A 144179-nucleotide genomic window follows, 5' to 3' on the forward strand; every position below is an offset into this window, starting at 1 on the left:
GTCCTAAGTTACCATACAGCTCAAATTTATACAACTCTCTCTCTTCGCAATTGACTTATTCCCATTAGTATTTACACTCCACTGGTACAGGGACAAATATTAGCTAAATAGTTTCTGGAAATTTCTGTTTCATAGACCAATGTATCCTCAAAGCTTACCACAGTAATGAGAACATAGTAATTTCAATGTTAACACATATTGTAATCTCAATAACAGCACCAGTTATAATAACACCTTCCAATACTCGCCCCCACCTGCAATCCCCATCCCTTCTCCAAAAACTTCCTCCAAAGCCTAGAAAACAACTTCAGAAATATTTGCTATCTGTAGTCTGGCTTGCAGGAGAACAATCTGTATCAACAGAAATCAGGAAAAAAGGCTGAACAACGTAATTTCAAGTGAAGAAACCCTGTAGGAAGAGACTAATCTCAATAACACTCAATAAATCTCAGCTAAATAATTTTTGGAAATTTCCCTAAAACCCAATTATTATGGCACTGGCAGGTACCATATTTCTCTGTCATGGTTTTCTATCTCTCAAAGTGTGGTCTGCAAGATCCCTTCAGGGGATCCACAACATTCACACTATTTTGTTTTGTATTTGTTTTATAATTTTTATTTTATATTGGACTATAGTTGATTTACAATGTTGTGTTAGTTTCAGCTGTAGAGCAAAGTGATTCAGTTATACATATGCATATATCTATTCTTTTTCAAAAATTTTCGCCATTTAAGTTATTACAGAATATAGAACAGAGTTCTCTATGCTATACAGTAGGTCCCTGTGGATTATCTATTTTATATATAGTATTGTGTATATGTCAATCCCAAACTCCCAATTTATCCCTCCTCCCCACCTTTCCCATTTGGTAACCATAAATTTGTTTTCTAAGTCTGTGAGTCTGTTTCTGCTTTGTAAATAAGTTCATTTGTCTCATTTTTTTGTTTTAGATTCTGCATATAAGTGATATCATTTGACATTTGTCTTTCTCTGTCTGACTTACTTCACTTAGTATGATAATCTCCTGGCACACTATTTTTTTAATAATCCTAAAATTCATTCATTGTGCTGAAATTCACGTTGATGATGCAAAAACAGTGATGGGTAAAACTGCAGGGGCTTTGGAATGAAATAGCACAGTGACAATGAACAGTAAGATTAGTCGTTGTATTCTTCACCACCATGCATTTGCAGTTAAAATTAAAGCCAGTTTCAGTTAAGGATATCCTTGATGAAGTGTAAAATTTGTTAATTTTATTAAAGCTTGACACTTATGTACATGTCTTAATAGTCTTGATGAAATGGAAGTGCACGTAAATTACTTCAGTATACTGAAGTACTATTACTATCTCAAGGAAAAGCACTTGTGCAGTTGTTTGAGGTATGTGCTCGAAAGGCCAATTTTTTTCATAGAACATTATTTTTACTAGAAAGGATGAACATAGACTTTTGTTATTCAGACTTGGATATGAGGCAGATGTTCTCTCAAACATGAATGAAGTGAGCCTGTTTCTCTAAGGAAAATAACTGGCAGAATTTTTGGCCAATAATGATAATATTTAAGATTTCAAGCAGGAGTTAGAATTTTGGACAACTTGTTACTATTATTACTTCCATGAGATTGACAGCTTCCCAATACTTGAAGACTTTTCTGATAAGATTAGTGGTGATAAAAATAAAGGTGACTTTGTGATAGTGTATAATGAAATATATCAATATTTAGAAGATCCGTATAACTTAGTGAATGAATATTTTCCAAATGACCAATAACTGATGGTATAAAATCATGTATAAAAGATCCATTGAAAATACAAGTTTATCAATAGCTTTTAATGTAACAGAGTACAAACAGTTCATTGACATAGTTTCAAATTTTATATCACGACTGTTTTAAGAAGCTACCTCCTGGTTGAGTTTTGGTAGAGCAGGGTTTTAGAGAATGACTAGTTTTCACTAGACAGCAAAGAAGAGAAAGAAGAATCCATGTCAAGGGCAGAGCTTATACAGACTCATAGAAACATGAAAGAGCATGGTGTGCTTGAGGAATTACATCTGGCTTCATGTTGCTGGGTCATAGAATAAGAAGTGAGGGGGAACAGGAAGTGAACTAGATCACCAAGGGTCATGAATGAAATAAGAATACAGATTTTATCATATGGTCAATTTGAAGGAACTGGAATTTGTCTAATATTTCACCTGAGAAAGTATGGGCCATAGATTTTATTCTGGAAAGCAACTTAGAAGGCTGTTGCAATACTTCAATTAAAAAAAGTTTTGGTACTTGGAATAAGACAGTGGTAGTGGGTGTTGGAAAGTAGAAGACTGTTTCAAAATCTGTGTGTGTTGAAATAAAAATAAATGATTTAGATACTGAATACTGGTAATGCAAAAGAACAACAAATCTAGAATGGCTCCCAGCTTTCAGACTTTGTGACTAGAAGGATTGTAGGGTTAGTCCCTCTCTACCCACTAAGTCTGAAAGCATTTTAACTACAAAATCTATTTCTTTAATAGATATAGGGCTATTCAGGACATCTATTTGTTTTTAAGTGAGATTTGGTAATTTATGTCTTTCAAGGACTTTTTCCATATCATCTAAGTTGTAGAATTTATTGACATAAAATTGTTCATATGATTCTCTTTTAGTATTTGTAGAGTCTCTGGGCAAGTTCAACCTTCTTATCCCTGATAATTGTAATATGTGTGTTCTCTCTTTATCCTACTCTGTCTTTCAGGGACTCTAATTACACATATATTAGGTCATCTAAAGTTGTCTCATGATTCACTGATGCTCTGTTCTTTTCTCCTTTCTTTCTCTTTTTCTCTCTCTCTTTCCTTCCTTCCTTTGTTTTTCTTCTCCATATTTCATTTTGATTAGTTCTTATTGCTATATCTTAAAATTTTACTAACATTTTTCTTTTACAGCATTTGATCTCTGTCCATCCAGTGTATTTTTTATCTCATTCATTGTATTGTAGCCATCATTATTAGATATTTAATTTGGATCAATTTTTTATCTTTCATGTCTCTCCCTATGTAATAATTATAATAACTGTTTTAAGGACCTCGTCTGTTAATTTTAACATCTGTGTAAGTTTTGAGTCCATTATCATTGTTTGTTTTTTTCTCCTTATTGTTGGTTCTGTTTTCCTGCCTCTTTGCATGACTCAGTTTTTGATTGGATATTAGCTACTGTGAATTTTACCTTGTTGGGTGCTGCATATTTTTCTATTCCTAAAAATATTCTTGAGATATTTTTTTCTGGGATGTGGTTGAATTGTTTGGAAATAGATTGATCCTTTTGGGACTTACTGTTTAGATTTGTTGAGTGAGACTGAAAAAGTATTCAACCTAGTCCTAATATTTCCCACAAATAAGTCAAGACCCTCTACTCAATGACTTGTGAATCATAAGGTTTTCCAGTCTGGCTGGTGGAAACAGGCACTATTTCTGGCCCTGTTCCTTCCCAGGCCTTGGGTAATTTTCTCACACACATTTGCTGATCAGTAGTCAGTTTAATACTGAAGGGGACCCCTCTGCAGATCTCTAGAGTTTGCTCTCTGTGCAACAATTTCCTTTCTGGTACTTTGTTTTGTGAACTCTAATCCCCTTGTTCTCTCCAGACTCTCAACAATGTCTCCTCAGTTTTGGACACTCTTCCAGGCTCTGACTGGGTTCTCCCTTCCTGTGCCATGGCCTGGAAACTCTCTCGAGGCAGTGATAGGGAATAATCATAGGCCTCAATTTGTTCCCTGATTCTCAGGTGTCACTGTCCTTCATTGCTTGGTGTTCAGTGATTTGGAAACCATTATTTCATGTATTTTGTCTTGTTGCTTTGTTTGTTTGCAGGTGGAAGAGTATATCTTGTCCCCCTTATTCTATGTTGGTCAGAAGCAGAAGTCTTAGCTGCTATTTTTAATGTACCCTCACCCCTCTACTAGTCTACATCTATTCAGAGACAGCACATCCCATAATACAATTGAGTAGAAAGTAGGAATTGAAATGGAAATATCACATAGCATACTGGGAAATGTAATCCTGACAAATCATTTATATAGAAAGAGAAACAGAAAGACTCCATGTAGAAATACATGCTAGGAATTATGAGTTTTCATATATGTAATAGACTGAGTATTCAAAGAGAAACGGTGTGGACCCCAGATTAATGCATGACCTAGAATCTAAGACTGAGACATGAAATGAGATGGATGAAGCTATCCCACTTTGGTTGGGAAGAGTAATAAGGCTATGAAATTACTGCTTAGGAAAACAGAAGAAAGACCTCACAAAAGACAAGAAAAAGGATTTGTAGCAATGGTCAGTGATTACTTGTATTTACCATCTTATACAACAGGAAATCAAGTTATGGGTATTTCTCTTACCAGTGGAGCATATTACTTTCCCTTTATTGCTTCCTTCCTTCCTTAAGTAAAAATAACTAACGTTCCTTGAATATTTACTTATGTAACCAGCACTGCTCTAAAATATACTAATTCATTTAATACTCAAAACAAACCTTTAAGTACCTTACCGTCCCCATTTTACAGAGATGAAACTGAGGCACAGATGGTTCAAGTAACTTATCCAAGGTCATCCAGCAGTGGCAAAGCTGAATTTAATGTCAGTCAGTTTGGCTCTATAGTCCATGCCTTTAAGCACTATGCTATATAACTGTCTAGAACCAATGGAGAAACATGCTCTAAAAAGAATATTTTCCAGATAATAATATGTTATAGCAATTTTTCACAACTTTCCATTATGCAAATGATTCTCACCCATGAACTGTTTCTAAAGATGCTTTCTAATTTCTTACTAATGGATACATCTGATATTTATCTTTCATAAGTTCTCAGTAGCAATTGACCATTCCCTCCTCCTTGAAAGACGTTATATTCTCCTGGTATCTGAGAAACTAGTTCCTTGACCTATCTCCCCTTCTCTGTCAATTCACGTAGCCAATAAATATTTACTGAGCCATTGAATTTGTGCCATTCTTCTAGGTACTGAAGGTAAAATGAGAGATTTGAAATCCCTGCCCTAAGGAGATTGAATTCTACTGGGAAAGAAAGCAATTTAAAAGTAAAGCATAATTGTGAAACTTTAAATACTGTGGAAAAGTAGGGGGATAACCAAAAACATTCCCTCACCCCATCCCAATCCTGCTTTCAAGAAGTAACCATGTTAATAATTTGGTGTGCTTTCTTTCAGATATGTATGTAAGGACACACACACACACACACACACACACACACACACACACACACACGCTGTATGCACACACATATATATATATACACATATATATATACAAATATACACATACACACATATACACTTAAATACATCTAGACACACAGAGAAATACATTTGGACTTAGTTTTCCACAAAAATGTCATTATACAACATATTTTTCTACCATGAACTTTATTCATTTAAGAGTGCATCATTAATATTGTTCACATACTTTTTCCTTATCCTTTAACCATTCTCAGTTGATGGGCATTTAGGTAATTTCCAAATTTTTGAACACAGATAATGTTGCAATGAATAAATTTGTACATGAATGTTTGGGTATTAATGCTAATATTTCCTTAGGCTAGATCCCAATAATTGGAACTGAGCTTTTGAAGAGTATGCATGCCTTTTATTTATTTTTTGTATCCCTAGTACTTATTTATCTTATACCTGGAAGTTTGTACATTTTGACTACCTTCATCCAATTTCCCCTCCCCTACCCCCACCTCTGGTAACCAAAAATGTGATCTCTTTTTCTATGAGGTTGTTTGTGTGCTTGTTCCTAGTATACAACATAGTGATTCAATATTTCTATACATTTCAAAATGACCACCATAATAAGTCTAGTTACCATCTGTCACCAAAGATACAATATAATTATTGACTATATTCTCCACATTCTGTATTTCACACCAGTGACTCATTTATTTTGCAATCATGCCTCTTAATATCTACATAAATAGATAAGATTTATTTTTTTACTGGAGTATAGTTGCTTTACAATGTTGCATTAGTTTCTGCTGTACAGCAAAGTGAATCAGCCACATGTATACATATGTCCTCTCTTCTTTGGAGTTCCTTCCCAATTTGGTCACTACAGAGCATTGAGTAGAGTTCCCAGTGCTATACAGTCTGTTGTCATTAGTTATCTATTTTATACATAGGAGAGTATATATGTCAATCCCAATCATCCACTCCATCCCACTCCCTCTTCTCCCTTGGTATCCATACGTATGTTCTCTACCTCTGATTCTCTCCTTCTGCTTTGAAAATAAGCTCATCTATAATATTTTTTTTAGATTCCACATTTATGCATTAATATACAATATATGTTTTCCTCTTTGTGACTTACTTCAACTGTATGACAGTCTCTAGGTCCATCCACATCTCTGCAAATAGCAAAAGTTTGTTCTTTTTATGGCTGAGTAATATTCTGTTGTTTATGTATACCACAAGTTCTTTATCCATTCATCTGTTGATGGACATTTAGGTTGCTTTCATGTCCTGGCTATTGTAAATAGTGCTGCAATGAACATTGGGGTGCATGTATATTTTTGAATTATGGTTTTCTCAGGGTATATGCCCAGGAGTGGGATTGCTGGGTCATATGGTAGCTTTACTTTTAGTTTTTTAAGGAACCTCCATACTGTTCTCCATAGTAGCTGTATCAGTTTACATTCCCACCAACAGTGTAAGAGAGTTCCTTTTTCTCCACACCCTCTCCAGCATTTACTGTGTGTAGATATTTTGATCATGGCCATTCTGACTGGTGTGACATGATACGTCATTGTACTTTTGATTTGCAGAGACAGAGAAATATGTTACAGACAAAGGAGCAAGGTAAAAGTCCTCAAGATCAAATAAATGAAGAGGAAATAGGAAATCTACCTCAAAAAGAGCTCAGAGTAATGATACTTAAGATGATCCAAAATCTCAGAAACAGAATGGAGGCACTGATTGAGAAAACAAGAAATGTTTAACAAGATTTAGAAGAAGTAAAGAACAAAGAAATAGTAATGAGCAATACAATAACTGAAATGAAAAATACACTAGAAGGAATCAAGAGCAGAAAAACTGAAACAGAATAAAGAATAAGTGAGGTGGAAGATAGAATGGTGGAAATAACTGCCAAAGATCAGAATAAACAAAAAAGAGTGAAAAGAAGTGAGAACACTCTCAGAGACCTCTTGGACAACTTTAAATGCACCAACATTCGAATTATAGGGGTTCTAGAAGAAGAAGAGAAAGAAGAAGGGTCTGAAAAAATATTTGAAGGGATTATACTCGAAAACTTCCCTAACATGAGAAAGGAAATAATCAATCAAGTCTAGGAAGCACAGAGTCCCATACAAGATAAAGTGATGATAGAGAAAAAACTACAGCCAAGATTATTCTACCCATCAAGGCTCTAATTCAGATCTGATGGAGAAATCAAAAGCTTTACAGACAAGCAAAAGCTAAGAGAATTCAGCACCACCAAACGAGCTTTACAACAAATGCTAAAGAAACTTCTCAAGGCATAAACACAAGAGATGAATAAGAGAAAGGACTACAAAAACAAACCCAAAACAATAAAGAAAATGGTAACAGGAACATAAGTATCAATAATTACCTTAAAAGTAAATGGTTGAGAGTCCGCCTGCTGATGCAGGGGATATGGGTTCGTGCCCCGGTCTGGGAAGATCCCACATGCCATGGAGCGGCTAGGCCTGTGAGCCATGGCTGCTGAGCCTGTGCATCCAGAGCCTGTGCTCCGCAGCGGGAGAGGCCACAACAGTGAGAGGCCCACATACCGCAAAAAGTAAATGGATTAAATGCTCCAACCAAAAGACACAGACTGCTTGAGTAGATGCAAAAACTAGACCCGTATATATGCTGTCTACAAGAGACAAAATTCAGACCCAGGAACACATACAGACTAAGAGTGAGGTGGTGGAAAAAGATATTCCATACAATGGATATCAAAAGAAAGCTGGAATAGCAGTACTCGTATCAGATAAACTAGAATTTAAATAGAGACTGTAACAAGAGACAAGGGAGGACACTACATAATTGTCAAGGGATCAATCCAAGAAGAAGAACTAACAATTATAAACATTTACATACCCAACATAGGAACACCTCCATACATATGGCAAATGCTAACTGCCATAAAAGTGGAAATTGGCAGTAACACAATAATAATTGGGAACTTTAACACCCCCAATGAAATCAATGGACAGACCATCCACACAGAAAATAAATAAGGAAACACAAGTTTTAAATGACACAATAGACCAGACAGACTCAATTGATATTTATAGGATATTCCATTCGAAAGCAGCAGAATACACTTTCCTCTCAAGTGCACATGGAACACTCTCCAGGATAGATAACATCTTGGGTCACAGATGAAGCCTTGGTTAAGTTAATAAAATTGAAATTGTATCAAGCATCTTTTCTGACCACATCACTCTGAGATTAGAAATCAATTACAGGAAAAAGAAACCGTAAAAAACATAAACACATGGAGGTTAAACAATATGCTACTAAATAACCAAGAGAACACTGAAGAAATCAAAGAGGAAATAAAAAAAAAATATCTAGAGACAAATGACAATGAAAACACAATGACCCAAAACTATGGGATGCAGTAAAAGCAGTCCTAAGAGGGAAGTTTATAGCAATGCAATCATACTTCAAGAAACAAGAAAAATCTCAAAAAACAACCTAAACTTACACCTAAAGCACCTAGAGAAAGAAGAACAAACAAAACACAAATTTAGTAGAAGGAAAGGAATCATAAAGTTCAGAGCAGAAATAAATTAAATAGAAAAAAAGAAAATAATAGCAAAAATCAATAAAACTAAAAGCTAGTTCTTTGAGAAGATACACAAAATTGATAAACCTTTACCCAAACTTATCAAGAAAAAAAGGGAGATGATTCCAATCAATAAAATTAGAAATGAAAAAGGAGAAGTTACAACAGACACCACAGAAATGAAAAGCATCATAAGAGACTAGAACAAGCAACTGTGTGCCAATAAAATGGACAACCTGGAAGAAATGGACAAATTCTTAGAAAGGTACAACCTTCCAAGACTGAACCAGGAAGAAATAGAAAATATGAATAGACCAATCACAAGTAATGAAATTGAAACTACAGTTAAAAATCTTTCAACAAACAAAAGTTCAGTACCAGATGGCTTCAGAGACGAACTCTATCAAACATTAAGAGAAAAACTAGCACCCGTCCTTCTCATAATCTTACAAAAAATTTCAGAGGGAGGAACACTCCCAAGCTCATTCTGTGAGGCCACCATCACCCTGATAGCAAAACCAGACAAAGATACTACAAAAAAAGAAAATTACAGACCAATATCACTGATGAATATAGGTGCAAAAATCCTCAACAAAATACTAGCAAACAGAATGCAACAGTACATTAAAAGGATCAATCAACATGATCAAGTGGGATTTATCCCAGGGATGCAAGAATTCTTCAGTATACACAAGTCAATCAATGTGATACACCATATTAACAAATTAAAGAATGAAAACCATATGATCATCTCAATAGATGAAGGAAAACTTTTTGACAAAATCCAACACCCATTTATGATATAAATTCCCAGAAAGTGGGCATAGAGGGAAACTACCTCAACATAATAAAGGCCATATATGACAAACCCACAGCAAACATCATTCTCAATGGTGAAAAACTGAAAGCATTTCCTCTAAGATCAAGAACAAGAAAGGATGTCCACTCTCACCACTATTATTCAACATAGGTTTTGAAGTCCTAGCCATGGCAAACAGAGAAGAAAAAGAAATAAAAAGGATTTCAAATTGGAAAAGAAGTAAAATTGTCACTATTTGCAGATGACATGATACTATACATAGAAAATCCTAAAGATGCTAGCAGAAAACAACTAGAACTCATCAATTAATTGGGTAAAATTGCAAGATACAAAAGTAATACACAGAAATTTCTTACATTCCTATACACTAACAATGAAAGATCTGAAAGAGAAGTTAAGGAAACAGCTCCATTTCCCATTGCATTAAAAAGAATAAAATACCCAGGAATAAACCTACCTAAGGAGGTTAAAGACCTGTAATCTGAAGACTACAAGATATTGATGAAACAAATCAAATATGACACAGACAGACAGACATATACCATATTCTTGGATTGGAAGAATCAATATTGTGAAAATGACTATACTACCCAAAGCAATCTACAGATTCAATGCAATCCCTATCAAATTACCAATGTCATTTTTCACAGAATTAGAACAAAACATTGTACAATTTGTATGAAAACACAAAAGACCCTGAATAGCAAAAGCAATCTTGAAAAAGAAAAATGGAGCTGGAGGAATCAGGCTTCCTGACTTCAGACTATACTACAAAGCTACAGTAATCAAAACAGTATGGTACTGGCACAAAAACAGAAATATAGATCAATGGAACAGGACAGAAAGCCCAGAGATAAACCCATGCATCTATGGTCACCTAATCTATGACCAAAGAGCCAAGAATATACAGTGGGGAAAAGACAGTCTCTTCAATTGGTGGGGCTGGAAAAACTGGACAGCTAAATGGAAAGAATGAAATTAGAACACTCCCTAACACCATCCACAAAAATAAACTCAAAATAGATTAAAGAGCTAAACGTAAGATTGGATACTATAAAGCTCTTAGAGGAAAACATAGGCATTACAGACTTTGACATAAATCACAGCAAGATCTTTTTTGACCCACCTCCTAGAGTAATGAAAATAAAAACAAAACGAGGGGGGACGAGGGGAAGATGGCAGAAGAGTAAGACGTGGAGATCACCTTCCTCCCCACTGATACACCAGAAATACATCTACACGTGGAACAACTCCTAAAGAACACCTACTGAACGCTGACAGAAGACCTCACACCTCCCAAAAGGCAAGAAACTCCCCACGTACATGGGTAGGGCAAAAGAAAAAAAGAAAAAACAGAGACAAAAGAATAGGGATGGGACCTGCACAAGTGGGAGGGAGCTGTGAAGGAGGAAAGGTTTCCACACATTAGGAAGCCCCTTGGTGGGCGGAGACTGCAGGTGGTGGTGTGGGGGAGCTTCAGTGCCGTGGAGGAGAGCACAGCAACAGGGGTGCGGAGGGCAAAGCGGGCAGATTCCCGCACAGAGGATCGGTGCCAACCGGCACTCACCAGCCTGAGAGGCTTGTCTGCTCACCTGCCGGGGCGGGTGGGGCTGCAAACTGAGGCTCGGGCTTTGGGGGCTTTGGTCGGAGCACAGGGAGAGGACTGGGGTTGGTGGCGTGAACACAGCCTGAAGGGGTTAGTGCACCACAGCTAGCCGGGAGGGAGTCCGGGAAAAGGTCTGGAGCTGGAGAAGAGGCAAGAGACTTTTTCTTCCCTCTTTGTTTCCTGGTGCGCCAGGAGAGGGGATTAAGAGCGCTGCTTAAAGGAACTCCAGAGACAGGCGCGAGCGCGGCTAAAGGCGCGGACCACAGAGACGGACAGGAGACGCTAAGGCTGCTGCTGCCACCACCAAGAAGCCTGTGTGCGAGCACAGGTTACTATCCACACCTCCCTTCCGGGGAGTCTGTGCAGCCCACCACTGCTGGGTTCCCGGGATCCAGGGACAACTTCCCAGGGAGAATGCATGGCGAGCCTCAGGCTGGTGCAATGTCACGACGGCCTCTGCCGCCTCAGACTCGCCCCGCACTCCGTGCCCCTCCCTCCTCCTGGCCTGAGTGAGCCAGAGCCCCCGAATCAATGGCTCCTTCAACCCTGTCCTGTCTGAGCAAAAAACAGACGCCCTCCGGTGACCTACATGCAGAGGCGGGGCCAAATGCAAAGCTGAGCCCCTGGGAGCTGTGAGAACAAAGAAGAGAAAGGGACATCTCTCCCAGCAGCCTCAGAAGCAGCCGATTAAAGCTCCACAATCAACTTGATGTACCCTGCATCTATGGAATACATGAATAGACAACGAATCATCCCAAATTGAGGAGGTGGACTTTGAGAGCAAGATTTATGATTTTTTTCCCTTTTCCTCTTTTTGTGAGTGTGTATGTGTATGCTTCTGTAGGAGATTTTGTCTGTATAGCTTTTCTTCCACCATTTCTCCTAGGGTTCTATCCGTTCGTTTTTTTGTTTTGTTTTGTTTTAATTTTTTTTCTTTCTTAATAATTAATTTTAATAACTCTATTTTATTTTACTTTATCTTCTTTCTTTCCTGCCTTCCCTCCTTTAGACAACAAATCATCCCAAATTGAGGAAGTGCACTTTGAGAGCAAGATTTATGATTTTTTCCCCTTTTCCTCTTTTTGTGAGTGTGTATGTGTATCTTCTGTAGGAGATTTTGTCTGTATAGTTTTGCTTCCACCATTTGTCCTAAGGTTCTATCCATCCTTTTTTTTAAATTTTTTTTCTTAACACTTATTGTTTAATTTAATAACTTTATTATATTTTACTCTATTTTATTTTACTTTATCATCCTTCTTTCTCTTTTTTCCTCCTTCCCTCCTTTGTTCCTTCCTTCCTCCCACCATCCCTCCCTCCCTCCTTCCTTTCTTTCTCTCTTTCCTTCTATCTTCCTTCCTTCCTTCCTTCCTTTCTTTCTTTCTTTCTTTCTTTCTTTCTTTCTTTCTTTCTTTCTTCCTACTTCTGCTAATTCTTTCTCTCTAATTTTTCTCCCTTTTATTCTGAGCCTTGTGGAGGAAAGGCTCTTGGTGCTGCAGCCAGGAGTCAGTGCTCTGCCTCTGAGGTGGGAGAGCCAACTTCAGGACACTGGTCCACAAGAGAACTCCCAGATTCACATAATATCAAATGGTGAAAATCTCCCAGATATCTCCATCTCAACGCCAGAACCCAACTTCACTCAACGACCAGCAAACTACAGTGTTGGACACCCTATGCCAAACAACCAGCAAAACAGGAACACAACCCCAACCATTAGCAGAGAGGCTCCCTAAAATCATAATAAATCCACAGACACCCTAAAACACACCACCAGATGTGGACCTGCCCAACAGAGAGACAAGACCCAGCCTCATCCACCAGAACACAGGCTCTAGTACCCTCCACCAGGAAGCCTACACAACCTACTGAACAAACCTCAGCCACTGGGGACAGACACCAAAAACAATGGGAACTACGAACATGCAGCCTGCGAAAAGTAGACACGAAACACAGTAAGTTAAGCAAAATGAGAAGACAGAAAATCACACAGCCGATGAAGGAGCAAGGCAAACACCCACCAGACCTAACAAAGGAGGAGGAAGTAGGCAGTCTACCTGAAAAAGAATTCAGAATAATGATAGTAAAGATGATCCAAAATCTTGGAAATAGAATAGAGAAAATACAAGAAACATTTAACAAGGACCTACAAGAACTAAAGAGGAAACATGCAATGATAAACACCACAATAAATGAAATTAAAAATACTCTAGATGGGATCAATAGCAGAATAACTGAGACAGAAGAACGGATAAGTGACTTGGAAGATAAAATACTGGAAATAATTACTGCAGAGCAGAATAAAGAAAAAAAAATGAAAAGAACTGAGGACAGTCTCAGAGACATCTGGGACAACATTAAAAACACCAACATTGGAATTATAGGGGTTTCAGAAGAAGAGAAAAAGAGAGGGACTGAGAAAATATTTGAAGAGATTATAGTTGAAAACTTCCCTATTATGGGAAAGGAAATAGTTAATCACGTGCTGGAAGCAAAGAGAGTCCCATACAGGATAAATACAAGGAGAAATATGCAAGAGACATATTAATCAAACTGTCAAAAATTAAATACAAAGAAAGCATATTAAAAGCAGCAAGGGAAAAACAACAAATAACACACAAGGGAATCCCCATAAGGTTAACTACTGATCTTTCAGCAGAAACTCTGCAAGGCAGAAGGGAGTGGCAGCACATATTTAAAGTGATGAAGGAGAAAAACCTGCAACCAAGATTACTCCACACAGCAAGGATCTCATTCAGATTTGATGGAGAAATTAAAACCTTTACAGACAAGCAAAAGTTGAGCGAGTTCAGCACCACCAAACCAGCTTTACAAAAAATGCTAAAGGAACTTCTCTAGGCAAGAAACACAAGAGAAGGGAAAGACCTACAATAACGAAGCCAAAACATTTTAGAAAATGGGAATAGGAACATACATATTGATAATTACCTTAAATGTAAATGGACTAAATGCTCCCACCAAAAGACACAGATTGGCTGAATGGATACAAAAACAAGACCCATATATATGCTGTATACAAGACACCCACTTTAGACCTAGAGACACATACAGACTGAAAGTAAGGGGATGAAAAAATATATTCCATGCAAATGGAAACCAAAAGAAAGCTGGAGTAGTGATTCTCATATCAGACAAAATACACTTTAAAATAAAGACCATTACAAGGGGCAAAGAAAGATGCTACATAATGATCAAGGGATCGAACCAAGAAGAAGATATAACAATTGTAAATATTTAGGCACCCAACATAGGAGCACCTCAATACATAAGGCAGATACTAACAGCCATAAAAGGGAAATCGACAGTAACACATTCATAGTATGGGACTTTAACACTGTACTTTCACCAATGAACAGATCATCCAAAATGAAAATAAATAAGGAAACACAAGCTTTAAATGATACATTAAACAAGATGGACTTAATTGATATTTACAGGACACCCCATCCAAAAACAACAGAACACACATTTTTCTCAAGTGCTCATGGAACATTCTCCAGGATAGATCATATCTTGGGTCACAAATCATGTCTTGGTAAATTTAAGAAAATTGAAATTGTATCAAGTATCTTCTCCAACCACAACACTATGAGATGAGATATCAATTACAGGAAAAGATCTTTGAAAAATACAAACACATGGAGGCTAAACAATAAACTACTTAATAACAAAGTGATCACTGAAGAAATCAAAGAAGAAATCAAAAAGTACCTAGAAACAAATGACAATGGAGACATGATGACCTAAAACCTGTGGGATGCAGCAAAAGCAGTTCTAAGAGGGAAGTTTATAGCAATACAAGCCCACCTTAAGAAGCAGGAAACATCTCGAATAAACAACCTAACCTTGCACCTAAAGCAATTAGAGAAAGAAGAACAAAAAAAAACCCAACCTTAGCAGAAGGAAAGAAATCATAAAAATCAGATCAGAAATAAATGAAAAAGAATTGAAGGAAACAATAGCAAAGATCAATAAAATTAAATGCTGGTTCTTTCAGAAGATAAACAAAATAGATAAACCATTATCCAGACTCTTCAAGAAAAAAAGGGAGAAGACTCAAATCAATAGAATTAGAAATGAAAAAGGAGAACTAACAACTGACACTGCCAAAATACAAAAGATCATGAGAGTTTACTACAAGCAACTCTATGCCAATAAAATGGACAACCTGAAAGAAGTGGACAAATTCTTAGAAATGCACAACCTGCCAAGGCTGACTCAGGAAGAAATAGAAAATATGAACAGACCAAACACAATCACTGAAATTGAAACTGTGATTAAAAATCTTCCAACAAACAAAAGCCCAGGACCAGATGGCTTTACAGGCGAATTCTATCAATCATTTAGAGAAAAGCTAACACCTATCCTTCTCAAACTCTTCCAAAATACAGCAGAGGGAGGAACACTCCCAAATTCATTCTATGAGGCCACCATCACCCTGATACCAAAATCAGACAAGGATGTCACAAAGAAAGAAAACTACAGGCCAATATCACTGATGAATAGAGATGCAAAGATCCTCAACTAAATACTAGAAAACAGAATCCAACAGCACATTAAAAGGATCATACACCATGATCAAGTGGGGTTTATTCCAGGAATGCAAGGATTCTTCAATATACACAAATCAAACAATGTGATAAACCATATTAACAAACTGAAGGAGAAAAACCATATGATCATCTCAATAGATGCAGAGAAAGCTTTCAACAAAATTCAACACCGATTTATGATAAAAACCCTGCAGAAAGTAGGCATAGAGGGAACTTTCCTCAACATAATAAAGGCCATATATGACACAACCACAGCCAACATCATCCTAAATGGGGAAAAACTAAAAACATTTCCACTAAGATCAGGAAAAAGACAAGGTTGCCCACTCTCACCGCTCTTATTCAACATAGTTTTGGAAGTTTTAGCCACAGCAATCAGAGAAGAAAAGGAAATAAAAGGAATCCAAATCAGAAAAGAAGAAGTAAAGCTGTCACTGTTTGCAGATGACATGATCCTATACATAGAGAACCCTAAAGATGCTACCAGAAAACTACTAGAGCTAATCAATGAATTTGGTAAAGTTGTAGGGTACAAAATTAATGCACAGAAATCTCTGGCATTCCTATACCCTAATGATGAAAAATCTGAAAGTGAAATAAAAAAACACTCCCATTTACATTGCAACAAAAAGAATAAAATATCTAGGAATAAACCTACCTAAGGAGACAAAAGACCTGTATGCAGAAAATTATAAGACACTGATGAAAGAAATTAAAGATGATACAAATAGATGGAGAGATATACCATGTTCTTGGATTGGAAGAATCAACCCTGTGAAAATGACGCTACTACCCAAAGCAATCTACAGATTCAATGCAATCCCTATCAAACTAACACTGGCATTTTTCACAGAACTAGAACAAAAAAAATCACAATTTGTATGGAAACACAAAAGACCCTGAATAGCCAAAGCAATCTTGAGAACGAAAAATGGAGCTGGAGGAATCAGGCTCCCTGACTTCAGACTATACTACAAAGCTACAGTAATCAAGACAGTATGGTACTGGCACAAAAACAGAAAGATAGATCAATGGACAGGATATAAAACCCAGAGATAAACCCACACACATATGGTCACCTTATCTTTGATAAAGGAGGCAGGAATGTACAGTGGAGAAAGGACAGCCTCTTCAATAAGTGGTGCTGGGAAAACTGGACAGGTACATGTAAAAGTATGAGATTCGATCACTCCCTAACACCATCCACAAAAATAAGCTCAAAATGGACTAAAGACGTAAATGTAAGGCCAGAAACTAGCAAACTTTTAGAGGAAAACTTAGGCAGAACACTCTATGACATAAATCACAGCAAGATCCTTTCTGACCCACCTCCTAGACAAATGGAAATAAAAGCAAAAATATACAAATGGGACCTAATGAAACTTCAAAGCTTTTGCACAGAAAAGGAAGCCATAATCAAGACCAAAAGATAACCCTCAGAATGGGAGAAAATATTTGCAAATGAAGCAACGGACAAAGCATAAATTTCCAAAATTTATAAACAGCTCATGCAGCTCAATAACAAAAAAACAAACAGCCGAATCCAAAAATGGGCAGAAGACCTAAATAGACATTTCTCCAAAAAAGATATACAGATTGCCAACCAACACATGAAAGAATGCTCAACATCATTAATCATTAGAGAAATGCAAATCAAAACTACAATGAGATATCATCTCACACTGGTCAGGATGGCCATCATCAAAAAATCTAGAAACAATAAATGCTGGAGAGGGTGTGGAGAAAAGGGAACACTCTTGCACTGCTGGTGGGAATGTGAATTGGTACATCCACTATGGAGAACAGTATGGAGGCTCCTTCAAAAGCTACAAATAGAACTACCATATGACCTAGCAATTCCACTACTGGGAAAACCATAATTCAAAAAGAGTCATGTACCAAACTGTTCATTGCAGCTCTATTTACAATAGCCCGGAGATGGAAACAACCTAAGTGCCCATCTTCGGATGAATGGATAAAGAAGATGTGGTGCATATATACAATGTAATATTACTCAGCCATAAAAGAAATGAAATTGAGCTATTTGTAATGAGGTGGATAGACCTAGAGTCTGTCATACAGAGTGAAGTAATTCAGAAAGAGAAAGACAAATACCGTATGCTAACACATATATATGGAATTTAAGGAAAAAAATGTCACGAAGAACCTAGGGGTAAGACAGGAATTAAGCCACAGTTTTACTAGAGAGCAGACTTGAGGATATGGGGAGGGGGAAGGGTTTGCTGTGACAAAACGAGAGAGAGGTATGGCCATATATACACTACCAAACGTAAGGTAGATACCTAGTGGGAAGCAGCTGCATAGCACAGGGAGATCAGCTCGGTGCTTTGTGACTGCCTGGAGGGGTGCGATAGGGAGGGTGGGAGGGAGGGAGTCACAAGAGGGAAGAGATATGGGAACATATGTATATGTATAACTGATTCACTTTGTTATAAAGCAGAAACTAACACACCATTGTAAATCAATTATACCCCAATAAAGATGTTAAAAAATAAAATTAAATTAAATAAAAACAAAATGAAACAAATGGGACCCAATGAAATTTAAAATCATTTGAACAGCAAAGGAAACAATAAAAAAAAAAAAGACACCCGTATAAGGGGAGAAAATATTTGCAAACAAAGCAATTGACAAGGGATTAATCTCCAAAATATGCAAACAGATCATGTAGCTCAATATCAAAAAAAACACACAACCCAATCAAAAAATGGGCAGAAGACCTAAGTACTCATTTCTCCAAAGAAGACATACAGATGGCCAAGAGGTACATGAAAAGATGTTCAACATCACTATTTATTAGAGATGTGCAGATCAAAGCTACAATGAAATATCACCTCACACTGGTCAGATTGGGCATCTTCAAAAAAATCCAAAAACAATAAATGCCAGAGAGGGTGTGGAGAAAAAGAAACCCTCTTGCACTGTTGGTGCGAATGTAAATTGATAGAGCCACTATGCAGAACACTATGTAGGTTCTTTAAAATCTAAAAGTAGAACTACCATATGACCCAACAATTCTCCTTCTGGGTGTATACCCTGAGAAACCCATAATTCAAAAAGACACATGCACCCCAAAGCTCATTACAGCACTATTTACAATAGCCAGGACATGAAAGCAACCTAAATGTCCATAGACAGATGAATGGATAAAGAAGTTGTGGTACATATATACAATGGAATATTACTCAGCCATAAAGAAGAACGAAATTGGGTCATTTGTACAGTTGTGGATGGACCTAGAGTCTGTCATACAGAGTGAAGTAAGTCAGAAAGAGAAAAACAAGTATGTATATTAACACACATATGTGGAATCTAGAAAAATGATACAGATTACCCTATTTGCAGGGCAGGATTATAGATGCAGATGTAGAGAATGGACTTGTGGACTTTGGTGGGGGGAAGCGGTGGTGGGTTGAATTGGGAGATTAGGATTGACATATATACACTACCATGTATAAAACAGATAGCCAGTGGGAACCTGCTATATATTGCAGAGCGCTCAACTCAGTACTCTCTGGTAACCTAGATAGGTGGGATGGAGGGGTGAGAGGGGGGTCCACGAGGGAGGGGATATATATGTACGTATAGCTGATTCTTTTCATTGTACAGCAGAAACTAACACAGCATTGTAAAGCAAGTATAACCCAGTTGAAAAATAAGATAAACTTGAAATTAACATATCTTCCATTTTTCTTATTTTCAGTAAATACATTTAAGGTTATACATATTCCTTTCAGAACCACTTTGTTTCCAGACTAAGACTTTGAGATGCAGTAACTTCATTTCTTAATTTTCTGTATTTGTTTTGATTTCTTCATAAAGCAAGTTAATTAGAATAGTTTTCAAATATTTGTCTAGTAATCTTTGTGTTTTTTAGCTAATATTTTGATTTATTTCTAGTTGATGACAGTGAGGTTGAAGAAAGTAAAGTAAAGTAACCTCTATGTTTTCTGCTTTTGTACTTTATTGAATCTTTCTTTGTGACTTAGTAGTGGTAAATACTGTAAGTATTTTGTTAGAATTTTGTGGCGTTTTGCAGAATTAATTTTGTGAGAAATATATGTCATCAGCTTTGACAGAGTAGCTTGCAGCAGACCAATACTCCTGCTGAGAACAAACAGAAAACCTGGATAAAATTCAAGATTTATTTTGAAGTTCTCAGGATAATTTCAAAACAACTAGGATATGGTGGTCCAAATAGAAAAGAGATTGGAAGTTATTGAGGTAAGCCTAACCTTTTATTTGCTGCTTTTCCTCTTGGTCCATTTGTTGGTGCCAAGAAAGAAGCAGAGAATCCAGGATAGCTTTGGTCAATATCACAGAATAGGGGGACAGATACTGGATTTCTGGTATTTTAAAGCATCACAGCATGAGAGACTAATATACCAGAGAGGAAGAAGGCACAAATACATGAGGTAGACACCTGGCACCAATTTCCTCCTCAAGGCCTTTTCTCACTGAGCTGCACAGGGCAAGATGGTAAGATACCAAGCAGAAAACTGCTGAAAAGCAAAGTGGAGTTTCCATGGTTTCACGTCCTAGCAGCAAAAAATTGAAGTTAAGTGTCCCTCATTATGTAGTATCACTAAGAGACACTACAGGCTTTCAGTTGGAATACATGAAGGATTCAACTCCAGGAATGTGGGAAAAACAGAAGGAGAGGGAGTTTATAGAGACTGCAAAGTAGGAATGGACCACTTCAGTCCAGGACCAGATTCAGGTGATCTGCCCCTTTGCAGCATAGATAGGAAATAGAGTAAATCTTCTCTGGAAGAAGATAACCTCATGTAGATCTTCCATAAGTTTTCATAGACAATTTCTAACACTCAGTAAACAGAAATAACCAACTTCACAAAATCAATTTCAAGAGAAAAGTATGGACAATAGAAGCGGACCTTCTGGGAATTCAGCCATTCATTTGACAGACTTTGACTTTAAAATTATTGTGAGCAATATCTTCAAGAAAATAGATGGCAAGAGAGTAGTTTTGAATTTTTCCAAATGAATGAAAGACATTAAACCACAATCCAAGAATTGTGATGAACCCCAAGCAGAATAATACAAAAAGAAAGCCACATATAGACAAATCACAGTGAAACTGAAGAAAGCTAATGTCAAGGAGAAAATCTTGAAAAAATCTAGAAAAAAAGACTCACCAACAGCAGCAAATATACAGAAAACTGCAAAGCACTGCTGTGAGTAAAGAAAACTAAATAATTGAAGGAATAAACCAGGCTAATGAATTGGAAGACTTTATATTGGAATTATATCAGTTTTCCCCAAATTTGTCTGTAGGTTTTGTGCAATTCCAATAACAATATCAACCAGTTTGTGTGGGTGTGGGTGTGGGTGCGTGATTTCAAGAGCCCATTCCAAAATTTATAAGGAACTGTAAAGGCCCAAAATAGCCAAGACAATCTTGAAGAACAAGAACAAAGCTGAAAGATGTACACTACCAGATATTGGGGCTTATTTTTAGAGGTATAGTAATTAAGACACCGTTAATTGTGCAAGAATAGATGAATAGGAGAAACAAGAGAGTTCAGAAATAGAGTTGCATTATCAAGTCTGCATTAAAATTCAATGAGGGAAAGAATAACATTTTCATTAAATAGTGTTGGATTAATTGGATATCCAAATTAAACCTTGATTTCTCCCTCCTACCATATTAAAAAATTAATTCCAGATGTATTGTGACCTAAATATGAAAGATAAAGCATAAATCTCGAATAAGAAAATAGTTTAATCTTGGAATACACAAATATCTCTTAAACAGGACACAAAGAAAAATATCCATAAAGAATATATAATAAATTGGACTACATTAAAATTAAAAATACATTTTCATCAGAAGACATAATTAAAAGAGTAAAATGGAAAGCCATAGAGTAAGAAAAGATATTTGCAGTTTTTTATATATAAAAAAGGACATGCATCCAGAGCAATGAGCAAAGTAAAAGACCCAAGAGAAATAAAATGGAAAAAAGACTTGAATAGGCTCTTCAAAAATATATATCCAAATGGCCAACACACATATTAAAAAAATTAAGACAATGCAAATTAAAACTACCATGAAGTACTGCTAGACATTCACTAGAATGAATACTTTAAAAGACTGGCAATACTACATACTGGAAAGGATATAGAGCAATTGGACCTTTCATACACTATTGATGGAAGTGTAAATAAGTATAAACACTTTGGAAAAAGTTTTCAGTATCTTTAAAAGCCTATACTAATTAGCCTATACTAATCATGTAACCCAACAACACTCCTAGGTATATGCCCATGAGAGATGAGTGTGTATATCTACCAACATAATATAGAAAAATGTCCGTAGCAACTTTGTACAGAATAGCCCCAAATTGAAAACAATCCACATATTTATCAACAGTAGAATGGATAAATAATGTGTTAATATACTGTATTACTACACAGTAATAAAAATGAAAGAAAATCATTATTACATGTAACATTAAGAATGAATCTCAGAAACAATATTGATTGAAAGATGCTAGGTACAAAGAATAATTACTGCAAGTTTACATTTCTATAAAATTAAAAAAATCAGCCTAACAAAACTACTTTGTGGCATTAGAAATCTGGATAATGATTACTTTTGGTGGGGGATAGTAACTAGTTGGAAACATAAAGAAGGCCACTGTTGTGTTGGTGATGTTTGTCAAAGAGGTGAAAAAGGATCAAAGAGCACCTACATTACCACAACTGAATTTTTGAAGGTGAGGGTATTGGTCAGTGCCAGAACCTTAATATGATATGATGATAGGAGAATATTTGAAAATTTATGAAAAAGATAAAAAGATATCCAACTAAGAAAATCTTATTCTGAAAGACATATGGTCTAACTGATGCAATATTTGACGATTCAAATTATTGTGAGGAGTTTTGGCTCATTGTTAGTAAATTCTATCAAAATATATGTAAAGTAGTAAATATTCTTTATATACTTGATGGAAGTAAACATGTTAATATCTCTTTAAGGATCTAAGCTGCATATCTGAGCTATATATATATATATTCTCTCATGGAGACAAAAATCTCCCGTTTTGCTGATTTTTGCTTCACTCTTTTGTCCAGAGCTAACCTAGGGTAGCTTTGATATTTTGAGCTATATATATATATATATATATATTTTTTTTTTTTTTTTTTTTTTTTTGCGGTATGTGGGCCTCTCACTGTTGTGGCCTCTCCCGCCGCAGAGCACAGGCTCCGGACACGCAGGCCCAGTGGCCATGGCTCACGGGCCCAGCTGCTCTGCAGCATGTCGGATCCTCCCGTACCAGGGCACAAACCCGTGTCCCCTGCATCGGCAGGCGGACTCCCAACCACTGCACCACCAGGGAAGCCCCTGAGCTATATTTTTAAATGATGTTTATTCATTCATAGATATTTTTAAAAAATTTGTGAGTGCAGAATGTAAAAGTTATAGGCTATATTTTCATTTTCTGAAATAAATTATTTGAACTCCACATGGAGCGGTAATCTGAACTTCACTTCATGTCATTCATTTATTCATACGGAAAATTTATTTAGCAGCTCCAATGCATTATATACCATGGTAGCAATGGGAAGAATATGCAATACTTGCCCCTAAGAATTTTCTGACAGTTTGGTATCAGAAACAGAAACAAACATGGGAGAAGTATAGTATACTGGCTAATAGAATGACGTTTGGAATCAAATTGCCTGGGTTAAAAACCAAGCTTCTCCAGTTGCTAACTGGGTGACTTTGGACAATGTGCTTAACCTCTTTACGCCCATTTCTTCCTCTTAAAATGGAATAATAGTACTAGACTTACAGGGGTATTGTGAGGGCTAAATGAAAGGAGAGAGTATGTATAACTTGCTTAACACAATGTCTAAATGCCTAATAAATCCTAATTATTATTGTAAAGTCACCACACATTGTGATATATTTTATGATAAAGGTCAGTACAGGGTATTATGTGAACCCAGAATAGAGGTAACACACTAAACTTGGTTTAGGGAAGAGCTTCTGTAGGTGACATATTCTAAGGTCACAATTCAAATATTCTTATTGATTGCCTACTAGTGCTAGGTATTGTGCTAAATCTTGAGAACATAATGTGAACAAATAATAATTTGTTCCCTCAAGTTGTTTGCTGTCTATTGGGGAGGCAGTCAACTATAATGTAGTATGATACATGCTGTGATTGGGTAAAGTACAAGGTATCCTAGGTACATAAAGGCAAGGTATCTCACTCAATATTGGGAGATCAGGAAAGACTTTTTAAGGGAAATGTTACTTAAGCTTAGATGTAAAAATGAGTAGTAGTAGTACAGAAGAAGTAAAGGAGACTCAGTATTCCAAAAGAAGCAATGAGTACATAGAGCTGAAAGGAAGAGAGAGAACAACACAATTTTCTAGAACAAACTGGATATTTGCATAGTACACCCCTCTCCAGTTTTAGATATGAAAGGATTTCATTAGCATTTGAATAGACAGTAAGGAGGGCTAAAACATCAAGGCCTGAACTTCTGTACTTTGGCAAATTAAAAAATATATATATATAAGGTTTATGAAAAAAATGCTATAGCCTAGAGAAGACTAAGAAGAAAAGTACATCTCTGAAAAAAAAAATTACTAAAGGAAAGAGAAGAACAATATAGAAACTACCTGTTTCAGTTTCTCATTATATAAGAATGCATTTTTCTATGCTATAAAACATGACTACTGCAAAGCAAAAATAGTTTGAGATTTAAAAAAAAGGACAACAGATTAAAAACAAGATATATGGGAATAGACTAATGTAAGATAATGCAATGGTAAAATTAAAACTCACCAAGTAAGAATTAGAATTGATCCTCCAAAATAAATCAGACATATAGACTGTATTAAGCTAAAAATTGAGCCCCCCCAACAAAATATCCACATCAAATCCTTGGAACTTACAAATGTTACCTTACATGCCAAAAGACATGATTAAAGATCTTGAGATGTGGAGCTTATCCTGGATTATCCAAGTGGGTTCTAAATTCAATCACATGTATCCCTATAAGAGAGAGGTACAGGGAGTTCTGAGAGAGATAAACAGAACAAGAGAAGGTGATATTGAGATGGAGGCAGAGATTAGAGCAATGAAGCCAAGAAATGTCAAGTCACCAGTAGATGGAAGAGGCAAGAGACAGAATCTCCTGCAGAGCCTCTGTAGAGAGCACTACAGACACATTGATTTCAGACTTAATGGCCTTCACAACTGTGATGGAATAAATTTCTATTTTTTTAGGCTACTAAGTTTGTGGCATTTTTTTACAACTTCAGGAACTAATACATTGATTAATACTAATAATACAACTATTTTCATATATGCAAGGGTTTAAAAAAGAGCTTACCCTGGTGCCCGTTCTGAAAAAAATGTTACTTCAACAAGTATTAAGGGTTATAGACAACTGAGAGGGAAATAAAGATCATGAACTCTGGAATGTTAATATCATGGTATAGAAGCATTGGAAATGCATTTTGAAATTAAATATATATTAAGTAGAAATAATCATTAATAGGTCACATAGATAGCTAAAAGTATAGATAGCTAGAAAATTCAAGACAAAAGCCAAAAGTACTCTTGGAGTTTTATGTTTAAAAATATTAATAATATGATAACACAAAGTAAACAAACTAGTAAAACTTGCCAAATCACCAAATCCACAAAACCTTCTACTGAAATCAACATGTAGTCTCCCTAGTGCTTTCCAGTCAGAGAATAAGAATAAAAGGGAGAGGGTGCTCTTTTGGCTGCTATTTGACAGAGCAATTATTGCATTTCACACAAATGACTAGCAAGAAATAGGGGCAGTGACTAGATTTTTCAGAATTTTTTTTTGTCACACAGATAAAATTATTATGAGAAATGCTTTGAAAATTTGGAATCTTGTACATGTGAATTTTTATACATTTCTACTTTTTAGGCTTTTGAATTTCAAAATGCCCAAATGATGGAATTTCTTTTCCTTCTTCCTTGAAAATACATGATACATAATAAAATGCTAAATTGAAATTAGGAATCTAAGATTATAATTTTTGTTCTACCATTTACTAAACATATATTATTAGGCAAATAAATTAATATAATTATCTAGATTATGCTTAAGTTCTTCGATGACCTAAAGTCAACCTGTATTTTAAGATTTAGATAAAATTGAGTTCCTTATATATTTTGGATATTAGCTCCTTATCAGATATATGGTTTGCAAATGTTTCTCACATTTTGTAGGTTGCTTTATACATACAACTTAATAGCAAAAAAAACAAAAGCTGATTAAAAAATGAGCAAAGGACCTGAATGCATCCCTTTTTCAAAGAAAACATGCAAATGGCCAACAGGTATATGAAAAGGTGCTCAACATCACTAATCATCATGAAAATTCGAGTCAAAACTACAATGAGATATCACCTCATACCTGTTATCTGAAAGATGAGATAAAAAAAAATGTTGGCAATAATGTGGAGAAAAGTGAACACCCGTGCATTGTTGGTAGGAGTGTAATTGGTACAGCCATTATGGAAAACAGTATGGAGGTTTCTCAAAATAAATAGAACTACCATATAGCCCAGAAATCCCACTACTGGTTATATATCCAAAGGACATGAAATAAGTACCTCAAAGATACATCTGCACTCCCATGTTCACTGCAGCATTATTCAAAAGAGCCAAGACATGAAAACAACCTAAGTATCCATTGGCAGATGAATAGATAAGGAAGTAGTGCTCTATATACAATGGAATATTATTTAGGTGCAAAAAGACGGAAATCCCATTGTTTTTGACAACATAGATGAAACTGGAGGACATTATGCTAAGTGAAATAAGCCAGACAGAGAAAGACAAGTACTTTATGATCTCAGTTATATGTTGGAATTTTAAAGAGTTGAACTCATAGAGCCAGAGACTAGAATGGTAGTTACCAGAGGGGTGGGGTGGGTGGGGAAAATGGGAAGATGTTGGCCAAATGGTACAAACTTTCAGTATAAGAGGAACAAATTCTGAGGATCTAATGTACAACATGGTGACTATAGTTAATAATGATGTATTGTACACTTGAAATTTGCTAGGAGAGTAGCTCTTAAGTGTTCTCACCACACCAAAAAAAAAAAAAAATGTAATAATGTGAAATGCTGAATGTGCTAGTTAACTTGGTTGTGGTAATCATCTCACAATGTATATGTATACCAACTCATTACATTGTGCATTTTATATATAAATACAATTTTGTCATTTATACTTAAAGCTGGAAAAAATAGTAAATGACTTGACAATACACTTGGAAAAGTATTTAAATAAAATAGACTTAAATCTTCACCCATATGTGGTGGGAGGTGCAGGGTCCTTTCCAATATCTCTAATCTACATTTCTCTTGGTCACCTCTGTCTTTGATTTTCCTGATACTGCTTTATTCTTGATTCCCATTATGCTTCTCACATATTCCAAATGTGCAGTCACCATAAAACTCTATGCAAAACACTGCACTTACTCTAGCATTCCCTCAATGTAGCACTGATGCAAAACTTGGTTGTAGCAGCCTTTTACTGAAGCTTTAAACACAGTGGGAGATGGCAAAATATAGGGAAGAACAGGGTACTTAAAATTAAATACCAGGCATTCTTTGCCTATTCTTGCCACTAGAAATTTCTCACTTGTCTATTGCCATTTACCCAGCCATTCTGTTTTATTCTCTCTCATAGTTACCCCATGCATCCCTCCCCTCTTGACAAGTTCTGTCCAAAGAAATTCAGCTATTTGTTTGCCTCTGTCCCTGCTTTCCCACCAAGACAGGCCATGCCCTGGGGATCAAATTTTTAATATACAACAATCTATTAAGATATTTTGCTAAATAAAAAAGAATTCTCTCCCTGAAGTAATCTGCTGCCAAATTTTAAAGTAACAATAACTCACGACTTTAAAAATATTTACCTCAATTACCTCCAAAACAGAGATGAGAGGTTTCAAAATAAAAGATGGATATATAATAGAATCATTCAAATACAAATATATATGTATGGAGCAATAAGTTTAACACAATCTGGGTTAATATAATTAATGAATTTGAATATTAAATTCAAATTCTGGAAGCCAAGGCCAAAAATTGAAAGCATGGTGGAATATCTAATCCTCATTATTTGATAGAAACATTAGGCTTTAATGATACTATCAAACTCTTCCTCATATTAGAGTCCCAAATTAATTTATTATATTTGTAATTTTATAAGGGCCATCACATAGTGAGTGACATCTTTATATTTTATAGAACATACAGAAACTTCTTTTTAAAGACCCTTTCTTAACTTTTCTATATGGCCAATAAAGATAAAATGTAACTCAGTAAGACATTTTCCAGAATTTAAGTTAATGATATTAAGGTACAAAAATTTCTGGTGACTAAGTAGTTACTAAGTTAAAATTTAAAATAGCTAATGTAGATTGATAACAAATCTCTTAGGCAGGGGTCAACAAACCACAAGTCAAAGGCCAAATCCAGCCTACTGCCTGCTTTTGTATGGCCCATGAGCCATGAATGAGTTTTCCATTTTTAAATGGTTGAAAAATATCAAATGAAGAGTACTATTTTATGACATATGAAAATTATATGAAATTAGAATTTCACTATCAATAAGTAAAGTTTGATTTGATACAGCCATGCTCATTTATTTACATATTGTCATTGCTTGTTTTCACGCTTTGAGTGAAGAGCTGAGCCCTCCCAACAGAGACCATATGACCCACAAAGCCTAAGACATTTACGATGTGATCCTTTACTGAAAAAGTTTGTCAATCCTGCCTTAGACTGACAGACTTAATTAACAAATGGCTTCAGTAGGCTCTTGACAGAAACTGGGTATCATTAGTTTAATCCTGAGAGTTCTGAAGAACAGTTGAGCAGGAAGCATGTGCTATGAAACTCTAAGAATCTGACTTACATTCTCTCCCTATAGGAGGGCTACCCCACCTCCAAAGTGAATTGGGTCACAGGTGTAACTGGGAGTGAGCCAAATATTTTCTAAGCAAGAGCTATGATTGCTACCACCCCTATGCCTGAGAAAGCACTTGACTGAGACTCAGAGGTTTTTCTGACATAATTAAGAGGATCAGCACCTGCCCACCCTAATATTAAAAAATTCCTGTGAGCATTTTAGCAACTTCATTGAGATATAATTAATTCACATACCATACATTCACCCACTTAAAGTGTACAGTTTAATGTTTTTAGTGTATTTAGATATGTGCAACCATCACCACAGTCAAGTTTAGAACATCTTTATCACCTCAGAAAGAAACCCTGTACCCTTTAACAATCACCCTCTATCCCTTGTCCCTCCCCTAGGCCTAAGCAACCACTAATTTACTTTCTGGACATTTCATATGACTGAAATGATATAATATGTAGTCTTTTGTAACTGGTTTCTTTCATTTATCATAATGTTTTTAAGGTTCATTCATGTTGTCATATGTATCTGTACATTATTCCCTTTGATGGCTGAATAATATTTCATTCCATCAATATAGTATATTTTGCTTATCCATTCATCACTTGATGAATATATTGAATTATTTCCAATTTTTCGGTATTATGAATGCTTTTATGAAGAGTGGTGTACAAGGTTTTGTGTGGTCATATGTTCTCGTTTCTCTTGGGTAAATACCTAGGAATTGGAATCACTGGGCCATATGATACCTCCATGGTTAATCATTTGAGGATCTGCTACACTGCTTTCCAAAGCAGCTGCCCCATTTTACATCCTTAACAGCAGTGTATGAAGGTTCTTATTTCTGCACATCCTCACAAACAATTGTTTCTGACGTTTTGATTCTAGCCATACTAGTGGGTGTGAAATATGTCATTGTGGTTTAGATTTGCATTTTCTTGATGACTAAAGGTGTTAAAGATCCTTTCATATGTTTACTTCTCTTTTACTTCTCTTTTTCCAGAGTTTACTTCACAGAGTTTCTCTTTTTCCAGTGTTTTAAGGTAGAAAATTAGGCTATTAATTTTGAATCTTTCTTCTAACTTTTTAAAAAAAATTTATTGGAGTATAGTTGATTTACAATATTGTGTTGGTTTCTGCTGTACAACAAAGTGAATCAGTTATACATATATATATATCTCCAATCTTTTTAGATTCTTTTCCCATATAAGTCATAATACAGTATTGAGAAGAGTTTGCTGTGCTATACAATAGGTCCTTATTAGTTACTTATTTTATATATAGTAGTGTGTATATACCAATCACAATCTCCTAATTTATCCCTTTCCCTCCTGGCAACCATAAGATTGTTTTCTACATCTGTGACTCTATTTCTGTTTTGTACATAAGTTCATTTGTACCATTTTTTTAGATGACATATATAAGCAATATCATATGATATTTCTCTTTCTCTGACTGACTTACTTCATTCAGTATGGCAGTCTCTAGGTCCATCCATGTCTCTACAAATTGCACAATTTCATTCCTCTTTATGGCTGAGTAATATTCCATTGTATATATGTACCACATCTTCTTTATCCATTCCTCTGTTGATGGACATTTAAGTTGCTATCATGTCCTGGCTACTGTAAATAGTGCTGCAATGAATATTGGGATGCATGCATCTTTTCTATTATGCTTTTCTCAGGGTATATGCTCAGTAGTGGGAGTGCTGGGTCATAAGGTAGTTCTATTTTTAGTTTCTCAAAGACCCTCCATACTGTTCTCCATAGTGGCTGTACCAATTTACATTCCCACCAACAGTGTAGGAGGGTTCCCTTTTCTCCACATCCTCTCCAGCATTTGTTTGTAGATTTTTTGATGATGGCCATTCTGACCTGTGTGAAGTGATACCTCATTGTAGTTTTGAACTGCATTTCTCTAATAATTACTGATACTGAACACCTTTTCATGTGCTTTTTGGCCATCTATATGTCTTCTTTGGACAAATGTCTATTTAGGTCTTCTGCCCATTTTCTGATTGGGTTGTTTGTTTCTTTTAGATATGGAGCTGCATGAGCTGTATGTATATTTTGGAAATTAATCCCTTGTCAGTCGCTTTTTTGGCAAATATTTTCTCCCATTATGTGGGTTGTCTATTCATTTTGTTTATGGTTTCCCTTGCTGTGCAAAAACTTTTAAGTTTCATTAGGTCCCATTTGTTTATTTTTATTTTCATTACTCGAGGAGGTGGGTCAAAAAAGATCTGTGATTTATGTCAAAGAGTGTTCTGCTTATGTTTTCCTCTAAGAGTTTAATAGTGTCCAGCCTTACATTTAGGTCTTTAATCCATTTTGAGTTTATTTTTTTGTATGGTGTTAGGGAGTGTTCTAATTTCATTCTTTTACATGTAGCTGTCCAGTTTTCCCAGCACCACTTATTGAAGAGACTGTCTTTTCTCCACTGTATATTCTTGCCTCCTTTTTCATAGATTAGGTGACCATGGGTACATGGCTTTATCTCTGGGCTTTCCATTCTGTTCCCTTGACCTATATTTCTGTCTTTGTGCCAGTGCCATACTATCTTGATTAGTGTAGCTTTGTAGTATAGTCTGAAGTCAGGGAGCCTGATTCCTCCAGCTCCGTGTTTCTTTCTCAAGATTGCTTTGGCTATTTGGGGTCTTTTGTGTTTCCATACAAATTCTACATTTTTTGTTCTAATTCTGTGAAAAATGCCATTGATAATTTGATAGGGATTGCATTGAATCTGTAGATCGCTTTGTTTAGCATAGTCATTTTGATAGTTTTGATTCTTGTAATCCAATAACATGTTATGTCTGTGTGTGTGTGTCATATTTGATTCCTTTCATCAATATCTTATAGTTTTCTGGGTACAGGTCTTTAATGTCCTTAGGTAGGTTTATTCCTGGGTATTTTATTCTTTTTGATGTGATAGGAAATGGGATTGTTTCCCTAATTTCTCTTTCTGATCTTTCATTGCTAGTGTATAGGAATGCAAGAAATTTCTGTGTATTAATTTTGTATCTTGCAACTTTACCAAATTAATTGATGAGCTCTAGTCGTTTTCTGGTAGCATCTTTAGGATTTTCTATGTATAGTGTCATGTCATCTGCAAACAGTGACAGTTTTACTTCTTTTCCAATTTGAAATCCTTTTTATTATTTTTTCTTCTCTGATTGCCATGGTTAGGACTTCCAAATTTATGTTGAATAATAGTGGTGAGAGTGGACATCCTTGTCTTGTTCCTGACCCTAGAGGAAATGCTTTCAGTTTTTACCATTGAGAATGATGTTTGCTGTGGGTTTGTTGTATATGACCTTTATTATGTTGAGGTAGCTTCCCTGTATGTATGCCCACTTTCTGGGGAATTTATATCATAAATGGGTGTTGGATTTTGTTAAAAGCTTTGCCTGCCTCTATTGAGATGATCATACAGTTTTTACTCTTCACTTTGTTAATATGGTGTATCACATTGATTGATTTGTGTATATTGAAGAATCCTTGCATCCCTGGGATAAATCCCACTTGATCATGGTGATTGATCCTTTTAATGTATTATTGCATTCTATTTGCTAGTATTTTGTTGAGGATTTTTATGCCTATATTCATCAGTGATATTGGTCTGTAATTTTCTTTTTTTGTGGTATCTTTGTCTGGTTTTGGTAAGGGTGATGGTGGCCTCATAGAATAAGCTTGGGAGTGCTCCTTCCTCAATAATTTTTTGGACGAGTTTCAGAAGAATAGGTGTTAACTGTTTTCTAAGTGTTTGGTATAACTTGCCTGTGAAGCTATCTGGTCCTGGACTTTTGTTTGTTACAAGTTTTAAAATCAGTTTCAATTTCATTACTTGTGATTGATCTCTTCATATTTTCTATTTCTTCCTGGTTCAGTCTTGGAAGGTTGTACCTTTCTATGAATTCGTCCATTTTTTCTAGGTTGTCCATTGTTTTGGCAGAGTTGCTTGTAGTAGTCTCTTATGATCCTTTGTATTTCTGTGGTGTTAGTTGTAACTTCTCCTTTTTTACTTCTAATTTTGTTGATTTGAGCCCTCTCCCTTTTTTTCTTCATGAGTCTGGCTAAAGCTTTATCAATTTTATTTGTCTTTTCAAAGAACCAGCTTTTAGTTTCATTGAATTTTTTACTATTTTTTTTTCTTCATCTCTATTTCATTTATTTCTGCTCTGATCTTTATGATTTCTTTCCTTCCATTAATTTGGGTTTTCCTTGTTCTTCTTTCTCTAGTTTCTTTAGGTGTAAGTTTAGGTTGTTTATTTGAGACTTTTCTTGTTTCCTGAGGGAAGATTATATTGCTATAAATTTCCCTCTTAGAACAGCTTTTGCTGCATCCCATTGTTTTTAATTGTCTTGTTTTTGTTGTCATTTGTCTTTAGGTATCTTTTAATTTCCTCTTTGATTTCTTCGGTGGTCCATTGGTTGTTCAGTAACATGTTGCTTAGTTTCCATATGTTTGTGTTTTTTACTGGTTTTTTTCCCTGTAATTTACTTCTAATCTTCTCTATATTGGTGCTTATATCTATAAATCTGTAAGTACTATGTTAGCTGCATCCCATTTTTTTATTTTAGGTTGTATCTTCATTTTCATTTAAGCAAAGTACATCTTAACTTCCCTTTTGATTTCTTCTTTAACCCATTGGCTATAACAGAATATGTTGTTTAATTGCCACATCTGTGAATTTTACAGAAGTTTTTTTTTTTTCATTATTCCTTTCTAATTCCATTCCATGTGGTCAGGGAACATACTTTGTATTATTTATAACCTTTTAATTTTATTGAGGTTTGTTTAATAGTCTAGTATATACTCTATCCTCAAGAATGTTCTGTGTGAATTTAGGAATAATATATTCTGTCACTGTTGTTGGATAGAGTATTCTATATATACACATGGTTAGGTACTGGTTGATTTATAGTGTTGTTAAAGTCTTCTCTTTCCCTGCTGATCTTCTATTTAGTTGTTCTGTCTATTATTGGAAGTTGTGTATTGAAGTCCACAACCATTATATTTCAATTGCCTATCCCTTCATTTCTTTTAGTTTTTCCTTCTTATATTGTGGTGCTCTGTTATTAGGTGCATATATGCTCATAATTTTTATATCTTTCTCATGAATTGTCTTACTTGTTATATCTTTTTTGTCCTTTTACTCTCAGTCTATTTGTATCTTTGAATCTAAAGTTTGTCTCCTATAGAGAGCATGTAGTTGAGTCATATTTTGGGGAGTTTTTTAACCCTATTTAACAAGCTTTACCTTTTGATTGAATCATTTAGTTCATTAACATTTATTATTATGATTGATATATTGTTTTATGTTTCCCATCAAAATTTTTGTTTTTTATATGTCTCATGTGTTGTTTGTTCTTTTATTCCTTTTACTTATTTATTTTGCATTAAGTGAATATGTTCTAATATATCATTTTCTTTAATAGGTTTTTATTGTATTTATTTTATTTATTTTTGAGGAGTAGTTTAAGGTTTACCACATACATCTTATTGTATCTGATTCAGCTTCCAATTTGTGCTAGCTTAATTCTAGTGCTAGAGAAATGTTACTCCTATATAGCTCTATTCCTTCCCCCCCCCTTTCTGTTGTATTTTTGTTATATAATTTCATCTATTAATGTTACAAACCTAATGATACCTTGTCATAATTATTACTTTAACATTTTTGGTCATTTCCTTAGCCTAATTCAGCTTTGCTTCCACCAATCTCCTAGTGTTATTATCAGTGAATATATTATACATATATTACATTTTTATATGTTATAAGCCCAACAACAAACACATTATATACATATTATCTTATACAAGTACTTTTTAAATCTGTTAAGAGGAAGGAGAAAAAATGCATTTCTACTGTCTTTCATAGTTGCAATTACCTTTACTGGTGTTGTTTGGTTTTTCATGTGGATTTGAATACTGTCTGAGGTTGCTTGCTTTCAGTCTGAAGACCTTCCTTTAGTATTTCTTGTAAGGTAGTTCTGCCAGAAACATATTCTCTTAGTTTTTTTTTTTTTTATATCTGGAAAAGTCTATTTAATATTTATTTTTGAAAGATAGCATTGCTGGATATAGGATTCTTGGTTGAAAGTTTTGTTTTTTTGAGCAGTTTGCCTTCTGGCCTCCATTGTTTCTACTGAAAAGTCAGTTATTCAACTTATTGACACTCCCTTGTAAGTAATGAGTAATTTTTCTCTTGCTCCTTTCAGCATTTCCTCCTTGTCTTTGACTTTTAGCATCTTTTACTCTGTGCCTTTTTGTGAATCTTTTTGTGTTTATACCACTTAGAGTTTTTTGACTTTTTTTCCGAATATGTAGGTTATTGTTTTTCAGCAAATGTGTTAGGTTTTCAGCCATACTTTCTTCAAATATTTTTCTTCTCCTTTCTTTCCCTTCTCTCCTTTTGGTAACCCCATACTGAATAATTTTGTTCACTTGATGGTATACACATTTCTCATTTTTCTTCATCCTCTTTTCTGTTTTTTTGGCTTCTATGATCTTTATTCCTGTATCTTCAAGTTTGCTTATTCTTTCTTCTGCCAATTCAAATCTACTGTTGAGCCCCTCTAGTGAATTTTTTTATTTCAGTTATTGTGCTTTTCAACTCTTTCATTTCCATTTGGTTCTTTTTTTGTAATTTGTATCTCTTTATTGATATGTCTCTATTTGATGCAACATTGTTGTCATACCTTCCTTTGCTTCTTTAATCATGGTTTCTTTTAGTTTTGTGAAGATGGTTAAAATGGCTACTTTAAAGTCTTTTTCTGATAAATCTGACATCTTTTCACTGTCATAGGCACTTTCTGTTGCCTGTTTTATCTCCCAGTTGGTGGGGCATATTCTTCTGTTTCTTTGCATGCCTCATAATTTATTATTGTAAACTGTATTTTAGATAATATATTGTAGCAACTTTGGGTAGTATCCCCCCAGGAGCTTATTATTGTTTTGTGTTTATTTATTTAGTGGTTGACTTTTTATTTTAGTGAAATCTACCCCCCCCCCCTTAGTGTTCAGCCTCTGATATTGTTGTTCATAGAGGCACAGCTTTGGTTATAATCTCAGTTATGCTGAAATGACAGTGGTTTTTGAAGGGCTCTTTTCTTCTTTCCCTGACCACACCCAATTGCTAGACTCCAATAATTGGCAAATGATTGCTCAATTGTTTGCAGCAATGCTCTGGGGCAAAAATGTTCTGCAAATGAACAATTCTGGCTCCTCTGAAGAAATACTTTCTGACACCAGTATTTGATTTTTGTTCTGATCCCAGGAGAGCTTCTCCCAGTTGTTTCATTCCTGGTTTTCTCCTTCAAACTAGCTGGTTTACATTTTAACCTCTATCTTAAATATCCTCCCAACTACCTTTCATTACACTTATTGGATGAGCACTCACTGAATAAGCACACATTGCAGTGGGCAGCAGACTAGATACTCTCTGTTTGGATCTCCTGGCATAAAATCACTACCCTCCAAGCTGGAGCAAGAGTGAAAAGAGTTCACTATTCTCAGAGGTGCTACACTAAAGGTATAGCCTCCATTCCATAAGTCAGGGCTGAGTAGAAGGAAGAAGGCCTTCTCTCGATTGTACTCAACCATGACTTAGCTTCAGCAACCAGTAGCTGGGGGCAGGGTGAGAAATGCTGACACCCTGTTTCTCTGGGAGGAAAATTTTCCATCTTGGTGTTATTGGGAGAAAGAACTCTATATTCTTGGCTACAGGAGTTTGGAGTAGTCTCTGGCCTTGTTTGAGCTAGGAGGTGGGAAAGGGACATAGTAATCTTGGTTCAAATAGATGTTTCTTTATTTTCTATTCACCCTTAGGATCATTTCCAGAGGCTTTAAATGGTTAGATATTTTTAAAATAGTTTTCACCTGTTTCATTAAAGTCAACTTCTATGTGATATTGATTAAAATTGATTTATTGATTGAAAGTTCCTTTTTATAAAAAAACAATTTTAATATCTTTGGACCTTAGCTTCCATCACTATAGAATGATGAGTTTGGAGTAAAGTAACGCTTTTTTTCACTGAAAATTCCTATATTTTTCTATTTTAATACTGCAACAAAATACATAAGTTTAAATAGCTTATGCCACAAATTCAATGAAGGAAAAAATGGTGAAAAGAGGTTTTGATTTATGTCAAACAATATGAAATAACTAGTTATGCATAAGTAATCCAGATTTTAAATAATAGAATACAGAAAAATTGCCTATTGATTCTTCCAACCAAGATCTTTTATCATGGGAGGGGTATCCAGTTACACATAATGCCATAGTTAATCAATTGTTGAAAGAAAGAAAACAAATTCTCCATAGGGTATTTCCTGGTGATTTTATTTTATTTTTTATTAAGTAAACATTGCTGATTTTGGCTTTCTAAAATATATTGACTCTCCCAAGTTTTAACAATCAGCAACGTGCTTTTGTTAAACCAAATTCAAGTTAATTTTATCCTCTATGACAGTTTGTGAGTTAAAAAATACCCTCTTGTGGTTGCTATCAAAACCATACATAGCTTGTTTAGCAAAGGAGGTTAATGAGGGAAAAACTTACCTTAATGATTAAAATATGTCTCAGACTGGGTCACAGTGTTCCCTAAAGTAATTCATTCTATGAAATTTAATGTGGGAATGGAACTCTAAAGAGAAATGTAAAGTTTAAGTATTATTCTGTTTGGAATGTAAAGGCATTACTTATCTACAATTGACTTTGTGTCTCACTACAAGCCTAGAAAATAAATTGTTTTGCTTACCAGTTCTATAATGCTAAAATGGTAGAATTCATTCTTATGATTTCCAGAACTGTGGCTGTAAAAATATTCAATATTTTATCTGATATTTTGAAATAAAAACAGCATTCTTTCTAGGAGGAAGAGATTTGCTATTGGGTTTGAACACATCTTCCTTTGTACGTAAGCCTCTTTTTTAATTTAGATTTGTAAAATAAAAACAATTTGTAAAAATTTATCCCAAGGACAACTTCTAGTTTCAACTCCAACATGTAAAGAGCTTGAAAGTCATCACTCTTGTCCTTACAATAAAAGAAAGCTGGACAAAGACTTTTCTTGGACATATCATAGAACTAAGTAGCAGGGCAAACTACAACTTCCAAATATGAAGAGAGAGGTAAGTCCAGAGAATCAGATCTAAGATCTGTTTACCTAGAACAGAAGCCACTACAGCTGTAAACTTGTGATCACTGAAACAGTAATTTTGATAAATTGCTGGAAGCTGAATATTGACTATCATGAGAGTGAGAAAGTTCTTAGAGCAGTAGTCTTACATATTTGGAGGTTATACCTCCAGATATCCTATCAGGTTCTCACAGTAAAGAAATGAGAAAGATTACGTGTTGGCTCTGACAGTGGGAGGGGAAGGTACTCCTTGTGAAATGCACCAGACCTTCTCCACAGCAAAAGACTACCCTCCAGGGGAATGAATTTACTAGAGTATTATCTCAAAGCCATGGGGGAAGGACATTCTTCTCACTGCAGCCCCCTCTATTCTTTCTTACTTAATCAGTAGGAAAAAAAAAAACTATACAAGAAGAAACACTTATAAAGGTCACAGCCAGAGACACTGCTCACTAAAAGACTAAGATTTAATTGAAAGAACACAGAATACTCTTTCTCTCACACCTCTTACCACCTCACCAGCAGGGCTTCAACATTATAACAGTAGATTAAAAATGAAAGAGCTGTCAGATATAGAATCTCTCTGAGGAGGAATAACTAAGGAAACCCAAAGTCAAGAGGAGAGAAAAAAATAAGGACGCTAGATAATTTGAAGTCTCTGCCACTTATAGATTATAGCAAACATTTAAGAAAGGCCAACTCCTAGGCAGATTAACATAAATTCTCACACCAGATGCCTATTTACTTCAGTTCCTATTACCTAATACGTGTCTGGCGTTCAATAAAAAATTACAAGGCACAACAAAAGATAAGACAAAAACACAGACTGAGAAGACAAAGCAAGCAGAACAAGATTTAGATATGACACAGATATTGAAACTATCGGAGAAGAAATTTAAACTAACTATGATTAATAAGTTAGCAACTCTAGTGAAAACTATAGACAGCATGCAAGAAGAAATGGATAATGTAAACAGAGAGACAGAAACTCTAACAAAAAAAGATTTTTTTTTAATGGTAGAAATCAAATCACCGTAGATATGTAGAATACCTTTGCTGGGATTAAAGATAGACTTAATGTGGCTAAGAAAAGAATCAGTGAGCTTGAATATAGATCAATAGAAACTTCCCAAACTGAAAAGCACAGAGAAAAAGAACAACAACAAAAAAAGTAAATAGAATATTTGAAGTAATAATGGCTGGGAACTATATGACAGACATCAAATCACAGATTCAGGAATCTCAGTGAACACCAAGCAGGAGAAATACTCCAAATTACTACATGTAAGCATACAATATTCAAACTTCAGAAAAGCAAGGAAAAAGAAAAAAAATCTTGGAAGGAGCCAGAGGAAAAATGTCTTGCCTATAGAAAAACAAGGATAAGAATTATAGTGGCCTACTCCTCAGAAACCATGTCAGCAAAAAGAAAGTGAGTGAAATATTTAAAGTGTTGAAAGAAAAAAAAATCCACTAACCTAGAAATGTATATGCAGAAAATTTTCTTCATAATTGAAGGAGAAATAAAAACTTTCTCAAACAAACAAAAGTTAAGGGGATTCATTGCCAGTAGTCCAGCTCTGCAAAAAATAGTAAAAGCTTTTCTTCAGGCATAAAGAAACTGATATAGGTCATTGTAATATTGTGATTTATAAGAAATATATATTTGGTCATTTGGATGAACAAAATATATTTAACATATATTTGGTATTTTCCCACAGTTCCTGGTTCACAGCTTCCCAAACCCTTGGAATTTTCTATGTATCGAGAATGGTAAAGGTGTTTCTAGTTATGTGAATGAGGTAACTTTTAGAAGCACCTAAGGATAGGGGCTATTGGTCAGGAGAATGATCCAATGAGTTAATGGGTTGGAACTTTTAGTTCCACTCCCGTATTTCCTTGGAGGGGAGAGAGGCTTAAGATTGAATCAGTCTCCTTTGGCCAATGATTTAGTCAATCATGACTATGTACTGAAGTCTCCACAAAACGCGGAGGGAGAGCTTTTTGGTCCCTTTTTCAGAGAACTTCCACATTTTGGAAGCAGAACGCTTTTGCATGTCACTGTGCCAAACCCCAAGCTTCAAAGACATAAGGCCCTTTGTTTGGAACCTTGCCTATTTGTATCTCTTCATCTGGCTATTGATTCATCTCCTTTAACATCCTATAATAAATAAGTAATATAGTGCGTAAATAAGTTCCCTGTGTTCTGCAAGCTGTTCTAGAAAATTAATTAAACCCAAGGAGGTGGTTATCAAAACCTCTATTTTGTAGGCAGTCAGTCAAAAGCACAGGAAATAATATGGGCTTGTGACTGGTGTCTAAAGTGGGGATAGGGGTGAGTGAGTGTGTAGTCTTGAAGGACTGAGCCCTCAACCTGTGAAATCTGTGTTACCTCCAGTTAAATAGTGTAAAAATTGAGTTGAGTTCTTGGACATTATGCTGGTGTTCAAGAATTGCTTGTTAGTGTGGGAAGCCTCTAAATACAGAGGTTGGAATTTGGTCTAGGAACCTTTTTGCTGTTGGATACTTGTATGTACATTAAAAAAGGAAGAGTATTGGAGGAATAATTGAAGGCAATATAAAATACTTAGTTTATCTAAGAAATAACTCTTTAAAGTAATAATAGTAACAATGTATTGGGTGATTATAGCATATAGATAAGTGAAACAAATGACAGCAAATGTTATAAGGGACAGGAGAATTGATAATACCATATTATAAGGCATTTGCACTACCTGTAAGGTAGAATAGTGTTATTTGAAGGTGGACTTATATTAGTTAAAATTGTGCATTATAAATACTGGGGAAACCATTAAAATAATTTTCAAAAGAAATATAATTTAAATATATGTTAAGAGATGAGAGAAAATAAAATTATATAATATGATCAACTAATATTGGAGAAGGTGGTTTCTGGCAACAAATAGAAAATTGTTACAAACATAGTAGATATTAATCCAAGTATATCAGTCATCACTTTAAATGTCAGTGGTATAAACACATTAATTGAAAGAGATTGTAAGAGTGACTGAAAAAACAAAACTAACTATATTTTGTCTATAAGAATCCCACTTTACATATAAAGACTCTGATAGGTTAAAAAATAAAGGGAGCGAGAAAAATATTCTATGCTAACATAATTCAAAAGAAAACTGTAGTAGCCATATTAGTTTTGGACAAAGCAGACTTCAGAACAAGGAGATTTATCAGGGAAAAAGAGGGGCATTACATAAACATTTTCTCTAAGAAAAAATAACATTATAATGTGTTTAAGCCTAAGAAAACTTGAGACAAAAACGGAGAGAATTGTAAGGAGAAAGAAAGAAATCCACTATTATAGTTAAATTCAACATCTTTCTTTCAGTAATTGAGAGATCAAGCAGGGAGAAAATTGGTAAAGACATAGTTTACCTGAATAGCACTATCATTAAGCTATTAATAGCACTATCAAAAGTCTATCTGATATTTATAAAATACTCCATCCAACAACAGAATGCAGATTCTTCTTGAATTAGCATAGAACATTCACCAAGATAGACCACATTTTGGATCATAAAACACACCTTAACAAAGTTTAAAAGAGTAGAAATAATACAAAATATGATATCAGACCACACTGGAATTGAACTAGAAATCAATAACAGAAAGATAGTGGGAAAATCCTTAAATATTTGGAACTTAAACAGTACACTTCTACGTTACATATGGGGCAAAAAAGAAATCTCAAGAAATTGAAAAACTTTTTAAACTGAATGAAAATTAAAATATACCTTGTCAAACTTGGAGGGATACAGCAAAATCAGTATTTAGAGGGAAGTTTATAACATTAAATTCATATATTAGAAAAGAACAAATATTTAAAATTAATTACGTAATTTCTACTAGAGTTAATCAATGATTTTGGTAAAGTTGCAGGATACAAAATTAATATACAAGAATGTCTTGCATTTATATACATTAACAATAAAAGATCAGAAAGAGAAATTAAGGAAACAATCCCATTTAGCGTTAAAACAAAAAGAACAAAATACCTAGGAATAAACCTACCTAAGGAGGTAAAAGCCTGTACTCAGAAAACTATAATATACTGATGAAAGAAATCAAAGATGACACAAACAAATGGAGAGGTATACCATGTTCTTGGGCTGGAAGAATCAATATTGTGAAAATGACTATGCTACACAAAGCAATCTACAGATTCAATGCAAGCCTTATCAAATTACCAATGATATTTTTCACAGAATTAGAACAAAAAAAAATTTACAATTTGTATGGAAACACAAAAGACCCCAAATATCCATAACAATTTTGAGAAAGAAAAGTGGAGCTGTAGGAATCAGGTGCCCTGACTTCAGACTATACTACAAAGCTACACTAATCAAGACAGTATAGCACTGGCACAAAAATAGAAATATAGGTTAATGGAACAGGTTGGAAAGCCCAGAGAAAAACCCATGCACCCACAGTCACCTAATCTATGACAAAGGAGGAAAGAATAAACATTAGAGAAAAAACAGTCTCTTCAATAAGTGGTGCTGGGAAAACTGGACAGCTACATGTAAAAGAATGAAATTAGAACACTCCCTAACACCATACAAAAAAATAAACTCAAAATGGATTAAAGACCTAAATGTAAGGCTGGACACTATAAAACTCTCAGAGGAAAACATAGGCAGAACACTCTTTGACATAAATCAAAGCAAGATCTTTTTTGACCACCTCTTAGAGTAATGAAAATAAAAATAAACAAATGGGACCTAATTAAACTTAAAAGCTTTGGGACAGCAAAGGAAACCATAAACAAAATGAAAAGACAACCCTCAGAATGAGAGAAAATATTTTCAAATGAAGCAACTGACAAAGGATTAATCTCCAAAATATAGAAACAGCTCATGTAACTCAATATCAAAATAAGCAAACAACCCAATCAAAAAATGGACAGAAGAACTAAATAGACATTTCTCCAAAGAAGACATACAGGTGGCCAAAAAGCACATGAAAATATGCTTAGTATCAGTAATTATTAGAGAAATGCAAATGAAAACTACAATGAGGTATCACCTCACACAGGTCAGAATGGCCATCATCAAAAAATCTACAAACAATAAATGCTGGAGAGGGTGTGGAGAAAAAGGAACCCTCTTACACTGTTAGTGGGAATGTAAATTCATACAGTCACTATGGAGAACAGTATGGAGGTTCCTTAAAAAACTAAAAATAGAGCTACCATATGACCTAGCAGTCCCACTCCTGGGCATATATCCAGAGAAAACCATAATTTGAAACCATACATGAACCCCAATGTTCACTGCAGCAATATTTACAATAGCTGGGACATGAAAGCAACCTAAATGTCCATCAACAGAAGAATGGATAAAGAAGATGTGGTACATATATACAATGGAATATTACTTAGTCATAAAAGGGAATGAAATTGTGCAATTTGCAGAGATATGGATGGGCCTAGAGACTGTCATACATAGTGACGTAAGTCAGAAAGAGAAGAACAAATATTGTGTAATATTGCTTATATGTGGAATATAGAAAAGTGATACAGATGAACTTATTTTCAAAGCAGAAATACAGACACAGACTTAGAGAACAAATATATGGATACCAAGGGGGAAGGGGAGGTGGGATGAATTGGGAGATTGGGATTGACATATATACGCTACTATATATAAAATAGATAACTAATGAGAACCTACTGCATAGCACAGGGAACTCTCCTTAGTGCTCTGTGGTGACCCAAATGGAAGGAAATCCAAAAAAGAGGGGATATATATATACATATAGCTGATTCACTTTACTGTACAGCAGAAACTAACACAGCATTGTAAAGCAACTATACTCCAATAAAAATTAATTTTAAAAAAATCAAACCACAAAGAGTAAAGACATTCATTTTAATGATACTTTAGGGCAATTGTTTTCACCCTGGCTCTTCCTGAGCCCTCAGATCCCACACAGAGGCCTCCTCCAGGGCAACCTTGGGAGATGAGACAGAGATAAGACCTTGATCCCCTTGTTATCCGGTTTCCATTTAGGATTTTAAAACAAACAAATAAATCCCTGTCGCAAAGAAAAAAAAATCTATAATCACAGATATACAACACTGTGAATGTACTTCATGCCACAGAACTGTACACTTTAAAATGGCTAAAATCATAAATTTTATGCTATGTATATTTTACTGCAAAACATCTATCATGTAAAAGAGGAAAACTGTTCTGACTGCTTTAAAATGAAAATAAATAGATTACACAAATTAAATATACAGCAGGCCCCATGTACTAGAAAAATACTAACACATAAAAATACAATTTTACTGTGTCAAATTTGCTGTGTCCATAATTCATAGGTTATTATAATAAATACTAAATATTTCATTATCAAAAATAAAAAACTAAAATTAATTATGTAATTTTCTACCTTAGAAAATCTAGAGAAAGAAGAGCATTTTAAGCCTAAAGCAGGAAGAAAAAAAGAAATAATAAAATTCAGAGCAGAAATCAATGAAATTGAAAAATAGGAAAATGATAGAGAAAATTAGTCAGACAAAAGCCAGTTCTTTGAAAATATCAATAAAGTTGGTAAACCTCTAGCCCAACTAACCAAGAGAAAAAAAGAGAAGACTTAAATGGACTTTAAAAGTAATAAATGAATACTATAATTTTGACTTATGTTTACACATTTGATAATTTAGACGAAAAGGACAAATTTCTCAAAAGGCACAAAGGAGACTCACACAAGGAGAAATAGATAATTTGTATAGCTCTATATCTAATAAGAAAGTAAATCAATAATAACCTTCCAAAAACATAATCATCAGAGGCAGATGATTTTACTGGTGAATTCTGTCAAACATTTAACAAAGAAATGATACCAATTTTCCACAATATATTTCAGAAAATTGTGGCAGTGGGAACATTTCTTAACTCATTCTATGGGATCACCATTATCGTAATACCAAATCCACATAAAGACATTACAAGAAATGGAGATATGCAAATGGAAAATAAACATGTGAAAAGATGAGCCACATCATTTGTCATGAAGGAGTTGCAAATTAAAATAATAAGATATCACTATGAGCCTATTAGAATGGTTAAAATTTTTAAAGACTGACAATAACAGCTGCTGGTGAGAATGCAGAGCAACAAGAATTCTCATTCATTGCTAGTGGAAATGAAAAATAATACAGGTACTTTGGAAGACAATTGATATTTTCTTCCAAAATTAAACATAACATTATCATATGGTCCAGCAATTGCACTCCCATGTATTTATCAAATTGATTTGAAAACTTATGTCCACAAAAAACCTGCACATGAATGCTTATGGTAGCTTTATTCATAATTACCAGACCTGGAAAGTAACAAAGAAGTCCTTCAGTAGGTGAATGGACAACAAACTCTGATATACCCATACATGGGAGTACTTTATAGTGATAAAAAGAAAATCCTCAGGACATGAAAAAAAAATCACTATTAAATGCATATTGCTAAGTGAAAAAAGACAGTCTGAAAAAGCTACATACTGTACAATTACATTTTATGACATTCTGGAAAAGACAAAACTATAAAAAAGTCCCTGGTTGCTAGGGGTTTGGGGATGTTGATTAGGTGAGGCATAGGGGATTTTTTTTAGGTCAGTGAAACTATTTTGTATGATACTATAAGGGGTGAAAACAAGATATTAAACGTTTGTCAAAACCAATTAATTTTTACAGCACAAAGAGTAATCCTTAACATATGCATTCCAGGAAGGACTGCAAAGTGTGGCAAAAGAATCTAAATATGTTACAAATGTATTTTAAAACCTCACTGAAAGGGATGGGGGAATAAATTGCTGACCTAAGTAACTATGGAAATGAATTCAGTCTGTAAGACTGAAGGCAAATGGAACTTCATGTAAACACTGTACTATACTTGATAAAGAGTTCCCACCAGGATATCAATTCTGATACTGCAGTATATGTATACTGAAATTTAAAAATTCAGTAAATATATGATTGATGGTGGGAATCAGATTTCTCACTGTTTGAGTGAGAATTTACAGATAAGGAAGAGAGGAGTATAAAATGATCCAAGTGGTAATGGATTAGAATTTGGAGACATCAGTATGATGATGGAGACATCAGTAGCTTTATATAGACATAGATGGAAACATATATAAATATGTATAGATATGTGTATTATTTATAATATAATTAGTATAAACACATATATTTCCTTGTTATGTCAGCTAAGAGAACCTATAACTAACAACACCCCAGTAGCAATGAGCACATACAGATTTTGTTTCTAAGACCAATCTCCAATAAAAGTGACACAGCTTCTTGGAGAAATGGCTGATCATAGGACTGGGGCAGAAAATATATAGATAAACATGGAGTATATTTTAGTACCTAAAACTAAGGAAGTTCTCAAAGAAAGAAAGAAGAGAAAAGAAAAGGAAAGGAAAGAAGAAAAGAATAAGAAAAACACATTGATGGGGGTAGGGAATACTCAAAGGTACACAGGAGCCAATTGAAAGATCTCCCAATGAATAAAACTGGAAGATTTTTAAGCAATAAAATACCTCAAAGTATAAAATAAAGATCCATGAATCCATACTGGTATAAATAAATGGCTGAATAAATAAATAAATGGGGAGAATAGACATATGTCCCATGCAAAATAATTCCAAATAATATATGTATACTCCACTTTTAATGACATAGAGCATAAGTCCCCACTCAAGTGTGGGCTGTGCATAGTGACTTTCTTACAAAAAGTACAGTATGGAAAGGGAGGGAAAAAAAGGTTAACTGTACAGTGAAGTAGCCTGAAAAACACTGTTAAGCCAGGTGATCAAGTTAACATCAACAGTTGACTTTGATGTTAACTGTCACTTTACCTCTGTAGTCTTTCAACCCAAAACACATAACTCCAGTCTAATAACAATAATAAAAAATCAGACAAATCCCCATTTATGGATATTCTACAAAGTAACTTGAACAGTATTCCTCAAAACTGTCAAAGTCAGCAGAAACAACAACAAAAACAAAGGAAAATCTGAGACATTGTCACAGCCAAGAGGAGTCTAAGTAGACATGAGAATTAATTGTAATGTAGAATCCTGGATGGGATCTTCAAACAGAAAAAAAACAGTAGAAGAAAACTAAGGGAATCTGAATAAAGGTTAAATATCAATTGATAAAGAATGTTTGATATTGGTTCATAAATTTTAATAAATGTACCATTCTAATGTAAGATGTTAGTAATAGGGGATTCTATTACTAGAATGTGTGTGGGGGGTATATAGAAACTCTCTGTACTGTCTGCCATAATTGTGTAAATCAAGAACTTATTGTGTAAATCAAAAAATTTATTCTAAAATAAATTTTATTAAAAAAAATCTGTTCCTAGGAGCTAAGAACTTCTAAGGATATATAGGAATAGTCAGATTTAGAAAACCAGAATAACAATAATCAAGTCACTAAATGTATTTTACACTGGTTTGTCATGGATTTGAGGAAGTTTTGAGTACATGTTTTAGGACAAGTGATAGCAATCACAGATGTTCATAAAGTTGTCAATATTTCTCCAATTCACTAACTGCTATTGGCAGGTGCTGACATAGTCTAGCAGCTGCCAACATCAGAAGGTGTCATATCCCATGAGTAAAAATAATGAGTCCTTATTCCCTAACAAATAAAATTAGATCATCTTCATTAAATAAGTTGGTAATTCTCTTTATATTAGGAGCAATAGATATTGCCAAGTGGAAAGGGATTTTTATTCTTCTTTCTTTATCTGGAACCTCAGTCAATAGTGTGCAAGGCTTCCTGGAATAGGAAACGAGAGTAGACATTTATTTATATAAACGATTTATGTAACTATTCTCTTTATGTAAGATTCTTTGAGGGCTTTTGTCATGTTTGTGTGGTTAAGAGGCTGATGAATCTCTTTTTCCTTATATGTGTACTTTGCTACAGGAAGAGGATGTATATAAGAGATAAAAGTTCAAGGCTGAATAAAGGTTTAAAGAAGTTCTTTAGGTTAAGCCTCAATTTGTCTGTTTTTTCTTCTTTGAAAAATAATTCTAGAGAACTAAGGCTGTTAATATTTTTTTGTATTTCCCTTGGGGAAGTTCACTGTTTATGAAATGGAGGTTTACTTCCTTTTCTTTTCATATCATTATAAGTAATCTTTCACATGTGTAAAGATGTGTAGCTTTCAGTGCAATAAAATCATTGTCTTCCAGAAAGCCTTTGGTGTTCTCTTATACATATTTTACAGGGTTTGAGCATATGACTCTCATGGTCTATATCAGCCTTTTATTAAATATTGTTTTATGCTAAAAGCCAATATAGCATTATTACTCCACAGTATTTTTCAAAAAAACAAATGTCCAGAAACTTTTTCTTTAAAATAATTTAACATTTTTATAAAAAAAATACTTTTTAACTTGCTACCCGTATTTTAAAAATAGAATAAAATAATGTTTGAAAAAGTAAAATTCATAAGGTGAATAAAATATTAGTAAGTTATCATCAGTCATACTTCATTTTACACCCTGAAGAGCAATCTAGGGAAGAAAAGTGTCTTTATTGGATAAACCAAGAACCAGAAGTATCTCCAGTATCTCCAAACAATTGTTGTGGTTTATATTTAATAAAATTTAAAAAATATATGACAAAGCAGCTTGAAATAGCAGGAAAGAATAGTGTCAGACTGAACTAGCCACCATTTATTTTTTGGCACGTTATTTGGGAGGTTTAACCAGAAATTTTAAACATCACCTAATTTTTGTTCTGCCTTCATGAAAATTTTGAAAGAGAAAATTTATAGCCAGTCTATCAAAATATTAATAAAAACATAGGCCAACCAGGTTTACCCATACTTACTTACGTCTATAATTTCTCCAGTACAGCAGCTACCTACCTAATAATTATAGTCTCCTGTTGACACCAGTGGCCTAAGGCTGTGTATACGAGCCAATGTATCTACCGCCATTTTTTTCTGAGGTTCTCTGACATATTTTGTTAAATTTTGTTCCACTGGATACAAGTTGGAAACTTGGTTATGACTGAGTGTTGATATAAACTGTAAGTAACAAAAGACTTGTTAACTTTCAGGCAAGAGGAAGAAAGATCTAGATCCTAGTTGGCTAAGGAAAGCTGAGTGAGGAGAAAAATGGTTTGAAGGAGCAATGCTGCCATTGCCTGCCTCCTTGGTCAAGAAGAGTCAATCCTGACTACAACCTTCTACAATACAGTCTTTTTCTTTTTTGCTTTTTTTTTGCGGTACACAGGCCTCTCACTGTTGTGGTCTCTCCTGTTGCAGAGCACAGGCTCCGGACGCGCCGGCTCAGCAGCGCTGGCTCACGGGCCCAGCCGCTCCGCGGCATGTGGGATCTTCCCGGATCGGGGCACGAACCCGTGTCCCCTGCATCAGCAGGCAGACTCACAACCACTGCGCCACCAGGGAAGTCCTGTTTTTTTGTTTGTTTGTTTTTTTAACCTCTTTGTTAGAGTGTAACTGCTTTACAATGGTGTGTTAGTTTCTGTTTAAAACAAAGTGAATAAGTTATACATATACATATGTTCCCATATCTCTTCGCTCTTGCATCTCCCTCCCTCCCACCCTCCTTATCCCACCCCTCTAGGTGGTCACGAAGCACCGAGTTGATTTCCTTGTGTTATGCAGCTGCTTCCCACTAGCTATCTATTTTACATTTGATAGTGTATATATGTCCATGCCACTCTCTCACTTTGTCCCAGCTTACCCTTCCCCCTCCCCATATCCTCAAGTCCATTATCTAGTAAGCCTGCATCTTTATTCCCGTCTTGCCCCTAGGTTCTTCTGACTTTTTTTTTCTTTTTTTAAATTCCATATATATGTGTTAGCATACGGTATTTGTTTTTCTTTCTGACTTACTTCACTCTGTATGACAGTCTCTAAGTCCATCCACCTCACTACAAATAACTCAGTTTCATTCCTTTTTATGGCTGAGTAATATTCCATTGTATATATGTGCCACATCTTCTTTTTTTTTTTTTTTTGCCACATCTTCTTTATCCATTCATCTGTGGATGGACACTTAGGTTGCTTCCATGTCCTGGCTATTGTAAATATAGCTGCAATGAATATTTTGGTACAGGACTTTTGGAATTATGGTTTTCTCAGGGTATATGCCCAAGAGCGGGATTGCTGGTTCTTATGGTAGTCCTATTTTCAGTTTTTCAAGGAACCTCCATACTATTCTCCATAGTGGCTGTATCCATTTACATTCCCACCAACAGTGCAAGAGGGTTCCCTTTTCTCCACACCCTCTCCAGCATTTATTGTTTCTAGATTTTTTGATGATGGCCATTCTGACCGGTGTGAGATGATATCTCATTGTAGTTTTGATTTGCATTTCTCTAATGACTAATGATGTTGAGCATTCTTTCATGTTTTGCTGGCAATCTGTATATCTTCTTTGGAGAAATGTCTATTTAGGTCTTCTGCCCATTTCTGGATTGGGTTGTTTGTTTTTTTGATATTGAGCTGCATGAGTTGCTTCTATGTTTTGGAGATTAATCATTTGTAAGTGGCTTCATTTGCAAATATTTTCTCCCATTTTAAGGGTTTTCTTTTTGTCTTTTTTATGGTTTCCTTAGGTGTGCAAAAGCATTGAAGTCTCATTAGGTCCCATTTGTTTATTTTTGTTTTTATTTCCATTTCTCTAGGAGGTGGGTCAAAATGGATCTTGCTGTGATTTATGTCATAGAGTGCTCTGGCTAAGTTTTTCTCTAAGAGTTTGATGGTGTCTGGCCTCACATTTAGGTCTTTAATCCATTTTGAGTTTACTTTTTTGTATGGTGTTAGGGAGTGTTCTAATTTCATTCTTTTACATGTAGCTGTCCAGATTTCCCACCACCACTTATTGAAGAGGCTGTCTTTTCTCCACTGTATATTCTTGCCTCCGTTATCAAAGTGACCATATGTGCGTGGGTTTATCACTGGGCTTTCTATACTATTCCATTGAGCTATATATCTATTTTTGTGCCAGTATCATATTTTCTTGATTACTGTAGTTTTGTAGTATAGTCTGAAGTCAGGGAGCCTGATTCCTCCAGCTCCGTTTTTCATTCTCAATTTTGCTTTGGATATTCAGGGTCTTTTGTGTTTCCATACAAATTGTGAAATTTTGTGTTCTAGTTCTGTTAAAAATGCCAGTGGTAGTTTGATAGGGATTGCATTGAATCTGTAGATTGCTTTGGGTAGTAGAGTCATTTTCACAGTGTTGATTCTTCCAATCCAAGAACATGGTATATCTCTCCATCTATTTGTATCATCTTTAATTTGTTTCATCAGTGTCTTATAATTTTCTGCATACAGGTCTTTTGTCTCCTTAGGTAGGTTTAGTCCTAGATATTTTATTCCTTTTGTTGCAATGGTAAATGGGAGTGTTTTCTTGATTTCACTTTCAGATGTTTCATCATTAGTGTATAGGAAAGCTGGAGGTTTCTGTGAATTAATTTTGTATCTTGCTACTTTACCAAATTCATTGATTAGCTCTAGTAGTTTTCTGGTAGCATCTTTAGGATTCTCTATGTATAGTATCATGTCATCTGCAAACAGTGACAGGTTTACTTCTTTTTTTCCGATTTGGATTCTTTTTTTTTTTCTTTTTCTTCTCTGATTGCTGTGGCTAAAAATTCCAAAATTATGTTGAATAATAGTGGTGAGAATGGCAACCTTGTCTGGTTCCTGATCTTAGTGGAAATGTTTTCACTTTTTCACCATTGAGGATGATGTTGACTGTGGGCTTGTCATATATGGCCTTTATTATGTTGAGGAAAGTTCCCTCTATGCCTACTTTCTGCAGGGTTTTTATCATAAATGGGTGTTGAATTTCGTTGAAAGTGTTCTCTGCATCTATTGAGATGATCATATGGTTTTTCTCCTTCAATTTGTTAATATGGTGTATCACATTGATTGATTTGCATATATTGAAGAATCCTTGCATTCCTGGGGTAAACCACACTTGATCATGGTGTATGCTCCTTTTAATGTGCTGTTGGATTCTGTTTGTTACTATTTTGTTGAGGATTTGTGCATCTATGTTCATCAGTGATATTGGCCTGTAGTGTTCTTTCTTTATGACATCTTTGTCTCGTTTCGGTATCAGAATGATGGTGGCCTTGTAGAATGAGTTTGGGATTGTTCCTCCCTGTGTTATATTTTGGAAGAGTTTGAGATGTTTCTTGTTTCTTAAGGTAGGCTTGTATAGCTATAAACTTCCCTCTTAGAACTGCTTTTGCTGCATCCCATAGGTTTTGGGATATTGTGTTTTCATTGTCATTTGTTTCTAGGTATTTTTTGATATCCTCTTTGATTTCTTCAGTGATATCTTGGTTATTAAGTAGAGTGTTGTTTAGCCTCCATGTGTTTGTATTTCTTACAGATTATTTCCTGTAATTGAAATCTAGCCTCATAGCATTGTGGTCAGAAAAGATACTTGATACAATTTCAATTTTCTTAAATTTACCAAGGCTTTATTGCTGAACCAAGATATGATCTATCCTGGAGAATGCTCCATCAGCACTTGAGAAGAATGTGTATTCTGTTGTTTTTGCATGGGATGTCCTATTAATATCAATTAAGTTCTACTTGTTTAATGTATCATTTAAAGCTTGTGTTTCCTTATTTATTTCCATTTTGGAGTATCTGTCCATTGGTGAAAGTGGGGTGTTAAAGTCTACTATGATTGTGTTACTGTCGATTTCCCTCTTTATGGCTGTTAGCATATGCCTTATGTATTGAGGTGCTCCTATGTTGGGTGCATAAATATTTACAATTGTTATATCTTCTTCCTGGATTGATCCCTTGATCATTATGTAGTGTCCTCCTTTGTCTCTTCTAATAGTCTTTGTTTTAAAGTCTATTTTGTCTGATATGAGAATTGCTACTCCAGTTTTCTTTTGATTTCCATTTGCATGAAATATCTTTTTCCATCCCCTCAATTTCAGTCTCTATGTGTCCGTAGGTCTGAAGTGGGTCTCTTGTAGACAGCATATATACAGGTCTTGTTTTTGTATCTATTCAGCCAGTCTTTGTCTTTTGGTTGGAGCGTTTAATCCATATACGTTTAAGGTAATTATCGATATGTATGTTCCTATTACATTTTTCTTAATTGTTTTGGGTTTATTATTGTAGGTCTTTTCCTTCTTTTGTGTTTCCTGGCTAGAGAGGTTCCTGCAGCCTTTGTTATAAAGCTAGTTTGATGATGCTGAATTCTCTTAGATTTGCTTATCTGTGAAGCTTTTAATTTCTCCATCAAATCTGAATGAGATCCTTGCTGGGTAGAGTAATCTTGGTTGTAGATTTTTCCCTTTCATCACTTTAGATATGTCCTACTATTCCCTTCTGGCTTGCAGAGTTTCTGCTGAAAGATCAGCTGTTAACCTTATGGGACTCCCTAGTATGTTATTTGTTGTTTTTCCCTTTCTGCTTTTAATATATTTTCTTTGTTTTTAATTTTTAATAGTTTGATTAATATGTGTCTTGTGTTTCTCCTTGGATTTATCCTTCATGGGACTTTCTGTGCTTCCTGGACTTGATTAAATATTTCCTTTCCCATATTAGGAAAGTTTTCAACTATAATGTCTTCAAATATTTTCTCAGTGCTTTTCTTTTTCTTTCCTTCTTCTTAGACCCCTATAATTCGAATGTTGGTGCATTTAATGTTGTCCCAGAGGTCTCTGAGACTGTCCTCAATTCTTTTCATTCTTTTTTCTTTATTCTGCTCTGAAGTAGTTATTTCCACTATTTTATCTTCCAGGTCACTTATCCATTCTTCTGCCTCAGGTATTCTGCTGTTGATTCCTTCTACAGAATTTTTTGTTTCATTTATTGTGTTGTTCATCACTGTTTGTTTGATCTTTAGTTCTTCTAGGTCCTTGTTAAACGTTTCTTGTATTTTCTCCATTCTATTTCCAAGATTTTGGATCATCTTTACTCTCATTCTGAATTCTTTTTCAGGTAGACTGCCTATTTCCACTTCATTTGTTAGGTCTGGTGGGTTTTTACCTTGCTGCTTTGTCTGCTGTGAGTTTCTATGTCTCCTCATTTTGCTTAACTTACTGTGTTTGGTGTCTCCTTTTTGCAGGCTGCAGGTTCGTAGTTTCCATTGTTTTTTCTGTCTGTCCCCAGTGGCTAAGGTTGGTTCAGTGTGTTGTGTAGGCTTCCTGGTTGAGGGGACTGGTGACTGTGTTCTGGTGGATGAGTCTGGATCTTGTCTTTCTGGTGGGCAGGTCCACGTCTGGTGGTATGTTTTGGGTTGCCTGTGGCCTTATTTCGATTTGAGGCACCCTCTGTGCTAATGGATGGGGTTGTGTTCCTGTCTTGCTAGTTTTTGGCATGGGGCGTCCTGCACTGTAGCTTGCTGGTCGCTGAGTGGAGCTGGGTTTTGGTGTTGAGATGGAGATCTCTTGGAGATTTTCACTGTTTGATAGTATGTGGAGCTGGGAGGTCTCTTGTGGACCAGTGTCCTGAACTTGGCTGTCCCACCTCAGTTGCATAGCCCTGATGCCTGGCTGGAGCACCAACTTTCTATCCTCCACATGGCTCAGAATAAAAGGGAGAAAAAAAAGAAAGAAAGAAGAATATAAAATAAAATAAAAGTTGTGAAAATAGAAAATAATTATTAAGAAAAACATTTTTTTAATATAAAAGAGAAAACAAAAAAACGGACAGATAGCACCCTAGGTCAAATGGTAAAAGCAGAGCTATACAGACAAAATCACACACAGAAGCATTCACATACACACTCACAAAAAGAGAAATAAATAAATATATATATAACGTTGCTCCCAAAGCCCACCTCCTCCATTTTGGATGATTTGTTGTCTATTCAGGTATTCCACAGATGCAGGGTACATCAAGTTGATTGTGGAGATTTAATCCACTGCTCCTGAGGCTGCTGGGAGAAATTTCCCTTTCTCTTCTTTGTTTGCACAGCTCCCAGGTTTCAGCTTTGGATTTGGCCCTGCCTCTGCATGTAGGTCGCCTGAGGGCATCTGTTCTTTGCTCAGACAGAATGGGATTAAGGGAGAAGTTGATTCCGGGGCTCTGGCTCACTCAGGCCGGGGAGAGGGAGGGTACGGATGTGGGGCAAGCCTGCAGTGGCAGAGGTCAGTGTGATGTTGCACCAGCCTGAGGCACGCCATGCTTTCTCCTGGGGAGGCTGTCCCTGGGTCACGAGACCCTGGCAGTGGCGGGCTGCACAGGCTCTCGGGAGGGACAGTGTGGATAGTGACCTGTGCTTGCACACAGGCTTCTTGGTGGCTGCAGTAGCAGCCTTAGCGTCTCATGCCCATCTCTGTGGTTTGTGCTGATAGCCCTGGCTCACGCCCATCTCTGGAGTTCCTTTAAGTGGCGCTCTTAATCCCCTCTCCTAGCGCACCAGGAGACAAAGAGGCAAGAAAAAGTCTCTTGCCTCTTCGGCAGCTCAAGACTTTCCTGGACTCCCTCCCGGCTAGTGGTGGCGCACTAGTCCCTTCAGGCTGTGTTCACACAGCCAAACACATTTCTCTCCCTGGGATCGGACCGAAGCCCAAGCCTCAGCTCCCAGCCCCCACCCGTCCTGGTGGGTGAGCAGACAAGTCTCTTGGGCTGGTGATTGCTGATCCGCACTGATCCTCTGTGGGGGAATCTCTCCCCTTTGCCCTCCGCACCCCTGTTGCTGTGCTCTCCTCTGTGGCTCCGAAGCTTCCCCGCTCTGCCACCCGCAGTCTCCCGCCCATGAATGGGCTTCCTAGTGTGTGGAAACCTTTCTTCCTTCACAGCTCCCTCCCATTGGTGCAGGTCCCATCCCTATTCTTTTGTCTCTGTTTTTTCTTTTGCCCTACCCAGATATGTGGGGAGTTTCTTGCCTTTTGGGAGGTCTGAGGTCTTCTGCCCATGTTCAGTAGGTGTTCTGTAGTGGTTGTTCCACATGTAGATGTATTTCTTATGTATTTGTGGGGAGGAAGGTGATCTCTGTGTCTTACTCTTCTGCCATCTTGAAGCTCCTCCTGGGCCTTTTGCTTTTTTTTTCCTTTTAGTTGATTGGAGAATCCAACTATACTTAGGAGCTAAAAAGAAGTAGATATGGCTGTTTAAAGCATCATTGTTCAAATGAGTGTTTTTCATTCAAACTGTTGATCACAACCCATTAGTGGGTTAAGAAATCAATTTCATAGGTTATGGCCATCATTATTTTTTTTAGGTGATAAAATAGCATATAAGGTACCAGAGTGCATTACATGTGATAAAGTAAATATTGTTTCATAAAATTTTTGTTTAAGTCATATAAATAAAATCATATGTGTTTACTGGGTCATGGTGTAAAATGTATTTTTTCCTGTGGGTCATATTTAAATAGTTTGAAAGGGTTATGTATATTGACTTGATTTACTTTTGTATGTCATTAACATTAAATAAACATCAATACTGAAGATAAAAAGTATTTTTTTGTTAAAATATCCATGCTTTTATTCTAAACCTATTTATATGAGGAAATTTACCTTAGAAAATAGTGGCATAACTTGAAATTTTGCCATAATGCTTTGTTTTGACAAGTAGCATGACACGAGAAATTTTAGAGAAAACTTGCCTGGGTTCCACTTGCAGATGAATCATTCATTTATAAGGTTTGTGACCTTGCAAAAGTTGCTTGGCACCCCAATTTCTTCAGCTGTAAAATGAGACTTTCTATATATTTGAATATATTGTGAGGAATAAATGAGATAAGCTATCGAAAGTATGGCACAAGACTAATATTTATTGAACACTAAGTGCTAGATAGTGCATTAAGTTCTTTAATCAACTCAATACTTTCTGGGTCATATCATGGTTTTTCTGGCTCACTGAGAAATCTCTATTCTGTTTCCAGTTCTTGTTTGCTTCCATTCACAGATTTTGCCTGAACGTACTCTAAGAATCACCAGTCAGCCCCTTAAATATTCTAGCAGTTGTAAAGTAATTTCACAGTGTTTTTGTATTGGACAATGTTAGGTATTTCAAAATGAAAATGAAAGATTTCTGGTTAATCAAAATGTCATATATATAGTATATTTATTGCACATGGTATATTATATATAATATATGAATATAATATATATAAAACTAGTATCTTTGACTCTGTTTCTAAACCCTAAAGTCCTGGTTTCTGTGGTTCCTCCACCCATTTTTAGTTTCTCCAGCATCCTTCTAAGCTATATGAGCTAATTATCTTCTTAGATTTGATTTAACCTAATTTGAGTTGATTCTTCTCACTTGGAACTAAATGGGTCCTGATGAGTCACTTCTGTAAACATATGCAAATAAATCCAGCCTTCCTATCTCTTGACTTTTTATAGTGTTTTCCCCTTGGGTTTCTTGAAGAATTTATTGATTAAGAAATTTATTGTTTATTGTTTTCTGTATTACCCTTATCACATGATAAAGTCTACTTTTTTTTTTTTAGTACCAGAACAATTTCACTGGCCTAAAGGATATAGCAGGTGTTACTGGCTGTATGTTGCTTAGAATGATCATAAGTATTTCTGTAGACTAGAAATGGCACTCCTGATGCAGATACAATACATGACTGAAGATTGTACATGTATATATGATTGTGTGTGGGGGTGTGGGGGTGTGTGTATGTTTAGATGGGTAAGAGTGTCTAGATAAAGAGAGCTAAGGAGTTTTCAGTTGGTCACCCAATGAAATAGTGCTTATCAAAAGCATTAAAAATATTGTTATTTTTTCTTTTATAAATTTGTTCCTAGCATATTTTAGGAACTATTTTGACCAATTCTTTTCAGGGAACTTTGATCATCCACCTTGGGAGTCATATATCTGGGAACACCTGGAAGTGGGAAGAGGTGCCAAAAGTACAAAATTACAGAGTTCTTTTTAATGGTTGAAAACTGATATTGATACAACTTTACTCCAAAATAATCTGAAAGTATAATTTCTTACCCTTTTTGCATATACTCATTTCCAAAAAGTATATCTGTTCTGGAATCCAGTGAGGTTTTCTTTCTCAATGCAAATCCAGTCATTCATGTCAGAGGTTCATACACTATCACACTTATCAAGAAAGACTTTCCAAAGATTAGAATTGCAATTTGCAAACGAGGTAAACTCCACAAAATCATCTCCATGCAAACTGTAGATACAAATGCTTCAGCTCCATAAATGCTATAGGCTGTTAGTAGACTTCTTGGTCTACACTTGGTCATCAAATACATCTTCACTTCATTCCAGGGCAGTCTATCCACCATCTGATGCTTCATACTGTGACTCAGACTCTGTCAAAACCATGCCAATGCAATGCAGCCACTTCACCCAGAAAGCAAGTTAAATAAATGTTTGGGAAATCACTGACTTGATTATTTGTAATTATGTAGAGTGAGCAAACAACTGATCAGCTGAAGACTTATTTTTTAACCCATTGTTTTAGCATCATGCAAAATAAATTTAAGGTGTGAAAGAGCTTCCTTTTTTATAGTGTTGTTGTGGTTGCTGCTGTCATTATTTTCTTTCCTATTATAGATAAAAGTGTTCCATTTGGGGTCCCTATAACACTACTTCTGAATGTGATCTTCCCAAAATGCTATTATAGATTACTAGCAGATACTAAATGATTGCTGTGGTATTGCACAGATGTATTTTCCCATAAGATGTTCAACATAGCATAGCAAAGCATAAGTAAGAGTAGTTTCAGAATGATTACACTGCAGATATTAACACTAGGGTACTGAGAATTCTACCTTAGAATTTGAAGTGAAAAATATATTTTCACTTACAGTATTATGAAAGGAAACTATTAGACACCTGTAGGGAACATACTTTCTCATCAGTCAATGAACAAGCATATTTTTCTTATAGTAACAGGGACCTAATTGATTTAACATGCATAAAGTGAGGACAGGAGGGAAAAGATAGTGAGTTACATATTTACCATGGAAAGCCTGGTAATTTCCTTTCAATCATTTTTGAAATGAAATACATTCTTTTCCACGAATGAGACCCTAAGTCTTTTTTTTAAATTAAATTAATTTTTTTTATATAGCAGGTTCTTATTAGTTATCTATTTAATGCATATTAGTGTATATATGTCAGTCCCAATCTCCAATTCATGCCACCACCACCACCACCGCACTTTCCCCCCTTGGTGTCCATATGTTGGTTCTCTACATCTGTGTCTCTATTTCTGCTTGCAACCTGGTTCATCTGTACCATTTTTCTAGATTCCACATACATGTGTTAATATACGATATTTGTTTTCCTCTTTCTTACTTACTTCACTCTGTATGACAGTCTCTAGGTCCATCCACGTCTCTACAAATGACACAATTTCATTCTTTTTATAGCTGAGTATATCCATTGCATATATGTGCCACATCTTCTTTATCCATTCATCTGTCGATAGGCATTTAGGTTGCATCCATGACCTGGCTATTGTAAAGAGCACTGCAATGAACATTGGGATGCATGTGTCTTTTTGAATTATGGTTTTCTCTAGGTATATGACCACTAGTGGGATTGCATACATATATCCCCATATCCCCTCCCTCTTGCATCTCCCTCCTACTCTCCCTACCCCACCCCTCTATGTGGTTACAAAGCACTGAGCTGATCTCCCTGTGCTATGCGCTGCTTCCCACTAGCTATCTATTATACATTTATTAGTGTATATATGTCCATGCCTCTCTCACTTTGTCCCAGCTTACCCTTCCCCCTTCATGTGTCCTCAAGTCCATTCTCTACATCTGCACCTATTACTGTCCTGCCCCTAGGTTCTTCAGAAACATTTTTTTTTTAGATTCCATACGTATTTTAGCATATGGTATTGTTTTTTCTCTTTCTGACTTACTTCACTCTGTATGACAGACTCTAGGTCCATCCACCTCACTACAAATAACTCAATTTCATTTCTTTTGATGGGTGAGTAAAATTCCATTGTATATATGTGCCACCTCTTCTTTATCCATCCATCTGTCGATGGGCATTTAGGCTGCTTCCATGACCTGGCTATTGTAAATAGTGCTGCAATGAACATTGGGATGCATGTGTCTTTTTGAATTATGGTTTTGTCTGGGTATACACCCAGTAGTGGGATTGCTGGGTCATATCATAGTTCTATTTTTAGTTTTTTTAAAAAAAACCCATACTGCTCTCCATAGTGGCTGTATCAATTTACATTCCCACCAACAGTGCAAGAGGGTTCAGTTTTCTCCACACGTACTCCAGCATTTGTTGTTTGTAGATTTTCTCATGATACCCATTCTAACTGGTGTGAGGTGATAACTCATTGTAGTTTTGATTTGCATTTCTCTAATAATTTGTGATGTTGAGAAACTTTTCATATGCCTCTTGGCCACCTGTATGTCTTCTTTGGAGAGATGTCTATTTAGGTCTTTGCCCATTTTTTTATTGGGTTGTTTGTATTTTTAATATTGAGCTGAATGAGCTGTTTATATATTTTGGAGATTAATCCTTTGTCCGTTGACTCATTTGCAAATATATATTTTTTCCCATTCTGAGGGTTTTTTCATCTTGTTGACAGTTTCCTTTGCTGTGCAAAAGCTTTTAAGTTTCATTAGGTCCCATTTGTTTGCTTTTGATTTTATTTCCATTACTCTAGGAGGTGGGTCAAAAACTATGTTGCTGTGATTTATGTCGTATGTTTTCCTCTAAGAGTTTTGGAGTGTCTGGTCTTACATTTAGGTCTTTAATCCACTTTGAGTTTATTTTTGTGTATGGTGTTAGGGAATGTTCTAATTTCATTCTTTTACCTGTAGCTGTCCAGTTTTCCCAGCACCACTTATTGAAGAGACTGTCTTTCTCCATTGTATATCCTTGCCTCCTTTGTCGTAGATTAGTTGACCATAGGTGTGTGGTTTTCTCTGGGCTTTCTATCCTGTTCCATTGATCGATATTTCTGTCTGTGCCAGTACTAAATTGTCTTGATTACTGTAGCTTTGTAGTATGGTCTGAAGTCAGAGAGTCTGATTCCTCCCACTCCATTTTTCTTTCCTCAAGATTGCTTTGGCTGTTCAGGGTCTTTTGTGTCTTCATACAAATTAAAATTTTTTTGTTCTATCTAGTTCTATAAAAAATACTATTGGTAATTTGATAGGGATTGCATTGAATCTGTAGATTGCTTTGGGTAGTATGATCATTTTCACAATATGGATTCTTCCAGTCCAAGAACGTGGTATATCTCTTCATCTGTTTGTGTCATTTTTGATTTCTTTCATCAATATATTATAGTTTTCAGTGTAGAGGTCTTTTACTTCCTTAGCTAGGTTTATCCCTAGGTATCATATTCTTTTTCTTGCAATGGTGAATGGGATTGTTTCCTTAATTTCTCTTTCTGATCTTTCATTGTTAGTGTGTAGGAATGCAAGAGTTTTCTGTGCATTAATTATGTATCCTGCAAATTTACCAAATTCATTGATCAACTGTAGTAGTTTTCTGGTAGCATCTTTAAGATTATCTATGTATAGTATCATGTCATCCACAAACAGTGACAGTTTTACTTCTTCTTTTCCAATTTGGGTTCCTTTTATTTCTTTTCCTTATCTGATTGCTGTGGCCAGGACTTCCAAAACTATGTTGAATAATAGTGGTGAAAGTGGACATCCTTGTCTTGTTCCTGATCTTAGAGGAAATGCTTTCATTTTCTCATCAATGAGAATGATGTTTGCTGTGGGTTTGTCACATATGGCCTTTATTATGTTGAGGTAGGTTCCCTCTATTCCCACTTTCTGGAGAGTTTTTATCATAAGTCGGTGTTGGATTTTGTCAAAAGCTTTTTCTGCATCTATTGAGATGATCATATGGTTTTTATTCTTCAATTTGTTAATATGCTGTATCACATTGATTGATTTGCGTATATTGAAAAATCCTTGCATTCCTGGAATAAACCCTTCTTGATCATGGTGTATGATCCTTTTAATGTGGTGTTGGATTCTGTTTGCTAGTATTTTGTTGATGATTTTTGCATCTATATTCATCCATGATATTGGTCTGTAATTTTCCTTTTTTGTAGTATCTCTGTCTGGTTTTGGTATCAGGGTGATGCAGGCCTCGTAGAATGAGTTTGGGAGTGTTCTTTCCTCTGCAGTTTTTGGAAAAGTTTGTGTTAGCTCTTCTGTAAATGTTTGATAGAATTCACCTGTGAAGCCATCTGGTCCTGAACTTCTGTTTGTTGGAAGATTTTTAATCACAGTTTCAATTTCAGTGCTTGTGATTGGTCTGTTCATATTTTCTATTTCTTCCTGATTCAGTCTTGGAAGCTTATACCGTTCTAAGTATTTGTCCATTTCTTCCAGGTTGTCCATTTATTGGCATAGAGTTGCTTGAAGTAGTCTCTTAGGATGCTTTTTATTTCTGCAGTGTATGTTGTAACTTCTCCTTTTTCATTTCTAATTTTATTGATTTGAGTCCTCTCCCTCTTTTTCTTGATGAGTCTGGCTAAAAGTTTATCAATTTTATTTACTTTCTCAAAGAACCAGCTTTTAGTTTTATTGATCTTTGCTATTGTTTCTGTGTTTCTATTTCATTTATTTCTGCTCTGATCTTTATGGTTTCTTTCCTTCTACTAACTTTGGGTTTTGTTTGTTGTTCTTTCTCTAGTTCTTTTGGGTACGATTAGATTGTTTATTTGAGATTTTTCTTGTTTCTTGAGATAGGATTGTATTGTTATAAACTTCCCTCTTAGAACTTGTTTTGCTGTATCCTATAGGTTTTGGATCATCATGTTTTTGTTGTCATTTGTCTCTAGGTATTTGTTGATTTCCTCTTTGATTTCTTCAGTGATCTCTTGGTTATTTAGTAATGTATTGTTTGCTTCCATGTGTTTGTGTTTTTCACGTTTTTTCCTTATGTTTGATTTCCAATCTCATAGCATTGTGGTCGGAAAAGATGCTTGATATGATTTCAATTTTCTTAAATTTACCAAGGCTTGATTTGTGACCTGAGACATGATCTATCCTGGGGAATGTTCCGTGTGCCCTGAGAAGAAAGTTTAATGTGCTGTTTTCAGATGGAATGTCCTATAAATATCAATCAAATCTATCTGATCTATTGTGTCATTTAAAGCTTGTGTTTCCTTATTAATTTTCTGTCTGGATGATCTGTCCATTGGTGTGAGGTGTTAAAACCCCTCACTATTATTGTGTTAGTGTTGATTTCCTCTTTTATGGTTTTTAGTATTTCCCTTATATACTGAGGTGCTTCTATGTTGGGCACATATATATTTATAATTGCTATATCTTCTTCTTGGATTGATCCCTTGATCATTATGTAGTGTCCTTCATTGTCTCTTGTAACATTCTTTATTTTGAAGTCTATTTTATCTGATATGAGTATTGCTACTCCAGGTTTCTTTTGATTTCCATTTGTACAGAATATCTTTTTCCATCCCCTCAATTTCAGTCTGTATGTGTCTCTAGGTCTGAATTTGGTCTCTTGTAGACAGCATACATATGGTTCTTGTTTTTTTTATCCATTCAGTGAACCTGTGTCTTTTGGTTGGAGCATTTAATCCATTCACATTTAAGGTGAATATCGATATGTATGTTCCTATTACCATTTTCTGTTCTGTTTCTTTTTTTTAACATCTTTATTGGAGTATAATTGCTTTACAATGTTGTGTTAGTTTCTGATTTATAACAAAGTGAATCAGCTATACATATACTTATACCCCATATCTCCTCCCTCTTATGTCTCCCTCCCACCCTCCCTATCCCACCCCTCTAGGTGGTCACAAAGCACTGAGCTTATCTCCCTGTGCTATGCAGCTGCTTCCCACTAGCTATCTATTTTACATTTGGTCTATTACCATTTTATTAATTGTTTTGGGTCTGTCTTCATAGGTCCTTTTCTTCTCTTGTGTTTCCCACTTTGAGTAATACCTTTATCATTTTGTGTCGAGCTTGTTTGGTGATGCTGAATTCTCTTAGCTTTTGCTTGTCTGTAAAGCTTTTGATTTCACCATTGAATCTGAATGAGATACTTGCCAAGTAGAGTAATCTTGGTTGTACATTCTTCCCTTTCATTACTTTAAATATATCATGACACTCTTTTCTGGCTTGTAGAGTTTCTGCTGAGATATCAACTGTTAACCTTTTGGGTATTCCCTTGTGTGTTATTTGTCATTTTTCCCTTGTTGCTTTTGATAATTTTTCTTTGTCTTTAAATTTTGTCAATTTGATTACTGTGTATCTTGGTGTGCTTCTCCTTGTGTTTATCCTTCCTGGGACTCTCTGTGATTCCTGTACTTGGGTGGCTATTTCCTTTCCCATGTTAGGTAAGTTTTTGACTATAATCTCTTCAAATATTTTCTCGGGTCCTTTCTCTCTCTCTTCTTGTTCCAGGACCCCTATGATGAAAATGTTGGTGTGTTTAATGTTGTCCTAGAGGTCTCTTAGGCTGACTTCATTTCTTTTCATTCTTTTTTCTTTATTTTGTTCCACAGCAGTGAATTCCACCATTCTGTCCTCCAGGTCACTAATCTGTTCTTCTGCCTCGGTTATTCTGCCATTGATTCCTTCTAGTGTATTTTTCATTTCAGTTATTGTATTGTTCATCTCTGCTTGTTCTTTAATTCTTCTAAGTGTTTCTTCTTTAATTCTTCTAGATTTTTATTAAACATTTCTTGCATCTTCTCAATCTTTGCCTCCATTCTTTTTCCGAGGTCTTGGATCATCTTCACTATCATTATTCTGAATTCTTTTTCTGGAAGGTTGCCTATCTCCACTTCATTTAGTTGCTTTTCTGGGGTTTTATCTTGTCCCTTCATCTAGTAGATAGTCCTCTGCCTTTTCATTTTGCTTATCTTTCTGTGAATGTTGTTTTCATTCCACAGGCTGCAGGATTGTAGTTCTTCTTGTTTCTGCTATCTGCCCTCTGGTGGATGAGGCTATAAGTGACTTATGCAAGCTTCCTGATGGGAAGGACTGGTGGTGGATAGAGCTGTGTATTGCTCTCATGGGAAGAGCTCAGTAAAACTTTAATCTGCTTGTCTGGTGATGGGTGGGGCTGAGCTCCCTCTGTGTTCATTTTTTGGCTTGAGGTGACCTAGCACTGGAGCCTACCTGGCTCTTTGGTGGGGCTAATGACAGACTCCTCGAGGGCTCACACCAAGGAGTACTTCCCAGAACTGCTGCCAATGTTCTTGTCCCTGAGTGAGCCACAGCTACTCACACCTTTGTAACAGACCCTCCAACACTAGCATGTAGATCTGGTTCAGTCTCCTATGGGGTCACTGCTCCTTCCCCTGGGTCCTCATGCATGTACTCCTTTGTGTGTGCCCTCCAAGAGTGGAGTCTCTGTTTTCCTCAGTCCTGTCAAAGTCCTGCAATCAAATCCCGCTAGCCTTCAAAGTTTGATTCTCTAGGAATTCCTCCTCCTGTTGCTGGACCCCCAGGTTGGGAAGCCTGACATGGGGCTCAGAACGTTCACTCCAGTGGTTGGACTTCTGTGGTATAATTGTTCTCCAGTTTGTGAGTCACCCACCCAGTGATTATGGGATTTGATTTTATTGTGATTGCACCCCTCCTACCATCTCACTGCAGCTTCCCCTTTGTCTTTGGAGGTGGGGTATCTTTTTTGGTGAGTTCCAGTGTCTTCCTTTCAATGATTGTTCAGCAGTTAATTGTGATTCTGCTGCTCTCGCAAGAGGTAGTGAGTGCACGTCCTTCTACTCTGCCATCTTGAACCAACCTGAGACCCTAAGTCTTTATCTTTTATTTTAAACAACTATCTTCTTGAATCTCAGATTACTTCTTGAGTCTCAGATTACTGTCATCAATGACCTCTTTATTTTCCAGAGAGATATTATATTATCACAAGACAGGATAGCTACTTAATTTCTGGGCCACCTAACTTCTCCATGTGTGCAGATTACATTTAATACACCATGTGGTGCAGTAACTGATAATAAAAGAAATGTATGTTCAGATCAAAATAAATTCTGTGAGACGTTTCATATGAAAGAGAGGTTAATGGATTTCAGGAAAGAAATGGACAATAGTGTTTTGTCATTCAGTTCTAGTGAGTTTTAATGATTGTTGGTACTTGCCCTTTCCTTACCATAATAGTTTATAATAAATGGAAACACAGGAGACATTTCCCATTAGCTGAGAAAGAGCAGGTTGACCAGTGACTTGTACATGCTTGACCTGTCCCTCCACAACTTATTTAAAAACAAAATGAAGGTGATATGAAAGATAGCTTTGTTCTGAAGAAACAAGTTTGATTAGGAATTCATTTACTGGTTTGACTAGTAACTGTGCACAGCACATACATAAGGCCTTTTCTAGATTAACTTTGGAATTAGTGGCATGAGTGGTGCAGAGTGTCTTATGAAAAACCTTGAGGGAGGCAAGTCTTTCCTAAGAGCACTCAACACATCAGGACTTGGTATCACATTACAAAGTAACCAGTGAATTAGTCAATCTCTCTGAGCAATCTAAGTGTTACCTAAAAAATTATCATGAGCAACTTTGTGAACAAGAAATAATTTCACAAAAGGGTTAAAAGATGACCAATAAATGTCATTGGTGCTAGATTTTAAAGGAACCCCTTCTGAACCAAACAAATTTCCATAGGCTGAATCATTCTCTCCTTAATTCATCTCCCATACTGTGTCATTTTTCTCTCCTTTGAGGTCATGTAGCACTTTTCTGTATCTCCATTAGGGGGCCTGTGACTTTCTTTTTTTTTTTTTTTAACATATTTATTGGGGTACAATTGCTTTACAATGGTGTGTTAGTTTCTGCTTTATAACAAAGTGAATCAGTTATACATGGGCCTGTGACTTTCTACTGTCTTATCTTCCTCTACTAGAATGGAAACTCTTTTAGGGATCTGAGTTTTTCATCTTTGTATCCTGCACAGTTACCTGCATGTAGGAGTGGCTCAATAGTTGTTGAGTAAGTAAATAACTCAGATGACCAGAGATCCATTCACAAATTCCTGGAATGATGGGAGGTAGCTTCTGGAACAATAATGAGACAGTTTTAAGCTGAATTAAAGGAAGTACTATTACAAAGTTGATAATATATATTTCTTTGTTTCAAGAAATTATAAACACTTTAAAAAACTGAGAAACAATTTTTTATTCAGCAAGTTTTTAATTGAGCTTCTGCAGTATACTACTTTACACGGAGCAGTGGCTATAATGATGAATAAGACATGGTATCTTTCCTAAAGGAACATAAATGTGCTAATCTCATGCAAGGTATACTTTTTTGGGGAGGTGGGTATTAAATCTACAAAGAGTTATTAAGAGAAGCCAAGAATTTCTTTTTTGTGATTATAGTGTTAATCTTAAAAGAATTTGTCACAGAGGGAAACTATGTCTATCTAAAACCCATCCCACAGTGCTGTCTCACTACTAGATTCAAAGCATGGATGATTAGACATGACCACCTCTCAATCCTTGCCTCCCTGAGGATCTTGTGTACTTACTGTGATAATGCAACTTAAATAGAATTAACATGGATTCCATTCACATGCAACTTGCTTACTAGGAGTTGTCTCAACCTCTGCAACCATCAGAATAGCTGACATGACCTGCACAATCTCTATACACAAAATTAATCACACATCTCATATTTATAGACTGAAATCATTTATATATAAACTCACAATACTATTTATAGTTTCTTAATTTTGGGAATGTGACCATTAAAAGATGAATTATAATAGATCAGTGTTCTAGTGCAGTTGTTAAATTTCATCTCTAATTAAATGTGACTTTTTGTACTTGGTCTTTTGGAGAGAAGGACACTCCTCAGAATATTTAATAGGAGACATCTGCTGAAAACTTTTATTTTCGTAAGTGAGGAGGTATGGATAGCTCACAAGATGAATTCCCATTAACTTTCCCTTTCATCACTAGTGATTATTTCATCCAATAGACTACTCAAGATTTTAAATATTATTTCCAATGTTCTTTAAAATAGACTTCAGGTTACTTTCCCCCTTTCCCCTTTACCACCCTACACTGTATAAAATCTTGAATCAGAATGAGTTTAAAATTATTTTCTGCTAACAGATATGCATTTATTAAGAACTTGGGAAGTACTTGCCTAATATGAATTGGTTTTCAGGCAAAAATTTGGTTTAGTTTGGGCTACAATAACAAAATGCCATAAAATGGGTGGTTTATGAACAACAGAACTTAATTTTTCACAGTTCTGGAGGCTGGAAGTTCAAGATCAGGGTGCCAGCCTGGTCTGGTTCTTGTGAGGGCCATCTTCTGGATTTCAGACTGCCAACTCACATGGCAGAAAGAGGGCAAGAACTCTCTGGGGCCCCTTTTATAAGGGCACTAATCCCATTGATGAGAGCTCCATCCATATGACCTAATTATCTTCAAAAGGCCCCACCTCCAAAGATAATCACATTAGGGGTCAGGATTTCAACACATGAATTTTGGGGGGACACAAGCATTTGGCCTATGACAAATTTTTCTAACAAAAATCTCTGAGATGCATCTTACAACATTGTCATTTACCTCCAAATTACTAATGCAATAATGCTATGAAGAGAGTTGTCACTGATAATATATAATAATAAGCAATAACAATACCATTTACATAGCTCCTTTCATCTTGAATGTTCTGAAAACATCCTGTAAAAGAATCATTTCTGATGTGTAACCATCTCTGGGGAAAACTTGGAAGTTATTTAACAGATGGCCATCAATTAGAGACAGGAAGTGAAGAACTTGTTTCGCAGCAGAAACTGCTGGATATACAACATAATTACCTAATTTAGAATTGGTTTAGGACAGTGGAACTAATTAGTGTCCATATCCTTGAAAAAGTGGCACTGGGATAGTTAGTGAGTATAAAGTGATCAGGACTTCAATTGTGCATCTTAACTAAAAAACAAAGCTTCCAACAACAGTGTCTTTACAAATGCTGATTCAGTGCTGCTTGAGCACTGAGTCACAGTGTGAAGCAATCAAGAGATGTGATCATTTCTTAGCTGGAAATATAATGTACACGCACAAACACACACAGGAATAGAAAAAGTCTGTGGATTTATTGAATGAATTTGCAAATGTAGTCATGTGTCCTAACATCAAATGCCAACTGTTAATTTTACTATGAAGCTTCCCTCCTTCTTGATTCAAAAGTGCAGGTGTACCCCATTACATGGGATTCACCAACGAGAAATTCACCATAACAGAAAAGTAGGAAATAAATTCAATATATGCTTCCAGAAACCTCACATGAACAGAAACTTGCCAGCAGACAAATAGCTTCCAGGAGCATATACAAAATGAGATCTCCAGCTATCTGTACCTTGCCACAGAAACAGCAGGATGTGACCAGCTGCTACTTGTATCTCCCACAGCCTGATCTTGGATAAGCCATCAAATCTAGGCTGTGGCAGTAGGGGATAAGAAGTTGCCTGCATGAAGCAAGCATTTGAAATTAAGCAAGGTGGAAAGAGCAGGGCTTCCTGCATCCTATGCCTGAATTGAGCCATGGCTTCAGGCAGGTGGCAGATGCTCTGAGTTAGTGGAGTAACTATACCCCTCTTTGTGCTATAATCACCCAGAGGCAGGAACAGCAAATTAAAAAAAAAAAAAAATTCGGGAACACATTCCTTACATTATTAGAAAGATCAATGGAAAAAGATAATTTGTTTTATAGAAATTTGCTTTACGAGCAATTTTTCTGGGTGGTAATTATTATTATTATCATTTTTATTTTTATTTTATTTTTGCGGTACGCAGGCCTCTCACTGTTGTGGCCTCTTCCGTTGCGGAGCACAGGCTCCAGACGCACAGGCTCAGCAGCCATGGCTCACGGACCCAGCCACTCCGCAGCATGTGGGATCTTCCCGGACTGGGGCAGGAACCCGTGTCCCCTGCATCGGCAGGTGGAGTCTCAACCACTGAGCCACCAGAGAAGCCCTCTGGGTGGTAATTATTAGTTAAATCAAGTAGTGCTCAAACATGGTGTGATCTGCTATTAATTAAATGGTTAAATATTGGAAAGACAACAATAATAAAAATTTTTTTTGAACATTTAATAAAATAGTTCAGGGGAAAAATAGACCCCTTGAATAATTCAGCTGGATATTTGGTACAGAGCTCTCATGTCTTTATTTCCAGGGATATTTTGAGGCTAACATTGGGGTGTGAGGCTATTCCTATCTTCCCAACTCCCACCCCATCACATTAATTAGTAACAATTGTAAATCCTTAGGATAGGAAGTGGAGTAAGACCAATTTCCTAGACTCAACTCACGTTGCTATGTAAGTTCAAATTAGGCAATGTCAAAGAGTGAAATCTAGGATGAAGTGCAGTAAAGTTTATCTGACATCTTTAGGCACGGGGGGTGGGGGGGTAGGGGCGGGGGGGGGCCCTTTACATAAGTGCTTTTCCATATAATGATGTGAATCTCTATTGGCCTGATTTTTAAAATTTGATCTATGTTTAAGAAAAAAAATTCTAAAATGAATAAGACATTCCTCTAACTCCCTAAAGAAAATATCCATTAGATAGTTCAATAGGATTATTTTTTAATAACTTCTGATTATTATAAATAATGATCATTTTGTGTTGAAAAAGAGTGATGCTCTCAGATGTTATGGAGTTTGTGGGTTGTTTGCCCAATTGGTCAGCAAAGCCATATTTTTTATGCTTCAGTCTGCTATTTATGGCTGTCCTGTCTCTAAGGATTGTCAGCTATCCCATCAATGTGCCTACAATGTATGCCTTCTTTCACCAAATTTCAAATTTACCATTATTGCTGTATTTTGCATTAAGACACAAAGTAATAAAGCCTATAATAATATGACACCAATAGAAATGGGACATTGTATCATGGGCTTGATAACAAATATTTCAGTTTCTTGTCTGATTTTTGGTAATGTTCTGGATGGCTGAAAATTTCAAAGTCCAGTCTTCAAATAAAAAGTAACTTACAGTTCACAGTACTTCATTAGAAAAAAAGGAATCAGGAAAGAAACAGAGTCATAGTGGCCAGGATGGGTACAAAGAATTTTCAGAGAGAAAGACTTTAATGCCAAACCTAAGAAAGAAATTCAGTCTCAACCCTCAGTAGAATTGTTCTAAATTTGATTTCTTTATAAATAACCTAATGATATAAATCTTAACATTAAGGTTATAAGTAACAACCTGCAAGAACAATCTTAATAATATAATTCCAAGGCAGCCATTTACAATGTTTAAAGTTGCAATTGACCAAACCTTCTTTCATACTTTCAGTCCTGATTGGTATCTTTGTACAATCAGTTTTATTTATTCTAGATTGGATCATTGAAGCTAATGGAATAAGTGTAATGAATATTTTCAAGTACGTAAGGTCAGATATCATGTCCAACATGTATCTTTTTTTTTCCTCCATTGAAATCATCTCGAGTTGCCGCACCTCCTTCTAAAATGGTATTGTTTCAAGTCTTCCAGTAATCCTTATTACTCCTCTGTCAACGTGCTGCATTTTCTCAGTGGGCATTCAGAACTGGGTACAATGGTTTGATTGTAATTTTGTCAATGTAGACAAAGGTTATGTGCTACTTTATCTAAACTACAATCCTTTTCTGAGCACTTTTTCAGTCATAGCACCCTGTATTTTATTTTACCATCTTTTTGGTATTTTTAGATATTTAAAATCCAATATGTTAGGGAGTATTTTTGACATAATTTCATATTTTATGCTGCATACTATGAATGATGGGATGGTTTGCTTTCTTAATGGGTGCTTTTCCTACTGTGTCTACTAAGGAACTTTTTGGACTGTTGGTCTAAAGTCCCTTTCTTTTAATTTTAATATAATTATATTTTATTTCTAGGATCCCTGAACCAATGCCAAAATACTCAAAAGGAAGTTCCATTTTAGGCAAGCTATAATTGGATAACTGGATCATTAGTAAAACTGATTTTTGCCAGTGTGGATGTCCTGGAAACTAGAATAGGAGTTCAACTACTGTTGACCCTTGAACAACATGGGTTTGAACTGTGTGGATCCACTCATGTGCATATTTTTTTCAATAGTAAATGGTGCAGTATTACACGATCCACAGTTGGTTGAATCTCTGGATGCAGAACCGAGGATACAAAGGAATCTTAGATACAGAGGGCCAGCTATATACTATATGTGGATTTTCAACTGCATGGAGGATTGGTGCCCCTAACCCTTGCATTGTTCAAGGGTCAACTAAGCTCAGGACACCATTCTTCTTTTACCCCAACCTAAGCTTACATTAGCTTTATTGGCAACCCTATTATGCTCTTATCATATTTTGAGCTCCCTGTCAATTAATAACCTTAGAATCTTAAAAATATTTTAAATTTATTTTTCACTGCAGCAGGAACACAACATGAGATCTACCTTTTTAATGAAATTTGAAGTCTGCAATACAGTCTTGTTAACTATCAGCACAATATTGTACAGTATATAGTACTATAGGCACAGCAGATCTTTAGAACTTACTTACCTTGCATAACTGAAATTTTATATTCATTGAACAGCAACTTCCCCCTCCTTCTTGCACCTGGCAACCACCTTTCTACTCTCTGTTTTTATGAGCTTGATCATTTTAGATACCTAATGTAAGTGAAATCATGCAATACCTGTCCATCTGTGACTGGCTTATTTCACGTAACATAATGTCCTCAAGGTTCATCCATGTTGTCACATATGGCAGGGTTTCCTTCTTTTTTAAGGCTGAATAATATTTTATTGTATTTATACACCCCATCTTCTTTATCCATTCATCCATCAACGGACATTTAGATTATTTCCATAACTTAGCTATTGTAAATAATGCCGCAATGATATGCAAATGCAGGTATCTCTTTGAGATCCTAATTTCAATTATTTTGGATATATGCCTCAAAGTGGGATTTCTGGGTCATATAGTGGTTCTAGTTTTAATTTTTTGAGGAACTGCCATACAATTTTCCATAGTGGTGTCACCGTTTTACATTCCCACCAACAGTGTACAATTTTTCCACATCTTCACCAACACTTGTTATCTTTTGTCTTTTTGAGTAAAGACATCCTAATAGGTGTAAGGTGACATCCCACTTACTTCTAGGTGATCCAATTTGTTTTCTCATAATTGTTCATAATAGTCTCTCATTATCCTTTATATTTCTATGGTATTGGTTTTAATGTCTCCTCTTGTATTTCTGATATTATTTATTTGAGTCGGCTCTCTTCCTTAGTTTATCTAGAAGTGTGTCAATTTTCTTTATCTTTTCAAAACACCAACTCAAGTTTTATTGATCTCTTTTATTGTTTATCTATCTCTATTCCATTTATTTCTGCCTGCTAACATTTTTTCCATTTCTTCTGCTAACTTTGGGCCTAGTTTATTTCTCTCTTTATAGTTCCTGTATAAAGTTAGGTTGTTTATTTGAGATCTTTCTTTTTATTTAATGCAGACATTTATAGTCTCTAGGTGTCAAGTCTGGCTAGCAGGTGCCCTCACAGTGGTGGTGGTACTGGTGTCTGATACATGAACACCCATGGGCAGTGATGGAGCTGGGGTCCCTAGTGCAGGTGTACATGGTGAGTTAGTAACTCTGGCATCTGGAGTGCTGGCTAGTTCATAGCAGTGGTGGCTCCAGTGTGTGAGATGTGGGCACATAGAGTGGCCTCAGGGCCGGAGTCTGGAGTGCAGGTGCATGTGCAGCAGCTATAGCTCTGGGGTATGGATCCTGTGAGGGGTTGCGGGTGGCAACCCTTGTCCCAGTATGGTGTAACAATATTTCCTTCTGTGGGGGTGGGCAGTGCATCTCCCTTCCCAGGGTGATCCATGGTGGCAATCGCTGTTGGTTAACTTGGTGGTTAAATTTGCCAGTGTTCTCTGCAGAGCAGTCTGCTGGGATCCATGCCAATGAACACTATGATGTCCTCCACTTTGAAAGCTGCAAGGAATCTGCAGCTGTCACAGGAGTTGTTGAGGTCTTCAGCAGCAAAGGATGCTGGGGTCCTCCACAGAGCAGGCAACTGGGGAGTGTAATAGCACCCACCATGTGGCTGATACTGATAACTCTCACATTCTTTGCTCCTAGCTGTTTCCAAACATCTTAGCTAAGCTGATCTCCCCAGTAATCCTTTATGTGCAATTATTCTCCACTTTTTGCTCCACTGTGTTACTATAGGTTATTCATTGGACTTTTGAGCACTCCCAGGGCTATTTTCTTTGTGGATAGCTAATTGTTTTCATTGTTGTTATTGTCGTTGTTGGAAATGAAGGCTGGTATCTCTTATTCTGCCATCTTGTTGACATCTCCAGAGTATTTTTTAATATGTTAAACTCATTCTGCTCTTAAACCAAACTTACTCTTTGTTATATTTGACAAATTATGGTATGTCTGTAGCCAAGTACTCATTAGATCTTGTTTGTTATCCCGGCCATCAATAATGTGTTGAGATTGCTTTCTTTGATCCTTGATCCTGTGAATTTGATGTGTATATTATCAATATGCTCATCTTGGTAATTGATTCTTAAACAAACATTTATTGACTAACTAATTTATGCCAAACATGGGAATGGTGAATATGAAATGTCTGGCCTCATAGTGTTCATAGGCTGGTGGGGCCTTTCCTAAATATAGAAAGCAGAGCAGGACCAAGGACAGGTTCCTGTGGTGTTTCACTAGAGAGCTTTCTGTAAGTTGACTTTTGCTCACTTGATTGGAACCTTTTGGGTATTGTTTTTTAGCCAGCTATGGATCAACATCACTATCCTTATACCAGTCCCACATTTTGGTACATCTTATGCACAAGATAATGTGAGAACCTGTCATATTCCTTGGAAAAATCCACATACACTATCTGTAGCATTCTCCTGATTAGTAAACTTTGAGGGGAATGGGAGATAGAACAAATGGCAAGGAGGGTCCAAGTGATGTGTTGTTTGTTTTCATTTGAGAGCTAGCATGGGATGGAGTGGCAGAATAGGTAGTTTGGAAAAGATGACTAGAATGTAAGGAGATAATAAGGTGAGGAAGAACAAGAGAAAGATCCACAGTTATATGAATAGCAAAATGCATGGTTGTGAACTGTTTTGGCCTCTGGATAAATGCTGCCAAATAGAAAACATTTTCCATGTGCCTGACCAGAAGACCCAGCTACATGCTGCTCTTCATTTTAGTTATATTCTAAAAGCTATGGTTTGTTTTTCAGAAAAGCTGTCCTTTTACATTTTCTGCACGATGCAGTGAATTGCAATGTTCATGTCAGATAGCATTAATCTGAGAAGAAAAGAGGACAGTGCACCTTCAAGAAATGGAGTCATTTTCTTCCGCTTGCTTTCCTTTTCTATTTATCAGCATGAGAATATATGTAACTCTGTGAGTGGAGTTAAACATTTTGATCACAGGCTATCTTCTTTAAAAAGAAAAACAAAAAATTAATGCAAATTAAAAAAATAAAAGGAGGGTTGCCTTCAAAAACACAGTCCTGAGGTATTTTTGACAGAGTTACTCAAAGAATCCAGAAAGGAAAATTGCCTATTTGGTGCTGCTTTAATGAGTCTCAGAATATTTAAAATCTGCAGTGTGAGGGGCTCGGCGGAAGATGGCGGAAGAGTAAGACGTGGAGATCACCTTCCTCCCCACAGATACACCAGAAATACAGCTACACGTGGAACAACTCCTACAGAACACCTACTGAAGGCTGGCAGAAGACCTCAGACCTCCCAAAAGGCAAGAAACTCCCCACGTACCTGGGTAGGGCAAAAGAAAAAAAGAAAAAACAGAGACAAAAGAATAGGGACGGCACCTGCACCAGTGGGAAGGAGCTGTGAAGGAGGAAAAGTTTCCACACACTAGGAAGCCCCTTCGCGGGCGGAGACTGCGGGAGGCGGAGGGGGGAGCTTCGAAGCCGCGGAGGAGAGCACAGCAACGGGTGCGGAGGGCAAAGCGGGGAGATTCCTGCACAGAGGATCGGTGCCGACCGGCACTCACCAGCCCGAGAGGCTTGTCTGCTCACCCGCCGGGGTGGGCGGGGCTGCGAGCTGAGGCTCTGAGGCTCGGGTTTCGGTTTCAGACGGAGCGCCGGGAGAGGACTGGGGTTGGCGGCTTGAACATAGCCTGAAGGGGTTAGTGCACCACAGCTAGCTGGGAGGGAGTCCGGGGAAAAGTCTGCACCTGCCGAAGAGGCAGGAGACTTTTCCTTCCCTCTTTGTTTCCTGGGGCGTGAGGAGAGGGGTTTAAGAACGCTGCTTAAAGGAACTCCAGAGACGGGCGCGAGCCGCGGCTGAAAGCGCGGACCCCAGAGACGGGTGCGAGCCGCGGCTGAAAGCGCGGACCCCAGAGACGGGCGCGAGCCGCGGCTGAAAGCGCGGAATCCAGAGACGGGCGCAAGCCGCGGCTGAAAGCGCGGAATCCAGAGACGGGCGCAAGCCGCGGCTAAAAGCGCGGACCCCAGAGGCGGGCGGGAGACGTTAAGGCTGCTGCTGCCGCCACCAAGGGGCCTGTGTGCGAGCACAGGTCACTCTCCACACCCCTCTTCCGCGGAGCCTGTGCAGCCCGCCACTGCCAGGTTCCCGGGATCCAGGGACAACTTCCCTGGGAGAACGCACAGCGTGCCTCAGGCTGGTGCAAAGTCACGCCGGCCTTTGCCACCGCAGGCCCGCCCCGCACTCCGTGCCCCTCCCTCCCCGCCGGCCTGAGTGCGCCAGAGCCCCCGAATCAGCGGCTCTTTTAACCCCATCCTGTCTGAGCAAAAAACAGACGCCCTCCAGCGACCTACACGCAGTGGCAGGGCCAAATCCAAAGCTGAGCCCTGGGAGCTGTGAGAACAAAGAAGAGAAAGGGAACTCTCTCCCAGCAGCCTCAGAAGCAGCGGATTAAAGCTCCACAATCAACTTGATGTACCCTGCATCTGTGGAATACCTGAATAGACAACCAATCATCCCAAATTAAGGAAGTGGACTTTAGGAGCAAGATCTATGATTTTTTCCCTTTTCCTCTTTTTGTGAATGTGTATGTGTATGCTTCTGTGTGAGATCTTGTCTGTATAGTCTTGCTTCCACCATTTGTCCTAGTGTTCTATCCGTCCATGTTTTTTTTTAAATTTTTTTTCTTAATAATTAATTTTAATAACGTTATTATACTTTACCTTCTTTCTTTCTTTCTTTCTTTCTTTCTTTCTTTCTTTCTTTCTTTCTTTCTTTCTTTCTTTCTTTCTTTCCTTCCTTCCCTCCTTTAGACAACGAATCATCCCACATTGAGGAAGTGGTCTCTGACAGCAAGATTTATGATTTTTCCCCCTTTACCTCTTTTAGTGAGGGTGTATGTGTATGCTTCTGTGTAAGATTTTGTCTGTATAGCTTTGCTTCCAACATTTGTCCTAAGGTTCTATCCGTCCCTTTTTTTTTTCCTAAATAAGAATTTTTTAATTCAATAACTTTATTATACTTTATTTTATTTTTACTGTATCTTCTTTCTTTCTGTCTTTTTTCCTTCTTTCCCTCCTTCCTTCCTTCCTCCCTCCCTCCCTCCTTTCTTTCCTTCTTGCCTTCTTTCCTTCTTTGCTTCTTTCTTTCTTTCTTCCTTCCTTCCTACCCTCCTTTCCTTCTTTCTTTCCTCATACTTCTACTAATTCCCTCTACATTTTCTCCCTTTTATTCTGAGCTATGTGGATGAAAGGCTCTTGGTGCTCCAGCCAGGAGGCAGGGCTCTGCCTCTGAGGTAGGAGAGCCAACTTCAGGACACTGGTCCACAAGAGACCTCCCAGCTCCACATAATATCAAACGGCGAAAATCTCCCAGAGACCTCCATCTTAACACCAGCACCCAGCTTCACTCAATGACCAGCAAGCCACAGTGCTGGAAAACCTATACCAAACAACTAGCAAAACAGGAACACAACCCCACCCATTAGCAGAGAGGCTGCCTAAAACCATAATAAGGCCACAGACACGCCAAAACACACCACCAGACGTGAACCTGCCCACTAGAGAGACAAGATCCAGCCTCATCCACCACAACACAGGCACTAGTCCCCTCCACCAGGAAGCCTACACAACCTACTGAACCAACCTTAGCCACTGGAGACAGACATCAAAAACAGGAGGAACTACGAACCTGCAGCCTGCAAAAAGGAGACCCCAAACACAGTAAGATAAGCAAAATGAGAAGACAGAAAAACACACAGCAGATAAAGGAGCAAGATAAAAATGCACCAGACCTAACAAATGAAGAGGAAATAAGCAGTCTACCTGAAAAAGAATTCAGATAATGATAGTAAGGTTGATCCGAAATCTTGGAGATAGAATGGACAATAGAATGGACAAAATGCAAGAATCAGTTAACAAGGACCTAGAAGAACTAAAGATGAAACAAGCAAAGATGAACAACACAATAAATGAAATTAAAAGTACTCTAGATGGGATCAATAGCAGAATAACTGAGGCAGAAGAACGGATAAGTGACCTGGAAGATAAAATAGTGGAAATAACTACTGCAGAGCAGAATAAAGAAAAAAGAATGAAAAGAACTGAGGACAGTCTCAGAGACCTCTGGGACAACATTAAATGCACCAACATTCGAATTATAGGGGTTCCAGAAGAAGAAGAGAAAAAGAAAGGGACTGAGAAAATATTTGAAGAGATTATAGTTGAAAACTTCCCTAATATGGGAAAGGAAATAGTTAATCAAGTCCAGGAAGCACAGAGAGTCCCATACAGGATAAATACAAGGAGAAATATGCAAGAGACATATTAATCAAACTGTCAAAAATTAAATACAAAGAAAGCATATTAAAAGCAGCAAGGGAAAAACAACAAATAACACACAAGGGAATCCCCATAAGGTTAACAGCTGATCTCTCAGCAGAAACCCTACAAGCCAGAAGGGAGTGGCAGGACATACTGAAAGTGATAAAGGAGAAAAACCTGCAGCCAAGACTACTCTACCCAGCAAGGATCTCATTCAGATTTGATGGAGAAATTAAAACATTTACAGACAAGCAAAAGCTGAGAGAGTTCAGCACCACCAAACCAGCTTTACAACAAATGCTAAAGGATCTTCTCTAGGCAAGAAACACAAGAGAAGGAAAAGACCTATAATAACGAACCCAAAACAATTTAGAAAATGGGAATAGGAACATACATATCGATAATTACCTTAAATGTAAATGGACTAAATGCTCCCACCAAAAGACACAGATTAGCTGAATGGATACAAAAACAAGACCCTTATATATGCTGTCTACAAGAGACCCACTTCAGACCTAGAGACACATACAGACTGAAAGTAAGGGGATGGAAAAAGATATTCCATGCAAATGGAAACCAAAAGAACGCTGGAGTAGCAATTCTCATATCAGACAAAATAGACTTTAAAATAAGGACTATTAAAAGAGACAAAGAAGGACACTACATAATGATCAAGGGATCGATCCAAGAAGAAGATATAACCATTGTAAATATTTATGCACCCAACATAGGAGCACCTCAATACATAAGGCAAATACTAACAGCCATAAAAGGGGAAATCGACAGTAACACATTCATAGTAGGGGACTTAAACACCCCACTTTCACCCATGGACAGATCATCCAAAATGAAAATAAATAAGGAAACACAGCTTTAAATGATACATTAAACAAGATGGACTTAATTGATATTTATAGGACACTCCATCCAAAAACAACAGAATACACATATTTCTCAAATGCTCATGGAACATTCTCCAGGATAGATCACATCTTAGGTCACAAATCAAGCCTGGTAAATTTAAGAAAATTGAAATTGTATCAAGTATCTTTTCTGACCACAACGCCATGAGACTAGATATCAATTACAGGAAAAGATCTGTAAAAAATACAAACACATGGAGGCTAAACAATACACTACTTAATAATGAAGTGATCACTGAAGAAATCAAAGAGGAAATCAAAAAATACCTAGAAACAAATGACAATGGAGACACAACGACCCAAAACCTGTGGGATGCAGCAAAAGCAGTTCTAAGGGAGAAGTTTATAGCAATACAAGCCCACCTTAAGAAGCAGGAAACATCTCGAATAAACAACCTAACCTTGCACCTAAAGCAATTAGAGAAAGAAGAACAAAAAAACCCCAAAGTTAGCAGAAGGAAAAAAATCATAAAAATCAGATCAGAAATAAATGAAAAAGAAATGAAGGAAACAATAGCAAAGATCAATAAAACTAAAAGCTGGTTCTTTGAGAAGATAAACAAAATAGATAAACCACTAGCCAGACTCATCAAGAAAAAAAGGGAGAAGACTCAAATCAATAGAATTAGAAATGAAAAAGGAGAGGTAACAACCGACACTGCAGAAATAAAAGAGATCATGAGAGATTACTACAAGCAACTCTATGCCAATAAAATGGACAATCTGAAAGAAATGGACAAATTCTTAGAAATGCACAACCTGCCAAGAGTGAATCAGGAAGAAATAGAAAATATGAACAGACCAATCACAAGCACTGAAATTGAAACTGTGATTAAAAATCTTCCAACAAACAAAGCCCAGGACCAGATGGCTTCACAGGCGAATTCTATCAAACATTTAGAAAAGGGCTAACACCTATCCTTCTCAAACTCTTCCAAAATATAGCAGAGGGAGGAACACTCCCAAACTCCTTCTACGAGGCCACCATCACCTTGATACCAAAACCATACAAGGATGTCACAAAGAAAGAAAACTACAGGCCAATATCACTGATGAACATAGATGCAAAAATCCTCAACAAAATACGAGCAAACAGAATCCAACAGCACATTAAAAGGATCATACACCATGATCAAGTGGGGTTTATTCCAGGAATGCAAGGATTCTTCAATATACGCAAATCTATCAATGTGATAAACCATATTAACAAATTGAAGGAGAAAAACCATATGATCATCTCAATAGATGCAGAGAAAGCTTTTGACAAAATTCAACACCCATTTATGATAAAAACCCTGCAGAAAGTAGGCATAGAGGGAACTTTCCTCAACATAATAAAGGCCATATGTGACAAGCCCACAGCCAACATCATCCTCAATGGTGAAAAACTGAAAGCATTTCCACTAAGATCAGGAACAAGACGAGGTTGCCCATTCTCACCACTCTTATTCAACATAGTTTTGGAAGTTTTAGCCACAGCAATCAGAGAAGAAAAGGAAATAAAAGGAATCCAAATTGGAAAAGAAGAAGTAAAGCTGTCACTGTTTGCAGATGACATGATCCTATACATAGGGAATCCTAAAGATGCTACCAGAAAACTACTAGAGCTAATCAATGAATTTGGTAAAGTGGCAGGATACAAAATTAATGCACAAAAACCTCTGGCATTCCTATATACTAATGATGAAAAATCTGAAAGTGAAATCAAGAAAACACTCCCATTTACCATTGCAACAAAAAGAATAAAATATCTAGGACTAAACCTACCTAAGGAGACAAAAGACCTGTATGCAGAAAATTATCAGACACTGATGAAAGAAATTAAAGATGATACAAATAGATGGAGAGATATACCATGTTCCTGGATTGGAAGAATCAACATTGTGTAAATGACTCTACTACCCAAAGCAATCTATAGATTCAAAGCAATCCCTATCAAACTACCACTGGCATTTTTCACAGAACTAGAACAAAAAATTTTGCAATTTGTATGGAAACACAAAAGACCCCGAATAGCCAAAGCAATCTTGAGAACGAAAGAAGGAACTGGAGGAATCAGGCTCCCTGACTTCAGACTATACTACAAAGCAACAGTTATCAAGACGGTATGGTACTGGCACAAAAGCAGAAAGATAGATCAATGGAAAAGGATAGAAAGCCCAGAGATAAACCCATGCACATATGGACACCTTATCTTTGATAAAGGAGGCAGGAATGTACAGTGGAGAAAGGACAGCCTCTTCAATAAGTGGTGCTGGGAAAACTGGACAGGTACATGTAAAAGTATGAGATTCGATCATTCCCTAACACCATACAGAAAAATAAGCTCAAAATGGATTAAAGACCTCAATGTAAGGCCGGAAACTATCAAACTCTTAGAGGAAAACATAGGCAGAACACTCTATGACATAAATCACAGCAAGATCCTTTCTGACCCACCTCCTAGAGTAATGGAAATAAAAACAAAAATAAACAAATGGGACCTAATGAAACTTCAAAGCTTTTGCACAGCAAAGGAAACCATAAACAAGACCAAAAGACAACCCTCAGAATGGGAGAAAATATTTGCAAATGAAGCAACTGACAAAGGATTAATCTCCAAAATTTACAAGCAGCTCATGCAGCTTAATAACAAGAAAACAAACCACCCAATCCAAAAATGGGCAGAAGACCTAAATAGACATTTCTCCAAAGAAGATATACATACTGCCAACAAACACATGAAAGAATGCTCAACATCATTAATCATTAGAGAAATGCAAATCAAAACTACAATGAGATATCATCTCACACCAGTCAGAATGGCCATCATCAAAAAATCTAGAAACAATAAATGCTGGAGAGGGTGTGGAGAAAAGGGAACACTCTTGCACTGCTGGTGGGAATGTGAATTGGTTCAGCCACTATGGAGAACAGTATGGAGGTTCCTTAAAAAACTACAAATAGAACTACCATATAACCCAGCAATCCCACTACTGGGCATATACCCTGAGAAAACCAAAATTCAAAAAGAGTCATGTACCAAAATGTTCATTGCAGCTCTATTTACAATAGCCCGGAGATGGAAACAACCTAAGTGCCCATCATCGGATGAATGGATAAAGATGATGTGGCACATATATACAATGGAATATTACTCCGCCATAAAAGGAAACGAAATTGAGCTATTTGTAATGAGGTGGATAGACCTAGAGTCTGTCATACAGAGTGAAGTAAGTCAGAAAGAAAAAGACAAATACCGTATGCTAACACATATATATGGAATTTAAGGAAAAAAATGTCATGAAGAACCTAGGGGTAAAGCAGGAATAAAGACGCAGACCTCCTAGAGAACGGACTTGAGGTTATGGGGAGGGGGAAGGGTGAGCTGTTGCAGGGCGAGAAAGAGTCATGGGCATATACACACTAACAAACGTAGTAAGGTAGATAGCTAGTGGGAAGCAGCCGCATGGCACAGGGATATTGGCTCGGTGCTTTGTGACAGCCTGGAGGGGTGGGATAGGGAGGGTGGGAAGGAGGGAGACGCAGGAGGGAAGACATATGGGAACATATGTTTATGTATGACTGATTCACTTTGTTATGGGGCAGAAACTAGCACACCATTGTAAAGCAATTATACCCCAATAAAGATGTTAAAAAAAAAAAAAGAGCAGCTTTCTAAGTGGACTGTCACAAAGATGGCTTGTTTAACAATGCAGTTTCCAACTGGTGTCCACTTGGAAGTAAGGGAGAGCTACAGGTTCTTTACTAAAAGAATACGTGCGTAATAGTGCCACTTAAATGGGTTGTTCCCAGATTTTTAAGAAATGCATAGGCTCAAAACCTAAGGACTGCATGTAAAAGTAAACCATTATAGGGCATGTCTCGAGGGGTTCTATCTGTAAAATCAGTGAAATTTCAGAAAAATAGAAATTCTTGTAAAGCAAATTTACTCTATTAAAGAATTACTTCTCATTTCCCAAAAAAAAAAAAAAATCTGCAGTGTGATGAAAAAAAAACAACACATAAAAATCACTGGAATATGAGCAGGACACTTGGATTCCAGTCCTGGTTTCCTGTATATTATGGGCAACTCACTTCTCTTTTCTAAGTAAGGTCATCCTTCTGATAATTAAGAGGGTTAGACATCATTTCAAAGGTACTTTTAGCTCTGATTCTATTCCTTACAAAGGAAGCAAAATGCTATGAAAGCTCATAATGACTTTCCTGTGTATTCTTGAAACGGGATGGCATAAAGCTGAGTCTGTCTTACAAAACTTTTCTAAAAAAATCTATTATTAAACCTTCTTGAAAGGCGGTCAAGACTGTGGGGTCTTCCACTGAACTTCAAATAGGCTGAGGCTCTGGTCTTACTATGGTTCTCTGAAACTTTAGGTCTGGCCCTTCAGACCATGGAAGAATTTGGCTTACTCCACCCTCCCCTGTGATAGTTCCCTCATCTGCAGTGAGAAAAAAAGCCTTGTCCCTCTCTTATGCAGGCCACACTCAAAGTTCTCTCCTCTGTTGGCTAGAGAGGAAGTGCAGAAGCAAGCACTGTTAGGCCTGAAGTAAGAGCCTTATCAGAGAAGGTTCAAACAGGACTAACTTTGGGGTTGTTTATTTTTGGATGGCTTCTGGGAACTAGGCTGAAGCTAAGCTCATGATAGGGTTGCAAAAGGAAGGGACTGACAGTCAGGAATGGGTCATGGGAAGTAAGGTGCTCTGGAAGCAAGGTCATCTGAGCCTTAGTCTTAGCCCTTCAAAAACCCTAAGAATTTGGATAAGACACTTTTACAATTGTGGGTTTCAGTTTCTTCATCTATAAACTGAGTGGGTAGCTTAAGAGAGGAATCTCATACTCAGGTACTTTCAGGGACAAAACTGAGTGTAAGACAACAGGGAATGGTGAGTACCTAGGGGAACTGAAGGATTTATGCTTTGCCTAAAGGAATTCTAACTAAAAATTATTTTAGAACTCTGAAACAAAAGTATCTGCTCTGTATCATGCAGCATTCTCCAGAGAAACAGAACCAATAGGATGTTTTTGTAGTTTGTAAAAAAGGCTGGCTCATGTGATTGTGGACCTGTCAAGTCTGATTTCTGTAGGGCAGGCCAGCAGGCTGGAACTCCAGATAAGAATTGATGTTGTAGTCTTGAGCCTGAAGTCCTTAGGGCAGGCTACCAGTTGAAAACTCAGGCAGAATTCTGTGTTATGGTCTTGAGTAAAAGAATTCCTAGTCTCCAGGAAACTTCAGTTTTTACTCTTAAGTCTTTCAACTGATTGGATGATGCCTACCCGCATTATTGAGGGCAATCTCTTTTATGTAAAGTCAACTGATTGTAGTTATTTACCACATCTGCAATACTTTCATGGTGACATCTAGACTAGTGTTTGACCAAACAACAATAGCCTAGCCAAGCTGACACACAAAATTAACCATCACATGTTCTCATATAGACTCCTAGACTATACCATTTCTAAGGGTCTTTCAAGCACTGATCTCTTATTATTTGGTGGTAGTACTTTTAAAATCTAAACCAAAACTCCAAGTCCTACTCCAACTAAAGCACATAAAAGCATTTCTATATAGAAATGTTATTGTTTTGGGGTAAAAAATAAGAGGAAGCAAGACTGGACATCCACTCCTGTTCCAGTGTAGGCCCATGGCCCTTGTAACACTTTTTCTGAACATTGCCCGCAAAATAATCCTAAACTTTTATCATCTTTCAATCCTTATACAGTAGTTGTTCATACTTTGCTCATTGCTTTTATGTCAGTCAACTGGAAGGTGTGGCATATTTGGACGGATTTGTTGGCAATGCCTGATTTGACTTTTCTAGCATTAAAAAATAATTTTTAATAGGCATGGGTATAAAGAGAGTGGGGGCAGTGTTGTTTCTTAGACTTTGAGAGCTCACTTGTATCTGTTGAAAATCTATACCTTTTGGACAAAATTATTCCCCTCTGGGCTTCATAGTATTAACTGTACATTTCATTTCTCAGAGGCTATGCATATTTGTTTTGGTTAGTCTTCTTAAAAATAAAGATAATAGGAAACAAAACAAATCATCGATTGTACTTACCGTTATATGTTGGCATGCTTGGAACCTCACTTCCATAATGAGTGAGGCTAAGGTTCTAGATGAGCCTGCCTCCTGTCAGTGACATTTGGCAAAATTGGGATTATTGCATTCTAGCCTCAGGGGGCTCACTGATTTTCCGTATAAATGTTGGGACCATATTTTACAGCCCCAATCCACACATTTCTCTTGAAAAAAAAGGTAAAATAATTAAATATCAGGATTGAGTATGCAGATTTTAGAAATTTGGGGATGAACATCATAATTTTGTGCTTTTCAAAGAGGGGCATTAAATACCAATGTGTAAAGAGAAGCTATAACAGCTATAAGTTATTTTATTTAAAACTGAGTAGAAATATTGCCTTCTAGAACGCTTTCTAACAAATAGACAGTTTTGAGGCTCTCTTCAATACAAATTGGGCTTTCTTATGGAGAATTACACTAAAAATTCCCTCAATCAAAACAGAGATCCATATTGTCCAAGAAGCAGTTGGTCTGCCAAAAAGGCAATTTCTAAAATTCGAAGGAGAAAAATCTGTTGTATTTCTTTTAAAGTGATTCTAGCAACTTTTAACATCTCTATTCAGACTAGGAACAAGGTTAATTTTAGGTGCTATCCTATGTGACTATATGGAAGATTCCAGGTGATAGGTGTCTTTGAGAGACCTTGGAATAAAGCCATCATCCCTGCAAAGAAGGCCCAGGAAAAACAACCTATGCAAGAAGGGTAAAATTCTGCAGAATTGGTAAAGCTACCCTTAGCTCCATATTCTATTTCTCAACCTCTGTAGTTTCAGGCATCCTGTTCTCTTCCTGAATTATAACTTCAGAACTGTCTTAAGAGCCTATTTTTCACTTACTAAATTACCCCCCATCTTTGCTAGTGTCTTTCAGCTAAATTCCCCACTGTAGGTGCTTAATACTAACTCAGCACAATCTTGGTATCTACCTAGCCCCAAACCCTATATGATACCAGGTAAAGCATTCTAAAAGATGTGAAAGAAATTCTTCTCTTATATTAGCTGATGCCTGTGAAATTCATATGTCATTAACTTTATTATTATTTTTTACAATTACACGAATGACATTTCTTTTAAAAGAGCATGATTGACACAAATCATAAGAATAACATTTACACCAGGCTGATAGGAAATGTTTCTTTGAGGAAAATACTGTCTTGAAGTCTTTCCAAAGTAGCTCATTTCTTCTTGAGTAATTCAATAAATGGAACAACCACTCAGAAACTACTCTCTTATTGGTCATAATGCTCTTCTCAATTGAATATCACATAAGTCAAGATAAAAGCTTGGAAGAAATATTTAAGTATCTCAATCTGATTTCACTTTAATTAATACTAAGTGAGACAGAAATGCACAGTAATAACTGACAACTAGATATTTCAATTGCTGAGACTTTAGAGTGTCTAGAGACAGAAGAAAATAAATTAGACCTCACAGATAACTTTATATTACATGGGACTATTCAAGTTTCTTTCATTCTTAGAGTGAACGTAAAATTTATCATTCAAACCAGAACACTTTTGAGAGTAAATGAAGCAGTATTAAACATTACACCAAGATAAAATGTGTTACCCAGAGCCTTTCCCAACAAACAAGAGCACAGAATAACCCTAGGGGTATAGATTTTGTTAGTCTGTTTGACCTCATGCCCAAATCAGAAAATGACAAAATGTAAAGGATGGGCATTAAGCACAAAAATTACAGTGATTCTAAGAGTTACGATCTAGATTCTTCTAACACTGTTACAAGAGACCATTTTTTGTATCTATATACACAGATATTTTCTTCAGTATTCACATCCCTTTGAAATTGTCTTCCTTTTAACTCTTAATTTCTTAAGTGTGTTTTTGGTACAAGCCTGAAATCATTAAATTGCCACAGATAGTTCTGCCTTGATCACATTTTTCTTCAGTCTTTCCCTTCATGTATCTAGGAGCTAGCTCTCTACTTTGATTTGCCTGAGATTTTGAAAACTAGAAATGCAAACATCATTTTACACCATAAACTGGACTAAATTTCTTTTCCTCCTCAGAATTCTTTGGAGGATCTTTGTTAACATTAGTTGAAGTTGTGTGGCTCTTCCTAGCCATGTGGCATGTGGATTATTTCCCTGAAATTTGTTTGAACTGATTTATTCTTCATGACCAACTGAAGGCATTTATCAAAATCATTAAAATAAACCCACTTTTCATTCATTCATCTGTCCAGGTGTTCTAGACAGATATGTTTTATGATCAAGGCAGCATCTTAGTAGCTGGATGAAATATTCAAATATCAAAGTGGATTATAATTATGTTGGAGAAATGCACCTCTAAACTCCTAGAAGAATATTTTGGCAATTTTAACTAGTAGGTGCTTAAGTAGCTCACATATATTTTAACTTGAAAAATACATATATGTTTTTCTAAAAAGACTGTACAAACTAATTAGTGAGCATTAATACCTTTTTCTTGTATGATAGTTTTTTTTTTCTAGAGAAGTACTAAGAGAGTCTGTTATTCTTCTAAACCGTTTTTCTTAACTTTTCCTTGTAAGAATTTGAGAATTGGAACAAACCTTTATGGTGCACTTTAGGGTATGAATAATAATGTTTCTATATGAAATGGGATCATTTTATACGGTACGTACAGAAACAAGTTTTGCTTTTATTCTAGGGCAGAGAGAAATTAAGACTTAATAGAGTAACTTTTAAGAATTGCCTCACTGGAATAGAAATCTGTGCCCTTTAATACTTTGAAACACTCTGCTTCAATATAAAAGACATTTAACTCTACAGTGAAAATTACAAAGGAAAAGAACATCTGATTTAATCAGAATTGTTTTAACCAAAATAGACACTGAGACACTAAACCAGAAAATCTAGAGTACGTTTGTTGACTCAAGATCCTAATTTACTTCCAAATCGACTTCCTTAGTTCTGAATTTGCCATATTATGACGCTTTGCTGAAATGTCTCTTAGACCCATTGTGCAGATGGCTGGACCTAAAACGTTGCCAGAGTTAAAGGCAACCAGACAGTCATGAATCCAAATTACTATGTGGCATTAAAAGAGTGGTTTAAATTACAGGAAAAAACAGCAAAATTATTCTCTCAGGGCAGAGGAGGTGATCAAGATAAGTAAACTAGATAACAGAAGTTGGTAATATTAGCTTGTGTGGTCAGGGCTGCAATTTCAGACTCCGTGGCCTAATGAACATACTCAAGTTTTGTGATTAAGAATTGTGTGTCAGCATCTTTATAGTTCAGAGAGAAGTGCTTGAAAGTTGTGATAGAACACAAGGCTCTTTCTGACAAACGATAGAATAATGAAGCCAAGCAAGTTGCTAACTGATTAGAATCAAACCAGTATTACATGGCTAATGTTTTAATTTTTTTTTTTTTTTTTTTTGCGGTACGCAGGGCCTCTCACTGTTGTGGCCTCTCCTGTTGCAGAGCACAGGCTCCGGACGTGCAGGCTCAGCGGCCATGGCTCACAGGCCCAGCCGCTCGGCGGCATGTAGGACCTTCCCGGACCGGGGCACGAACGCGTGTCCCCTGCATCGGCAGGCGGACTCTCAACCACTGCGCCACCAGGGAAGCCCTAATGTTTTAATTTTTATACTAGGATTTGAGCAAACTGAGAGAGGGGCTTTGAAACATTCACTTTTATCTCACTGATGTCTAGCACATTATGTGGTATATACATCAGACTCAATATGTGTTTATAAAATGAATCAATGAAAAGAAAAAATCCTAGATACACTAAAGGGGAAGGTCATGTGAAGATGGAGGCAGAGATTGGAGTGATGCATCTATAAGCCACAGGAATTGCTTGCAGCCATCAGAAGCTAGGAGAAAAGTATGGAATGGATTCTCTCTCAGAACTTCCAGAGGGATCCAACCCTACCAACACCTTGATTTCAGACTTTTGACTCCCGGAAATATGAGAATAGATTTCTATTGTGCTAATGTGTTATGGCAGCTTAGGAGACGAAAACAGTGACCTTCTGAATTCCATGTGTGTTCTGAGTTGTTGACTGACTGACCTGAGCCTGTCATTCTCTTCTTATCAAGGTATTCAAGAAATATCCAACTCTACAATCCTTTTATTTACTACTGATTCCATATTGTTCAAGTGTTATTGCTGCTATATAATCTCAGTACTTCTTGAGGCCAGTTCATAGATGAGACAACTCACTATGTTGGTGCAAGCAAATAATTGATTGTTGGTGCACTATAGCACCACTCAGGGATGACTTCATAGGAAAATAGTGAGGGAAATCTCCCCAGTGATCAAATATCTTCAAATCTCCCATGACTACTATCAATGGAGGGAGAAGTGGACAAAGTTAAGGATTCATAGACACATAGTCACTGGTCAGTGACATATCTGTTTGGTCAGAGATAAGGAGGAAATGAGATTGAAGGTCAGAGACAAAGAGTTCTAGAAACAGACATTTTAATGGACGTATGGGAGTGGGTATAAATTGGGTGGAATTTGCTGTTTTGTGTTAATGCCCACTATAGAGCATTTGCTACGGAGAAGCTTTGAACAACTAGGTGATAGGATAACTCATCTGGTGAAGATCCTCCATCATCTATACTTGGTCACAAAAAGACAAACAACCCAATTTTAAAATGTGCAAAAGGCTTTAACAGACGTTTCTCCAAAGAAGGTATACAAATGGGCCAATAGGAACATATACCTATATCATTAGTCACTAGGGAAATGAAAACCAAAACCTAAATAAATACAACTTCAAACATACTTGGAAGACTATCATTCAAAAAAAGTAAAACAACTAGTGTGGGTGAGGATGTGGAGAAATTGGAACTCTCATACATTGCTAATGGGAATATAAAATGGAACAACCACTATGCAGAACAATTTGGCAGTTCCTCATAAAGTTTAACATAGAATTAACTTTTGACCTAACAATTCCACTACTATGTATACACCCCAGAAAACTGAAAACAGGAACTTAAACAAATACTTGTATGCCAATGTTTATAGTAGCTTTATTCACAATAGCCAAAGCGTGGAAACAACCTAAGTGTCCATCAACAGGCAAATGGGTAAATAAAACATGGTATATATATATATATATATATATATATACACATACATACACAATTGAATGTTATTTAGCCATAAAAAGAAAAAAAAACCTTCTGATACATGTTATGACAAGGATGAACCTTGAAAACATTATGCCATATGAAATAAGCCAGACATAAAAGGACAAATATTGCATGATTTCTCTTATATGAAATAGCTAGAATAGGCAATTTCATAGAGACAGAAAGTAGATTAGAGGTTACAAGGGCTTGGTGGAAAGGAATATGTGGAGTTATTCCTTAATATGTAAGCAGTTTCTGTTATTAGGTAATGAAAAATTTTAGAAATAGATCATGGTGATGGTTGCAAAACTTCGTGAACATATTTCATGCCACTGAATTATACACTGAAAAATGGTTAAAATAGCAAATTTAATGTTATATATATATTTTACCACAATAAAATGAAAACAAGTAGTAAGGAAAAAGAAAGCAATGGGAAAACATTGCTGATTATCTCAGGAAGGGAAAATGAATCTCTCTCAATTATTAGTAACTATATATCTGAAATTGGCAATTTTTTTAAGAATGAAATTTATTGCTCTATAAAACCTATGGTTATGCTTTAAACATGGCTCCGAACGTATGGTGTGTACCTGGTGTATACCTAGGGAGCTTGTTACAAATAGAAATTCCTGAACCTTGCCTCCAGATATTTAGATTTAGCAGATGTGAGCTGGAGCTGAAGGTATTGTAATTTAACCAATATTGCAGGTGATTTTGATGAGAGTGATCCACAGACATGCTTTGAGAAACAATGTTATAAATAATGGTTAAGTCCTCAGGCCAGACCACAGAAGCTTATCTCCAAATGTACATGGATTTAGTAATATTTCAGTGACGTCTACCCACCATTTCTAATTCTATTCAATGAAAAAAATGGTGTCTTGATATCCTTTCTATAGTGTTGAATAGGCAATAATAACTTACTAGCTCTGTACATTTCCATATATAAGAAAAGTCACCTCTCTAAGTCAATCACCATTCAAGCACTCTGATTAGTATTCAAAAGACAGATATCTCACCTAGTTTAGAATGCTAGAGAACTTTCAGCATCCACTTGTATTATTATAGGTCATTTGTAAAGCATTTTAAGACAGGGACTTTGCAATACGGATTTCTAGAAAGCTAAAAAGAGCCTGAAGTTTAAGACTGTGTATCTGACTGGGTATATATTGTATAATTTATTATATTTTAGTCAACTTTTATTTATGCATGCTTGGCCTCAGTCATTGGATTGCATAAACTTTGAGGAAAAAACCATGTATGAATTTTGTTGTGTTTCCCATCATACCTAATAATGTTATTGACCCCAGACTTATCAACAGGTATGTCAACAAGCTAATAGGCTTAGTGCAATATAGCTCACAATAGCAAACTAGGTCTCTTTGGATAATATTAGCAGAGCATTAATATGATTAGGATTGCTAGCTGAATTGTCTACCTGAAGGCACAGAGCTGACAAAGGCAACCATTACAAAACTGGCTCCTGGAATATTAGGGAGAAAAAGATAAACAAAAGAAAATAAATGACTAAAAGAAAAATTGATTCTTGAGTAGCACATATGGCTTTTCTTTTCAGTTTTGCTCTATTTTACAATTCACTGTGTATCATTTGACTTTTTTGCTTTACAAAACAACTCAGAAGTATTTAAATCAAAAGACAAAGTAACAGCCTGATTCTGTGTCTTCTGTTTCACAATAAACTTGGTCAGCATTTGACACATCTTAATAAATGTTATATATAGAATGGATTGGCACCAAGCTCCAGCATCTCTGTGTTTGAAATGTGTCATTCTTCCTAAATGAGATTATCTTTTTGTTCAATCAAATTCAGATGTTGTCCCTCATAAGTTTACTTTATCCTTGAACTAATCGAAAACACCAGAGGGTGACAGTAAGCAAGACTCACTTCTTACAGAATCTTATCATACTAAAAGAAATGTGCAACTATTATGAATTTGAACTAACTCTTCAAAGTTACTGATCTACACTTGAAGTTTATTCATGAAATTCACAAGTACTAGACACAAATAGTTATTTCTTCAATAGCAAGTAGGTGCCTTGAATTCAGATATTGATTATATTAAGGGAATGAAATCAGGATCCTGAGTTCCATTTGTACTTGTGGAACTGGCCTCTATTTCCCTGATAGATCAGATCCTCCTTTGTCCATCACTTTTTTTTTTTACCTGGTCAATAAGACAAAGAGGAATGATATAAATAAAGCAATAATCTAGAGTTAGACTTTGAGCGCCATACCTCCCACATACTTCACCATGTGACTGCACAAGTACTTTATCCTCTGTAAATCTGTCTCAAAAGAAAGATATTAATAATTACTTTACAGTTACTGATAATAATGTACAGTGCTTTTGTAAACAGTAAATGAGATCATGTATGTGAAAATCACTTTGTAAAAGGTCAAATGATAAAGTCAGCCACTGTTGCTATTATTATCATAATAAGTTTCTGCTTCATAGGGTATTATGAGGATTTACTAAATGGGATAAAGCATCACTTCAGTAATCAAAACCCCTTGAGTTTAACAATGATAACAAAGATAATAGCTAGCATTTGCCACAATCCAACATGATCTGACCCCTGCTTACCTATCTGACCTGATCTCATTTCCTACTTCTCTTTCCCTCCTCACTTACTATTTTCCATACACATCAATGTCTTTGTTCTTCCTAGAGAACACTAAGATTATTCTTGCCTTATTAGGAACATTACACTGGCTGCTCTCTCTACATGAAATGTTCTTCCTCCAGATGTGTTCATGGCTCTCTGCTTTGACATCTTCCAGGTCTCTGATGAAGTGCTACATCCTTAAGGAAGAAGCCTTTCCAAACAACCTTAAGTAAAAATAGCACACTTCCTGCCTTTATAGCCTCTCCCTAGTCCCTTGTTCTACTTTAGTTTCCACATGGCACTTATATCTGATATTATATGTTTGCTTATGTATTATTTATCTTCCCAATCAGCATAGGACATCTATGAAGGCAAGGATTATTTTCTGCTTTGGTTCACCATTGTTTCACAGAACAGAACAGTGACAGGCATATGGGAAATGCTCCATAAATATTTTGTTGAGTGAATGAATTACATTTATTGAGCTTTATGTGCCAGGGCTTCTTTTACAGATCTCACTGTGTTTAGTATTCACAGTAACCCTATAAAGTAGATACCATCATTTCTATTTTGCAGAAGAGAAAATTTAGGTTTAGGGAGGTTAAATAAGTTGTTTGAGGTCACACAGTAAATAAATACGAAATCTAGTATTTGAACCCAAGTAGTATGACTCTGGTGGCCGTCTTCTTCTTCTTCTTCTCCTTCTCCTTCTCCTCCTCCCCCTCCTCCTTCTCCTTCTCCTTCTTTTTCTTCTGGTACATTACATCCCTAGTACTTGTTTATCTTATAAGTGGAAATCTGTACATTTTTACTGCCTTCATCGAATTTCCCCTCCCCCATCCCCTACCTCTCGTAATCACACATCTAATCTCTATAAGTTTGTTTGTTTGTTTTTGAAGTATAACTGACTATAACACTATGTTTGTTCCTGTTAAACAACATATTCAATATTCAGATTGATTTAATATTTCTATACAATTCAAAATGATCACCATGATGTCTAGTTACGATCTATCATCATACAAAGATATTATGTAATTATTGACTATATTCCCCACACTGTACATTTTATACTTGTGACTCATTTATTTTGCAACTGGAAGTTGTTCCTCTTAATCTCCATCATTTCTTTCTTTCCTCCCTCCACACTCTCCCCTCTGGCAACCACTTGTTTGTTATCTGTATCTGTAACTGTTTCTGTTTTGTTATGTTTGTTCATTTGTTTTGTTTTTTATATTCCACACCGAAGTGAAATCATACAGTATTTGTCTTTCTCTGTCTGACTTATTTCACTTATCATAATACCCTCTAGGTCCCTCCATGTTGTCACAAATGCAAGATTTCATTCTTTTTTATATGGCCGAGTAATATTCCATTACACACACACACACACACACACACACACACACATACACACACACACACACACACACCACACCTCTTCCTTATCCATTCATCTATTGATGCTATTGATGCTTCCATATCTTGGCTATTGTAAATAATGCTGCAATTAACATAGGGGTGCATATATCTTTTCTAATTAGAGTTTTTGTTTTCCTCGGATAAATAGCCAAGAGTGGAATTGCTGGAGCATATAGTAGTTCTATTTTTAATGTTTTGAGGAATCTCCATACCATTTTCCATAGTGGCTGCACCAATTTATATTCCCACCAACAATGCATGAGGCCTCCCTTTTCTCCACATCCTTGCCAACACATGTTTTTTGTTGTCTTTTTGATAATAGTTTTTCTGAAAAGTACGGGGTGATATCTCATTGTGGTTTTGATGTGCATTTTCCAGATGATTAGTGACGTTGAGTATCTGTATGTCTTCTTTGGAAAAATGTGTATTCAGGTCCTCTGTCCATTTTTTAATTGAATTGTTTGTTTTTTGATGTTGAGTTGTATTAATTCTTTGTATATTTTTGATATTAACCCCATATTGATATATCATTTGCAAATATCTCCTCCCATTCAGTAGGTAGACTTTTTGTTTTGTTGATCATTTCCTTCACTGTATAAAAGGGTTTAGTTTGATCTAGTCCCATTTATTTTTGCTTTTCTTTCCTTTGCCAGAGGAGACATAGCCAAAACAATATTACCAAGACCAATGTCAAAGAACTTATTGCCTACATTTTCTTCTAGAAGTTTTATGGTTTCAGGTCTTACATTTAAGTCTTTAATCCATTTTGAGTTCAGTTTTGTGCATGGTATGAGAGAGTATTCCAGTTTAATTCTTTTGTGTATAGCTGTCCAGTTTTCCCAGCACCATTTATTGAAAAGGCTGTCTTTTCCCCATTGTGTATTCTTCCCTCCTTTGTCACAGTTTAATTGCCCATGTAAGTGTAGTTTTGCTTTTGGGATATCTATTCTGTTCTATTGATCTATGTGTCTTTTTTTGTGCAAGTACCACATTGTTTTGATTACTATAGCTTTGTAGCATAGTTTGAAATCAGGATGTGTGATATCTCCAGCTATGTTCTTCTTTCTCAAGATAGTTTTTGGCTTCTCAGTGTCTCTTGTGTTTCCATACAAATTTTAATAATAATCATTCTAGTTCTGTAAAAAATGTCAGTCTGTAGATTGCCTTGGGTAGTATGATCATTTTAACAATATTAATTCTTCCAATCTATAAACACAGTATAGCTTTCCATCCGTTTGTGTCATCTTCAGTTTCTTTCATCAATGTCTTACAGTTTTCTGACTACAGATCTTTTACCTCCTTAGTTAGATTTATTCCTAGGTATTTTATTCTTTTTGATGTGATTATAAATTAGATTGTTTTCTAGTGGCTTTATTCTTAATACTCTAGTACCTCTAGAGTTTATTTATTGAGCACTTACTATGTACCAAGCCCTGTGTTAAATGTTTTATGTACATAATTACATTTAGTCCTCATTCCTGTTTTTACAAAGGAAGAGCTTGAAGTTAAGAGAGGTTGAGTGATATGCCCCAATCACACAAATTGTAATGGATTATCCTTTATGAAATACCTAAATAGGGACGATGAAATTGACTTCTCATTTCAGAGGATAATAGAAGAAATAAGCGAGTAGTGAGACATTTTAATTCTCTGGCCCTGTGATATCTCTTTTCTAAAGCCGTATTTTTCACGTCTTTTGGCCAGTGTTAAAAGTATTACAAGCATTCCCTTTTCTCCACATTCTCATCAACACTTGGTGTCTTGCTTTTTTGATAATAACCATCCTAACAGGTGTGAGGTGATATCTATTGTGGTTTTAATTTTCATTTCCCTGATGATTAATGATATTGAACATCTTTTCCTATAACTGTTGGTCATTTGTTTGTCCTCTTTGGAGAAATATCTATTCAGGTCCTTTGCCTATTTTATTTGGGTTATTTGTTTTTTCAGTACTGAGTTGTAGGAGTTCCTTATGTATTTTGGACATTAATCCTTTATCAGATAAGTGGTTTGCAAATATCTTCTCCCATTCTGTAGGTTGCCTTCTATATACACTGTTGGTGGGAATGTAAATTAGTGCAGCCACTATGGAAAAAAGTATGGAGGTTTCTCAAAAAATTAAAAATAGAATTACCATATAATCTAGTAATCCCATTTCTGGGTATATATACAAAGGAATTGAAATCAGGATCTCAAAGAGATATCTGTACACCCATGTTCATTGCACCATTATTCGCAATAGCCAAGACATGAAAGCAACCATAATGTCCATCAGTGGATGACCTCACTTATATAAGAACTATAAAATAATCAAATTCATAGAAACAGGGAGTAGAATTCTGGTTATTAGGGGCTGAGGGTAGGAGAAAATGGGGATGTGTTAACCAAAATGTACAAATTTCAGTAATGAAAGTCCTAGAGATTTACTCTACTGCATAGTGCCTATAGTTAATAATACTGTATTGTAAGCTTAAAATTTACTAAAAAAGTAGATCTTATGCTGAGTGTTATTATTCCAAAAAAGTAAAGAAGGCAGGAGAAAATTTTTGGAGGTGATGGATATGTTTATGCCAGTGATTGTGGTGATGGTTTCATGGGTACATATTTAACTCTAAACTCATCAAGTTGTACACATTAAATATGTACAGCTTTTAAAAATATCAATCATATTTCAATAAAGTGTTTTTTTAAAAAATAGGACTAATAAAGTTTGAACTGCAGTCTTACAAATATATACTCCTATTCATAAGGGTGGCAAAAGTGATCCCACTGCTCATGTCAAACAGCTAGTTAACTGTAGCACTGAAACTATAACTCGGATCTTTGTACTCCTAACTTAATTTCTAATTCCATTGCACTTTGTCCTCATTAATACCTTGCTTTAATCAGCTAAGCTAATTGGAAACAAAGACTTATGTGTGTTTTAACCTGTTTTAACACCACCTTTTATAATTTCAAATAAATTTCAATCAATCATCTCTCCTGCTATATACAGTTTACATATTCTTTTTATTCACAACTATTTCACCCAGAGAATTAGATGTTTGTATATCTATTTAAGAACAAGATTTTTGAGGGCAGAAACCATGGGCAGTCTTTATTATATGACTTTAAGGATTCAAAAAGAGCTATGCACTATCTGGATACTGAGTAGATACTGGATCATTTATGTTAGTTGCTTTAACCTGAGCTTGCAGCCCAATAAAAGAAAGATTCCACAGAAACACAGGGTATTCAGAGAAAACAAAAAACACATAAAGGCTTGGATACATATTAACACACACACACAGAATTCCACAGCATTTAAATTTATCCTTATTATCTTGGCTTGTACAGTTTTCCTTTTACCAAGGGATCTCCCCCAACAGTCGTTCATGATAAACAACAAGTATCATGGGCATTCCACTCTGGCTTTTGCCAAAAGGAAAATGAATAATCCAGTGTTTGTTTAGCTACAGGGACAGGCATGTTTTGCTATTAGCAGAGAGAACCTTGGCTGAATTAGTGAGTACCAACTGACTCCATTCCACTAAGCACAAATGGGAATCTTCTCTATTGTCTGGTCGCCAGACAAATATCTGCACTTATGCAAGTACATTTCCATATTCAGAAGGAAAGGGTATTATGTGGGATACTTGCCATTTTTCAGTAATTATGAAAGAAACAATCTCTGCAGGGCCCAGTATAATTAAAACTTTTGTTTAAAAAAAGGTATGATTAATCTACACTTATTTCAAAGCTAAGTGCTGTTTTTTCTTGGACCACTGATCTGATTTTCACAAGTAAAAAATGAGCCTCAACCTTTACAACACTGGTATTTCTTTCTGGTTGGGAAGAATATTAACAGTATGAACTTAAACTTCTCTCAGAGAAAAATGGAGTTTTTAAATAAATCTGTTTCCAGACAGATGGTGAGAAAGGAAAAACTTTGTTCCCACTGTTTTTGCTACTATTTTCCTACAATTTCACCTATTCTATGTGGTCAACGTCAAATGAACGGATATTGTATATGAATACACTGTTTGATGGCAAGGAGCTGATAATCCATTTAGCAGAAGGACACATGCTCAAAAACACCTAGACTGAATATTGCTTTTCATAACCTTACTTGATAACCTTAACTTTGCCTAAGGTTACTAAGGGCAGAGTAATCAATATTCACTCAATATCCACTGAGCTAATACACTTTATGAGGAAAAAGAGTAATTTATAATTGATATTCAATGGAAAAAGTCAGAGAGGGCTTCTTGGAGGAAATAGCTAAATTTTGTGAGCTGAATTTTAAAGGCATTCAGAGACAATGCATCAGCTGAGAGAGGGCATTCCAAGTAGAGAAACATTAATTTCCCTATAATAGAGGAGGGTCCATTTAGAGAGAGTGATGAAAAATGATGATGATGATCAAGGATTGCAAGATGATAGAGATCCCTAAAGGTCAGGCAAAGGAATGTACATTTGCTAATAAAAGCCATAAGAAAGTACTTTAGTTTTATGAGGAAGGGAGTAATATAATAAAGCCAAGCCAGGCTACAAAGTGGTAGAGCATACTGGTAAAGATAATAGGATCTGAAGCTCAGTTTCCTGTGTTTCAATTCTGACTCTTCCACTTGCTAGTAACTTTGTGTAAGTTATTGAACTTCTATGTTTCTCATTTTCCTCAACAGTAAAATAGATCTAATAATTGTGCCAACTTCATAGAGTTGATATGAACATTTGATGATTTCATGCAAGTAAAATGATTAGGGTAGTGCCTTACACAGAGTAACCATTCAATAAATGTAAATGTTATCTTCTTTGTGAAACAGAGGCAGGCACTTTATCCCTGGGCCATTTCTCAATCTAGCTATCCTCATTGTTTTTATACCTTTTAATTTAAATCTTGTTCTTCATACAAACAAACCAGTTTGCTCATCCTTACTATTCAGACTTTGAAAATTTTATCCCCGCATGTCATAGACTATTCTTTTTCACCAATTCACATTCCTACTCTAGGTACAATCCTTACCTCACATGGCCTTCCTTCACTAATCCCACACAAATGTTACCACTCCTTCAGCTTTCTTTCTATGACACAAGTGCTCCAGTCAACTTTCCTTGTTTTACTGTGATTCTCTTGCAGATTCAGTCCTTTCTCCCCTCCACTGAAAATCATCCTCCAAAGATGTCTAACTTGACCAAGAATAGAAGCCAGAATTCATCAGTGTCATCCACCCAAATTTATAATTTTTTTCTTCACAATCTGAATGTATTGCTATAACGTTTCTCTATTGCTGATTAGTCAAAGGGAAGGACAAAGCTTTCTGGAAGCAATGAATAAATACTGAGTACTTACAATATGTAGGCATTGAAGTCCAACTGTCTAGGTTTGTATCCTGACTATTCTGTTTACTTAGCATCCTTAGGCAATGCTGTTAATATTTCTGAGCTTAGGTTTCCTCACCTATAAAATGGAAAACTGAGTAGTAATCACCTCACAGGATGGTTTAGAAAATTAAATATGGCAATGAATTTAAAGGGCTTAGCACAGTGCCTGGTATGTAGAAATAATTAATAAATGGTAACTATATTATAATGACTATTATTTCATTTAGTCATAACCAAAAAATGGGAGAAATTATTATCTCCATTTTGTAGAACAGGATATAAGCTTAGAGAAGTATAAAAGACCTTGTTCAAAGCAACAGAGCTAATAAATGGCAGAATTTAGATTTCAACTGAATTTGCTATGCTACTGTTTCACTGCATTTTATCCTGTGATTTTTCTGCATTTCCATAACCTTTTAGGTATTTAGAAGGGCAGAGTATTACTTTTTGTCAATTCAATTAATAACACATTTTTTTCTTTACTTAGGGTTGTAGAATGACCAGCCATGGACAAAACCATCTGGGTCTTGCCTCTGGGTGCCTTACAGAATGAGATGTCTTTAATGAAAACCTGTAGGTGACTGAGAAAGACTTATCATATGCAAATAGCACTGCATCACTGAGGGAGAGCCCTGACTTCTTGTTTCCCAGAGAAATCCTGAAATGAGTATCAAGGTTTTATTTATTGCATTTAATTTTGTATATTACCAGTAGGTGTCCCTAATTCTAAGAACATATAGTAAAGCAATTAATGTAACCTCCAAAAACTGGGCTTAAAACTCAACATTCAGTGTATAGCCTGTAGGAAATTCACAGCACTGCTAAATCAATTACCGGAAACCAGTACTTCCCCAAAGCATGTGTGGCAGAACACTGATATAACAAGAAGCTACTTGACAAACAGCATCCAGTGGTCAAGTAAGGTTGTGAAACACTGCACGCTATATTTCCTAGCCCCTTCTAGGAAATTCACAAAATTGTATTAGTTAAGGTTCTTTGGGTTGCAAATAACAGAAATCAATTTGAGCTAGAATAAGCCTAAAATGGACTTTATTGGAAGGATACTATGGTAATTCACAGAAATCAAAAGAACTGTTGAATGATGGAACCTCAGTAAGAGTAACTACTGAACATCTCAGCAGCAAGAATTCACAGAACTTCCCAAACGTACATCCTGACACCAGTGCTGGACAGGATGCATAAAATCCTCTTGGAAATCTTAGAACTACAGTGCTTGGCATATAGTGCATGGCAAGTCTTCAGTAATTCTGAGCTACCTTTATTAAACATTTGCTGTATAAATTAGATATAAAACATTGCGATTAGAGATCTTGGGGCACAAGAATCAGTGTTTTTGCATAACTTCCATGTGAGGGTGAAGTGGAGTCAGACTTAGAAACCACTTCTTATGGACCACTTAAGTGACACAAACACCAGCGATGCCCTGCCTCCGTATCTCTCAGCTCAAAATTCTATGAGGACAATTACTTTTATTGGGCTCTTGAAGTTTTAATATTTTATTTCCTTGACCAATCAGCCAAGTTCAGAGAATCAGAACATATGTGACTGCAGAGGACATATTTCTGAGTAATAGGGGCAGTTCCCATAGGAGGGGAAATTTTTGTGAACTGGGTAACCACCCCACGAATTGTCAGCTTTTAAAAAGATTCAGAGAGGTGCCTTTAAAAAATATATATGCTTAATTTCATCGAATTGGGCTTTGCCTAAACTCATTCTACCACAAAATCACATTTTTGCCCAACATTTAATAATCTCATTTGGAACCAGAAATCTGTACCACACACATTAGGAAATGTTGAGTTAGAAAGTTATTAAATTAATGCTATTATGGCCCTCCTCATTTCACTAGATTTGTGCCTTACCTGAATTTCAACTGCTACTCCCATAGTTTCTATTTTGATATGACACAGGGTATGTCTATATTTCACAATTCCAAAAGGCTATTTCTGTCTCAGCTCACTATGCCATGAGACGCTCTGTAACAAAAAACACAATGAAGTTCTATATACTTGAATTAAGATTAGCAAACATTGCATATATACACTTTGGAAATTTCACAATGTGCTTAAGCCTACAAATGACTGAGAAGACTCTTAGCAAAGATAATTCTTCAAGCTTGTTTAACCTAACATTTCCCCAATTTATTTCTTGACAGGAACTCCTGTGAATGAAACCTACTTCAGCCACATGCAGGAGAAGAGTGGAAGACTCGTAATAACAAATCCAGTTTTTCCTACTTTTCTTCTATGTTGCCTCTGAATATCTTTCTGGTCTAGGAAAAACAATCATCTTAGAATAGCCCCACAGAGTTTCTGGTCTGACACTGACCCTGGTCAGCTATTACTTTAGGCATCTTTTTCTAACTCATTCTGCCTTTTCTTCTATTATAAGGAGAACAAAGGTTATACCACATTCTTCTGAACCAGTTAAATATTGTGTCACAAGCACCTGATATGAAAGTCATGTTCAGATTGAAAATCTGGTTCCTTGCAATTGTACAACAAAAACAACTTCTGTTTTATTTTACAGCATTTAAAAACATTTTCACTGAAATGCAAAATTGAGCAAGCCACAAAAATTGGATTAACAACAAATCAAAGAATGCCTGGAGCAACTCATAGGTTATATATTTATCTTATGCATCAGCCTCTCTGCTGTCTGCCTTTAATGGATAATATTACCTAAAGCCTTTTTATGTACTTCAAACAATAAACAAACATGTGACAACAGGTGTGTTCACCTACAGAATTCACATCTGCATTTGACATGGCTGCCCTTGAGTTTCACACGTTTACAGTACCAAGTTACTGTGCCGCTTAGCATGGGGGTGACTTGGATAAGCTTTGAAGTTGAGCAGTTAGTATTATCTCTAAAGAGAGAGCTATCTGGGTCTTCCTCAAACATTTTCCATTGCAGTTTTCAGAGAAAGAACATGGCTGTGATAGTCACAAGAAATAGGGAAGATAAAAATATCAAAGCAATATTGAGACTAAGCTTCCTGATATTGCCTCCTGTTCAGCAATGCTTGGCCAAAAGGAAAACAAATATAAGTCAAGCTAGGGCCTAATAGGCATTTGACTACTGTTATTTTATATAAGGTCAGAAATGAAACACAAAGACCCAGCTCAAGCTGTCTGCCACCTGTTTGGGTCTGGCTACATGAAGCTGCCACAAATTCCCTGGTGGCTCCTCTTCCCAACTACCTAATGGGTTAACCAGCCATCTGTATCTCCTGCCATCACTAATCAGGGAGGTACACACATCTATTGTCCTGGAGCTTCAGGGTTCTTAGAGCATTTGAGTTCTTGCTGATGGCTTATTGCTTAAGGAAAGCTAGGCTGGTTCACAGAAACTTTCTGAAACCCTCCTTTCCACTCCTTCTGTGACCCTGTGACAGCTTTCCAGTTCATTCCACCCTTCAATGGTCCCTCCTTCGATTTCCATTTAATCATTAAAATCATCATCATCAAGCTGTCTTTCTCCTGGACTCCATCTGCTTTTGCTTTCAAATTCCACATGCTCTGGAACAAAGCACCCCTGAGAATTCCATCTATTTTTCAGTCTTCAAAACTTGGGTTTGGCAGTTGCTGGCTCTTAATAGGGGGGAAACCCCAGCTGTTTGGTCCCGAAGAGGGAAACTGCACACATGCACAGTCACAATTAGGCAACAGAAAGGAAGAAAAAGAGAGAGGGAAAAAAAGGGACAAAGTAAAGAAAAGAAAGAAAGAAAGTAAGAAAGAGATAATGAGTACATTGGGGGAGGGGAGATGTTTGTCTTAATGAAACCTGTTCATAATTTCAGAAAAGAGAAATGAAACGCAATAGGGTGTGTTCCAGATTTGTTTATTTTCATTATTTTTCTTGTTTTAACTCATAGATGATAACCCCTTACATCTAACTATTAAATATCCACAGCAATATACCTAAAATACCATGTTTGCCTCACAATACAACCTTTCCTTTATGTGATAAATTCCATTATGTGATAAACTTAATCTCTTAAATGTCTTTCTAACATTCTTTAATTATAAGAATTAAGCCCGAACTTTGGTTATAAACACTGTGGCAATGCAACTCTTATTTCTCTTGTACAAAAAGAAAGGCAGTGCCCATGTTGTATGTGAAAGTCTTTTACCTGGAGAAAAGAAAAGAATGTTTTGATTATAGTAATTCAGTCTTTCATTAGTACTATTCAGTTTTGCTACTGTTCCTCATTCCAATATTCAGAAACTAATTAAGCAGTCTTAATTATTAACTGTCACATGTCCGCAATGCATGTCAAACAGTAAATTAAGTGTCTTAACAGTCCCTCAACCCTGCTGTTTTCTATCTCTCTATTTCTTTAGAACTTATCACTGACACCTAGGTGACTCAGACAAGAAGAGTCTAAATGAAACAGCAAATGATAGTTATTGTGGAAAGTGAATAAATACCAGGTGATGAATTTGAATAATATAAGGACAATAATACAGATGAAAAGAACCTTGAGAGCTGTGAAATAATTTGGGTAAAAGAAAAAGTTCAGGCTTTATCTAAACCAATGATTTAATATTGGTAGCAGTTAAAATTATAATTAAATTATTCACTCCTTTTATTTTTCCTGCTTACCTTTCTAGTCACTTACACATGTGCTTTCCCCAGATTCCTTTTGAGGAGGCAATCATAAAGATTATTCCAGAGGGCCTCCTTCTTACCTAGACAGTCTTTCCCTACTGAAATTTTCAGCTCAAATTTCCCAACTGGTTTTCAAGCACACATTTGGCATCAATGCTTCTGGTTAGAAAAAGTAAACTATTCTGTTTTTGAAAGTCTGCCTGCCTCAGAGCAAATCAGTATTAATAAATGCAGCAAATATATATAGATATTTTTAAGTCCACTTCTTAGTCACAAAATATAGCAACTAGTAAACATATATATGCGATACTCTCTGGGGACTTTAAGAAAAGTTTGAACATGATGGCAATTTACCAAGAGACTGTCAACAAATCTATGGAAAATATGTGAGCTCATGAGTAACATAAAATATGTATATTAAAATAATGAAATATAATTCTTCTCTTAGCAAATTAGCAATTATTTAAGATAATGAAAATGCTCAATGCTTGCAAAGGTGTGTGGGAACAGTCTTCTTTATGTATTGTAAGTGGAAGTGAATTTGGTAAAACACTTTGGGAAAGCAATTTGAAAATAAGTATTAGGCTTCTTAAAAACAATATTACTATGACTCAGTAAGTTCACCTCTAGGACACAATGCTTCAAAAATCATCCGGAGCACAATCTATTTTATGCACAGTGATGATCATCAGAGTGTAGTTGTATAATAGTGAAAAACTGGAAGCAACTGATAGAATTGTTTCATAATCTATGATGCCATCCACCGAATGAAATATTGTGCAGCCACTGTAAATCATGTTTTTGAAGACTTAGAAACATGTGTGCATAATATAGTATTAAATGGAAAAATAATACAAATGAGTACATTTATACTGTATAATTAAGGCAATGTTAAAAAAATGTATTTACATAGAGAACAGAGGTGTGGTTTCCAAGGGGTTGAGGAGGGATGGAGTGGGAGTTTGGGGTTAGCAGATGCAACTATTATATATAGAATGGATAAACAACAAGCTCCCACCATATATTCAATATTCTGTGATAAACCATAATGGAAAAGAATATGAAAAAGAATGTATATACATGTATAACTGAATCACTTTGCTGTGCAGCAGAAATTAACACGACATTGTAAATCAACTATACTTTGATAAAAAATAAACAACTCTAATAAAAACACATTCCTTCCCATTGTAAAGACATCAAAATATAATCTTTTTGTTTTTTACAAATGGAAAAAATATCATTAGAGTGGAAAAAGAGACTGGAAAGAAATATACCAAAATTACAATGAGGTAATACATTTATAAGGCTTAGTCTTTAAATACATAATTTGTCACTTCTACTCTTTGAGATCATTTAAAAATACCAATCCATATAATTTTAAATTGCATATAATCTTAAATTTAGTATAATTTATTAAAATTCTTATACAGGAATGACCATCATAATTTTGACACCATTTCTAGTGCATGTGATGTAAATCATGTAAATATAAGATTGAGTTAATCCACCTGAATACATTGCTGTTTAGACATGCTTTTATGATCAGCCCATTATGGACACAGTCTGATATTATTCTACTCAATTTATGATTTATTCTTTGTGTTTTTATGACCCAACATTTCTAATGGTTGAACCTGAAACTGTTAGCGGAAGAGTCTGAAGACCCCTCCTCCCTTGGGCCTCGGTTCTTGGTAAGGACGCAAAGGAGAATCTGAGGTCTTACCGGTTGCAAGGGAGTTTATTGAAGATAAGGAGAGAACACCTCAAGAGAGAGGTGGGCCAGGTCAAGGAAGGCAATGGCCCTGAGGGCTGGGGTGTAGTTTTTTTAAGGCAAGGTCGTTGATTGACAGTCTTGGTTGACAGCTATAGGTTATATAACAAGATGCCCAGCTGCACATGTCCTTCCCATAATTCAGTCTGTTCTAATCAGATGTATGTATTCATAGAATATTTATGAACATTTAATGAGCCTAATGGCCACCAAAGGTTATCTATGGACATGATAGCATGAGGTGTGTGCACGTGCCAGAGTGGGGAAAGTCCTTCCTGTCGGCCAGTGGAGGATGTTTCTGGTCCCCTGACCATCTTAGAGTACTGATGGGGGCATATTTGGGGCAGGGTTGGCAAATAGCTTGGTAGGATTAGGCGGCTATTGGACATTCAGCTGACGGGGCTGCCTCTCATTGCTCATGGCTAACTTCCTGCCTAACATTCCCCCCTCAAGTGTGATCTCTCCAATCAATTCATTGGGGAGCTGGGCATCATTCGCTCTGACTACTTCCTGCAGTCCTGGGATGAAGAGGGGACTTGGGTGTCCATCACTTGCTAACTGTCAATGAAAGGGGCTGGAAACGGCTGTCAATGTCCATCCAAGTGGGAGTGGTATGAGGAGGTTTTTGGAGAAGCTAAAGGGTGGTATCCTTGTTGCATCAGGAGTTGGGTTTGTATCTTATTAATCTGGGAGGAAACAAACCAGGATAGTAAGTTGAGGAAGCAAGGAACAAACAGTAGAATTAAGAAAATACATATAAGTGGAATAATTTTGGGCCAGAGCAACTGCAAAAATGTTTCTTTGACTGACTGGAACAAGGACGTCATTGTGGTTATCCTGTTTAAAATTTGATTTGTTTCGAATAGGTTTGTGGTGATTTTTCCCAATCTGCTGATGTAGAAGCAGCATTCTTCTCCTAAGAAAGAACATGTGCCCCTTCTGCCTTGGTTAAAAGGTCAAGCACCCACCGATTTTGGAGTACCATACCTGCCAATGAGTTTATTTGGGTGTAAAGTTCACCCAAAGCGGTGGACATTTTGGGCATGGCCTTGGTTAATTGAGTGGATATATGAATTGAGGTACCCCTTGTTGCCGTTCTGGTGATGCTTATTAGGATAGAGATGAGGGGAATGAAGGTAGGTCCCATTGGTGCCTGCCCTGTTCTGGTTCAGAGATGGACTACTTTATGAGGCATTGGGAAGGATCCATTGACCCAGGTAACATTTGGTATGATGTAACACAGGGAACATTTTCCTTTCCACCTCGGGGCAGGCTCATGTATGCTGAGGTCCCACAGATGAAAAAGTGGGCTTGAGACGAGGGTAAGTTGGTTCCATATGAATAGGAATAGAGTGTAGTTGGGGGATGGGTGTTACTGGCCATTGGGATTCCCAGCCGACTTCCTCAGGGAACAGAGGGTCCAAACTTGCCTGTGTGGATGCTGCAAGCAGCATAGAATTTCAGAAAGTGGGTTTGTTGTCCCCAGACCAGTAATTGTGTGAGAAGTGAGGGGTGACCAGAGATGTTTAGTGAGACCCATCCTGCAGAGATGGAAGTACTATTGGAGTCTATGGTAAAGAGGGGCTTTTTGGCACTTGTATTTTAAAGACCAAAAGGTCGTGATGTTTGGGAGGGCTAGTAGTTTTTTTGTATCATTTAACTTCTGCTTGGATAATTTGGTTGGTTGTGTTCCAATGTTGTTCACTTGTCAGGGGAAGAGTAAGGGTGAAGTTGTGGTTGTATTGTGTGGAGATGTTATCGATGGGGTACCCTTGTGGGTGACCACCCTGAAAGCAGATGGGGTATATGAGAGGCTCGGTTAGGTTTGTTAGGATACGTCTGGGTTGTGGGGTTGATAGATTGATAAGAATGAGATTTAGTCATTCTAGTAGGACTTGAAGAAAGATAGACTCTATATGATCTGACCTGAAGCTTGTGGTCTTATGATGGAGTTGGGCTCTGGGGAAACTGAGACATTGAGTCGTTTCTATTGGCAAGGGTAATATTGTCTGAAGGCTAGTGCCAAAGGTGCACAGCCAGCAGGAGGATAGATTGTGGTCAGTAGCTAGAGTCTGTAAATAGTCCTTTGGGTCTAAGAGACAAGAGAGTTTAGGTTGTATGATGGACCAGAGGAGGGGTAAGATAAGAGTGAGAAAGAGTTTGGGTGGCATTTGATAGAGAATGATGCCTGTCATAGGCCTTGGAAAGACAGGAGGACCAAGGCTGAGTACTGCAAGTGTGAGATAGGATTATCCATGGGAGGGCACAGGCTCAGAAGAAGGAAAGGACAATCAAGAGAACAAGACCATTACATGAGCAGTTGGCCGTGTATTTAAAGGGTTAGGTTGTTACTTATCTTTGGTCTTTTTGAAGAGGAATTTAAGGTCTTCAAGTGGCTCACAGGTGTAGGATGTTTGTGTGCCTGAGTCTTCAGGGGGCTGTTTCCAAGGCTTCACCCTGGAATGGTGAATCCAGCTGGAGATTCCTAGAACTTTGATGATTGTAGTTGAGGAAAGGAGGACTGGAAGAGTCCCCTTCCAAATAGGGTCCAGTTGGGACTTAGGAGACCTGTCCTTCCAGGTTCTAATAAGGACCTTTTCCCCAGATTGATATAGTATGGGTGACTGAGGGCTAGGAGGATTGGTTTTAGGCCAAATTCCCTAAGGGCCTGTTGGAACATTGAGAGTTCAGTTACATAAGATTGTAGCCCTAGGGTTGCCCTATCCCTAAGGAGGTCTGATGTTAGGAAAGGACATCCGTATAAGGCTTCATAAGGACTCAGTCCGAGGGGGTCCTTTGGAGTTATTCTACTGTGGAGGAGGGTAATAAGTAAGAGGATTACCCAATCTAAGTTTCCTAGGTTAGCTTTCGGAGAATATTTTTGAGGGATTGATTGGCTCTTTCTACCTTTCCTGAGGATTGGGGCCTCTAGGAGCAATGCAGAGCAAACCTTATGTTGAGGGCTTTGGCAATGGACTGGGTTATAGTGGAAATAAATGAGAATCCATTATCACTTTGAGGGGAGAGGGGAAGGCCAAACCAGGGAATGACTTCTTGCAGAAGTTTATTGGTAACTTCTAGGGCTTTTTCTGTCCTAGTTGGGTAGGCCTCTATCCGTCCTGTGAAGGTGTCTACAAAGACTAGTAAATATTTGCAGCCCCAGGAAGGAGACATCTGGGTGAAATCAATCTGCCAATCTTCCCCAAGATAAGTTCCATGTCATTGGATGGGTTGGACCAAGGAGGGATATTTATTTCCCTGGGGGTTATTATAGGAACAGGTTGGACAAGAGCTGGATACCTGTTGGATTACTTGATTAAGTCCTTTGCCTTTTAGGACTCTAGATACCAAGGCAGAGAGAGCATCTCTGCTCAGATGTATGAATTCATGGAGGGCCTTTATGAGTTTCCATTGGAGGTTGCCAGGGACAAGAAGAGTCCCATCAGAAGTTTACCATCTGGATGAGTCTAGGTGGAAACCCTTCTGAGCTGCCCATGTCTTTTCTTCCTCCATATAGGTAGGTCGAGGAAGTGACAGTGGGGCAGGGATGAGACTTCCCTGTAATGGGGCTTATTTAGAGGCAGGCTGCTTAGCAGCTTGGTCCGCAAATTGGTTTTCCTTTGTAATGTCAGATGAGTCTCGCTGATGGCCTTTGCAATGAACTATGGTTACCTCTGTAGGCAGGTGGATGGCCCTGAGTAACTGATTAATCTGAGGGCCGTATTTAATAGGGCTGCTTTGGAGGTTAAGTATCCTCTTTCCTTCCAGTTGGCTGCATGGGCATGTAGGATCAAGAAAGCATATTTAAAATCAGTGTAAATTGTGACTCTTTTTCCTTTAGCCAATTCTAATACTCGGGTGAGTGCAATGAGTTCAGCAAGTTGTGTGGATGAGCCCTGAGGCAGAGCCCGGGCCTCAGTGATCTCATGGAGGGACACGAGGGCATATCCACACTTGCATTTTCTCTCTGTTATATAACTGCTTCCATCGGTGAACCAGACCTCATCGACATTGACCAAAGGTTGATCCAAGAGGTCTGGGCGGGCATTTAAGAAAATTGTCAGGACCTCAGAACAAATATGGGTAGGACATTTTCCCCCAATATGGGCAACAGCATTGCTGGATTTAGAGTCCTATGAACACTGAAGGATATCTGTGGGTTTCAAATAAAAGGATTTGATATCTGAGGATCCTATTGTCTAAAACCCAGGCTGAGGCCTGGTTATTAAATAAATCTGGTACCTGATGGGCGGTTAGAACCCAAATGGGTGCTCCCAGGGCGATTTTAAGGGCCTCCTCACTTAGGAGGGATAGTGCTCCCAGTGCCCTAACACAGGGGGACCAGCCCTTAGCAGTGGAATCCAGCTGTTCAGAAAGATAGGCTGTGGAGTTTCTCCTAGCTTTTGGGTGAGGACCCTTAAGGCAACGCCCCCTTTTTCCTGGGTGTAAAGTTGGAATGGCTTGGAAGGGTTGGGTAATTCTAAAGGTGGAGCTCTGCAAAGGAGACTTTTTAAGGTTTCTATGGTCTTCTGTTGGGATGGCCCCCATTCAAGGGGAATTTGTTCATCTCTGCCTTTTAGGGCTTCATATAGGGGCTGTACAATGAGACCGTAGTTGGGTATCCAAATCCTACAATACCCGGTTAGGCCCAGGAATGCTCGCAGCTGCTTACGGGTGGTGGGAGTCTGTAGGTCGGATATAGCCTTTATACGGTCTGCTGAAAGGCTGCACCTGCCAGGGGTCAATATCGTTCCAAGATAGGAAACTTGTTGTTGTACTAGCTGAGCCTTAGATTTGGACACCTTATAACCCCACTCAGCCAGAAAATTATGGACCTGAGTGGCATGTTGAATGGCCTGCAGTTGAGAGGGGGAACAAATCAAGAGGTCATCTACATACTGTATGAAAGTTCCCCCCTCAAGTGTTAGATCTTGTAAATCTCGGGCTAGTACCTGTCCAAAGAGGTCGGGGCTATCCCTAAAGCCCTGGGGCAGAACTGTCCAGGTCAGTTGTTCAGGGGCTCATAGTGGGGATCCCCATTTGAATGCGAACAAGTATTGTGATTCTAGGGCCAGCGGGATGCAGAAGAAAGCATCTTTTAAATCTAGGACTGTGAACCAACTGCTATCTGGGGGTACCTTTCCCAAATGTATGTAAGGATTGGGGACCATTGGGTGTAGGTGAATTACTGCCTCGTTAATCCTGGATGAGGTGGTAAGTGCCATCCTTTTTCTTGACCTCTAGTACTGGGGTATTGTAAGGTGAATTTGTGGGGGTAAGGAGCCCATAGGACAGGAATTTGGATATGATGGGTTGAAGTCCCATGTGGGCTTCAGGCCTAAGGGGGTCTTGTGTCTTTCGGGGAAATTTATGTGTGTCCTTTAGAGCTACTGCAACCAATGTTGTGTTTTTAGCTTTTCCTGGGATCCCCTGGTCCCAGGTCAGTGGGTTGACTTGTTGTAGCCAGTCTGGCCCTGAAGGATTTTTGATATCTTTATTAGTTAGGAGAGCTCCTAAGGTTTCCCAGAGGTTGTCCCCTGGATGGGGTCCATGTGACCTTCCTAGGGAGAGAGAGAGTGGCATTCCATTTTGGTAGTAGGACCCTCCCCAGTAATGGGCTAGGACAGTCAGGCATATGTAAAAATCTGTGGGAGAATCCAAATCCCTCCCAGACATAGAAGAGGGGTATAGTAAAAGGCCTGCAGAATGGCTTGCCTGTGACTCCCATGATGGTACAGGTCTGTGAGAAGGGTCCAGAGAAAGAAGTCAAGACAGAATAGCTGGACCCAGTATCAAGTAAGAAGATGATTGACTTACCCACCACATCCATTTGTACCCTCGGCTCCAGTCCAGTCATGTGGATCTGTTGGATTGGGGCCTCCTCAGTCTTGGGCAATCATCTGGGTTGCAGCCTCTGGTCCTCAGTCCCTTTGGATAGAGGGGTAAAGGGCCACCCAGTATCCTGATTGATGGCATTTATAGCAAGCAGTCTCAGGAGGTTTATCTCGATTGGGGCACTTCTGTGCCCAATGGCCCATCTGGCGACAAATGTGACTTTTGTCTCTTTTGGGCTGTAAAGTCAGTGTCCTTTTGGGGGCAGCTTGGCCCTGTAGGGCAGCCATCATTTGGGCATGCCTGGATTCCTTCCTTCTTTCCTTCTCCTGGGCCTTGGCCTCGGCCTCTTGGTCTTGGTTATAGAAGACTGTGGAGGCTGCATTCAGCAGTTCATCTAGGGTGACATTAGGTACTTGAATTCGTTTTTGTACTTTGTGTCTGATATCAGGTGCTGAGTTAAAAATTTATCTTTTATAATAACTTGTCTCTCATAAGAGTCCAGATCTAGGTTGGTATATTTAATGAATGCTTCCCCCAGCCTGTGAAGGAAGGCTGTTAGATTTTCCCCAGGCTCTTGGCTGATTGCTGTTACTTGGGAGTAGTTTATGACTTTATGTTGGGCTGCCTTAAGGCCTGCTTTGATACAGATGATAAAATGATTTTTTTCCCATTGATGTTCTTTGTGATTATAGTCCCATCCAAGATCAGTGCTGGGGACTGCCGTTTCCCCAGTGGGGTATTTAGTATCAGAAAGGTAGAGTCCATCAGCAAATTTTTTTGCCTCTCTTTTAACTCTTTCTATGTCAGTATCAGAGAGTCTGATTTAGAATTATGGTGATGTCTTTCCAGACATGGCTCATTTCATAAGCCATAGTAATATGTTGGAATCCCTTGGTATATTTAGGGGATTGTCCGAAAAGCTACCCAATTCTGCCTTGATCTGTTTTAGTTCTACTATTGAGAAGGGCTTATGGACTAGTTGTGGCCCAAATTTGCCTCCTGGTGCTTCCACCATGGGACAGACTTTAGCTGATGGAGGCAATGGAGGTCCCTTGTAAGGTGATGGGGCAGAACTAGGGGGTGATGTGGCTGGTGAAATTGAGAGATTTTCCTTAGGTAGCAGGGTGGCAAGGTTGGTAAGTTTACAAGTTGTGAGGATGTCCTGGCTGCCCTGTAGGATGAAGGAAAGTTGTACATATGGGATTTCAGACCTTTTGCCCTGCCTTTTGCAAAATAGGCCTAAATGGAGAATGGTGTTATAATTAATGGTCCCATTTAGGGGCCAGGATTCCCAATTCCAAAGGTGATACTGGGACAGACCGTATTACAAAAGAAAATGAGTCTCCTCTTTCGTAGTGTGGCGGGGTTGAATCGCGACCAGTTTTGGAGGATGCATCTCAAGGCTGTCCCCTCGGGGGCTGTTGGTTGGTTTCCCATCTGGAAAACAGTAGGACAATTAGAGAGCCTGGCAAGCCAGGGTCATAATTGGCAGTCTGGCTTAGGGTCCAGCACTACATGGGAGTTGGGGTGGATATCTCTTTCCTGTACCCAACTAAGAATGTCCCACACCGCTGGTGGCCAGTCAGGGTCTGGGGTGTTCCTTATCCCAGTGGGAAAGTGGGGGCTTACCAGAATCTCCGAATTTGGTCTGAAGAGGTAGGCTCAGGTCTTAACGATGGTCGGACGGGGAGAAGATAGGGAGCAAGAGTCTGCTTGACCGATGGAGGATTGAAAGAGAAGGCAGGAGTTGATAAATGAGCAGGTCCTCTGCGCCTGTGCAAAGAAAAGGGAGTGATAGAAATCTGGAGAGAGAAGGTCTTTTACTTACAAAGATCCGAGTCATGGAACCAAAATGTTAGCGGAAGAGAGTCTGGAGACCCCTCCTCCCATGGGCCTCGGTTCTTGGTAAGGATGCAAAGAAGAATCTGAGGTCTCACTTGTTGCAAGAGAGTTTATTGAAGATAAGGAGAGAACAGAGAGAACACCTCAAGAGAGAGGTGGGCCAGGCCAAGGAAGGCAATGGCCCCGGAGTGCTAGGGTGTAGAGTTTTTAAGGCAAGGTCGTTGGTTAACAGTCTTGATTGACAGCTGCAGGTTATAAAGCAAGAGGCTCTGCTGCATATGTCCTTCCCATAGTTCAGTCTGTTCTAATCTGATGTATGTATTCATAGAATATTTATGAACATTTAATGAGCTTAATGGCCACCAAAGGTTATCTATGGACATGATAGCGTGAGGTGTGCACATGTGTCAGAGTGGGAACAGTCCCTTCTGTCGGCCAGTGGGGGATTTTTCCAGTCCCCTGACCATTTTGTAGTACTGATGGGGACATGTTTGGGGGGGTGTCGCAAATAGCTTGGTGGGGTTAGGCGGCTATTGGACATTCAGCTGATGGGACCACTGCTTGTTGCTCATGGCTAACTTCCTGCCTAACAAAACCAAGTAGTGTTTTGTTTTGTTTTTTTAAGTTCTTTCTTAACAGTGAGGGCATCTATTTTCTGCATGGAGGTAAAATTATCAGCTACTTTTTTTGTATAAGTCAAATTAGGTTTCAGATGAGAGAAACCACATCTATTAGCATGACACTAGAACTGATGCTGCAACCTGGAAAAAATAAACTAGTTTGAGTCTCCCCTAAAAGAGAAATTTCACTTTAGATTAAGCCTGGAGTGAATCTGGTGATCCCAGACACTCTAGGACCTTGAAGGAAGAATTAAACTGGTTTTATTACTGTTGGAAGGATTAGAAATGCCATTAGGTTGGCCCAGAGCTTGGTCTGAGCTGAAATTACAGGGGAGCCCTTCAGAAACAGCCAAGTACCAAATAAATCATCAGTTGAATGACTGCAGAGATGATGACTCTCCCCCATCCCCATATGCTCCCCACAAGTTTTATATTTCTTTCCTCTATAAAGCAAGAATTTTGTTGTTTTGTTTCAGCTGATACTGTAGGTCATAAGGTTCATTTAAGAAGATAGTAACTCCCTCTTGCATTGTTCTTTTTCTTTGAAGAAGAAACTATTGACAGGATTTGCCACCAATATATGGTATATGGTACCCAGAAAGACAAGGAGGTACTTACAATACTCTTCATAACTCAACTTGAATCTGAGGCCTTGTGTTTGGCACAATTGGCACAATTTACACTGAGTATGCTTAATTAGCAACTCTATCAACTGTTACAAAGAACAGGGCAATATTACCTCTGCTTCTTGGATGCATACTTGGGATTTGCTCAGAAAGAGCAATCTCAGAATTATAGAAAAGCCGATTTGTTAATTGTAGTGGAGTTTCAGCCAGTTTCAGTTATACCTTGTTGCTCAAGGATGTATTTCACTGAGTGACTTAATGTTGCTTCTGAACCTCCCTGCTTTTAATTACTCCCTCTTCAGCTCACTATAACTATTTTTTTTGTATGTTCAGTCGCCATTTGCTCTAAGCAATTAACTGACACATTTGAGTTGAACTGTATCTAATAAACACAGCTTATGTATTAGAATGTTTGTGACCTAGGACCTAATTGGCACTATATATAATGTTTATTATGGCTTATAGGACACATCAAGGAAATTTCACACTGTCCAGATCTCACAATTATATAGGTAGTTGAGGGAGAAACCTGTTTAAGAGACTTTAAGTTTGGTTCATGGGGCCTTCCTTGATTTGTTTCTGTCCTTTAATGATCAATGCAGTGCTGTCCAAGTATAATTATTTGGTTACAGCTTTCATTCCCTTATAATTAACTAATACACACCTGCCTAAATCAGTCAAATATATTTATATTTGACAAATATATTTATATTTGACTGATTTATATAGCTTATAGGTGGCTTATACAGAGACAATGTCTAATGAATTTATTGATTAATTCTTTAAGTTCTCTTTATCCAGAAATTTACTAATCAGCATATAGCTATAACATATTCTGAAGTTTATCTACCATTAATCTGAAATACTAGTTTGGTTACCTACAGGATTATTCAGGCCTACCTTACATAATTAAAAATTACCTTTGACTCTCTCTCGCCCTGTCACAGCTCACCCTTCCCCCTCCCCATAACCTCAAGTCCGTTCTCTAGGTCTGCGTCTTTATTCCTGCTTTACCCCTAGGTTCTTCATGACATTTTTTTTCTTAAATTCCATATATATGTGTTAGCATACGGTATTTGTCTTTTTCTTTCTGACTTACTTCACTCTGTATGACAGACTCTAGGTCTATCCACCTCATTACAAATAGCTCAATTTCGTTTCTTTTTATGGCTGAGTAAACAAACGTAGTAAGGTAGATAGCTAGTGGGAAGCAGCCGCATGGCACAGGGATATTGGCTCGGTGCTTTGTGACAGCCTGGAGGGGTGGGATAGGGAGGGTGGGAGGGAGGGAGACGCAAGAGGGAAGACATATGGGAACATATGTTTATGTATGACTGATCCACTTTGTTATAAAGCAGAAACTAACACAACATTGTAAAGCAATTATACCTCAATAAAGATGTTAAAAAAAAATTACCTTTGACTTTCATACCTCCTCACCCCCTCAATCTTCCAAATAATTTTCTCTCAGAGAATAAAATAATCTTCTTACTGTGAACTGTTATTATTTTCCCCAGTGGTTTCCCCAATTATCTCTATTCAAAATATCTTTACTGTTATTTTTTTATATACATCATAAGACACAGCCTCTTCTTATCTGTTAAGTCCATCTGTAGCACAGTAAAAATACCATATCAATCAAACTCTATTGAATTGTTATAAAGAAATATAGCAGCATATATGAAAACCTTTCAAAGGGTAGTTTCTTCTGTTCCCTTGGTACTCTCACATGGGTTGTTCTGACATTCTGTACAGTGACATAGTGGCACTTAACTTGATTGGCATCTAACATCACTTGTAGCACAAATGTGAGATTCCAGTCTGCAAGGAATTGGGTTAAAGTACTATGGGATTAAAATGCAGTTTGACTTTTAGCTTTCAACTTGTAATAAAATGGAAAAGAAACATTTATTGTATGGTTTCCATCTTTTTTGCTATTGATATTATTATTTAGCAATAAATTATAGTAAATTAAGTATATATATATATATATATATATATATATCCAGTATATAAATGTAACTTGAGTAATACATCAAAATTAAAGTATGTAGGTTTTAACCACCTACTGCAAAGCACAGAATACAAGACTTTATTTTTGAATTATTTCAATGCTTCTAAGAAGGACAAATGACATTAACCTATAACAGTCAAGTTTATGGGGTTTAGAATCATAAAATCACAGAAGAAAAATATGTGTTTTTCGTTAATTGTCCTACAAAATCTACAAGTATTAACTCTTTCCCAACCACACACGGTGGGCAGAATCCAGTGATTCTGAGCTTCTCATATGCATGTGTCTCAGATTCATTGCTTTTCCTCACTAGATGATTTTAATGATTTTTATGTAATACCTGAGGGGTACCAGAGGCTAGGGGGTGGGGAAATGGGAAGATATTGGTCAAAGGGTACAAACTTTCAATTATAAGACAAATAAGTTCTAGGGGTCTAATGTACAGCATGGTGATTAAAGCTAATAACACTGTATTATATACTTGAAAACTGCTACAAGAGTAGATCTTAAATGTTCTCACCACAAAAAAGAAATAGTAATTATGTGATGGGATGGAGGTGTTAGCTAAAACTATGGTGGTAATCATTTTGCAATATATAAATGTATCAAATCAAGATGCTATACACCTTAAACTTACACAATGTTATATGGCAATTACATCTCGATAAAGCTGAAAAAAATAGTGATATTTACTTGAAAGAAAAACCCAAATATGTTTTATACACTCTATGTATATGTTTCAGTTACATTTTTAAAATCTAAAACCAAAAAATAATACCTGAAATCCATAGTGGATATCTGGCATAGATAGTCCTTGTTTATAGAGAAGAGAAGTACCTGCTCATAATGTCCCCCAAACCCATTAAAATTGTGAGGGGAGGGCAGAGGGAAAGGAATTATTCAAAATGTTAACTTAGTTAGTTGATAACTTTTGTGGAGGGTGGAGATAAGTTTGTAGATATAACAAAAGAATGAATTGGGATATAAAAAAGATGAAATGCTTTGTGGACATTCTTGGAACAACCTGTAAATAACTGCCACTTGACTCCCATGTATATTTGTTACTTCAGTGGATATGTTAATCTGCAGTTTACACAGGTTAAGTTAGTTTAATAACAATTGTACAAAATTATATATCTGGATTGATTAATTCATACACATACACATAAATAGTGACCACAGTAAAAAGAAACATTCTTAATATCCCAGCATGTGACTATTTACTGTATCATGACCCATCAGTATTGATTTTCTGACGGCAGCCAGTTTTAAAACATAGCAACATCACTAAGAAAACCTAACAGAGAAGCAAGAAAACATAACCACAATCCTTCATACAATTTCTAATATGAGAAATTACTTCTTTTCTTTTCTTAGTATGGATGTCAATATCAGTCTGAGGTTTAGGAGTAATTGGATACTGTTTCTAGGATCTCTTGGGAGAAAATTCTTTTTGTTCATAACTTGTATTCAAAAGGTCACAAAAGTCTCAGGGCCTTTGTAAGATACACTGATCATTTCTAGTTTTTTTTGTTAGACCACTTAATCATTTCAGGGCAATGCTTATAAGATCATAAATTAAATTATGTTGACATAACAGCATTATTGATGACTTTGCTTAAAGTACACCAGGAAAATTTTGAGTGAAGAAAATGATCCTCTGATCCCTCCTCTGGATGTCACCCAGTGACATATTCCACTAGACAATCTTGTCTCTCTGGGGCATGATCAGGCTCCATCTAAGATACCACATAATGTTGCCAAAGACTGAAGCTGGCAATAACTCATGCAGAACCAATTCAACCAGGATTCATGAAGCAACCAGTGTTTTTTGTTAAGCCTGTGGAAAATGTTAAACCTAATATTTAACTTTTGACATTTTCCAAGAGTTATGTTCATAAGTTTAGTGCATTTATTTTAAACAAATATATGTGTATGTGTCTGTGTGTATGTATGTGTGCACGTGTTCCCATCAACCAGATCTACCTAAAAATACGCTTAGTCAAATGAAATTGCAAATTGTTGGGAAAACTTAGGGTAGAAGTTGTATATTCATTTGCTTTTGTGCTTTATGATATACATATCTCCACACAAATTCAACTCCCCATCAGTCAAAGCAAACATTAGCTGGGGCACATGCCCAGCACTATCCTCTCATCTGGCCCAACCCTTACTAATGTTGAAACTTCTGACCCCGCTTTCCTTTCTCTAAAGATCCACGTTGTATGCACTCTTTCTCTTCATGACCTGTATATATTGATTAAATTGAAAAAAACAAAACAGGAAGAGTTTTCTGCAAAGACAATATTCATTTGTATTATAGATATGAGTGGGGCAGGTATCAAGGGCTAATATTAGAATTGAATAATTATATGTATTCATTTTAATTTCAGGAGGGTTTCAATCAAGAGCCAGTTATATTCCTGTTACTTTGCAACAGCATATGCTGTCTGCATTAACAATCGGTATTTTTCTTCGTGAATGCACTGATTCATTCCACAGACATGTTATTGTATACTTACTGTTGTCTAACTTTTATCTACTAGGCACTGTTTTGGACTCTAAGAATATAACAGGAAAGCAGCAGGACATGGCCCCTGCCCTTAAGGAGACAGTATAAAGCAATGGCTAAGAGGCTACATTCTGGAGTTGGTTCAAATTCTGTCTCTACCACTCACTGGTTATGTAGTCTTGAGAAAGATATTTAACCTCTATATGTCTCAGTTTGCTCATCTGTAAAATGGATTGATAAGAGTTATCATTGTTTTGTTTTGAGGGGTAAAAAATATAAAATATGTAAAGTACTTATAATAGTGCCTGGCCCATAGTATAAATTCAGTAAAGAGTAGTTATTATTTTTATTGTGGAGGAAGCTTACCATTAGTCAAGAAGGAAGATGTGAAAACAGATAAATGCAACACAATGTGATATATACTAAACTAGAAAAGTCAAAGTTACTGTGAAAGCCACAGGATACATAATTTAATTTGGTGTACCCTGGAAGGTTTCCCAAAGGAAGTGATATTGAAGTTGGGACCTTTGGAGGATGAGAAATTAGCTAGATAGGGAGGCACTGGGAATGCAGGGGACACTATGGTTTCCACAGAAGAAAAAGACCAGAGAAAGAGAAGAACATATTCATTCAGGAACCGAATGCCTTGAAAGTGCAAAATTTTTTGTTATCACAACTGAACCATACTTATGTTTTTTTTTATGATATCGTGCTTAGGTGGTTCCTTGTCCTTAAACAGCATGGAAGTCAAAGGAATCCAACAATTAAAAGACTTTATCCCCCAAACAGTTATTCCTCTCCCAAACCCCCTCCTTTTAAAAAAATAACATCAGACTTCTATTTAAAAGACTGTTATTGGGGCTTCCCTGGTGGCGCAGTGGTTGAGAGTCCGCTTGCTGAGGCAGGGGATGTGGGTTCGTGCCCTGGTCCAGGAAGATCCCACATGCCGTGGAGTGGCTGGGACCGTGAGCCATGGCCGCTGAGCCTGCGCGTCCGGAGCCTGTGCTCCGCAACGGGAGAGGCCACAACAGTGAGAAGCCCGCGTACCAAAAAAAAAAAAAAAAAAAAAAAAAGGCTGTTATTGGACTCATTTAAAAAATCCCATTTACAAATGTACCCATACTATTTCTATAGCCACTACATTATTCACCTAAGAACTTGCATCAACTCCATACCTACACAGAGATCTTATACTTGCCTCGATATGTTCACAGACTTTAAATCTAGCTGCTGCCAGTCAGAACGCTAGGATCCAAGATGCATAATTTGCATAGAACAATTTTTACTGAAAAAAAAGTAATTTCATAGATAAGCTTTCCCTATTAAGAGAATCTGATAAAGGGTGAAAATTGTGAAACACTTTCTACAAAAGAAAATATACTTTCTGGTATTTTTCATTTGCTATGAGTTAAAAGGTCTCATTCTGATGTATTGTCCTTCACTCTGGATCTCCATTTTAAAGATCCTACAAAAATGCTAATACTTTCTGGCAGCTTAAGCAGGTCACAGCTCAAATGAGCTCTCTGCAAGGCTCCCATGGGAAAGGGACAGTGTCACATTTCTCCATTTCCAATACATAAGAATTCAAATATTCTGGAAGAAAATGTTTATTGGCAATGGTACTGACAATAACAAAGAAATTGAGAAAATAGTTTATTATTATTAAGTGCATTTAGACAGGAGTTTAATATGTTCAGGTCAGATATTCCTGTCCGACTGGAGGTAAAAGGCAAAGTTTTAATTGTTTTAGTAGACCATGAACTGATTTTGTTCAAGAAAACAAGAGAAAGAAGCAATTCTTTCTCTCCACAACCTTACAATGTCATATCCTTCCTTGTCAAAAGTGAGGCAAGTGCTTATTTCATATGCAGTAGGAGAATATACTGAGGAGTGCTCTCATTGAATACCATTGGCCCACTTCATCTTTGAAAGAAATTTTAATTTCAGTGTTAACTGAAATAGTCCTTATTCTATGCCAGAATTTAAGGACAGGTCATAGCATTCATAGATTCAAACAGAGAAAAAACAAGAAAGATTCTTGAAGATGCCTTGAAAGATCAAAGAAAGAGTCTGAACATCTACCTTGAGAGACAAATAAATTTCATCAGGATACAATAGGTATAAAATGTGGAATAGTTCAGAAGCTGATTATCCTCAAAATGTGTGAACACATCAAATTCTTTCCAGCATTTTGCGATGAGGGTCATTGGTAAGGTAACCACTCTGGAGCACATAGGAGGAAGATCCCCCATATAAGGAAATGAAGCAAAAACAACTGCATTTCCCAAAACTAAGGACAAGAAAATGCAACAGAATGTAAGATGTGTGCTACAGAAACTTCTAATACTTAACCTGCTTGTACTGCATTTTTAAAGAAGGGCCTTCATACATAGGGCAGAAGAGTTATAAAAAGTCATCCATGTGAATGGAAGTACATCTACAAAGAAAGCTCTTTAAAGGCTTTTGCATGGTATTCAGTGAAAGTGGCTGGTGAATTTGTCAACAGACTGGAAATCTTACAAAACTGTGCCTAAGAGAGACAGAGAAGCAGAGAGAGAGAGAAAGGGACAAAGCCATGCTGTGATGTGATGTCCCTAAAGTTAAATAGAAAAAGAAGGAAAGAGAGAAAGAAAGAAAGAAAGAAAGAAAGAAAGAAAGAAAGAAAGAAAGAAAGAAAGAAAGAAAGAAAGAAAGAAAGAAAGGAAGGAAGGAAGGAAGGAAGAAAGGAAGGAAGAAAACAAAAACTACTCTTTTAAAACAGTTTCTAAAATGTGGAGCATCTCATTGCTCCTCACTATCAAAACTTAGCCTGCATCAGAATCAAGAGTATATGTATATCTGCCATGCTTACTCCAGCACCTGAATCCATATACTTTTCTCATTCTCAGCATCTATCATACTGCTGATCACAGGGTGAGTACATAATATCTTCCTAATCATTGCCTAATTAAAACTGATTTTAAAAATATTCATCAAAAATCCAGAAAATATTTTCAATTAAACAAGTCAGGCTACTCAAAAGACCAATCAACACTTCCTACATGCTAAGCATAAGTCTATTACATCTATTAACTTTTTAAAAGTCACAATAATCTTATGAAGTAGGCACTCTTATTATTAAACAAGTGGGAAAACTGAGATCTAGAGGGGTCAAGTAATTTGCCCAAGATCATACAGATAGTAAGTGGCAAGAGCCAAGATTCACACTAACTGTTTAGCTTCAAAGTCTGAATTCTTATTCTCTGTACCACACTGGGATCCTTTGGGGGCTGGAGGTAATCTGGAGTTGAAGTCGTGAGTATCTGTATCAGAAGAAACCTAGAGCAGCCCTAAGCTCAGAGCCCAGAACTCTGGGGTTGGGATAATACCCAAAGGGCTTGTTCAACTAGCCCCGTGCCCTGTCTAAGGATCTGAATTCCTTCCATCAAGAACACAGATCTAACGGAATGCCTTTATGATCGCATCAGCTATTGTATACTTAGACAAACATTTTTATCCCTTAGAAGATTTTCTATACATCCAAGGCAGCTAAGTGACCTATGATTACTCTGACTGGTCTAACTCTATATTTTGGGGCACTAACAACAACAAAATAATATTCCTCAAATGCACTATTGCATGCAGTTTTAATGAAAGTAAAAAAAAACAACACTCAAACCTGTATTAGCTGTGGATTGGCTTCCAGCATTTTCTTTTACCTTATTTTTTTATGTTTATTGAATGACTTTTCCCTTTGTAGACCTGACTGAGAACAACTTGACCATGGAACTCTATTTTACTCACATGAAAATGTCAAGACACGTGAAAAAGCAATAAAAACACAGAAGAAATACTGAGAGAATTTATAAAACAATGTTGGTGGGTGCCTTGTTTCTCTGATGTTCATTGTCTGCACATACAGATGTAGATTAATGAAAAACAAAAAGTATATACTTTTAATTTTTCTATACTTTAACAAATAAAGAACAATTTTAGATGCCATTTATCAAAATGTAAACACATAATTCAGCTAATAATCATCAATATTTTCCACTTTTCCTCAGTACTAAGATAGATAAAATGAGTGTCTTCTGCCTTATTCATCTTCAACTCCCCAGCAATTAACACAGTGACTGGCACTCAGTGAATGCTCAATAATTTTCTGCTGAGTTGAACTGTAAAGGTGAAAATCTAGTAGTCATAAAACCTACAGAGTTATGCAGGGAGGCATATAAGCAAGATACTACGGATATTAAATCCAAGTGTACTAGTTATTTACCAAAGATGTCTGTCAAACAATTGAACATGCTTATTGTTTATTCTAATCTACAGTTATTATCCTAGTAGTAACAAACATTTGTCAGTTACCTTCTAGGTGCCAGACCCTGTAGTGGAAATTTAATGTATTTATCTTTTAAGTTTTTCATCAGCCCTGTGATGTAGGTATTACTACCACACAAAGTGAAGTTCAGAGAAGTTACATAACTTGCCCAAGGTCACACAGTTAATACATGGTAGAGTTAGGATAAGAAATCTAAGTCTATAAATATCTCCAAAATCTATACTCTAGCCATCATTTATGCTGCTGTCTGGAATTTCGAGCTGAGCCATGTGTATCAACTTTAAGAAAAACAAGTTTACTGTTTAAACATGCCAATGAGAACTACATTGGAAATATCAAAAGAATAAAATATCAAAGAGAAAATATGAAACATTATGAAAAGGATTTTCCTGTGTCTGGAGATGATTGGGTTGATTATCTATATGTGTGCAACTTTTTCAAAACATGAGGCTTTAAAAATTTAAGGGAACAACTAAAGACTTCTGGAAACAGCTCATTTACTACAGGGTATTTTAAAAAGAATCAGTAATCAGAGGCTATAACTAGAAAAAGACAGAAAGGCTTGACTATAATGTCAAACATAATAAAAGCACCTCCGTGAGTGGTGTCCTTTATTCTCTATATTGTAAAGCTAGTTGCATCCAAAGGCTCCTACTTAACATATCATTGAGGGGCAACATTTTTAGTAAAAGTAAATAAATAGATACTCTGTGTGAGTGTGTGTGTGTGTGCACTTTTTGCTACTAGACCGATTTTATAATTTCATTTATGAAATATAAGCATGCTTTTATTTGCTCCCTTTATGCTTTGTTAAACTGAAGGCTAGTGAGGAAAATGTTGAGACGTTTGACTCTTCTGTCATCTTTTGTTTCTTTCTTAATATGGCAATGCTTTTTTTAAATTAGGTTTTATAAGTTTTGAAGTACTTCAACACCCTTCACCTTAGTTCTTCCTCACAATATCAATAATGATATGGGCAATACGATTTCAGCCATTTTGCAGATGAGGATATTGCAGCAGAAGAAGACTTGTGGCAAAGCAGCATCAGAACCTAGTTTCCTGGCAGCCAGGTCCATTGTTCATTCCTCTAATAAAGCACTGATCTGGACATTTTCATTGGTCCAACCTTCCTGCTTGAGTGTCTGCACTTTCAGTTTCTAGCCCATCTGAGAGGACAATAAATATTGACCATTGTTGAAAAGAGTCACCAAAGAAAAAATAAAGAAAACTCAAAGCAACAAACAAACCTAAACAGACCAAAAAACCAAAAGTCACCCAAATACTTTTGTCATTTTAAACTTATAATTTCTCCATGAGTAAGGCTGAGAGAATCTAGTTCTAAATTTGTCCAGCTACACCTTCCCCCATACCCTCTTTTACACCACTGGCTTTAAGAGCTAGTAACAGGCATTAGAATGATGCCAGGATTAAGGGCTGTGTGAGGATTGGCATAAAGGGATTTGAAAGCTGTGTTTGATGTTCTTTTTTAACATTTTTACAAACTCCTCCCCAAAGCCTTAAACATCAAGTTTCTTATTCCTTACACAAGTACTTGTCTCCAGCAAACCCTGTCCTTTGTTTAATTTTCAAATGCCATTTGGGGAGAATAGAAATTCCTAGGAATCAAAAGGGTATCCACAGCAGAACAAATAGAATCTTCATATCCATGTTGGAATGATCAACAGTGTGTGCGTGCATGTGCACGTGTGTGTGTGTGTGTGTGTGTGTGTGTGTGTGTGTGTATTCCTTAAGCTGGAATTGGTATGTTTAAAGACAATGCTAAAAGCCTTGCAAAACACAAAGAAGCAAACCATCTCTGCAATTATTGGACGAGATTTGAAATCCATCAAGCACTATTTAATTATATATTTTAAAGTTTCAATTTAAAAACAAATGCAGCAGAATGATGGCATTGTGGGTTTTTTTAATCATTTTTTTGATCAAACTCCTTAACAGATTAGTCTATGAAAGGAACATAATCAATCTGAAATTTCCTGGGATTATTAACCATTTGAAATGCTGAGAGTTTTGTATTGGCCAATCCATCAAACAAAAAGATGCATCTTTAAGGCATGAAGGGGTTACTGATTCCTTGACCCATGATTATTTTCCTATGTGAAAAACACAATTAGCAACAGAGATAAAACACTTCTCTAAACATCCCATAATTCAACTCAAATCAAACTTGATTTGTTTAGAAATCTACTTTTTTTTTCCTGAGGGACTGTGATACAGCTGCTGTAGGATTATCATGAGATTAACAACTTCTGTGAGATTTTCCGATCAGATGTTAGACTTTGTCTGGCAGAGAAAGCACTCTTTGTAGGATAAGCAGTGATTTGTGTGTGGATACTGATGGAAGCAGTCTGTTAGGATTTTGCTTGCCCTCTCAGCTGAGCCAAACATTGGGAACCTTAAATTTCAAGTTCAAAGTTGAAAGTAGTACAGGGTATTCAGCTAAAATTCCCACTGTCAAGGAATGAATTGTCTATATACTTTTTCCTAACCTATCATTTGTTGGCATTTTCTCTGGACTTGCTAATGCAGGATTTCCAGACCCCTTGTTAAGTGGCCTAATATTCAAATTTTCTAAAAGTTCCCAGAAAGATTTTATATATGCCCATAAATAAACCTTGTCAGCGGTTGATTGCATTTTTCATGTTCTCTCTCTTCAGCCTCCTCTACCTCCCAGTGATATACACTAATGCTTTTTCTTGTGTCCAGAAAAGAGCCACTTCTGCTCAACACCACCATCTCCCTGTGGGCACTGCTCTCTCTTTCAGGATTCTTTGTCACATCTGCTTAGTACCACTATTTCATACCATAATTGTGCATGTTCTTTGGATTCCTCAATATTCTTGGATCACCTTATGTTCATTGTAAAACTGGAATCAATGCTTCCCTCCCATGTAAATATTAGAATTTTTCTGTTTATAAATCCTCCAACATTTTTCAAACTGTTTAGTAAAGCTGTTCTTTTATGGTTTTTCCTTACTTACAATGAATCTCCACCATCACCACTACCTACCCCCCAACATGGCACATAAGATTTAGTTGCTGACTTGAAGAGTCTACAGAAAAATTCAAGTGATAAACACCACATTTTACAGAGGTTCACATGCTCCCAAGTCTTTCTTCTTATAAAACACGTGTTTATATAGTAAGATTTATCTTGTCTTTCAATTGCACAACTTTACAATAATCTCCCTAAATCAGATATTGTAACAGTAGAATATAGTGGGGCTTGGAATCAGACCTACCTGAATTCAAATTCTGGTCTTGCCACTGATTAGTCATTTCACAGTGTTGTGCCAATAATTAAATGATTATATAAGGGTTTTTTTTTTCATACTACCTGACACATAGTAAGCACTGAATAAATGGTAGCTAATATTATTGATAGGTATATATTTTTATATTTCTGTTTCTTTGGTTTGACTGTATTATAATTATCTCTTCCATTCTCTTGGAGTTTATTTGGTAGAGTAACAAGATAAGTATTTTACTTTTTTTTCCAAAACATAATGAATTATCCCAGCAGGATATTTTAAAATTCATCTTTATATTTCCAATAATTTATGATTCCTCTTTTACCACATACTCTTTATAAGTTCTAGGGTTTTTTTGTGTTGTCTATTTTATTCCATTGATCTGGTTATTCTTGCACTAGTATCATACTGTTTGAATTATTGATGTTTTAAATAAACTTTAATGACTGATGGCTTTCTCTATTACTCTTTTTTTTCCCAATAAGTTCTTTGGTATTCTTGGTTTTCTACTATTCACAATATATCTTAGGATAATTCTGTCACATTTAAAAAAATTTTACTTGTAATTTTATTATAATTATATTAAACTTAAAAATGAATATGAGATAAACTGAAATCTTAACAATTAGTTTTCCCATCTGTCCACTTATGATGTATCTTTTTAAAAACACACTTAGGAACCTGTAGGAGGGGTAGTTGCATTCTGGTCTAGTTCTTCCTATAACTAGCTACATGCCTTTGGATAAATCTCATAATCCTTATGTAATTCCTGCTTTGCAGAGCTCATGGAATTTATATTAAGTTTAAGTGACTTAAATTATGCATAAAAATAGTAAAGAGTTAAATATTCATACAGAAGCACAAAGATATTACTATTAGTAAAAAAGTTAAACTTTGAGGAAAAGGCCAATTTTGCATCAAACGTATTGCTCATCTCAAATAAAGGATCTCTACAGAAAAAGAAAAAAAAAACACTGAAACTCAAAAAAGTAGAGAGATTCAGGGATATCAATATTAACCACTATGAATTTTACCGTAATATCACCTTATGGTGAAGACATTTCACCATGGAATCTGTTCACTGGACCTAGTAAAATCAACCTTATGTTTACATAGATTCTTAGAGTTTGAAGGGAATATGAGGTCATCTAATTCAAACTTTCACTAAGTGGAAATGCCTCTCCTCTAATATTTCCAGCAGTAGCAAATTCACTACTTCATAAGTAATTATTAGAATCCTCATATTTTATAGCATCCTCATCATAACAATACCTGTCTTTGAGCAGCTTCCATCTATACATAGGTGATAAAGGAATAGGAAGGTGAAGTATCTAATTCCATCTGTCAGGAAGTAAGGAAGGGAGTTCCCAATCAAGCAGTGCATTCCAGAGGAAGTATGTCTTGAACTGAATCTTGGAGAGAGAGAAGTTAAGGAATTCCAGGTTGAAGAACATCACTGAAACTATGACACATTTGGGAACTCTAATAAGTTTGGTTCTGCTGAAGCAAAGCATTATATATAAGAGAGTAGTGGAAGGTGAGGATGGAGAAAGAAGCAAGTAACTGGTATCTGAGAGTCTTCAGTGCTAAGTTGAAGAGTTTAGATTTTATTGACAATGGGAAGTCATTAAAACATTCTTTAAACTCAGCAGTGTTGTCCTAGTTGAAGGGCAATTCCTAAATCCTAAAAGTTCTCACCACAAGGAACAAATATTACTTTTCTTTTTCTTTTATTTTGTATCTATGTGAGATGACGGATGTTCACTAAACTCATTGTGGTAATCATTTCATGATGTATGTTTCAAATCATTATGCTGTACATTTTAAACTTATAAAGTTCTGAATGTTAATTATATCTCAATAAAACTGGAAGAAAAAAACAGAATATATCATCTATATGTTTTCCAGATTGTCACCAATAAGGTTCCCTTACCCTGAACTCATTGTAGTTTGTTTAGGTTTATCCTAAATTGTAATACCCAGAATTAAATTGATACTTCAGATGAGATTTAATGATGCAAAGTAGGGTGAGAATATTTTATTTTATTAATCTTATAAAAAATTTCTTTTAAATAAGATTCAAATTACGTTTGGTTTATCTTGGAGTTGGAGTGGGGGCAATATATCAGACAATGGAAGCTTTGTTATTATGCACTAACAAAGAACTCCAATATCTCAATGACTTAACACAACAAAAGTTTATTTCTCACTCACATGTAATATGCAATATGGATTGACAGGGAGTAGCCCACTCATCACAGTCACTCAGGGATTCAGGCTGATGTAAACTCCATTACAAAACCTACTTCCATAGTCAACAAGACAGGAAAAAAGAAACTATGCACTGGTCCTTAAAGATATTAAAACAACTCAATTAGCCTCACCTAAATTCAAAGCTGGTGAGGACATATAGTCCTACCATAGACTTGGAAGGAGAGAAGAGCTAAGTAAGCTATTTGACTAGTCCTGATGACTTCCATCAACTTACAACTAAATCACAAGGGGCCTGTGACAAGTTAGATGCTCCAGATATTTTTTTTTTGCTTTTTTTTGGCATAAGTGGCTGTCAAGCCAGGTCTTCCTAATGTTATAAAATCCTTCTTTTTGGTTAAAAGGGTTACAGGATTGGATTCAATCTACTGATGCAGCCTTTTTGCTATGGTCTGAATATTTTTGTCACCCTCAAATTCATATGTTGAAACCCTAACCCACAAAGTGATGCTATCAGAAGGTGAATACTTTGGGAGATGCAATATTCTCACAGATAAAATCAAGTTGAATATGAGCAAACAATGAAAAATTATAAAATGCAAAAAGAAAGATGACGCCATGAATAAGAGTCAACATAAACACCAATCATTAAATTTAAAGCCTGAAGAACATGAGCTACTGAAAAGATCAGATACAGATAAATACATTTGAAATGCTTAAAGATTTAGAAATATAGAGGTCAAAACATGACAAAAATCAGGATACAGTCCAAAAAGACAAGGTGCTGAAAGAAACTCTAAATGACAGACTTTAAGAAAAGGAACAATAAACATAGTAAGAAGGACTAAGTTGCCAAAAAGTATAGTAGACAAAGATATGGGTCAATGTCTTTCATCTAAACCAGGAGTGAGTAAACTGTGGCCCATAGATCAAATCCAACCCCTCATTTGTTTTTCCTAAATAAAGTTTTATTGGATTACAGCCATGTTCATTGTGATGGCTAATTTTATGTGTCAACTTGACTGGATCATGGAATCCTGATACATTTTGTGAATTCTGTGTGTGTCTATGAGGGTATTTCTGGATGAGATTAATATTTAAATCAGTATATTGAGTAAAGCCGATTGCTATTCCTAATGTGGGTGGTCCTCATCCAATCAGTTGAAGATCTAAATAGAACAAAATATCTGACCCTAACAAAAGTAAGAGGACACTCTTACTGCCTGACTGCCTTCAAGATGGGACATTACCTTTTTCATGCCTTCAGACTCATACTGAAGTATTGACTCCTCCTGGGTCTTGGGCCTGTTAGCAACTGGACTGGACCTACACCATCAGGTCTCCTGGTTCTCAGTCCTTTGAACCTGACTAGAACGATATCATTGGCTCTCTTTGGCCTCCAGCTTGCCAACTACAGATCTTGGGACTTGTCAGCTTCCATAATCACCTTACCCAATTCTTTATAATAAATCTCTCTCTCTCCACACATATATAGATCCTATTGGTTCTGTTTTTCTGAGAAACCCTGACTAATATATTCATTCATGTATTGTCTATGGCTGCTTTTGCGTTACAACAGCAAAGCTGAGTAATTGCAATAGAGATTGCATAGCTCACAAAGCTGAACATACTTCCTATACGATCTTTTACAGAAAAAGTTTTCTGACTTCTGCTCTAAACCAACATGGAATACAAAATGATGGTGATTATACAGATGATATAATGACAATGATAACAACTAACATTAGAGTAAGAAAATAAGGTGAAACTAAAATTATTGGCCACCAATAATATCTAGAAAAGAAGAGATTATCAAAGTTAATGTATTTTAAAATTATTGTATTGATTGAGAGAAGAGAAGCGATATTGATTAAAATTAGATTTCATTAAGTCAAGGATGTATATTATCGTTATAAGGGTAATCATAAAAATAAGTAAAAGCATAACTTCAAAAATGCTAAAGGGGAAATAAGTAATAATAATTTTAAAACACTCAAATAATCCTCCCAAAACAGGTTAAGAAAAGGAAAGCAGAAGAAGCATAGGGAAAAAAAGGTGAATAGAGGGCTTCCCTGGTGGCGCAGGGGTTGAGAGTCCGCCTGCCAATGCAGGGGACATGGGTTCATGCCCCGGTCTGGGAAGATCCCACATGCCGTGAAGCAGCTGGGCCCGTGAGCCATGGCCGCTGGGCCTGTGTGTCCAGAGCCTGTGCTCTGCAACGAGAGAGGCCACAACAGTGAGAGGCCCGTGTATCGCAAATAAAAATAAATAAATAAAATAAAAGGTGAATAGAAAGGTTAATATAATATGATAAAAAATCTAAATATATCATAATCATAACAGTGCAAATGGACTAAACTTACCAGTTAAAACACAGAGACTATTTAATTACACTTAAAAAAAGACAGCCATGAACCCTTTACAAAGAACACAAAAGAAATGTATACCATAAAATACTAACCAAGAGAAAGGCTGGTGTAATTTTATTAATATTATTTTAAAGTATTTTAAGGAAGAATCATTTTTAGGGATAAAGAGCACTACCAAATAATGCTAAAGTACATCCCATCAAGAATATGTAAATGTTATAAACTCATATGCATCTAATAATATAGATCCAATTTATTCAAACAAAACTAACATAATTATAAAGAGAAACAATTTTCCCATAAGAGCAGGAGATTTTTCAAATGGTTCTTTCAATAAGTGATAGATCAAGTACACAAAAACATTAATAAAACCATAGGAAATTTGAACATTGCAACTAACAACCCTGATATTATTAATATATGCAGAACCCTGCACCCAAGAAGTAGAAAATATACATTTTTCTCAAGCACACATGGATCATTTATGAAAATTTACCATAGACTAATCCACAAATGTTTCAACAAATTTCTAAGAATAACTATACAGACCACACTCTCAACAATTATATATTTAAGTTTGAAAACAAAATAACTAAAAATAGTACCAGACTTTTGAAAACTAAAAAAAAAACACTATAATTCATAGGTCAAAGAACCATAATGAAAAACAGAAAAAAAATATTTAGTGCTAAAAAAAATTAGAACATAACTTGTAAAATATGTGAGATGCAGGTAGAACAGAATATCAAGGAAATTTTATGGCCTCAAATGTTTATGTTAGAAAAAGCTAGAGGCTGAAAATTAAATAGGTAAAGATTAATTTTGAGAAATAGAAAAATATCAACAGAATAAATTCAAGGACAGTGGGCATTAGGAAATTAATATAAGAAGAGAAATTCATCAAGTAAAAATAATCATTCCAATAAAGAGGTTCAACAAAGAAAAAAATGGTTCTTTGAAAATCACGAATAGACTTGTCTTTGGCAATACTCATCAAGAAAAAATTTAGAGTGAATAAACAGTATTAGGAATGAGACAGAGATATAATTACAGATGCAATAGAGGTTAGAAAATAACAACTACAACTATGAATAATTTTATGTAAAAATAAGATTAAAAATTGATAATTTTTATTAAAAAATGTGACTTCAAATGAGTCAATACAAAATAGAAGCCCTGAATAGACTTATAATCATTAAAGTAATCAGATCAGTAGTTAAAACTCTTTCCCATCCAGCCCCACACTGCACAAATAAATGGGCCCATACTTTCAAACATCTTTGTAACAAACATTGGAAGAACAGATCATTTGAATTGTTGAACAACCCTTCCAGATATTAGAAAATGAGACAATTCTTCCCAACTCAATTTTTTGAGGCAAGTATATGGTTGACACTAAAATCAGATTAAGAAATTATGAGGAAGGAAAATTACTAGCTATATAAGTTAGTTATATAAGCCAGCTATATAAGCAATGGAATGCAGAATATATATATATAATTTTAAAATCATGACCAAATTGGGTTTATCCCATCAATGAAAGATTGATTTAACATTTGAAAGTCTGTTTACATAGCTAACCATATTAATGGACTAATGGAGAAAAACTATATCTTTACATCATCACATGCAGAAAAATCATTTGACAAAATTTGCCATATTCAGTTAGCATATTGAAAAGAGCAAAACACTGCCTTATTCTCACAAGGAGTATTTATCCAAAGCTATGAAAAACATTATGCTTCATAATATAATCTTGAAAGTTTTTCATGTACCAAAAAACCCCCCCAAAAAAGCGAGATAAGTATGCATGCTATCACAACTTCCTATCAACAATATAGTGAAGGCCTCAGCCAAGTCAGCAAGATGATCAATTACAAGAAGGAAAGAAACAAAATGTTCATTACTTACAGTCAAGGAGATTGCACACACAGAAAATACAAGAGAATTTATAAATAAATTATTAGAATTAATAAAAGTCTTCATAAAAGTCTATGAATATATAAGATCTATATTCCAAAATCAATTGCATACCTAATTACTAGTAACAAATAGTTATAAAGTGTAATAATACAAAAGGATGCCACTTAAAATAGTAACCAAATATATTAGGTACTTAGAAATAAATTCTAGAGATGTGCAAGTCATTTAAAAAAATCATTTTAAAACTAAATTCAAAGATATTAAAGAAAATCTACATAGTTGAGGAGAAAGTTCATGCCCATAGTTTAGAAGAATCAATGTCATAAAGAAGTTAATTCATATTAAAAAAAACAAACAACCCAATCAAAAAATGGAGAGAAGACCTAAATAGACATTTCTTCAAAGAAGACATACAGATGGCCAAGAAGCACATGAAAAGCTGCTCAACATCACTAATTATTAGAGAAATGCAAATCAAAACTACAATGAGGTATCACCTCACACCAGTTAGAATGGCATCATCAGAAAATTTACAAACAACAAATGCTGGAGAGGGTGTGGAGAAAGTGGTACCCTCTTGTACTGTTGGTGGGAATGTAAATTGATAAAGCCACTATGGAGAACAGTATGGAGGTTCCTTAAAAAACAAAAATAGAATTACCATATGACCCAGCAATCCCACTACTGGGCATATGCCCAGAGAAAATCATAATTCAAAAAGACACGTGTACCTGAATGTTCACTGCGGCACTATTTACAATAGCCAGGTCATGGAAGCAACCTAAATGCCCATTGACAGACAAATGGATAAAGAAGATGTGGTACATGAATACAATGGAATATTACTCAGCCATAAAAAGGAACGGAATTGGGTCATTTGTAGAGACATGGATGGACCTAGAGACTGTCATACAGAGTGAAGTAAGTCAGAAAAATAAAAAAAAATTGTATATTGAATAATATATGTGGAATCTAGAAAAATGGTACAGATGAACCGGTTTGCAAGGCAGAAATAGAGACATAGATGTAGAGAACAAATGTATGGACACCAAGGGGGGAAAGTGGGGAATGGGTGGGATGAATTGGGAGATTGGGATTGACATATATACACTAATATGTATAAAATAGATAACTAATTTAAAAAGTCAATTCATCTTAAATTATTTCAGAAATTGAATTCAATTCAATTCCAGTTAAAATCCTTACAGTGATTTTTGCAGAAACTTGACAAATTGATTCTAAAATTTTTATGGAAATACAATAGGCCAAGAGTAGCTGAAACACACCTAAAGGAGAAGGACAATATGGAGGAATTTTCCCTACCAAATATCAAGATACCACAAAGATACTGTAACTATGCCAATGTAGGTTTGGCCCAGAGATGAAAAGACTATTGTAATAAATTGACAAGGAACCAATATCCAAATATCCAAATATAGAAATAACTGCTACAAAGTGAAAGAATCCAACATTAATAGAAAAAAAGGTTAAATATATGAATATATAATTCACAAAAGAGGAACTCTAAATGATCAATCACATATGAAAAAATACTCAACTTCAAGTCTGAGAACACACAATTTTCCATTTACCAAAATGGCAAAAATCTAGAACATGCTGAACATGTAGAGCATTAAGAACACAAACAAAACTCCAGTCCGTCTGGAAAATAATTTGGCATTATGTGATAAATTTGAAGATGAGCCTGTTCTATGATCCAGCAATTCCATTTCTACATATAATTTAAAGAAATCTGTGCACATGTATACAAGGAGACATATTCAAGAATGTTCATAGAACATTTTTTGAAATAACAAAACACTGAGAGAGCACTAATGTATACCAAAAAATTGAATAATTAATTTGCTGTATATTAATCCAATGGAATATCATCCTGCAGTGAAAATGAATGATACAGATCTACATGTATCAGCATGGATAAATATCCAATATATAGTGTTGAGCAAATCACAAGCTGCACCATTTATATAAAGTTTTAAAATATTTAAAACAATACTATCTATTATTTAATGGTATGCATATGTAGTGTATAGTGTAAAGACATGAATATAAATAATATGAATATTATTTTCATAATATCAGAATAGTGATTTTTCTGGAGCGGAGGAAGAGAATCTGATTGGTAAGGGTGTACAGAGGTCTTCACTGTATTTGTTTCACCTATTAAGTTGGATGGGGTGTATACATGTATGCTTGTTTTATTATGCTCTGTATGTTTATGCTTTATTATACATTTTACTATGCATAAACTAGTTATTAATAAATTTAATAAAGGGAAAAAAGTCTTCTGAACTCTTAGCACATTTATCTTTCTGCATGGAGACAATAAATATTAACGGAGATTGAGAAGAGGAAAGGGATTTTGCTTGCTCTTAGTTTATTCTCGCTGCTATAACAAATATGATAAACTGTGTGGCTAATAAAGAGAAGAACTGTATTTCCTACAGTTCTGGAGACTGCAAGTCCAAGATCAGGTTGGTTGAGCTTTGGTGAAAGCCCTCTTCTGGATTGCAGACTGCCTACTTCTCAGTATCCTGACATTGTGAATCTCTTTGTGTCTTCTTGGAGGCTCTTTATAAGGGACTAATCCCATTCATGAGGGCTCTGCCCTCATGACTTAATCACCTAAAGTCACCACCTCCTAATATCATAACCTTAGTGGTTAGGATTTTAACACATGATTTTTTTTTTTACATCTTTATTGGAGTATAACTGCTTTACAATGGTGTGTGAGTTTCTGCTTTATAACAAAGTGAATCAGTTATACATATATACATGGGAACATATACATATGTTCCCATATCTCTTCCCTCTTGTGTCTTCCTCCCTCCCACCCTCCCTATCCCACCCCTCTAGGTGGTCACAAAGCACCAAGCTGATCTCCCTGTGCTATGTGGCTGCTTCCCACTCGCTATGTATTTTACGTTTGGTAGTGCATATATGTGTATGCCACTCTCACACTTTGTCACAGCTTACCCTTCCTCCCCCCATATCCTCAAGTCCATTCTCTAGTAAGTCTGTGTCTTTATAACACGTGAATTTTGAGGAGACACAAACATTCAGAACACAGCACTCTATCACTTTGCCTAAGTTGATACAAATAAAAACCTCTGGTGCTCATCATTGAATTTTGTCGGAATATATTCTCTTTGATTTAGTTGCATCTGATGTTATGACAGTTTTTTTATGTTGAGTTTAATTATTTGTAGCAAAAACAGATACTTTTTCAAAGTCTGTGTTTTACAGATTTATAATTTTTTTAAAATAATTAACAGCATATTTAAAAAAGATGAAAATCCAAGACTCTGATCAAATATTAGGAACATTCTTTAATAAAATCTGACCCCAAATTATTTGCTCTTGGCTGAGTTGGAAAGGTTTCTAAAATATTAATAAACTAGAAAGTTATCTTTCTTTTTTTTTTTACATCTTTATTGGAATATAATTGCTTTACAATGGTGTGTTAGTTTCTGCTTTATAACAAAGTGAATCAGTTATACATATACATATGTTCCCATATCTCTTCCCTCTTGCATCTCCCTCCCTCCCACCCTCACTATCCCACCCCTCCAGGCGGTCACAAAGCACGGAGCTGATCTCCCTGTGCTATGCGGCTGCTTCCCACTAGCTATCTACCTTACTACGTCTGTTAGTGTATATATGTCCATGCCTCTCTCTTGCTTTGTCACAGCTTACCCTTCCCCCTCCCCATATCCTCAAGGCCATTCTCTAGTAGGTCTGTGTCTTTATTCCTGTCTTACCCCTAGGTTCTTCATTATATTTTTTTCCCTTAAATTCCATATATATGTGTTACCATACGGTATTTGTCTTTCCCTTTCTGACTTACTTCACTCTGTATGACAGACTCTAGGTCTATCCACCTCATTACAAATAACTCAATTTCGTTTCTTTTTAAGGCTCAGTAATATTCCATTGTATATATGTGCCACATCTTCTTTATCCATTCATCCGATCATGGACACATAGGTTGTTTCCATCTCTGGGGTATTGTAAATAGATCTGCAATGAACATTTTGCTACATGACTCTTTTTGAATTATGGTTTTCTCAGGGTATATGCCCAGTAGTGGGATTGCTGGGTCATATGGTAGTTCTATTTGTAGTTTTTGAAGGAACCTCGATACTGTTCTTCATAGTGGCTGTACCAATTCACATTCCCACCAGTAGTGCAAGAGTGTTCCCTTTTCTCCATGCCCTCTCCAGCATTTATTGTTTCTAGATTTTTGGATCATGGCCATTCTGACTGGAGTGAGATGATATCTCATTGTAGTTTTGATTTGCATTTCTCTAATTATTAGTGATGTTGAGCATTTGTTCACGTGTTTGTTGGCAGTCTGTATATCTTCTTGGAGAAATGTCTATTTAGGTCTTCTGCCCATTTTTGGATTGGGTTGTTTGTTTTTTTGTTATTGAGCTGCATAAGCTGCTTATAAATTTTGGAGATTAATCATTTGTCAGTTGCTTCATTTGCAAATATTTTCTCCCATTCTGAGGGTTGTCTTTCGGTCTTGTTTATGGTTTCCCTTGCTGTGCAAAAGCTTTGAAATTTCATTAGGTCTCATTTGTTTATTTTTATTTCCATTTCTCTAGGAGGTGGGTCAAAGAGGATCTTGCTGTGATTTATGTCATAGAGTGTTCTGCCTATGTTTTCCTCTAAAAGTTTGTGAGTTTCTGGCCTTACATTTAGGTCTTTAATCCATTTTGAGCTTCTTTTTGTGTATGGTGTTAGGGAGTGATCTAATCTCATACTTTACATGTACCTATCCAGTTTGACGAGCACCACTTATTGAAGAGGCTGTCCTTTCTCCACTGTACATTCCTGCCTCCTTTATCAAAGATAAGGTGACCATATGTGAGTGGGTTTTTCTCTGGGCTTCCTAGCCTGTTGCATTGATCTATCTTTCTGTTTTTGTGCCAGTACCATACTGTCTTGATTACTGTAGCTTTGTAGTATAGTCTGAAGTCAGGGAGCCTGATTCCTCCAGTTCCATTTTTCGTTCTCAAGATTGCTTTGGCTATTCAGGGTCTTTTGTGTTTCCATACAAATGGCGAAATTTTTTGTTCTAGTTCTGTGAAAAATGCCAGTGGTAGTTTGCTAGGGATTGCATTGAATCTATAGATTGCTTTCGGTAGTAGAGTCATTTTCACAATGTTGATTCTTCCAGTCCAAGAACATGGTATATCTCTCCGTCTATTTGTATCATCTTTAATTTCTTTCATCAGTGGCTTATAATTTTCTTCATACAGGTCATTTGTCTCCTTAGGTAGGTTTATTCCTAGATACTTTATTATTTTTGTTGCAATGGTAAATGGGAGTGTTTTCTTGATTTCACTTTCAGATTTTTCATCCTTAGTGTATAGGAATGCCAGAGATTTCTGTGCATTACTTTTGTATCCTGCTACTTTACTAAATTCATTGATTAGCTGTAGTAGTTTTCTGGTAGCATCTTTAGGATTATTTATGTATAGGATCATGTCATCTGCAAACAGTGACAGCTTTACTTCTTCTTTTCTGATTTGGATTCCTTTTATTTCCTTTTCTTCTCTGATTGCTGTGGCTAAAACTTCCGAAATTATGTTGAATAAGAGTGGTGAGAATGGGCAACCTCGTCTTGTTCCTGATCTTAGTGGAAATGCTTTCAGTTTTTCACCATTGAGGACGATGTTGGCTGTGGGTTTGTCATATATGGCCTTTATTATGTTGAGGAAAGTTCCCTCTATGCCTACTTTCTGCAGGGTTTTTATCATAAATGGTGTGGAATTTTGTCAAAAGCTTTCTCTGCATCTATTGAAATGATCATATGTTTTCTCTCCTTCAATTTTTTAATATGGTTTATCACATTGATAGATTTGAATATATTGAAGAATCCTTGCATTTGTGGAATAAACCCCACTTGATCATGATGTATGATCCTTTTAATGTGCTGTTGCATTCTGTTTGCTAGTATTTTTTTGAGGATCTTTGCATCTCTGTTTATCAGTGATATTGGCCAGTAGTTTTCTTTCTTTGTTACATCCTTGTCTGGTTTTGGTATCAGGGTGATGGTGGCCTCGTAGAATGAGTTTGGGAGTGTTCCTCCCTCTGCTATATTTTGGAGGAGTTTGAGAAGGATAGGTGCTAGCTCTTCTCTAAGTGTTTGATAGAATTCACCTGTGAAGCCATCTGCTCCTGAGCTTTTGTTTGTTGGAAGATTTTTAATCACAGTTTCAGTTTCAGTGCTTGTGATTGGTCTGTTCATATTTTCTATTTCTTCCTGATTCAGGAATCAGGCTGGTCGTGCATTTCTAAGAATTTGTCCATTTCTTCCAGGTTGCCCCTTTTATTGGCATAGAGTTGCTTGTAGTAATCTCGCATGATCTCTTTTATTTCTGCAGTGCCAGTTGTTAGTTCTCCTTTTTCATTTCTAATTCTATTGATTTGAGTCATCTCCCTTTTTTTCTTGATGAGTCTGGCTAATGGTTTATCAATTTTGTTTATCTTCTCAAAAAACCAGCTTTTAGTTTTATTGATCGTTCTATCATTTCCTTCATTTGTCTTTCATTTATTTCTGATCTGATCTTTATGATTTCTTTCCTTCTGCTAACTTTGGGGTTTTTTTGTTCCTCTTTCTCTAATTGCTTTAGGTACAAGGTTAGGTTGTTTATTCAAGATCTTTTCTGTTTCTTAAGGTAGGATTGTATTGCTATAAACTTCCCTCTTAGAACTGCTTTTGCTACATCTCATAGGTTTTGGGTCGTCGTGTCCCCATTGTCATTTGTTTCTAGGTATTTTTTGATTTCCTCTTGATTTCTTCAGTGATCACTTCGTTATTAAGTAGTGTATTGTTTAGCCTCCCTGCGTTTGTATTTTTTACAGATCTTTTCCTGTAATTGATATCTAGTCTCATAGCACTGTGTTCAGTAAAGATACCTGATACAATTTCAATTTTCTTAAATTTACAAAGGCCTGATTTGCGACCCAAGATATGATCTGTCCTGGCGAATGTTCCATAAACACTTGAGAAAAACATGTATTCTGTTGTTTTTGGATGGAGTTTCCTATAAATATCAATGAAGTCCATCTTGTTTAATGTATCATTTAAAGCTTGTGTTTCCTTATTTATTTTCATTTTGGATGATCTGTCCATTGGTGAAAGCGGGGTGTTAACGTCCCCTACTATGAATGTGTTACTGTCAATTTCCCCTTGTTTGGCTGTTAGTATTTGCCTTATGTACTGAAGTGCTCCTATGTTGGGTGCAGAAATATTTACAACTGTTATATCTTCTTCTTGGATCGATACCTTGATCATTATGTAGTGCCCTTCTTTGTCTCTTCTAATAATCTTTATTTTAAAGTCTATTGTGTCTGCTTTGAGCATTGCTAATCCAGCTTTCTTTAAGTTTCCATTTGCATGGAATATCTTTTTCAATCCCCTTACTTTCAGTCTGTATGTGTCTCTAGGTCTGAAGTGGGTCTCCTGTGGACATATTATATATGTGTCTTGTTTTTGTATCCATTCAGCCAATCTGTGTCTTTTGGTGAGAGCATATAGTCCATTTACATTTAAGGTAATTATCAATATGTATGCTCCTATTCCCATTTTCTTAATTGTTTTGGGTTCGTTATTGGAGGTCTTTTACTTCTCTTGTGATTCTTGCCTAGAGAAGTTCCTTTAGCATTTGTTGTAAAGCTGGTTTGGTGGTGCTGAACTCGCTCAGCATTTGCTTGTCTGTAAAGCTTTTAATTTCTCCATCAAATCTGAATGAGATCCTTGCTTGGTAGAGTCACCTTGGTTGCAGGTTTCTCTCCTTCATCACTTTAAATATGTCCTGCCACTCCCTTCTGGCTTGCAGAGTTTCTGCTGAAAGATCAGCTGTTAACCCTATGGGGATTCCCTTGTGTGTTATTTGTTGTTTTTCCCTTGTTGCTTTTAATATGTTTTCTTTGTATTTAATTTTTGATAGTTTGATTAATATGTGTCTTTGCATGTTTCTCCTTGGATTTATCCTGTATGGGACTCACTGTGCCTCCTGGACTTGATTAACTATTTCCTTTCCCCTATTTGGGAAGTTTTCAACTATAATCTCTCCAAATATTTTCTCAGTCCCTTTCTTTTTCTATTCTTCTTCTAGAGCCACTATAATTCGAATGTTGGTGCATTTAATATTGTCCCAGAGGTCTCTGAGACTGTCATCAGTTCTTTTCATTATTTTTTCTTTATTCTGCTCTTCAGTAGTTATTTCCACTATTTTATCTTCCAGGTCACTTATCCATTCTTCTGCCTCAGTTATTCTGCTATTGATCCCATCTAGAGTATTTTTTCATTTCATTTATTGTATTGTTCATCATTGCTTGTTTCATCTTTAGTTCTTCTATGTCCTTGGTAAATGTTTCTTGCATTTTGTCTATTCTATTTCCAAGATTTTGTATCATCTCTACGATCATTATTTTGAATTCTTTTGCAGGTAGACTGCCTATTTCCTCTTCATTTGTTAGATCTGGTGGGTTTTTATCTTGCTCTTTCATCTCCTGTGTGATTTTTTGTCTTCTTATTTTGCTTATCTTACTGTTTTGTGTCTCCTTTTTGCAGGCTGCAAGTTCGTAGTTCCCTTTGTTTTTGGTGTCTGTCCCCAGTGGCTAAGGTTGGTTCAGTGGGCTGCGTAGGCTTCCTGGTGGAGGAGACTTGTGCCTGTGTTCTGATGGATGAGGCTGGATCTTGTCTTTCTGGTGGGCTGGTCCATGTCTGGTGGTGTGTTTTGGCATGTCTGTGGACTTATTTTGATTTTAGGCAGCCTCTCTGCTAATGGGTGGGGTTGTGTTCCTGTCTTGCTCGTTGTTTGTCATAGGGTGTCCATCACTGTAGCTTGCTGGTCGTTGAGTGAAGCTGGGTGCTGTTGTTGAGATGGAGATCTCTGGGAGATTTTCACCATTTCATATTATGTTTAGCTGGGAGGTCTCTTGTGGACCAGTGTCCTGAAGTTGGCTCTCCCACCTCAGAAGCACAGCACTGACTCCTGGCTGCAGCACCAAGAGCCTTTCATCCACACTGCTGAGAATGAAAGGGAGAAAAATTAGAAAGAAAGAATTAGTAGAAGATGAAAGAAAGAAAGAAGAAAGAAAGAAAGAAAGAAAGAAAGAAAGAAAGAAAGAAAGAAAGGAGGTAGGGAGGAAGGAAAGAAGGAGGGAAGGAAGAAAAAAGGAAAGAAAGAAAGAAGATAAAGTAAAATAAAATAAAGTAAGATAAAATATGATAAAGTTATTAAAATAAAAATAATTATTAGGAAAAAATTATAAAAAAAGAAAACGTATGGTTAGAGCACTAGGACAAATGGTGGAAGCAAAGCTATACAGACAAAATCTCACACAGAAGCATACACATACACATTCACAGAAAGAGGAAAAGGGGAAAAAATCATAGATCTTGCTCTCGAAGTCCACCTCCTCAATTTGGGATGATTCGTTGTCTATTCATGTATTCCACAGATGCAGGGTACATCAAGTTGATCGTGGAGCTTTAATCCGCTGCTTCTGAGGCTTCTGGGAGTGATTTCCCTTTCTCTTATTTGTTCTCACAGCTCCCAAGGGCTCAGCTTTGGATTTGGCCCCGCCTCTGTGTGTAGGTTGCTGGAGGGCGTCTGTTCTTCGCTTAGTCAGGACGGGGTTAAAGGAGCAACTGATTCGGGGACTCTGGCTTGCTCAGGCCGGGAGGAGGGAGGGGCACAGTGTGCAGGGCAATTCTTCATCTGCAGAAGCCGTCGTGACGTTGCACCAGCCATAGGTGCGCTGTGCGTTCTCCTGCGGAAGTTGTCCCTAGATCCCGGGACCCTGGCAGTGGCAGGCTGCACAGGCTCCCCGGAAGGGGGGTGTAGATAGTGACCTGTGCTAGAACACAGTCTTCTTGGTGGCGGCAGCAGCAGCCTTAGCGTCTCCTGCCCATCTCTGTGGTCTGCGCTTTAAGCCGCGGCTCGCGCCTGTCTCTGGAGCTCCTTTAAGCAGCGCTCTGAATCC

Source organism: Stenella coeruleoalba (genome assembly GCF_951394435.1).
Source record: "Stenella coeruleoalba genome assembly, chromosome: X".
Taxonomy (NCBI): Eukaryota; Metazoa; Chordata; class Mammalia; order Artiodactyla; family Delphinidae; genus Stenella; species Stenella coeruleoalba.